This window comes from Lampetra planeri, chromosome 1 (genome assembly GCF_965212315.1).
Source record: "Lampetra planeri chromosome 1, kcLamPlan1.2.h2, whole genome shotgun sequence".
Classification (NCBI taxonomy): Eukaryota; Metazoa; Chordata; class Hyperoartia; order Petromyzontiformes; family Petromyzontidae; genus Lampetra; species Lampetra planeri.
This window is the reverse complement of record NC_136107.1, coordinates 40,614,340-40,736,235: the sequence shown is the minus strand read 5'-3', so window position 1 is coordinate 40,736,235 and position 121,896 is coordinate 40,614,340. Positions and strand designations below refer to the sequence as shown.

The 121,896-nt window shown below is 52.3% G+C and overlaps 5 protein-coding genes across 8 annotated transcripts; 3 read left to right on the top strand and 2 right to left on the bottom strand.

Annotated features, from left to right (window-relative positions):
* The first annotated feature begins 2,259 nt into the window (after positions 1 to 2,259).
* On the top strand, positions 2,260 to 17,033 carry DRG2 (developmentally regulated GTP binding protein 2). The gene is made up of 14 exons (XM_078601297.1): positions 2,260 to 2,357; positions 2,508 to 2,750; positions 5,250 to 5,407; positions 5,992 to 6,081; positions 6,245 to 6,305; positions 6,564 to 6,654; positions 8,020 to 8,092; positions 9,371 to 9,461; positions 10,140 to 10,237; positions 13,864 to 13,940; positions 14,934 to 15,022; positions 15,683 to 15,741; positions 15,865 to 15,918; positions 16,588 to 17,033. The coding sequence occupies exons 2-14, from the start codon at positions 2,687 to 2,689 to the stop codon at positions 16,672 to 16,674; spliced, it is 1,092 nt and encodes a 363-aa protein (XP_078457423.1). The 5' UTR covers positions 2,260 to 2,357; positions 2,508 to 2,686; the 3' UTR covers positions 16,675 to 17,033.
* A 4-nt stretch (positions 17,034 to 17,037) lies between these two features.
* TSR3 (TSR3 ribosome maturation factor) lies at positions 17,038 to 20,817 on the bottom strand. The gene is made up of 6 exons (XM_078601309.1): positions 20,151 to 20,817; positions 19,405 to 19,642; positions 18,325 to 18,518; positions 18,041 to 18,214; positions 17,498 to 17,552; positions 17,038 to 17,388 (listed from the first exon to the last, which is right to left on the bottom strand). Exons 1-6 carry the CDS (start codon positions 20,305 to 20,307, stop codon positions 17,154 to 17,156), a joined length of 1,053 nt encoding a protein of 350 aa, XP_078457435.1. The 5' UTR covers positions 20,308 to 20,817; the 3' UTR covers positions 17,038 to 17,153.
* Positions 20,818 to 23,722: 2,905 nt separating this feature from the next.
* GNPTG (N-acetylglucosamine-1-phosphate transferase subunit gamma) lies at positions 23,723 to 40,988 on the top strand. Of its 2 annotated transcripts, XR_013586104.1 has the most exons (12): positions 23,723 to 23,904; positions 24,047 to 24,113; positions 31,603 to 31,670; positions 33,250 to 33,304; positions 34,199 to 34,282; positions 35,235 to 35,328; positions 36,370 to 36,484; positions 37,089 to 37,171; positions 38,197 to 38,331; positions 38,550 to 38,628; positions 39,532 to 39,775; positions 40,702 to 40,988. XR_013586104.1 is itself a non-coding variant. In XM_078601294.1 (11 exons), the coding sequence occupies exons 1-11, from the start codon at positions 23,772 to 23,774 to the stop codon at positions 39,654 to 39,656; spliced, it is 1,038 nt and encodes a 345-aa protein (XP_078457420.1). In that variant the 5' UTR covers positions 23,723 to 23,771; the 3' UTR covers positions 39,657 to 40,988. The 2 variants fall into 2 exon arrangements, 1 of the variants encoding a protein (XP_078457420.1); XM_078601294.1 differs by having other exon boundaries at positions 39,532 to 40,988.
* On the bottom strand, positions 40,077 to 96,334 carry LLGL1 (LLGL scribble cell polarity complex component 1). 2 transcript variants are annotated; one of them, XM_078601291.1, is made up of 26 exons: positions 96,085 to 96,334; positions 87,026 to 87,117; positions 82,701 to 82,798; positions 76,531 to 76,612; positions 75,150 to 75,265; positions 74,312 to 74,488; positions 66,607 to 66,769; positions 65,191 to 65,305; positions 64,202 to 64,256; positions 59,900 to 60,057; positions 59,306 to 59,532; positions 58,612 to 58,679; positions 57,874 to 58,027; positions 57,082 to 57,186; positions 55,684 to 55,854; positions 55,089 to 55,210; positions 54,152 to 54,305; positions 53,664 to 53,826; positions 51,671 to 51,787; positions 50,715 to 50,881; positions 49,201 to 49,543; positions 48,576 to 48,705; positions 48,229 to 48,320; positions 45,935 to 46,046; positions 44,876 to 44,958; positions 40,077 to 43,886 (listed from the first exon to the last, which is right to left on the bottom strand). In XM_078601291.1, exons 2-26 carry the CDS (start codon positions 87,104 to 87,106, stop codon positions 43,882 to 43,884), a joined length of 3,258 nt encoding a protein of 1,085 aa, XP_078457417.1. In that variant the 5' UTR covers positions 87,107 to 87,117; positions 96,085 to 96,334; the 3' UTR covers positions 40,077 to 43,881. The 2 variants fall into 2 exon arrangements, with proteins under 2 accessions (XP_078457417.1, XP_078457419.1); XM_078601293.1 differs by lacking the exon at positions 96,085 to 96,334 and adding an exon at positions 93,760 to 94,021.
* Positions 96,335 to 100,381: 4,047 nt separating this feature from the next.
* On the top strand, positions 100,382 to 108,897 carry LOC144722829 (mitochondrial dynamics protein MID51-like). Of its 2 annotated transcripts, none has more exons than XM_078601278.1 (4): positions 100,382 to 100,573; positions 101,798 to 101,983; positions 102,588 to 102,804; positions 103,470 to 108,897. In XM_078601278.1, exons 2-4 carry the CDS (start codon positions 101,807 to 101,809, stop codon positions 104,609 to 104,611), a joined length of 1,536 nt encoding a protein of 511 aa, XP_078457404.1. In that variant the 5' UTR covers positions 100,382 to 100,573; positions 101,798 to 101,806; the 3' UTR covers positions 104,612 to 108,897. The 2 variants fall into 2 exon arrangements, with proteins under 2 accessions (XP_078457404.1, XP_078457412.1); XM_078601286.1 differs by having other exon boundaries at positions 100,382 to 100,602.
* Positions 108,898 to 121,896: the final 12,999 nt, after the last annotated feature.

Below are 121,896 nucleotides of genomic sequence, written 5' to 3'. Positions count from 1 at the left end.
TCTGTGTAACAAATCAAACTCAACACCCAAACTATCTGCAGTGAAGGACCGTTGCTCTAAAAATCACTCAACATATTGCTACTCTTCAGGGCGATATTATTAACGAGTCTATTAAAAAAAACAAGACCCAAAACACACACACGTGGTTTTCAGGAAATATAATCCTGCAGCTCATGCCTCGTTTATTACTGCAAAGTATATCAAGGAATTCAACAATTTTCATGCGTATTTCCTTCACTAACCCAGTAATGCAATTAACAAGATAAGGTTAATAAAATTACGGTAACGCGCTCTGGCTTTCATTGTGAAACGAGAGACGTGTGTGCACATGTCCGCCCGTGATAGGCACTTAGTCTCTCACGTGTGCCTAGCGCGTCTGTGGTGTCATGCAAACAAATACATGGTATTCATAACTCGACTAATTCTAGGCAGCGTGCCCAGTAGGTGTGTAAAGACGCATCAAATAGCCATGCCCGATTGTCAACCTGGACTGGCGATGTGATGGTGACCTCGCTCGACTTGAAATTCAGATGTCGCCGGTTTGGTGCCATCTCCCGGGGCGGCGGCTAAAACGACTGGGGCCGAATTTCTTCAATCCCCGCGCCTCTGTAAAGGCGGCAGTGTAAATGGGTACACCACAGTCGAGCGGCAAGGTGCGTGGTGGAGTAAAGTGTGGGTACTCTTCAAGACGGCTGGCCAGAGTGGAAGAGTAGGCAAAAACACCTTCTGGACAGGCTGTCTAGAGTTTCCCCTAGTGGAGGCCCGTTACATGTGTAGAGGAGTTCCCACGGAAGCACTCGGAGACGGAAGTAAGTTATGGGCTTTCGCCATCTGGATATAGAACATGTGTCAGTGATGGCTACAAAATGTTGACGGTACATTATTGCTATTTCCAAACAATAAGTACGGTACACAGTGCCAGGTTATTAATTAATATGCTCCTGCTGTTGTGGAGTGACTCATGCAGCCAGCTATGGCTACAGGGTTTGGGGGTACATGTTGTTTATAACGTTTCTTGTGAAATTTCGGTCACAATTCCTATGATCACTTACATTGCTTTTATGGCTTTATTTTGGTGATTAAAAAAAGTTTTTTGGTTTGGCCATGTTTGTTTGTTGTAGTACGGAGTTAGACTGATGGCTTTAATCTAAGTTGTCTTGTGGTTGTTGTTGTTTGACTTGCATCCCTCTGGGATTTTTGCACACAGCGTTGGTGTACGGTGTTTTTTCTGGAAGTTTTTGCTGTTTTTTCCTGGATTTTTCTGTTTGCACATAGTCACTTTAAGATGTTTTCTTGTTCATGTTTTTTGTTTGTTGCGGTTGCACCCGATTCAAGAGCCGAATGGCTCACAAGGCTATACCAAATAAATGAAACTGAAAACTGAACTTCTTAGGCGTGTTTGTCTTTTCCCACAATTCGATTCCACATCTGCCTCATGTGACGAGGAATCCATTCGGATCTCTCTGACAGCGCGTTATGGAATTGGTTGACGATATTATTCATGGATTATGGTGAGTGTCTAAAAACCAAATTGTATGCTTACGTTCTATTTACAGTACTCTCCCGTACACAGAAGGTCGTGGGATCGATCCTAGACCCTTACAACATATTGCTACTCTTCAGGGCGATGTTATTAACGAATCTATTAAAAAAAACAAGACCCAAAACACACACACGTGCTTTTCAGGAAATATAATCCTGCAGCTCATGCCTCGTTTATTACTCCCCGTGGTCGCGTGGACTTTTCTTCGGGGCCTCCGGGTTTTCCCTGCACATTTAGAAATATGCTTTTAGAGTATTTGGCTGCTATACATTTCCACAAAAAGCCATTTCGTTAAACTATCATTTGGGGCCAGGTTGATTCTGCTAAAATAAAAACAGTTAACCCCCCGCTGGTCTTCGCACCTTATCGGCTCACATTGATTACATCACCCTTTGTCTATTTAAGACCAGAACAGGAAGACTTTTACACAATTCTAGCTAATCGCCTGATGAAGGCGGTGGTGGTGGTTGTTGTTGTAATCCCCAGCGAAACGGTCACAGTACCCGAATTGTAAACGTTGTGAATTACTCTCCAACACGCCTGTGTACCTGAAGTAGTTGGTGTGACTAATTGGCACGTGTTGTTGACGTGACACTCCTTACTATTTGGCTGTGTGGGGTGGCGGCGGGTTTGACGACACAACATTTACATCGACGTCCAATGGGGCTTCGTGAGTCCACGGGGCAGCCCTCCACCCTCGGCGTCCCGGGGACTCTGGGAAGTTCCGCTGCCAGGCTCGCAAATCGCCGCGGTCCCTTGGATCTCCCGTCAGCTTCAGCGCCTGCGCGCCGTCACCCCACGCGTGCGAGTGCCGGTGAGCGTCTGCGACTCTTCCTCGCGACTCTTCCCTGCACACCGCTCCACCGACAGCACGGGACACACGCGACGCGACACAGACGCGACGCACAACCCCCTGTGTCGCTCGCCTTAAATTTGTGTCGTTTTTCTTGACTTTCCCCACTAGGCCTCAGGAGAAGCACCACCCTTTCCTGGCGGTGCTGCAGGGAGAGGCGCCTCGCGCTCGGCCGACCGAGTCGGCCCGAGACGGTGCTGGAGAGACTGACACCCTTGGCTGTCTTCATCCTCTCCGCTCGTCTCGTCTTCTCCTTCTCTTGTCTCACCCCGCCGGGGTCGTGAGAAGCCATGGGGATACTGGAAAAGATTGCGGAGATCGAGAGGGAGATTTCCCGTACGCAGAAGAATAAAGGTGATGGTTAGGGCTTAATTGCAGCCGGTATTTTCCCGAGGGATTCCGTGGTTTGGAGTGGTTTGGGGGAGGGGGCAGAAAATATCCCATGGGAAAATTAAACCGTGGTGACCGTGCTACGTGGAGACCACAGGTAGTGGTGGTGCGTCTGTCATTTTGTATAAGACGCAGCAGCAAACATTCAGCATATAAATAATTCGAAAATAACGATTAACTGATAGTTGAATAAACGGACGTGTATTAATATGTTTCAAGACGTGTTTTAAAAATGTCGACAGACTCGGAGATCCTGAGATCTTGTGGAAGAGCGTTCGAGAGTGGCAGTCGCATGGGCATCCATCGACCGACTCCTCTGTGACCTGTGAATGCAGAGGAGGTCTGCACCCCCAGAACTTAGAGACCTTGAGGAGACACGGGTGGAGCGTGTCTCTGTTGTAGGCTGGGGCAAAGGGATGCAGAACCTTGTAAGTTGGCGAGATGATTTTAAACGGAATCATCTGTGAATCTGGAAATCAGTGCAGAGAGACCAACAGGGTGTAATGCAATGTGAAGAAGGTTTTTTTGCTACATCATGGGACCTCCTTTGCCAGTACCAAAATATGAGAATAGGTTTTCCCCTTTTTTTCTGGCATTGATGTAGCTGCTCACCCCGAGCTCTCATTACCCTGATAGTGGCGTTGTCTTTGTGCTGTACGCCTTTTGGCGTCCTCTGGTCTGACACCGTTTGAGACGAGGCTCCAAAGAAAGCTGTCTCTGGTGTGGACCAACCAGTTTCAAAGACAATGCATATATTATCAGAGTATTTTTGTTTGTTTGCATTGTGACCACAAGTATTGTGGTTAATGCAGACATGATTCCTTGTAAAAGGTTTCAGTTTGGTGTTTTAACATGTTAACACCTGTTTTGTTGCCAGAAAAAGTGGAAAACCTATTATTCTCAAGGTGTTTCTGGTTGACACCTGAGCGGTCGCATTCTGCACACCCTATACATTGTGAAGCACATTCTTGGCCACAGCAGGGAGTGATTACGTTGCAATAGTCGATGCGAGATGAAATGAAGGCATGGGTCGGCTTCTCTGCATCTGCAGCAGAGAAAAGGGATCGGATATGGGAGACATTCCTAAGATGGAAAAATGAAGTCTTTGTAATATATTTCATTAAGAGCCTGGAAGGAAAGTGTGGCTTCATAGATGACCCCAAGATTTCTGACTACCTTTTCCTTTTGTATCAATCCACTGCTGAATGTGGGCTGAATGGGATTATTTAACCAACCTGCACCGACCAGCACATGGTGAAGTGTGATAAAAAAAAACCCACAGGGGGTGGGGGGAGGCCCTTAACCGGCAGTGGGCTGAAACATTAACTATTCATGTACCATAGTGACATTTCAAACAAATATTTAAAATCTGTCTTGCAATACATTTTATATTAAACATGCGCACTTGTGTGCACGTGTATGCGCTTGAGGCTTTTATGTGTGCATGTCTGTGCATGTGTGCATCTGTATAGTTGATGTCAATATACACATAGAATTCAACTTAAAGCAGTCAAGGTGATTGATGATCCAGCACTCACCAATTCACTCCAGTCACTCGCTCATCGGCAGTCAATCTCCTTATCACTCTTCAGTCACTGCTACCTTGGCTAGTGTTCCCATAAACTTGACTGATTCCTCCCCCCATGTGGAGGACTTGGTCTACTAGACACTGACTGTGTTGTCTCACCCACACTGTGTTCAACCACCACACTGCAGCTTACACTTCTCATCTCAGTTACTAACACTGCTCGACTTTGGAATTCCCTCCGATCGCCTTTTTTCCCAATATATAATCTTGCCCAATTCATGAAATTAGTTAAGTCTTATCGATTAAAACGTTGATTGTGTTGATGGTTGCTGGCTGCTTGACATTTTGGCCTATTAGGCATCTGCTCAGCTACTGTATAGAAATGATGCTTGTTTGTGGCTGTGTATGTGTGTGTAGCTGTAGGCGTTTGCAAATGTGTGTGTGTGGCTGTGTATGCATGCGTGTGGCTGTAGGTGTTTGCAAATGTGTGTGTGTGTGGCTGCACGTATGTGTTTCTGGCTCTTATGTGTGTTTACATCTCTGTAGGTGGATACATGTCTGTGCGTATGTGCTTGTCTGTACAAGTGTAAGGATCTTGTGTATGCATGTTTGCATCTATGTGTGTATTTGGCTGTGTGTATAGGGAGCAATGGCACAGTGGCTCGCACGCTGTGCTACGAACACGGCGACCAGAGATCGATTCCCGCTTACGACGAACATCTGAACCGGTCCTGAGCTTCCCTTAGATCGATTCAGCCTCAAATGAGTACCTAGTGCAGTGTGTAAACATCGCCACTGGGGAGACCAAGGTTGTGCTGGCCACCCTTTGTGTGCCGTGCCAGCCTTCATTGGTGCTCACAAACAGCATTTGCACCAAAAGTCTCTAAAGGCTATGCGGGGGGGGGGTCTTTGTGTGTGTGGCTGTGGGACCTCAGCCACGGAGTACCATCTGGGCTTGCTGAAGGCCAAGCTAGCCAAGTACCGTGCCCAGCTCTTGGAACCTTCAAAGTCGGCCGCCAAGGGCGAGGGCTTCGATGTAATGAAGTCCGGGGATGCTCGCGTCGCCCTCATCGGATTTCCCTCCGTGGGAAAGGTGAGCTCCTTCATGCAGCTGTAGGCACTGCTCACCTCCGGAAGCTCACCCTTGACCACAGAGTAATACGCCAACATGGTGGTGAAAGGGATTGGGAATGTAACGATTCATTGCTATTCATGCTGTGCCAGCCTTTTCGGAGCTACCCTGAAGCTTTAATGTAATTGTTTATGATCGAATTTTGTTTGCTTTGGATGCTTTATTTTCCCTGCGTAAATGTTGAACACGTTTAATCATCGTGAAGTAATCTCTCATCTCCCAAAGTTAAGTGGCCTGTTATTAGTTCGTGTAATGTGATAGCTCTGCCAGCCTGCTGCTGAGTGAATGCTTCTCCATGCCATGTTTTTCATGGGGCTTGTTTGACTATACTTCACCATGCTGGTTCGTGTAAGTTCTGTAAAGGAGAGAGTACCAGGACCAGTTCATATATCAGTCCCCACTAATGTTTGAACTCAGGTAGCTGGGTGCATAGTGCCATTCGCGAACCACCACGCCACTGCTCTACCTGGTGATTGTGCACGCTGTCTGCCCTCCCCCCAATGCTTTTCCTCCACTCTGCTTCGATCCTCCCTCCTAATGCGCAGTCCACCTTCCTGAGTCTGGTGACTGCCACGGCAAGCGAGTGCGCATCCTACGAGTTCACCACGCTCACCTGCATTCCGGGCGTCATAGAGGTTGGTTTTGTTCTCATGTACTTAACATTCAATATAAATATCCCTACAATATGGCAATGGTCAAGCGATGTGTACCAGCCTTTACGGTACTCTTTGTTATTTATATTGCCCAAGCCATGCGGTTTGTCGTTGACCAACGTGTACAAATGGATGTTGTCTGCAGTACAACGGTGCCAACATTCAGCTCCTGGATCTGCCGGGAATCATCGAAGGGGCTGCCCAGGGTGAGTGAGTGGGCGAGTAAATGGGCGACTGAGTGGGGACTGAGTGGGTGACTGAGTGGATGAGTTAGTGAATTTGTGTGGCTCCGGCCTTTTCCACCGTGCCTTTTTGCATCCGTTATTTTCGGCATACAGCCATGCATTCAACATTTTTGACTCGAGTACAGACTCAAGACTTTCCTTTTTCTTCCATTTCCTATACAGCGCACGTATGCAATTTAGTCACTATAAATCCTTACCGTATCACGCTTCGGTGTGTAGGTAAGGGGCGTGGGCGACAAGTGATTGCTGTGGCCCGCACGGCAGATGTGGTCATCATGATGCTGGATGCCACCAAGGGGGATGTGCAGAGGTACGGCCAGTGGCTATCATCTCCCCACACTTCCTCACCTATTACCGGTTGCTCACCACTGCCTTTGTCGCCCGCTGTTGCGCACGTCTACATGCATGCTGCCATGTTACAGTGAAGCTCAGATATCCACGTGAATTAATCTTATGAGCGACGCATATTTACAGATAAGATGATTTTCTCCAAAATGCGGGCAAATACATCCTAATATCTGGATTTTTCTGTGCTTATCTACATCTGAAATGTGTTTGTGGATAGGCACAAATAGTAGGATCTGCCAATAGTACATCTGTCTGACTATTATCTGCAGATAAATGTAGACAATAAGATTGATTTTCTGTAGCTTTGCGATAATTCCTCTTATCTGAGAAAGATGTGGATAATCGGAAGAATTAACACTTTCAGGACGCCCCTCTCATCCGCGTATACACAGATAACAGAATTAATCCATCCGCATATAACAGGATTACAATGGGTTAATTGGCGATGCTTTCAATAGGTTAGTGAATAATAGAGGTGGATATAACATCAAGCCTCTTGCTAAAGGTTGCACAGTGAATCTTCAGCCCAGGCAGACGTTGTTTAGCGCTCAAGATGTGGTCCTGGGGAAGTGAGGAGCGCTCATCGAATCGACGCTAGAAGGGGTGATGCTATTGTTTGTATGGGGATGCATTGCTGACAGTATTTTTATTTATTTTGAATGAATATATGAGGTCTTCAATGCGATATCGGTAATATCGCTAACAATAATAATACAACTGGTAAACATTTGATAAATGATAATAATGTATTATAACATCAGTAAGTATTATGTACTGTATTGATGAGTGAATTCTACTCTACTCCTACAAGCCAGCGGTGCCAGACGACGTTGGAGCTGCTGCACTCCCAATCTGGGTCTTATCGATACCCTAGGTCTAAATGTCTGTGGTCACGTTTCTTTTCGGTGGAGCCTGGGACTCTATCCTGGCCCCGTGAGTTGTCACCTGGCTAAACGTACTGTAATAACTCTGAAACAAAAAGTAGATAAAAAAAATTTAATCGTGACCACAAATCATAATAAGCGAATCACGCGGGTGGGTGGTGAGGTCTGGTTGGCTGATAGTGTTCGTCGCTCTCATTGGCTGAGCGAATGATGGGGGCGGCTGCGTTTCCTCGGCCGGCGCTGCTGCTGCGTGTTCTCACTCGTAAGTGCTTTATAGATGTTTGGATTTTTTTTGTGGTTACATTTTTCTCCAGGACCAAGAGCGCTCTAAAGAATTGGCGTTCTATGGGGTCGTGCTAAGCAAGGTCTGCCTCTAATTATGAGCTGTGTCGTAAGCAATGGCTGTGCTAAATTACACGGAGATTCCCTTCCACCCTGCTCAGGACTCTTCTGGAGAAGGAGTTGGAAGCCGTGGGGATTCGTCTCAATGTACAGAAGCCGAACATCTATTTTAAGGTGAGCTGTTCGCAGCGCTTGTATGTGAGCAGGAGGGATTGAGACCTCGATAAAGGTATCTTTACATGGGATGAGTACCATTCACGCGTTCATCCGTACACAACATCTGTTCGTGTGTGTTTGCATATACAGTATCACCCTTCGGCATTTAATTGAATCAATAATAGAATTGAATTTCAATCCTGAATCGTAATGATCTGTTGACTCAAGGGGGAGGTGAAACGTTGCATGTTTGTACAAGTGCAGCCTTTTTGTCTTTACACTGCTAATAATGATAATTTCATTTCATATAGAATGATTCGTGCTAATTGCATCCCACAATGCTCTACATTAATTATATACAAGGGTCAAATCTTATCTATTATAATAACTACCAGCCAAGAAAATGAAAACCCTCAGATAATTGAAATGAATAAACAAATGAAGAATTGGCACCAAAACAAAAGAACCACGGACAAACAAGTTGTCACAACAGAGGGATGAGTCCGTGAGGTCTCCACATCCCAGACCGCAGTCCCATGTTCTTACGCAAGCCAAATGTCCCAAATTGGATTTCCTATTTATCAGCGTGTGAGGGCCTCCTCCCCTTCCAGACAACGAGGGCTGTTTGACCGTACGTCATCATGCTGGTTGGCGCAGGTTGGTGAAGGTGGGGAGCATAGACCTGGGAGCACAGTACAGTACAGGGATCCCTTGATTTCCGAACGTGGTTCGGTTGACAAGATTTCACTTTAATGCAATTGACAAATTATTGACGCTTTTCGATTAACGAAATCGAATTTCTACGTTAATGAAATTTCACTGCGGCCACTCGCCGTGAGATCATCAAACGAGAAGCACGCTGGAGGTTGCGTCGTCATCCGTCCACGACAGTGTCACGGTGTCCCTGAATTGCAACAGCCGCAACGCCTCCACATCACCTTTACAGGCATTCCAACATGCAGCAGATGTTTAAAATTCACTGCAAAGGTTAATTATTTTAGTTTTAAGTTCATTATTATTTGATCGTTCTTAATATTTATGTTTTTTTATTATTTTTGTCTTGTGAAAAGTAATTTAGGTAGTGTATATTTTTGGGAAAAGCCATTCAGATTTACAAAATGTCGTTTTATGTGCGTTTTTTGATGATGCTTTTGTAATCGAGGGCTACCCGTATTTTATTTACTGCAGCTATTTACTGCACTGCTACCCACTATTCGGATGTTGACATACATACACATATATATAAAGAATTCAGCTGACAATTCCACAGCTGACGCGACGCTTCTTCTCTTGCAGCAAAAGAAAGGTGGCGGTCTGGCGTTCAACTCAACTGTACCCCTCACCCAGTGCTCCGAGAAGCTGTGTCAGCTCATCCTGCACGAGTACAGTATCCTTGCGCGCCAGGCTCAGTGCGACGTATGTTGTATGTATGTTGAACTTCTTTCGCACCGTACGTAGCCAGCCGTGCTAATCGGAGCTGAGATCAGTGAGCCCTGAAGACATTTCTGCACCTGGAAATCTCGCCTCGATGGTGAGATGTTAACTACCTCACCCAGTATTCACAAGGTCATGGGTTCGATCCCGACCCTGACTCCTGTTGGAAATTTGGAGTTTGCATGTCTCTCTCCCCGTGGTCATGTGGATTATTCTCCGGCTCCTCCAGGCTTTCCCTCCACGCCGCTCAGAAAAGTAGTCCGTCACACACGACTAGACTTGTGTTATAGCGGGCGCGGTGCGCTTTAAGCGAAAAACGTTCCGTAAAAGAAAAACCGCGTTCAAGCGAAAACACATCGCGTGAATGCTACGCGTGAAACGGCGGTGCACTTTGTAGCTTCTAGACGGGCGCTCTAAGAGCCTCCCCTCCTGGAGACCACTTTGCCAGCGGGGGCACGAGTGAGCCTTTGCACCTTAGAGCGCCCGTCTAGAAGCTACAAAGTGCACCGCCGTTTCACGCGTAGCATTCACGCCCGTCTCTAGCTTCGTGCAAGCGCCCCGCTGCCCACCCGTGCGCGCCCCTCCCCCGTGAGTCCTAGCTGTCCCTCGACCCTTGACCCTAGCCCTGCAGAAATCTTCAACGCCGAGGTGCTCTTCCGAGAGGACTGCACCGCGGATGAGTTAATCGATGTCATCGTCGGAAACCGAGTCTACATGCCGTGTCTCTACGTAAGAAGGGTATAGGCACATAGGGGCGGGAGGGCATAGGGAGGTTTGGCAAGGAGCTGTGTGGAGCTGTGAGTGTCATTGCCAGATGTAAATGTATAATTACATCCAATAACTTGGGAACATTTACATAAAATCATCATCACCAGCCTTGGTCAATTCATTGCTGGATGGTCTCCCAAAACTGCCGCCCGCCATCTTTCGCGTTCCATTCCTTGGCTGCCCACGTAAATTATTCTCGACCATTGGCCATGATTCCTTTGAGCAAGACAAAACTAATTCATAATCAACGTTTTTGGGTTTAGATCGCGTTATTTATAAATGTGTCGTAACCCTCCACCACCCGACACGGCCAATCAGTAAAAATGTGTCACGTTGACAAAAGACAAATAGTTCACTGCTTTAGCCCACCGGTGTGTTGAAGCCACAACATTTACAATTTGAGTACGACGTTTCACTGGTAATTGCATCCAGCATCGGGCAATTCGCCAGAATGGTGAGGCTCTGCTGTGTCTCCCGTTCTTATATAGAGCAGCAGCAGGGTGACGTCATCATTAACTCATTAACTCATCAGGTGCAAAGATTCAAGGGGGGAGTGATTGTAATTATATACTAGATTAGTAATCAGGCTATTGTTACGATGCGAGTTGTAGATTAGTAATCATTTGGAATGTGTTTTATTGTGATTGTGCTACATTAGTAATCAGTTAATGTTTGTTTCCCTTATAAGGAATTGTAATGTATCTTATTTAATAATACGCTTCCAGGCCGCACTAAGCCTGTAGCTGTCTGAGCGATTAAAGTTATTTCTGTTTCTCTCAATTTCAATCGATTCTCTAATTAGTCTTTGCCAGTAGTAACTAGTTTTACACAACACTACAGTAGTGATGTCACGAGCCGATTATGATAATAAAATTAAAGATTTATTAGAGGAAAGTACCTACATTAAAATTAAACGAGATCCAACTAATACTTTGGAACGTAAGACTACTGCAATCATTGCAAATTCATTAATCCCAAAAAATGAGCAATTCCTAATTAAGCCAAGGGCTTCAAAACCACCTAGACTGTATGGGCTACCAAAGATCCATAAAGTCGGCATCCCTTTACGACCTATAGTTAGTACAATTGGCTCTGCCACATATAAATTAGCAAAATATGTAACTAAACAAATACAGCCTTACATCGGTAGGACATCATTCATAAGAAATTCAGAACATCTTGTGAATATGATCAAAGATATTAAACTTAACCCTAATGATATTTTGGTGAGTTTTGATGTGATTTCACTATTCACTAAGGTTCCAGTGAGCGAGTCGCCTAAATTACTTGATACACTGGTAAAGAATACAGGTTTACTAAAAGATATTCCGAAACTCGCAGACCATTGTTTAAATAACACTTACTTCTTATGGAGAGGCGAATTCTTTAAACAAAGGGAGGGAGCAGCAATGGGCTCTCCTTTATCTCCTGCTATAGCAAATTTGTACATGGAAAACTTTGAAACCAGAGCACTTGCCTCGAGCACATTAAAACCATCCTTTTGGTTTAGATATGTGGGTGACACTTTGGTTGTCTGGCCACATGGTAAAGATACACTTAACGATTTTCTAAATCATCTCAATGCACAAAACCCGGCCATTCAGTTCACCATGGAAATGGAGGTGAATAACACACTCCCGTTCCTGGATATTTTACTTGGGCATGGCATAAATGGTAAAATAACACACAGCGTTTACAGAAAGCAAACGCACACTGATGCCTATCTGAATGCAGATTCACATCATCACCCAGCTCAGAAATCCTCTCTTATCAAGACGCTCATACATCGGGCTAAAACAGTGTCAGATGGTGAAAGTCTAGTGAGAGAGATTAAACATGTTAAAGAAGCACTAAGACAGAATGGCTACAATAATGCTCAAATTAACAGAGCACTAAAAGCCAAATCACGATCGCAAAGCAACACTGCTGAAAGCGATCTGATTATTAAAACAATAAAAATACCATTTATCTCAGGAGTAACTGACAAATTAGCCCGTGTTTTGCAAAAGCAAAACATTACAGTAAGATTTGGTACAGTACACAAAATTCAACAACTAGTAACGTGCACTAAAGACGAATTACCTAAATTATCAACAGAAGGTGTATATCGGATTAATTGTGTATGTGGCAGATGCTATATTGGACAGACAGGGCGTAACGTTAGTGTAAGACTAAAAGAACACCAGAGAAATATTAAACTATCACAAACACAACTGTCGGCAGTGGCAGAACACGCATGCCAACAGGGACACTCAATTGATTTTGACAACGTAGAAGTGTTGTGTAAAACTAGTTACTACTGGCAAAGACTAATTAGAGAATCGATTGAAATTGAGAGAAACAGAAATAACTTTAATCGCTCAGACAGCTACAGGCTTAGTGCGGCCTGGAAGCGTATTATTAAATAAGATACATTACAATTCCTTATAAGGGAAACAAACATTAACTGATTACTAATGTAGCACAATCACAATAAAACACATTCCAAATGATTACTAATCTACAACTCGCATCGTAACAATAGCCTGATTACTAATCTAGTATATAATTACAATCACTCCCCCCTTGAATCTTTGCACCTGATGAGTTAATGATGACGTCACCCTGCTGCTGCTCTATATAAGAACGGGAGACACAGCAGAGCCTCACCATTCTGGCGAATTGCCCGATGCTGGATGCAATTACCAGCGAAACGTCGTACTCAAATTGTAAATGTTGTGGCTTCAACACACCGGTGGGCTAAAGCAGTGAACTATTTGTCTTTTGTCAACGTGACACATTTTTACTGATTGGCCGTGTCGGGTGGTGGAGGGTTACGACACATTTATAAATAACGCAATCTAAACCCAAAAACGTTGATTATGAATAACATTGGTCGCGAAAGCCTACGTGTTAAAAAGACAAAACTAAATAAACATTAAACATAAGCTGTCGACAGATAACAGAATTTATTTACAATATGTACACTCTCAAAAGCAAATTATAAACTCAGTTTTTATGCCGTTTCCTATTTCTCAGTAAATTAAATAAGCTCAACACTGCAACTCTCCAAGTGTCAGAGCTGCAGATGACAACAGTCTCGGACAAAACAATTTGTCACATGGTTTGATTGGGGCCCCGCTGTGGCGAGATGTTATCTCCCTCACCTGGGATGCAGGAGGTTGTGGGTTTGACCCAGATCCTGACGATGCCTGCTGTATATTTTGAGTTTGCATGTTCTCCCCATGGTGGTCACGTGGATTTTTCTTTGGATCCTCCGGCTTTTCCCTCCATATTTAGAAGCAACGTACGTTTTGATTATTTTTCTGCTGCTATTCATTACATTCCTGCAGCTACTATACATTGCCACACGATAAGCCACTTCGTTGAGCTATGATGATGTGTGGCCAGGTCGCTCCTGAAAAAGAGCTAATAGCTCGGTGGACCTTACCTGGTAAAATAAAGAATTGATTAGTTTAAGTTGCGATTGGACGAGGGCTTGGGTGGATTCATCGGCTGCTGGCAGATCGATGTGACGTGCGATGCGCGACGCACGACTTGTGACATGCCCCCCCCTAACCATGACGTACCGCCCCGCGCGCCTCCAGGTGTACAACAAGATCGACCAGATCCCGCTGGAGGAGGTGGACAGGCTGGCGAGGGAGCCTCACAGCGTGGTCATCAGGTGCGAGCACAGGGGACCCTCGGGTCCGCTGCACCCGGAGGTGCAGCCCGCGGATTGTCACGTTCTAGGCATGCAGCCATCCTCTTCCCGAGTTGTGGGGGTTATGCAAAATGAGATGCCGATGTGATGTTTAGCTCGAAGGGGTGAACGAGACGGACGTGAAGAGCCGCACAAATGATAAACGGAGCGAAGGTACAAGTAGAACCTTGGCGCCGCGAGGAAGAGCAGTCGTGCGCACGAGTGGATTCTGATGCTATCCAACACGCGTGGATTCTGATGCTATCCAACACGCGTGGATTCTGATGCTATCCAACACGCGTTTGGCCTCGGGAGTTGCGAGGAGTCGTCTTGTGTTCCGAAAGTTACAGAGGGATGACATTCGCGTGAGATGTGTGTGCAGTCATTGATCGTGGAGTCATTGCATTTATAGCTCAGCAAAAAAAAACCTGTCAACAAAACAGTTGTCTTGTATACATTTATATCGATGTATATAGCGCCTTAATCCAAGGTGCTTTACAAGAATTGTAAAATTGTATGTAAAATAATAGTGGTTAAAATAAAGAGTGAGGTTATTAAAAGTGGCGGTGTAGTTATGGTGACAGGACAGGTGGAAGTAGTTAAGGAGGGGAGGAGTTGGGGTCGTGACAGGGGTTGGGGTAGGCCTGGTCGTAGCTGAGGGGCAGGGAGTAGCAGTAGTAGGATGGGTTAGGGGAGAAGTGATGGGGGTTCTAAGGGAGACATGGAAGCTGCAGGTTGTTTTGATAGTGAAGATGGTTGCTCTGCCTGCTGCAGTGGGAGTTGGTTCCAGTGGAGGGGAGCGAGAAGGGAAAATGAACGACAGTGAGACTGGGCGCAGGTGGCGGAGGGAACACAGAGGGACGGTGGAGCCTGGGAGCCTAGAGGATGAGATGGGACAGTGGAAGTCTAAAGGCAAGGTTTAGTAGTGAAGATGGCGGATGGTTTCATGCACCCACACTTGTGTCCTGCCCGCAGCTGTGAGATGAAGTTGAACTTGGACTACCTGCTGGAGGTGCTCTGGGAATACCTGGCGCTCATTCGCGTCTACACCAAAAAGAGAGGGGGTGAGAGCTCACATACTCACTCACCTCCCTCCGCACTCCACCTATTCTGAGGATTGCAGATCCTCGGAGGGAACATAGGTCAGGGCACTGAGATCTTGCATTTGTTTGAACATGGGTTTCAGATGCCCATGATTTGTCTGGTTTGAGTGTAGGGAGTTGATAGTGTCAGCCTGATCACCAATGTTTGTTTCAAACATAAACCATCTTGCCAAATTTGTTTTTGCACCTAATTTGACTGAAATCTAGCCCTATGAATTTAAAGTATTTGTTTTGACCGTCATGTGACGATCTCTTGGAAGAGTGCATGTGAAGTGCACCTCCTGTCTGAAGTTTTAAAAGGCCTCCCTCTTGGTAGGGGTTTTTGGGAGGCTGGTTAATCCCCTCCCGCCTGGGCCATTCCGATACCGAGCACACCGATGATGAGATGTATGCATAGATGCCTTGTCGAGTGACACCGCATCTATAGCAGAATTGCGATAAATCGGAGGAATAAAGACCATACTTTTACAAAGGGCTGTACATGTATAGCCCACATCTTGTTTTTCCAGAATCACGTTGTCGTATTTACCACACAGTTTGCACGTTTCCCATTGCAGTGCATCCGCAATGAATGAAAAATCCCTAAGTCGTCGGAGCGATTGCGCTTTCTGCTTCCCACAGAACGGCCGGACTTTGAGGGCGGGCTCATCCTGAGGCGCAGCGCCACAGTGGAGCATGTGGTGAGCGCCGCGCCGCACAACGCATACTCTTCTGTCGCGCGCGTCGTGTCTCGTCGTTGGTTACAGCGGCACCATGGTCGAGGTCGCCCAAACGCAACGTGCCCTTTCAATCTCCTCTTGCAGTGTCACGTCATCCACAGGACCCTCACCAGCCAGTTCAAGTACGCCCTCGTGTGGGTAAGAAAGATGCTGGCACCCATGAATGCGACAGTTTTGAGTCGGGAGTTTGGCCTCCGTCCGTGAAGCTGACAAAGTGGCCGACGCGCTGCTGCGTTGCGGTACATCATGTACCCGACTCGCTGGGGGCTGATTTGTGTTGGTGGGATGTCGCAGTGGCGAGATGTTATCTCCCTCGCCCGGTATACAGGTCATGGGTTCGATCCCGATCCCAACGCCTGCTGTATATTTAGAGTTTGCATGTTCTGCCTGTGGTTGGGTGAATTTTTCTCGGGGTTCTCCAGTTTTTCCCTCCACATTTAGAATCAACATGCGTTTAGATGATTTGGCTGTTATAAATTCCCACATACAAGCCACTTCATTGAGCTATCATTTCTGATAGCCAGGTCGCTTCTGAAAAAGAGCTTCATGGATCAGTGGACCTTACCTGGTAACATACGTTTTTTTTATATGTAGGTCAGATATGTGAGCAGCTTTAGCAAATGACAGTTCCACCATGCGTAAATACTCCACTGGATAAGTATGGTTAATGGGTTGGGGCGGGTATAACAATTTAATCTATATAGTGCTTTTCATCAAGGATCTCAAAGCGCCGTACAAGACCCAACGTTGCACTGTGTTGATTTCATTTCTCCCACTACACTGCCCCCTCCACCGCCCCTGACACAGGGAACCAGCACCAAGTACAGCCCCCAGCGGGTTGGCGCGGGCCACAGGATGGAGCACGATGACGTCATCCAAGTGGTGAAGAAGTGAAGATCAGGACGGGAGAAGTTGCCCAATACCTTGGCACAATCCGCCACGCGCGCCAACACCAACGCGAAACGTCACGGCGTGCGGGACAGCTGTGAGTGTATGCGTCGGACAAGCGAGCAAGCATTTACTGTACACATTTAGCATTTGTTTCACGAGCTATCAAACAGATTTGGTAATTTAATTTTTCGTAAAACTTTGCCTTTTAGTTTGGCCAAAACCATCCGAGCCTTTATGGGTTCAGCGACAAAGAGTGCTGCTACAGACATCCGTGGAGTGCAAATGCTGTTTGTTAATTTGGTTTCCAGTGTCGGGGCTTTTGTTTTGACTAACATCTTTGTGAATAAAATCAGACAAGCTTACAAGGAAATTTGGAAATATTTTATTGCTTTTCCACTTCAAATTAAATTCTTAAGAAGAAAATGTAAACAAAATAAGAAGTTTTTTTTTCCCCAAGGACTTGAAAATGTGAAAAAAAAATTCTATTGATCTTCTTTTGTTGTCTTTTCCTTTTCAATTGATGGCTCATTTGTGCCTCCATCACCACCCTCGTCACCATCACCACCCTCGCTCTTGTCATCACCACCGTCGTCACCATCACCACCCTCGTTACCATCACCACCCTCGTTACCATCACCACCCTCGCTCTTGTCATCACCACCGTCGTCACCATCTCCACTGCCTTCCTCTTCCTCGCTGCTGCTCTCTGGAAAATCTCTAGGATGGAGAAGCATCATTGTGCTTATTTAGTCATGAAGATGAAAAGCCACTTTTCTTGCCGTAAAGTCGAAAAAACTGAATGCGGATCAACACCGACAATGCTTACCTCGGCAGTCGATTTGGGTTGACGCAGTCCTTGCTTAGATCCACATCAAACATATCTGTGGGTACAGTTGCGCACAGCAGAGTAGGTGCGTGATATCAAGCAGTTGGAAGCAGTCATTCCGCAGTGCTTGCATGGAAAAACTGGCTCAACTAGGACATTGCCTGTATTAGGGAATCTGAAGTGACCACTGTGCTAGACAGATTGGAGTCTCAGCTTTACAACGAGGGCTTGCTGTATCACCACTGCGTAGTTTTCGTGGCCATACTGCGTAGGTCTCCAACTTGTGTGCGGCACGGCGTCTGACATTTCGCTCCACGCACCGATGGCGAAACGTCAGGACTTCGTGCCGATTTCTCGGTGCAACCAGGAAGCGCACTGCAGGGGTGCGTGCATAGACAAACGCGGCCGGGCGTCGTGCTGGCCACCTGCCCACCCCCTCGTGTGCTTGGCCATCCTTTATAGGCGCTACTCGCCTCAAATGGTCTGTTAAGTCCACACGAGAGGGATCTTCGTCTGTGTGTAAACAATCACGACCCATCTCACCAGTGTCGTCGCGCGTCTCGGAGCGGGCGTTGTCGAGCCACTCGTTTTGTGCGCGCAGCACGCCGGCCTCGTCCCCGCCCTGCGCGTAGAGCTCCAGAAGTTCACGGTTCAGCACCAGGAAGGTGCGCCCCCACTTGAACCGTGCCAGCAGCGCTTCTGCCAGCTCGGGGAAACCTGGTGCGGCCAACGCCAGGCGAGGGAATGCGTGGTCAATGCACGACGACAATTTGTAACGTTGGGGGAGGAGGAAGTTCGGGGGTGGGGGGGGGGGTAAGAATCCGTACCCACGATGCACAGCGCCGCGGCAAAGGCCTCGACGCACGACAGCTTGGAGGGGCGGCCGTAGTTGACGGGGTTGGCGGCGACCAGGTGGGGCAGGAGGCGCGGGTTACCCGCGCGCATTCTCCCAAACGGAGTGTCGTCCAGACGAGCCCACGAGCAGTCGATCACCGCCAAGCCGCTCGCCGCCACCACCTCCCTGCGTGCGTGCACGTGCACCAGCCACCATCCGGCTTTAGCGTCGACTGGGCAATGTGCCGGGTTTTAATTCTTCAAATATTTTCCAGGTGACTGACAAACTGGAGTAAACGGCACGTGACCAGTAGCCATAGCGAGCGAGAGATACTGGATGCGGTGTGTCAGGTACATAAATATTTTGAGTCGCCTACCTAACAGACCGCCTGTAATTAATGCCTGGCTACGCCAATGTTAAAACCCCATATTTACTTTGCACAAGGGTATCCCCATACCCCATGCAGGTTGTGGGGTTTACTTAACCATACTTCCCCACGCTGGTCAGTGTGATTTCGTGAAGGTGGGAAAAACCTCACCCATCGCAGATTTGACTATTCGCACCAAATGTATTTAAGTACAGTTCGGTCGATCATGCCTGTGGCTCAACCGCGAGATTCCTGTAGAGTTTGCACCGCAAAGAAGTCGACTGCTGGAACAGCACTGCTCAGGGTGACGGTGCTGCCGCTGTAGAACTCGCACCGTCTCTCGTCTCCCACGCAGCCCATCGCGGATCCCAGATCGCACGGTGTTCCCCGCGACTTTTATTACGTAAATTGTTTTCCGCATTCTTCACATTTACTGCACAAGTTATATTTAACACTGTTGAAAATATTAATTATATTTCTTTTACGTAAAATACTTTACGTTTCATGTTAGGGTAACACTAAACTAAATTTCATCAACGCGGGAATTCCATTTCATTAAATCGATGTGTCAATCGTTTGTCAATTGCGTTCACGCGAAAGTTAGTAAACCGAACGTTCGTACATCGAGGGACGCCTGTTCGGTAGAACGGAAAGTTTTGCTGCAGTCGCGTTGACGGCGGTGCCATCATGCGGCAAGCCCCGCACCTGTCGCTGGGCGAGACGAATCGCGTGGCCACGGGACTCAGCACCACGCCGTTGAAGCGCTGGCTGAGACGCAGGCTCTGCACCAGCCTCTTCACCACCAGCTTGCGCCCCGTGCAGCGCCGCGGGTCGCAGTGGCCAAGGTCCCACATGGCCAGCGGGAATGGCATCTTGGTGACGAAGCACGCGCCAGAGTCGCCCTCCGCTTCAGCATCGCCGCCCATCGCTGCCGCTGCCGCCTCTGCGCGGAGGCGGTGGGGGGGTGCAGAGACGCCGGCGGTGCCAAACGTGACACTTGGCACAGACGGTGGCGCGGCTAGTCAAGTTATCAGAAGCTCACCACCACGTACTGCGACAACCCAGCATTTGTATTTTCGCACAATGTCCGTGATGGAGTCACTTTCAGTCTGTTGATGGTCGGCGATGCGGCAATCGACTCATCTCGACGAGCTGTACACGATGCACCACCACGGTGCGTACGAGCGTCAGGGTTTCAGCGCTTCCCTTTGTTGAACCCCGTAACACATTTTATAACTGACCTACGTGCATTTAAACAGCACAGGATTGTGTTCCCACTTACTGCTCGACTTACGAACGGGTCTCCGGAATGGAACTCGTTCGTATGTCGGGGTCTGCCCGATGAGGCCCCTGTGCCCACGAATGTCCCCGTCACGGGGCACCCAGCCCCGAGCCACCCAGCCCCGAGCCACCCAGCCCCGAGCCACCCAGCCCCGAGCCACCCAGCCCACCTGAGTTGCCGAGCTGCAGGTCGTGGGCGAAGCTGTCCTCCAGGGGCCCCTCCGCCCTCGCCCGGTGCCGAGCCTCCTTCCAGGCGGGCGCGCGGCTGTGGGGCCCAGCCGGGCCGCCGCCGCCTCCTCCTCCCCGCCTTCGACCCCGTGGCCCCATGTACAAGTAGATACACGTACACCCACCCCCCTACCCGTTACAACTACCCACTTACACCAACTCTGCCTGTTATACACGTAGCTAAACACAACAGCATGTGCAGCACGGTTACACGAGGGGGTGGGTGGCCAGCACAACACTCGGCCACCTTTGTCTCCCTATCGGCGATATTTACACACCGCGCCAGGTACTAATTTTAGGCCGAGTCGACCTCGGGGAGGCCCAGGACCGGTTCAGATAATCGTCACTGGAGTCGGCCATGAGCGGGAATCTAAATCGGGTGGGTCGCTTTCCGCTGCACTGCCGCTCCCCACACCTCCTGGCCTCTACACGCACATACACGCTGCTGTATCCACCGTGCTCCGAGCCCACTCACGATACCCACGTGCACACCGAGTCAGCCTCCCGGCAACTAATTACCACCGACTCGCTTCAAAGATCACAGCCGCAGCAGCCGCAGCGTGGGCCACCATCACCACGGCGAACACCGCGAGCTCCGCGCGTCACCCAATCAGCGACGCGCCACGGCAAACCACGTGGGAGGCGTGAAGAGTTCAACGCGGTCCCTTTAAACGGGTTGTACCAATTGTATCACCGGGGGGGGGGGGTGGTTCTCTGAGTATCAAGTTTACAATTCATGATGAGGGTCCTGCCAAGTTTTCGCAGCATTGGGATGTTTTTGGCCAATAATAACCTTGTGTGAGGAGTCTGTGTTGTCTGACGAGTCTGTGTTGTGTGATTAGTGCGTGCTGTGATTTATTAGCCTGCTTTGTGTAATGAGGCTGTATTGTGTGATTGATGAGTATGCTGTGTGATTAGGATTTTCCCCTTTTTTCTGGCAACAAAACTGAAACCTTTCTACGAGGAATCATGTCTGCATTAAGCACAATGCTTGTGGCGGCACCTGGGTCTTTCCCGTGACCCGCGTGCCTTCGACATTTCAAATGGCCTCAAACTGCACCTAGCCTGGCACAAGTGTCGTGGTGACGCCACAACCACGTCTGCTGTTGGTTGAGTGTTGACCCTGCAATCAGTAGTCGCCTTGTGTTTATTTTGGTCAATAACGAGTAGAGAAATTGTGACCTTTAGACGCGTGGGTTCGTGCCAGGGCTGCGAGTCACAAGCGACGTGGGTTCGAATCCAACAATATGTTTTTATTAAATGTTATCAATTAACAATACAAACTTTATTACACTTGTATATACTTTATTCATATTACATGAACTTTATATAGTTTTTTTTAAAATCGTAAACAAATGGAAGCGTTGTTGCATACTGGACGTATATTGACATTAAAATCGACTATTACTGAATAACCAGAAGTCACAAGCTACTCGACGTTCGATCTCCGCACTGAGCGTTTTTATATTTTAACAATATTTTAGATGATAATTGTTTTTTTACCCTTTTATCTGGCAACAAAACTGACACCTTTTTTTTACAAGGAGTCATGTTTACATAGACCACAATACCTGCAGTCATAATGCAAACAAAAAACACAACTCTGATAATGTGCACTGTCCTTGAAGTTGATTGGTCCACACCCGAGACAGCTTTCCTTAGAGCCTAGTCTCACATGGGTTGGACCAGATGACGCCAAAAGGCGCACAACTCAAAGACAATGCACCATCAGAGTATGAGAGCTCGGGGTGAAGCATTTACACCATGGGAACCTCATTTGCCAATAAAAAATATAATTGTTTTTTTTACGTGTTGACGTCAACACGCACGATTCTGCAGGGGGCTATGCGCGGTGACGTCATCACGCACGCTCCTGCCACCACCCCCCGTGCGCGATGACGTCATCACGCCAGCGCAGCAGCGTCACGAGCGGCCCCAGCGCGACTGAGCGAGGAGCCGCGGCGACGTCGCGCGCTGAGCCGGGGGGTTCGAACCCCCCCGCCGCCCCCCACGGCGAAGCGGTGGGGGGCGGTGTGTTGTTGTGTCTGTGCAGCGGTGAGCCGGAGGGAGGTGCTGGGAGCGTCACGGTGGGGGGGGGGCACGAGACGCCGGGAGGACGAGCGAGGAAGAGAACTCCGTGTTTTATTGTCACTGAACTTGTTGTGTTCCACCGCCAGGGGGCGCTGTTCCATTGCAGTTTGCATTCAAGACGCTCGTTTTGAATGCAAATAATTCGATTTGCGCTGTTCACCACCCACTTTGGAGCCGTAAGTCGCGATTTTATGGAAAATTACCGAAAAACTGGGCCCCGAGACAGAGAATTCGCACCGAAGCGGTGATTGCGACCTTCAAACCCAGCGTCTCGGTGCAGGGGTCGGAAAGCAAAATATCAACAAGAGTTTTTTATTTCCGAATTCGGGAGTCGGCGGCGGCAGTTTTGTATTTGCTTTCACGATCAACATTTAGTGGCAAAACGCAATCAAACAGCTCCCCTAGCAGCGGTAGCCCAGCCACCGCTGAGATCAGCACCACGTGACACACACCTGTTGATACACAGACTTGCAGGGATGACCCTTGGTCCCAGGGCTCCCCCCCCCACACACAACACCTCCACAGCTCCACTCGAATCGTTTAGTCGGGACCCTTGAGACGGACACAAAACCCGTCGCCTCCCCGTTCTGCCAACGACAACCACCGACAACCTTCACCAGCCGAGACGTCGGCAATGTCGCCTCGAGTCCCGATCCCCCTTCTGGGACCTCACCCTGGCCCAGGGGGACGCTCCTAGCGCACTGAACGCAACAGCGCGGACCTCCCGAAGAGGAAGAGAGACCTCTCACGGGAGACAAACATCCTGGCGGCATTGCCGTCCCTCGAAGACTGGTGGAAACGAACCATCAGCCGCCTCAACATCATCAACCAGGCCGATGTCTAACATCTCATTCGAGACTCACAGAGATACACAGCGACCCACAGACATGCACAGACCCATAGAGATCCAGAGACTCACAGTGACACATCGATGACAGACCACGGTTGTTTGTTTGAGAGGCCACGCAACCCAAACAATGGACCATTCTAACAACCCGCCGGAGTCGTCTTCGCTCCATCATCTCACGAACTCATCGCCATCTCGCCCCTGCGCTCCCCCATGCCGAACTGCAAGAGTCCATCTCGGCTGTGCGGAGAGTCGCCCGCATGGTGGTGGAGGAGAAACCTTCCGCTGCCGCTCGCAAGGCGCCCGGCAGCGTTCGCGTTGTGGGGGCCCCGCGCGCACCCCCCTCGTGCACCACCGCCCCCCCCCCCTCGTGCACCACCGCCCCCCCCCCCCCTCGTGCACCACCGCCCCCCCCCCCTCGTGCACCACCGCCCCCCCCCCCCTCGTGCAACACCGCCCCCCCCCTCGTGCACCACCGCCCCCCCCCCCTCGTGCACCACAGCCCCCCCCCCCCTCGCGAACCACAGCCCCCCCCCCCTCGTGCAGGAGGAGTTGGTAGAGTCCAGGGCCACGTGGTCGCTTCCGGTCGCTTCCGGGTCGCTTCGACCGCGGGAGATGCCTCCGAATGGCGCCGCTACCACCGACTGCTGCTGCTGCGGCCCGCACCACCCTCACCACCCGCACCACCACCCGCACCACCACCCTCACCACCACCCTCACCACCCTCCTCCTCATTGTCATCGCCTGTCTCTCCCCAGGTGCGTGTGGCCAACCACTGTCACCAAACTCACCTCACCCAGCGGTGTGTTGACGAAAGGGCCGGACTGCATAACATTGTACATGGAGCGCTCTCCTTCGCCTGTGCTCATGTGGCCGCTGTCTTGCCGTGTTCACGTGCAGGGAGCAGCAGCAGCAGCAGCCGTGGGGTGATCCGCATGAAGATTGTTGAGGAGCCCAACTCGTTCGGGTGAGTGGTGGACCGCGCGCCTGTTTGTCCCTGGAGCTGTCTCGCGTACTATCTCAATCCCTGGGCTTGCCCCGCGTCTCGAACGACTCCGTCCCATCCCCTCCTCTGCGCTCCCAGTCCCTCTGTGCCTCCCTCCCACCCTCCCAGCCTGCTCCCAACCTCGCCCTCTCGTTCCCTTCTCGCTCCCCTCCACTGGACTCAACTCCCCCTGTAGGACGCAGGGCAACCATCTTCACTGTCACAACAACAACAACAACCTGCAGCTTGCATTCATCCCTTAGAACAACCGCCATCTCTTCTCCCCGAGTCCACCACCACCATCATCCCGCTGCTACTGCTACACCTGGCCCCAGCTACGACTGGGCCTACCCCAAACTCCATCACTACCCCTGTCACTACCCCTACCACTAACTCTGTCACTAACCCTACCACAACCCCTACCACCACCCCTACCACAACCCCTACCACCACCCCTACCACCACCCCTGTCACTACCCCTGTCACTACCCCTATCACTAACCCTACCACTAACTCTGTCACTAACCCTACCACAACCCCTACCACAACCCCTACCACCACCCCTACCACCACCCCTGCCACTACCCCTATCACTACCCCTACCACTACCCCTGTCACTACCCCTATCACTAACCGTCACTTCCCCTGTCACTAACCCTATCACTAACCCTGTCACTAACCCTACCACTACCCCTGTCACTACCCCTATCACCAACCCTACCACCACCCCTATCACTACCCCTGTCACTTCCCCTGTCACTTCCCCTATCACCACCCCTACCACTACCACTACCCCTATCACTAACCCTATCACTACCCCTATCACTAACCCTATCACTAACCCTACCACCACCCCTATCACCACCCCTACCACCACCCCTACCACTACCCCTGTCACTACCCCTATCACTAACCCTGTCACTACCCCTACCACTACCCCTACCACTACCCCTGTCACTACCCCTGTCACTAACCCTGTCACTACCCCTATCACTAACCCAACCCCTATCGCCACTTAACCTCTCCCGCCTGTTCTGCTGTCACCATAACGACACCACTCTCTATTATCTCAACCACCGTCATCTTACAAACAATGTTCTGATTGTAGTAACGCGCGGTGGAGTAACGGCGCTGCTGCTAAATAACTCCACGTGAGAGATGCGAAGATAAAACCGCACTTTGGTGTTGGTAGTCGGTGTTTGTAGTCGTTGTTTGTAGTCGATGTTTGTAGTCGGTGTTGATAGTCGTTGTTTGTAGTCGGTGTTGATAGTCGGTGTTTGTAGTCGGTGTTTGTAGTCGGTGTTTGTAGTCGGTGTTGGTAGTCGGTGTTTGTAGTCGGTGTTTGTAGTCGGTGTTGGTAGTCGGTGTTGGTAGTCGGTGTTGGTAGTCGGTGTTTGTAGTCGGTGTTTGTAGTCGGTGTTGGTAGTCGGTGTTTGTAGTCGGTGTTTGTAGTCGGTGTTGGTAGTCGGTGTTGGTAGTCGGTGTTGGTAGTCGGTGTTTGTAGTCGGTGTTTGTAGTCGGTGTTGGTAGTCGGTGTTTGTAGTCGGTGTTTGTAGTCGGTGTTGGTAGTCGGTGTTTGTAGTCGGTGTTGGTAGTCGGTGTTTGTAGTCGGTGTTTGTAGTCGGTGTTGGTAGTCGGTGTTGGTAGTCGGTGTTTGTAGTCGGTGTTTGTAGTCGGTGTTGGTAGTCGGTGTTTGTAGTCGGTGTTTGTAGTCGGTGTTGGTAGTCGGTGTTGGTAGTCGGTGTTGGTAGTCGGTGTTTGTAGTCGGTGTTTGTAGTCGGTGTTGGTAGTCGGTGTTTGTAGTCGGTGTTTGTAGTCGGTGTTGGTAGTCGGTGTTTGTAGTCGGTGTTGGTAGTCGGTGTTTGTAGTCGGTGTTTGTAGTCGGTGTTTATAGTCGGTGTTGGTAGTCGTTGTTTGTAGTCGGTGTTGATAGTCGGTGTTTGTAGTCGGTGTTTGTAGTCGGTGTTGGTAGTCGGTGTTTGTAGTCGGTGTTTGTAGTCGGTGTTGGTAGTCGGTGTTTGTAGTCGGTGTTTGTAGTCGGTGTTGGTAGTCGGTGTTGGTAGTCGGTGTTGGTAGTCGGTGTTTGTAGTCGGTGTTTGTAGTCGGTGTTGGTAGTCGGTGTTGGTAGTCGTTGTTTGTAGTCGGTGTTTATAGTCGGTGTTGGTAGTCGGTGTTTGTAGTCGGTGTTGGTAGTCGGTGTTTGTAGTCGGTGTTTGTAGTCGGTGTTTGTAGTCGGTGTTGGTAGTCGGTGTTGGTAGTCGGTGTTTGTAGTCGGTGTTTGTAGTCGGTGTTGGTAGTCGGTGTTTGTAGTCGGTGTTGGTAGTCGGTGTTTGTAGTCGGTGTTTGTAGTCGGTGTTTGTAGTCGGTGTTGGTAGTCGGTGTTGGTAGTCGGTGTTGGTAGTCGGTGTTTGTAGTCGGTGTTTGTAGTCGGTGTTGGTAGTCGGTGTTGGTAGTCGGTGTTGGTAGTCGGTGTTTGTAGTCGGTGTTTGTAGTCGGTGTTTGTAGTCGGTGTTGGTAGTCGGTGTTTGTAGTCGGTGTTTGTAGTCGGTGTTTGTAGTCGGTGTTGGTAGTCGGTGTTTGTAGTCGGTGTTTGTAGTCGGTGTTTGTAGTCGGTGTTTGTAGTCGGTGTTGGTAGTCGGTGTTGGTAGTCGGTGTTTGTAGTCGGTGTTTGTAGTCGGTGTTTGTAGTCGGTGTTGGTAGTCGGTGTTTGTAGTCGGTGTTTGTAGTCGGTGTTGGTAGTCGGTGTTGGTAGTCGGTGTTTGTAGTCGGTGTTTGTAGTCGGTGTTTGTAGTCGGTGTTGGTAGTCGGTGTTGGTAGTCGGTGTTTGTAGTCGGTGTTTGTAGTCGGTGTTTGTAGTCGGTGTTTGTAGTCGGTGTTTGTAGTCGGTGTTTGTAGTCGGTGTTTGTAGTCGGTGTTTGTAGTCGGTGTTTGTAGTCGGTGTTTGTAGTCGGTGTTTGTAGTCGTTGTTTGTAGTCGGTGTTGGTAGTCGGTGTTTGTAGTCGGTGTTTGTAGTCGGTGTTTGTAGTCGGTGTTTGTAGTCGGTGTTGGTAGTCGGTGTTTGTAGTCGGTGTTTGTAGTCGGTGTTTGTAGTCGGTGTTTGTAGTCGGTGTTGGTAGTCGGTGTTTGTAGTCGGTGTTGGTAGTCGGTGTTGGTAGTCGGTGTTTGTAGTCGGTGTTTGTAGTCGGTGTTTGTAGTCGGTGTTGGTAGTCGGTGTTGGTAGTCGGTGTTGGTAGTCGGTGTTTGTAGTCGGTGTTTATAGTCGGTGTTGGTAGTCGGTGTTTGTAGTCGGTGTTTGTAGTCGGTGTTTGTAGTCGGTGTTGGTAGTCGGTGTTGGTAGTCGGTGTTTGTAGTCGGTGTTTATAGTCGGTGTTGGTAGTCGGTGTTGGTAGTCGGTGTTGGTAGTCGGTGTTTGTAGTCGGTGTTTGTAGTCGGTGTTGGTAGTCGGTGTTGGTAGTCGGTGTTTGTAGTCGGTGTTTATAGTCGGTGTTGGTAGTCGGTGTTGGTAGTCGGTGTTTGTAGTCGGTGTTTGTAGTCGGTGTTGGTAGTCGGTGTTGGTAGTCGGTGTTTGTAGTCGGTGTTTGTAGTCGGTGTTGGTAGTCGGTGTTGGTAGTCGGTGTTTGTAGTCGGTGTTTGTAGTCGGTGTTGGTAGTCGATGTTTGTAGTCGGTGTTTGTAGTCGGTGTTGATAGTCGTTGTTTGTAGTCGGTGTTTGTAGTCGGTGTTGGTAGTCGGTGTTTGTAGTCGGTGTTGGTAGTCGGTGTTTGTAGTCGGTGTTGGTAGTCGGTGTTTGTAGTCGGTGTTTGTAGTCGGTGTTGGTAGTCGGTGTTGGTAGTCGGTGTTTGTAGTCGGTGTTGGTAGTCGGTGTTTGTAGTCGGTGTTGGTAGTCGGTGTTGGTAGTCGGTGTTTGTAGTCGGTGTTTGTAGTCGGTGTTGGTAGTCGGTGTTTGTAGTCGGTGTTTGTAGTCGGTGTTGGTAGTCGGTGTTTGTAGTCGGTGTTGGTAGTCGGTGTTTGTAGTCGGTGTTGGTAGTCGGTGTTTGTAGTCGGTGTTGGTAGTCGGTGTTGGTAGTCGGTGTTGGTAGTCGGTGTTTGTAGTCGGTGTTGGTAGTCGGTGTTTGTAGTCGGTGTTGGTAGTCGGTGTTGGTAGTCGGTGTTGGTAGTCGGTGTTTGTAGTCGGTGTTGGTAGTCGGTGTTGGTAGTCGGTGTTTGTAGTCGGTGTTTGTAGTCGGTGTTGGTAGTCGGTGTTTGTAGTCGGTGTTGGTAGTCGGTGTTTGTAGTCGGTGTTGATAGTCGGTGTTTGTAGTCGGTGTTGGTAGTCGGTGTTGGTAGTCGGTGTTTGTAGTCGGTGTTTGTAGTCGGTGTTGATAGTCGGTGTTTGTAGTCGGTGTTTGTAGTCGGTGTTGATAGTCGGTGTTTGTAGTCGGTGTTTGTAGTCGGTGTTGATAGTCGGTGTTTGTAGTCGGTGTTGGTAGTCGGTGTTTGTAGTCGGTGTTTGTAGTCGGTGTTGGTAGTCGGTGTTTGTAGTCGGTGTTGGTAGTCGGTGTTTGTAGTCGGTGTTTGTAGTCGGTGTTGGTAGTCGGTGTTTGTAGTCGGTGTTGGTAGTCGGTGTTTGTAGTCGGTGTTTGTAGTCGGTGTTTATAGTCGGTGTTGGTAGTCGTTGTTTGTAGTCGGTGTTGATAGTCGGTGTTTGTAGTCGGTGTTGGTAGTCGGTGTTGGTAGTCGGTGTTTGTAGTCGGTGTTGGTAGTCGGTGTTTGTAGTCGGTGTTTGTAGTCGGTGTTGGTAGTCGGTGTTTGTAGTCGGTGTTGGTAGTCGGTGTTTGTAGTCGGTGTTTGTAGTCGGTGTTGGTAGTCGGTGTTTGTAGTCGGTGTTGGTAGTCGGTGTTTGTAGTCGGTGTTTGTAGTCGGTGTTTATAGTCGGTGTTGGTAGTCGTTGTTTGTAGTCGGTGTTGATAGTCGGTGTTTGTAGTCGGTGTTGGTAGTCGGTGTTGGTAGTCGGTGTTTGTAGTCGGTGTTGGTAGTCGTTGTTTGTAGTCGGTGTTGATAGTCGGTGTTTGTAGTCGGTGTTGGTAGTCGGTGTTGGTAGTCGGTGTTTGTAGTCGGTGTTGGTAGTCGGTGTTTGTAGTCGGTGTTTGTAGTCGGTGTTTGTAGTCGGTGTTGGTAGTCGGTGTTGGTAGTCGGTGTTGGTAGTCGGTGTTTGTAGTCGGTGTTGGTAGTCGGTGTTGGTAGTCGGTGTTGGTAGTCGGTGTTTGTAGTCGGTGTTGGTAGTCGGTGTTGGTAGTCGGTGTTGGTAGTCGGTGTTTGTAGTCGGTGTTGGTAGTCGGTGTTTGTAGTCGGTGTTTGTAGTCGGTGTTGGTAGTCGGTGTTTGTAGTCGGTGTTTGTAGTCGGTGTTTGTAGTCGGTGTTGGTAGTCGGTGTTGGTAGTCGGTGTTGGTAGTCGGTGTTTGTAGTCGGTGTTGGTAGTCGGTGTTTGTAGTCGGTGTTGGTAGTCGGTGTTTGTAGTCGGTGTTGGTAGTCGGTGTTGGTAGTCGGTGTTGGTAGTCGGTGTTTGTAGTCGGTGTTGGTAGTCGGTGTTGGTAGTCGGTGTTTGTAGTCGGTGTTTGTAGTCGGTGTTTGTAGTCGGTGTTGGTAGTCGGTGTTGGTAGTCGGTGTTGGTAGTCGGTGTTTGTAGTCGGTGTTGGTAGTCGGTGTTGGTAGTCGGTGTTGGTAGTCGGTGTTTGTAGTCGGTGTTGGTAGTCGGTGTTGGTAGTCGGTGTTGGTAGTCGGTGTTTGTAGTCGGTGTTGGTAGTCGGTGTTTGTAGTCGGTGTTTGTAGTCGGTGTTGGTAGTCGGTGTTTGTAGTCGGTGTTTGTAGTCGGTGTTTGTAGTCGGTGTTGGTAGTCGGTGTTGGTAGTCGGTGTTGGTAGTCGGTGTTTGTAGTCGGTGTTGGTAGTCGGTGTTTGTAGTCGGTGTTGGTAGTCGGTGTTGGTAGTCGGTGTTTGTAGTCGGTGTTGGTAGTCGGTGTTGGTAGTCGGTGTTTGTAGTCGGTGTTTGTAGTCGGTGTTTGTAGTCGGTGTTGGTAGTCGGTGTTTGTAGTCGGTGTTTGTAGTCGGTGTTTGTAGTCGGTGTTTGTAGTCGGTGTTTGTAGTCGGTGTTGGTAGTCGGTGTTGGTAGTCGGTGTTGGTAGTCGGTGTTTGTAGTCGGTGTTGGTAGTCGGTGTTGGTAGTCGGTGTTTGTAGTCGGTGTTTGTAGTCGGTGTTTGTAGTCGGTGTTGGTAGTCGGTGTTTGTAGTCGGTGTTTGTAGTCGGTGTTGGTAGTCGGTGTTTGTAGTCGGTGTTTGTAGTCGGTGTTTGTAGTCGGTGTTTGTAGTCGGTGTTTGTAGTCGGTGTTTGTAGTCGGTGTTTGTAGTCGGTGTTGGTAGTCGGTGTTGGTAGTCGGTGTTTGTAGTCGGTGTTTGTAGTCGGTGTTGGTAGTCGGTGTTTGTAGTCGGTGTTTGTAGTCGGTGTTTGTAGTCGGTGTTTGTAGTCGGTGTTTGTAGTCGGTGTTTGTAGTCGGTGTTGGTAGTCGGTGTTGGTAGTCGGTGTTTGTAGTCGGTGTTTGTAGTCGGTGTTGGTAGTCGGTGTTTGTAGTCGGTGTTTGTAGTCGGTGTTGGTAGTCGGTGTTTGTAGTCGGTGTTGGTAGTCGGTGTTTGTAGTCGGTGTTTGTAGTCGGTGTTTGTAGTCGGTGTTGGTAGTCGGTGTTTGTAGTCGGTGTTTGTAGTCGGTGTTTGTAGTCGGTGTTGGTAGTCGGTGTTTGTAGTCGGTGTTTGTAGTCGGTGTTGGTAGTCGGTGTTTGTAGTCGGTGTTTGTAGTCGGTGTTGGTAGTCGGTGTTTGTAGTCGGTGTTGGTAGTCGGTGTTTGTAGTCGGTGTTTGTAGTCGGTGTTTGTAGTCGGTGTTTGTAGTCGGTGTTGGTAGTCGGTGTTTGTAGTCGGTGTTTGTAGTCGGTGTTGGTAGTCGGTGTTGGTAGTCGGTGTTTGTAGTCGGTGTTTGTAGTCGGTGTTTGTAGTCGGTGTTTGTAGTCGGTGTTTGTAGTCGGTGTTGGTAGTCGGTGTTTGTAGTCGGTGTTTGTAGTCGGTGTTGGTAGTCGGTGTTTGTAGTCGGTGTTTGTAGTCGGTGTTTGTAGTCGGTGTTGGTAGTCGGTGTTTGTAGTCGGTGTTTGTAGTCGGTGTTGGTAGTCGGTGTTTGTAGTCGGTGTTTGTAGTCGGTGTTGGTAGTCGGTGTTTGTAGTCGGTGTTTGTAGTCGGTGTTGGTAGTCGGTGTTGGTAGTCGGTGTTTGTAGTCGGTGTTTGTAGTCGGTGTTGGTAGTCGGTGTTTGTAGTCGGTGTTTGTAGTCGGTGTTGGTAGTCGGTGTTTGTAGTCGGTGTTTGTAGTCGGTGTTTGTAGTCGGTGTTTGTAGTCGGTGTTGGTAGTCGGTGTTGGTAGTCGCTTCACCGCTGCGATGACCCCCCCCCCCACGGCCAGGCTCAACAACGGCCTCGTGGCTCAGGCGACCCGGCTCAAGGCCAAGGTGAAGCCGTCGCGAGTGACAGGTGAACGCACGCACGCCGTCATCATCATCATCGTTGTCGTCAGCCATCATCATCCACTGCTGGATGAAGGCCTCCCCGACCACCTCCCCCACGATCCATTCGACGGCCACACACGAGCGACCTGTTCAACACGGTGTGCCGTACTCGTGACGAATTGCCACGTTCTATTTACGTCACAAATCTTACCAATTGGCTGTGTCGGGTGGTGGCGGATTTAACGCCAAATTCATATTTACGCGATCGAACCCACCAAAAAAACCTCTGGATGAACCAACCTCTTAGCTCCATCTCACCGGGGGACGTCCTCTTCACGCTCCCCATTCCTCGGCTGCCTCTCCGTTATTATCGTTCACGCTCCACATCAAATCATCGCTTCCAATCTAATGTAGATATTGTATTGTGTAGTTATATAGAGAGCGCCTTCACTTCAGATTCTTGACGTAGTTCACAAAGCGGTGACAGTGGAATGATGTAGTTGGCGGCAGGGACGTGCTACACGTGACAGCGATAGAGGGGCACGTGGGGGTCACGGGAGGGCGACAGGAGAGGGATGGGAAGGAGTGGAGGGGAGAGGGAGGGGAGAGGGAGGGGATTGACGAAGGAGAAGAGGTGAGGCTTTGAGGAACGGAAGGAGGTGAAGGAGGGGGATTGCTTAATATATTATGGGGAGGGCGCTCGGTCTATGGGCAGTGTTGAGTCTGTGGTCTATCGGCAGAATACCGGTGAAGTCTATTCCAGTGGAGGGGTCTCGCCGTGTCGTGCCCAGGCCCGCTAGTGCGAGTTAGGACGATGCCCCTCACCTGCACTGTTGACGCCACAGCCACAGCGCCATGTGCACGTCGGTGCGTCTTTGCGCCAAGATTCGGCGTCATTGCAGCGTCGCTGCTGCCGGCGGTTTCCTGCCCCGACTCTCCGACGTGGCGGCTTCGGCTTGGCGTCCTCCGTGTTGTTTAGCACGAGCAGTCGGGCGATTCGCTTCCGAGACCTCATGAGATGGCTCACACTCTGGGTCGGATCGTCTTTGACTTTGATGTTTACAGCTGGTCATAACCCAAAACAGGCTGTGGTGTGGGTTGCTATGTAATTATTACGGTTATAGGTTCAAATGGAATGTTCGATTAAATGTGCTATTTTCTGAGTACCGTAATTAAACACGTAGCTCTGGAACACAAGACGCTGTCAAGCACGTATGTATGTTTTGAACTTCTTTAGCATCGAACGTAGTAGCCAACCGTGATAATTGGAGGTGCGGGGGAAGGACAACAAACTAAACACAAAAAGCACTTTTAAATAAAGGAGTTTTTTATTTAGATGTAAAAGTCCATATCTCCAGTGGCTTCCCAATATCAAAAGAGCGTTCCAGACGGCCGTAGAAACACATCTGGAAGCACAAGATGCGGTGACCGTCTTTGTTCGATGGCGGAGCAAAACGTCAGACATCAAGACTTGTCCTTTCCCCGCACCTCTGATGAGCACGGTTGGCTACGTACGGTGTGAAGGAAGTTCTACACACACACATACAAGCCGAGCGTGTAACACGGTGGATTCTGTTGACGTGTAACTCCCGAACGTGTGCCAGGGCCTCGCCATCTCTTCCGGCTCGCTGGGAAGTGCTTCAGCCACACCTCAGGATCGTGAGAGACTCCGGTCCACACACGTCACCCACGTTGCCCGCGTTACCCGCGTTACCCACGTTACCCGCGTTACCCACGTTACCCGCGTTACCCGCAGCGAAGTGTGCAGCCCCCCCTGTCCACTGTTGTACAGGGTTGGTGGTCCAGATGTCTTCTGACCCCCAATATTTTTTCCCTTGCATATTCATGTCTGTATTAAATAAACCTTACTTTAAAAGTTGTAGATAATGAAATGGGGGTAACAAGACATCTGGACCCCACACGATACAAGAAGCTGTGGGTGTTATTTGACCATACTTCACCACACTGGTCAATGTGGCTTGGTGACTGTGGGGAACAGACATTGGAGCAGTGTACTGTATAACAATTTACAGGCTGTCTGTCCGGTGTAAGACGGTCCACATCTACGAGGTTTCCATCACGCCACCACGAATCGATTTACGACTCAGAAACTTGATTTACGTCACATCTTCCGATACGGCTCCAAAACCCATTTGAACAGTCTGTCTGCTTTCTCGTCTGGTTTCCGACGTGCTTTGGTGTGGAGCTTTTGCTCTTCTCCGGTGTTTGTGGATGTTTACCGATGAAACCCTCTTAGATGTGGACGATAAACGGAAAAAAACACATCGGCAAGTGATGTTTATATGGGCATATAGGATCCCACTTACTCCACGGGGTTTCCAGGAACGCCTCGTGTTGTAAAAGCAGTGACAACCTGGACTTTCCTGCACTGCCCTCTGCTGACAACATAAAGAAGGAAGTTCGATATTTTTGGGGGGTTTTTTCTTTACCATTTTTATTGTGAAAGTTTTTTGTCATGTTAGTCACGACCACTTTACATTGCGATGAATTCATTTGTCCTAATCCAATGTACGTGCCGTTTATGAAATCCAGGTACAAGTACGACTTCTGCCCGTTTCACAACGTGACCCAGCACGAGCAGTCTCTGCGGTGGAACGCTTACAGCGGCATACTCGGGTACGCGGCAGCAGCACACCCACCCCGTGTGCAGCACGCAGAGATTACAGTTCAGCCCTACACAAAGTCCAATCCAATTTTATATTTACATTAAGCGCCTTCACTAAAGGATTGAAGAATGGGTGACAGTGATAGACGTATACTTAGACTCAACACTGGAGCAGTGCTGAGTCTATGGGTAGCAGTGCTGAGTCTATGGGTAGCAGTGCTGAGTCTATGGGTAGCAGTGCTGAGTCTATGGGTAGCAGTGCTGCTCAATGTGCAGGGAAAGTTGATTCCAGTGGAGGGCTGCAAAGACGGAGGACCGAGAAGGGGATTGGGCACAGGGAGGAGGGGCAGAGCGTAGATTGGGAACGAAGAGGATGAGAGGATGCAAGATAATTAACATCAGCACCATCGGATCTTTAAGCCAGGTGCCATCTCGTAGAGATCCAAGGGCTGTTTTTAACGCTTTCCAACTGAGGTTGAAGCGCCGTTTATGCATTATTCAGCTCGTGCGTTGCTCCAGAATGCGAGGGGACTTTAAATTATTGTGAAGATAACCCTATATTTATGAAATTAGAGTATAGAGTTTTGTTGCTTTTAAGGACCTCACCATTTTGAAAGGGTTGCCCAAAACTGGAAGACACCAAACATAGCAAAAATGACTTTAAACATGCAAATGTCGTACCCTGTTAGCTACCCATCGGCTTAGGCAATCGTACGTGGAAAAGCCTTTGCCTATACAACCGAGTAAGAAATTCACACACGTATTGTAAACACTTGAAAGTTAACATGCGGCATTCAACACAAGATATGCAACAACAATAACACAGCAGTGTCAAGTAAAGACAGAACCTAACACATCCCGCAGGACAGCATTTGTATCTGTGCCGTGGCGTTTAACGTCTCCATGCCTTGCTCCACCGCTGGCGAACACTCCGTCCTCTTCCACCCTCTCGTTTCCACACAGCATCTGGCACGAGTGGGAGATCGTTAACAACACCTTCATCGCTATGGTGATGAAAAATGGTGACAACTGTGGCTCCAACAGCCGGCAGGCCAAGGTGAGGGATCGGCTGTCTAGCGCCCGCTGAGCCGTGTGTGTGTGCTGCACCGCGTGTGTGTGTGTGCTGCACCGCGTGTGTGTGTGTGCTGCACCGCGTGTGTGTGTGTGTGCTGCACCGTGTGTGTGCGTGCTGCACCGTGTGTGTGTGCTGCACCGTGTGTGTGTGTGTGTGCGCTGCACCGCTTGATGTGCTGCACCGCGTGTGTGTGCTGCAACGTGTGTGTGCTGCACCGTGTGTGTGCGTGCTGCACCGTGTGTGTGTGTGCTGCACCGTGTGTGTGCGTGCTGCACCGTGTGTGTGTGTGTGTGCGCTGCACCGCTTGATGTGCTGCACCGCGTGTGTGTGCTGCACCGTGTGTGTGCTGCACCGTGTGTGTGCGTGCTGCACCGTGTGTGTGTGCTGCACCGTGTGTGTGTGTGTGCTGCACCGCTGCACCGTGTGTGTGTGTGCTGCACCGTGTGTGTGCGTGCTGCACCGTGTGTGTGTGTGCTGCACCGTGTGTGTGTGTGTGTGCTGCACCGCTTGATGTGCTGCACCGCGTGTGTGTGCTGCAACGTGTGTGTGCTGCACCGTGTGTGTGCTGCACCGTGTGTGTGTGCTGCACCGTGTGTGTGCTGCACCGCTGCACCGTGTGTGTGTGTGCTGCACCATGTGTGTGTGTGCTGCACCGCTGACCCGTGTGTGTGTGCGCTGCACCGCTGACCCGTGTGTGTGTGTGCGCTGTACCGCTGAGCCATGTGTGCGCTGTGCCAGTGGAGCAGTTGTGTAGCGGTTAGCGTGCTGCGCTTCAAACCCGGTAATCCGACTTCGATTCTTGCTCATGGCCAGTCCTGAGCCTCCCCTAGGTTGACTCGGCCTTAAATGAGTACCTGGTGCGATGTGTAAACAGCGCCACTGGTGAGACAAAGGCGGCCGAGCGTGGTACTGGCCGCCCACCCCCTCGCGTGCCGTGCCGGCCTTCATAGGTGCTCGCTAACAGCACTTGCCCCAACAGTCTGTTAAGGCTACACGGGGGATCTTTGTGCGCACGCACCACAGGTGACCTTCAGGTGCGGGACTCAGAATGCGCTGCTGGGCGTGGAGGAGCCACGCACCTGCGAGTACGCAGTCAACTTCACCACGCCGCACGTGTGCCACCCGCACAGCATGCTGGGTGAGGTGGCGCGCTCGCTCTCGACGGCAATCGATTGATCCATCAGTCGATCGCTGCTGCCATCCTTTTAAGACTTTGTCGATGGAGACGTCGCTGAAAATGAAGCCTTCAAAGCACGAATGCCGAAGGAGATGTTTATTGTGGACGTCCGCGCTGCTGCTCCATTCCGTTCGCCAGCGGATCTGGGCGAGGTTGTAGGATGGAGGCAGCAGCACGATCCCAGGGAGTTACTCCTGAGATGTGGCATCTGAATTGTTTTAATAATCTGATCACTTTCAGCAGCATTGTTGTTCGGTCTTGGTTTGGCATTCAATGCTCTGTTAATCTGAGTGTTATTGTAGCCATTCGGTCGTAGTGCTTCTTTAACATGTTTAATCTCTCTCACTAGACTTTCACCATCTGACACTGCTTTTCCCCCAATGTATGAGCGGCTTGATGAGAGAGGATTTCTGTGCTGGGTGATAATGCAAATCTGCATTCAGATAGGCATCAGTGTGCATTCCCTTTCGGTAGACGCTGTGTGTTAATTTACCATTTAGGCTGCGTCCAAGCAAAATGTCTAGGAAGGGGAGTGTGTTGTTCACCTCCATTTCCGCGATTGCAGTGTACCCCACGCTGCCCCAGTCGCTGCGAGAGGAGTGGGATAGGATCGAGCAAGATCTGTACGACGAGATCATCACCCAGCAGGTGACGCCCCCTCCTCTCCGTTGTGTTGGTTGTTGCTGCTCTCATTCTCGGCCTGTGGCTTCCCACTGCAGGGAATGTGTCTATGATGGACAACTTATTTCGCACATACGTAGCCAACCGTGCTAATCGGAGGTGTGGGGGGGAAGGACAACAAACTAAAAACATAAAGCAGTTCTAAAGAAATCGGTTTTAAATCTAGATGATTTAAAAGTGCATAGCTCCACCAGCCTCCTAATATGGGAGGGAAGCGCGTTCCAGATGGCTGCAGAAGCGCATCTGAAAGCGCCGCGCGATGCGGTGACCGCACGAGTTCAATGGCCAAAAAACAAAATGGTCAGAAGAGTCCCCCGGCTGTCTCCTCGCCATCTCCCTCCGCTTCTGCTCCCTCCTCCCGGTCTCACCCGCCAACCCCGGTGACCAACCGTGGTGAAGTATGGTCAAATAAACCCCACAACCCACACGGCCTGGTGAAACCCAATGACAGCAGTGGATTGACAAGGGGGCTATACCAAAAATAAAAATAAGCTTTATTTTAACAGGTAAGGCCCACTGATTTATATACCAGTTTTTCAGAAGCTACCTGGCCACAAATTACATCTAAATTAAGTGGCTTATCGTGTGGAAATGTAAAGCAGCCAAATACTCTCAACGCACATGTGGATTCTAAATGTGGAGGTAAAAACCGGAGCACCCAGAGAAAAAGCCACGTGACCATGGGGAGAACGTGCAAACTCCAAGTCAGGGTTGGGATGAAGCCCACGACCTGTAAACCAGGCGAGGTAGTTAACATCTCGCTCCACATACGCTGTATAAGTGGGGCTCCACGTACACCTTGCACATGCACACACCTTGTACATGCACACACCTTGTACATGCACACACCTTGTACATGCACACACCTTGTACATGCACACACCTTGTACATGCACACACCTTGTACATGCACACACGAGCTTCCAGTTGTCGTGCAGTGCAAGGTGGCTGCCAATGTCTCGTGCGTCTCTCCCCGTGAATGTCACCGGCAGGGCTACGAAAAGCAACTGCGGGCGGCGATCTTGAGGAAGAGCGGCTACGTACTGTCGGCAGACGCCGACGCCACGACCGCAGATGGTCCGGAGGATCAGGAAAGAGTCTTTAACACGTTGGACTCGTGCAATGAGGTACGGCACCAACGAAAGGGCCATTGGCACAGGAGGGAGGGAGTGGTGGTCTGCACACCGGGCTCCTAAGCCTGCCCACTGCCTCTCTCTGCATTTACTGGCTCAGTGCGTTGGCCCTGGTTGTTTTGCAACCTGAAAGGATGCGTTCGTCCGCGTTCGTCCGCGCACGCCACGTTAAAGTGCGGGCGTCGATTCAGTCGAAGCGCGTTTTTCCGCAGGAGTACCGCACGCTGCAGGACGAGGTGAGGAGGCTGAAGGCTCTGCTGCAGCAGCATGGCATCTCGCCCAACCGTACAGGTGAGCCTACCTGCGACGGTCGCAGCCGGTGATCGTGGCACCGTCAGTGTCCGTTGCGGGGTTGTGTTAAGATTGGGCGCCGTTGTGGTGGCGAGACGTTAACTCCCTCGCCTGGTATGCAGGAGGTTCATGGGTTCGATTCCTGTCGTGTTGTTGTGTGTGATATCTGAATCAGTTCCGGCACCCCTTCATTCACCTGCACCGACCAGCATGAAGTATGATCAATCCGCATGACTCAAGGGTGTTTGGGAGGCCGTCATCCAACAGTGGATCGACAGAATCCTGCACAACTTTGATGCCTCAAGGCTCATTTCCTGTCATGAGCAGGCTTTTGCCAATGCACAGCTCCCCAGCTTTGGAACTCTTTGCTAATAAGACAGTCGGGATCATTAGATATGTTTAAGTCTTGAAAACTCACCTCTTTAAACTGGCTGTTTACTCAGCAGGCTCCGTTTACTTCCTGGCTTTCCATACACGCTGATGCAATGGTGGGATCTACAGATGAAATCCGCCACGTTACAAATGTAAATTATTATATTATTAAACACGTGCTGAGGAATCTATTAATTGCGCTGCCGAGAACACCTGTGACTTCCTTGTGCAGTTTCCCTTGTGCGACGTCTGCCCAAGCGTCCACGATGCCACGCGATGCCACGCGATGCCACGCGATGCCACGCGATGCCACGCGATGCCACGCGATGCCACGCGATGCCACGCGATGCCACGCGATGCCACGCGATGCCACGCGATGCCACGCGATGCCACGCGATGCCACGCGATGCCACGCGATGCCACGCGATGCCACGCGATGCCACGCGATGCCACGCGATGCCACGCGATGCTCCACCACCCAACGCGCTTCTCGTGCCCGTGGTGGCGCCGTCTTCTCTCCGTGTGTTTCAGCGACGACGGCGCCGCCGGCCTCCCGGGCAGAGCATCGCCCGGCGGGGGGCGGGCTGCTGCCCGCCACCTCCAACGGAGCTCCGAGAGGTCTGCCGCAGCTCAAGGGAGACGTGGGGGAACGCTGACCCCTCCAGGCTGACCCCCGCGCAGCCTTGGACACGAAGCCTCAAACTCACGCGAGTTCAGAGCAGCAGAGCTGTGGGGGACCCTCGGGGAGATAAAGTTGCCAAATTCACCAAAACTTGTAATTGGGCTCCTTTTCTTTGTCTTACATTGTGTAAACAAAGTGCGTGCAATACGGCATCGGCAGTGGTGCAAGAAAAACTCCATTATATCATTTGTATATTTAAATAATTGTCTTTTACCTGTTGAATAAACCGTAATGCTGCTCCCACCGTGTACAGTAAGTCCTCGATTAACGCGGTAGACGAGTTCCTGAAAAGTGCCGCGTTCGGTGAATTTTTTTCCCCACGCAAGGCGTCAGGCAGTGCCCGACAGAAAATACCCAAACCCTAAATACAGCCGAAAACGACGCCACCGCTGGGTTTTATCTTTAGCTGAAGTTTATTAAATGTCTTGAAAATTACAGAAGATAATAAAAAAAAGATAAGACCTAAATTCAACTACAAAAATAATCTTGGCTGTAAACAGTTTGCCCCCGGGTGCTTTGTTCGTGGCGCTGGGGGCTCCGGCGATAAGCGTTACAACATGGAGCGGGGAAACAACACGGCCGCAATTTACAACAAAACCACAAAAGCCTTGCCGGGCAGCTGGCCTCGGACTGTAAACAAAATGAAGAGGCGTTAACCACAAACTTCTCTAAGGACGTTAAAAACCTTCACGAGGTGGGGCGGGGCAGCTGCTACAAACTAAATCCAAAACTTTCTACCCAGCTCTCTGTGACGCCAACTCCCCCATCCGCCGTATGAGAGTGTGAAACACTACTTGTTTAATAGCGATAATAATTTAAAATATGTACCCATGAAACTCCCATTTATTGTCTTAAATAGTTTTAAAAGTATGTGGGATGTTTTGTGCCCAATTCTTAAGAGTTTTTTTTCGTGGAGCTTTACGCGGGGAAAACTAGTACGTTACGTGAGAACCTCGTGTGTGTATAGGAGAACGCCGAATAGATCCAGCCAACCTACTTGCTCTACTGCTCCCCTACAGAAACCACGTTTTTCCAGCAGGTGCTCTTGGCAAGCTGAGCATGGCCTTCTCGTTGGAGCAGACAATTCAGGATTCGTCCCTGCTGGATCCACCCACCCCACACTTCTACGTTCACCATTGTGCTACCCCAACCGATCACACAAATCCATTAACATGTTTGCACCGCAACTTTTTTTTTGCACCAAGGGGAAATAAATGCTTTTCACGCTAAGCACGACCATTTACATACGGGCAGTGTGAAACGCATCGCGAAGAGTATATTTTCCAATATTAAAAGGCGAATTTTACATTTCTGCGTCGTAATACATTTTTTACACTTAAAAGACTTTGGCCACGAATCGGTAAGAAATCCGTTGGACCCCGGCTGTTAGTTCCCCACGCCGGCGATGGTACGCGGCGGCGGTGCAGGTTGCACACCGCACTTGCCGCACAACGCTCGCGGTGAAATGCGCTGCCGACGGGCGCCACCTGGAGCCACTCACCGCGCTGTGGTCTCCATGGAACACGGAACACGCCGCATGGAGAACGCCACAGCGTCAACGCTCGCAGACCCTCCACAACGCTGCATGGGGTAAATGAGGTGTAAACCCCACCTGAAAGAAGCTGTTTTTGTGACGATTTAATACTTAAATCGCTGGACTTTAACTTTTTAAAAACTGAATGCTCTACCGTATTCTCCGGATGAGAGGACACTGGAAAGTAATAAACTTGTGCCCAGTGCAAATAAAGTTACACGAATCTGGTTGCGTGCACACTGGAGTATGAAACGTACCCCCCCCCCTAACCTTTGCTTTACAGTCAAGGAGAGAGGGAGCAAGTATACAACCTGCAAAATACGGTCGTCCAATGATATATCTGAGTGGCTGGGTAGCTTAACAGTCGGAACACTCACTACATTGCATGGAGTATTAAGGTTCGACTCCTGTTTCGGCCACGCTGCCCTGCTGGAGGCCGCTAGTACCGAGCGTCGCGAGAGGCGGATGATCCCGAGAACAGCTCCGCCAAGACGAGCCGTGTGCCAACCTCGCACCACGACATCGCCGGCGTGAGGGACGCCCACGTGCCGAGAGGGAATCGCCAAAACAACAAGACAGCGGTGCTGCTTCTCATGAACCGTCCACTTCACTACTTTTAGAGGACACGGAAACGTTACCCCTTGACGTCTTAAGAAAGCCACACCGAATCTTCATGACTGCTTTGTACAAGTCCTGCTGCTGCTACTGCTTGGGGACGTCTGGACTGCAGCTTTTTAAACAAATTTCTGTTTCTGGAGTAAACCCCAGAAATGAGAAAGGAGACTTCCGAGACGTGTAGCGCAGATCGCCGGTCTCGAGAGGCCGCTCTCCCTCACCGTCTCTAGCCCGTCTGCAGCGTCTCTCGTCAAAACCCCCCTCGCCTGCAGGCACAGCGCTCGAGAAGGCCGTGTGCATTGGAACGAGTCGTACGTGCGGCGGACGGCAATGCAATTGCGTTGCCGGGATGGTAACGTGCGCAGCAGCAGGACGATGGCGTCGCAATCCGAGCTGTGCGCACGGACATGACGGCAAAACTCGGCACGGCGGCCTGCGCGCTGCAACGAGCGATTCCCAGCCCCGTAGCATCGGTGGTGGGGAGGGGCCACAGGGGGGGGCCGAACCTCACCCCCCCTCCTAAATTCTTGAAGTCAATAAAAAATATATAGGAACCATACAGCGGTGATCCCCACACACGGGCCGCTGGAGCCGACACCGCGCGAGAGGCACGGATCGCATTCCTTCACTCCGTTTGGCGTTTAAAGTTTGTCGGAACATCGACCGCGTCGTGTCCCCCCTGAGTGATTGTATGCCCACCCCCCACCCCACCCCTTTAAACGCGGTCACACTCCGGGGCCGACGGAGACGGACGCAAGTCGGCGCGGACCGAGGCACTTCCAGGGGCTCGATGGCCATCGCGTGCGTGCCGAGCGACGCGCTCACCAGGCGACGTTCCGGACGCTCCGGCCCCAAACGTCGAGTGTCAAAAACACGACCCCTCGGCCGTGCTGGTAACAGGTCACAGCGCTACGGAGAGAGCCGCGCGCCTACTCATAAATGGCTCTCGACCATCCGAGCAAACGTAGCGTTGCACACCTTTTAAAACCCCTGAAACGTGGACTTGGCAGGAAATAAGTCACAGCTGTTAAAACAAGCCAGGGTAAAAGCCGGCACACGTTTTGCCCCGGCTATGGATTCATCGTTGCTCCTTTTATAAACGGTTCACATTATCATCGTATTGCATAGTACTTAGCAGAAAGATTACATTATAACACGCGTACATGTCCAGCATTAGATTCGATGGCGCTAATTAAGGTGGCCCATTTTCCAAATCTCAATTTTTATCCTCAATTCCAGAGTCTTGAACAAAGTCGAATTGCCTTGTCAAGATACTAGTGGTTGTGGAACAAGTCCCCAAGACATCAAATCCAGTTCACATTTCCAAGTCGGCCAATCCTCCCCCATTGAAACGCAAGCCAGGCCAGGAGCAGCAAAACATATGGGCCTCACCAATGGACACATGAATCCAGCCTGCAGAGAATAGATGATGAAACCCAAACAGCCAATCCCCTCCCCTCACCACCACCACTCTGCACCGTTCACGTGTCTGTGGTTACCAGCCTCCTCCCCATCTGTGCATGCACGTGAGGCAAGCGTGGACTTGTGTACTGGTAAACATCACGCGAATGGATCGTAGAGATTGTAAACAACTAGGGTTTGTAAATTCCCGATCAAAGTTTGCAATAAAATTCGGTCCACCATGACAAACCAACGTGCAGTTCCACCGGCAGAGAAGTGAATCCCTGCTTCGTTTTGCTTCGGTATGAACGCGATGTTTGTGCACGCGCTCATTCCGTGCCAACGGCTTTTTGCTTTTAGTTTGTGCCCACCCCGCACCTCCGATGAGAACGGTTGGCTACGTAGGGTGCGAAAGAAGTTCAACGTACGTACACACAATTTCCCCTTTTGTGAGCCGACGCAGCTAAGTGTCGGGTCCAGCTGGGAAACCCTCCTCCATATCCGTCGCGTCGTTTTCACATTGAGGCCCGGGGCTCAATCCCAGTAACCGCGTTGGGGTTGGACGCCAACGTCTTCAAGGAAGTCGGAGCGGGAGGGAGGAACCGTGGGGCGGGTGTCCCAGGCGGGCCGCCGCTCCCGTCGCGAGCGCTCAACCTGACACGCCGGACACGGGGGGGGGGGGGGGGGGGGCGGGACGACGACGTTGTACTGAAGGAAGAAGTTTTGGGACCGACAAAGCGGATGAATAATTTATAAAGAAAAGTCAGAGTCTCCGTATTCTACTACTACAACTAGTCTCTTTAATTATACCAGGTGAGGCCAACTGAGCTATACAGTAGCTCTTTATCAGAAGCGACTTGGCTATCACAAATGATAGCTCAACAAAGTGGCTGATCATCGTGTGAAAATTTATAGTGGCAGCCAAATACTCTGAGCGCATGACGTCAATTCTAAATGTGGAGGGAAAAACTGGAGGACCCGGAGAAAAATCCACACGACCACGGGGAGAGAGACTCGCAAACTCCACGTGTACAGCAGGTGACGGAGGGGTTTGGAACCCACGACCTCCTGAACATCAGGTGTGGAAGTGAACATTTCGCCACCGTGGCTCAAATGAGTATGGAGCGGCGCTCAACTCCACCAGCAGCTCTGAGGCAGCAGTGGAAATTCCACATTCACATTGCAGGGGCCAGTGCGCTCGCCACGAGGCAGCTGCCATTGACTTCCCACGAAGTGGTACAGATTTTATCGGCCTCAAGAAGACTGATAGGGTAACGGAATCCACAGACGCAGACTTGAACTTCAGTCGGCAGGCATGGCCTGCAACGCAAGGTCACTGCGGGACGTTCCGTCTGCATTATTTGACGTAAAAAAATTGTTCCTGCACAGCATCTTGAGATGCTAATTGTTTTAAGATGTTTTTTTTTATACAAATTCTGATTGTTATTATTATTGTTAAGCGTGTCATTGGTGAGGAGAGTGCCATCTTGTTACCAGGTTAACATGCTGCATGCAGAGCTGTGCGAGCATTTGGCCCTCATATGCAATTAGTGTACAGCGTTGCGCGATGCACTTGGCATGAACGACGCGATACACAACGCCGCCGTTACGATTGTTACTGCTGCTGGCATTGCGGGGCTCACAGGCGCCTCGAACGGCCGTGGCAGAGGCAGCGGCGTCCTCCTCGGCGATCCTCCGCAGGTTCCTCTCCGCCTCGTCCGCCGTCCTGCACGCAGCAGAGACATACAAGCGCCCTGCTCAGCCGTAAACAACAAAAACTACCGCGGCGATTGCTGTCAGGGAGCACTGTTTGTGAGATGCCACGGTGGCGAGACGTTATCGCCCTCGCCTGGTATGCAGCAGGTCGTGGGTTCGATCCCCGACCCTTATGATGCCTGTTCTGTATTTGGAGTTTGCACGTCTTTCTTTCTCTCTCCGTGGTAGCGTGGATTTTTCTCCGGGTCCTCCCTTTATCCCCCTCCACATTTAGAATCGAAGTGTGTTTTAAGAGTTTCTGGCTGCTGCTATACATTTCCACGTGATAAGCCACTTTGCTGAGGGATCTTTTGTGGCCAGGTTGCTTATGAAAAAGAGCTATATGGCTCAGTGGGCCTTACCTAGTACATACAACAGATATATAGTTTCGACGAAGATGACTGACAGATGCAAAAACTGCGCTCATTGTTGCGAGCGTCGCTCCTCTGCCCTCCGTTGTTGCTGGAGGGCACACCCCCATGCTCACACACATTCACACTCGCCACACATTCACACTCGCCACACATCTTGAGGAACCCCAATCGGGGTTTCTGACAGGAAGGGACCCCTTTCAAGCAGACGGAAGAAGCAGGATGGAAAATAAGAATGGAAGCTGAAGAGTAGTCGGGCGTAACGAAGGGTGAACGATCAATGGAATTCAGACTGCAGTGTGGGTCCAAAAGAACCAGAATGGAGAGAACGGCTGCGAGAAGAGAACGACGTCACGACCACATCCAGCCGGCCTGCTCCAGTGGAGCACGTCCCTGCTGGGAGCCAGACCTACTGGGTCACGGAGGTCATACAGAGCATGCTGATAGCAGAGCGAGGGAGAAAATGACCTCTGCAAGGACATTTTCCAAGGGAAGGAGTAAGGCCCAGTTGTGTCCAGGGGAACGGCGCTTGACGCCGAGCGACGTCGGGACGCGCGTGGGACGCAAGGCACTCACGACAGGTAGTCCTTGACCTCCTCCATGGTGATGTCGGCCGTCAGCTCCATGGAGCCCAGCGACGTCTCCAGGAAACTCTCGGCCAGCGTCTGTTGGATCTCCTCCAGGACGCCTGCAGTGTGCGGGGGGGGGGGGTCATGTGGAGCATAAGCAGGGACGGAGCCACGGAGCCACGGAGCCAGGGTCTTATTTAGGCATAAGCTAAGCAAGCTACAGCTTAGGGCCTCAAATTGGGGCACCGCGATGGTGAGATGTTATCTCCCTCGCCTGGTATGCAGGAGGTCTTGCGTTTGATCCCGACCATGACGCCTGCTGCTGTATATTTGGAGTTTGCATATCTCTCACTCTCCCCGTGGTCGAGTGGATTTTTCTCTGCGACCTCCGGTTTTCTCCTCCACATTTAGAATCAATGTGCGTTCAGAATATTTGGCTGCTGAAAATTTCCACACGATGATAAGCCACTTTGTACCGCTATCAATTGTGGCCAGGTCGCTTCTGAAAAAGAGCTATGTAGCTCAGTGGGCTTTACCGGCTAAAATAAAGTCGTTAAAACATTTTTATTTTTTTACAATGAGGTGGCCTCTAAATGCGAAAAAACAATAACATGAGACAGGAAAAAAACCTCTCGAATCTGCATTACTCCTCCTGCTGCAACTACGCCTCTACCACTACCCCGACCCCTGCCACTACCCCGGTCACTACCCCTGTCACTACCAACCCCTATCACTACCCCAACCCCTGCCACTACCCCGGTCACTACCCCTATCACTACCCCTGTCACTACCAACCCCTATCACTACCCCAACCCCTGCCACTACCCCTGTCACTACCCCTGTCACTACCCCAACCCCTCCTTAACCTCACCGCCTGTTCTCCTGTCAGCATAACATCACCGCTCTTAATAACCCTACTCTTTATTATTTCGACCACTATCATCTTACATATTGTACAATTGTTGTAAAGTGCCTTGGATTAAGGCACTGCTGCTCCATAAATCCACGTAAGATAATAACCCCACAACAACAACAACACCACGCCCACTCAGGCCGTCACGCGTCGCGGTAGGAGAGCAGCATGTGGGGGGGGGGGGCACGAGGCTAGAACGCCGAGCCGCGTCAGCTGCAAACGTGCAAGGAGGTTTATATTAGAAACCCTTTGTGGAAGGGGGAAACGTTTTATAGCGCAACTGACGTGAAATTATTATTGCCATATGGGGGAATGACTGCCTCGGATGTGCCGGGAAGGAATGTTGGCAGCGATCTGCCGGGACACCCACACACACATCACACTGCCAAGACACCCACACACACATCACACTGCCAAGACACCCACACACACATCACACTGCCAAGACACACACACACAATCACACTGCCAAGACACCACACACACACACATCACTCTGCCAAGACACCCACACACACATCACACTGCCAAGACACCCACACACATCACACTGCCAAGACACACACACACACATCACACTGCCAAGACACCCACACACACACACATCACTCTGCCAAGACACCCACACACACACACATCACTCTGCCAAGACACCCACACACACATCACACTGCCAAGACACCCACACACACATCACACTGCCAAGACACCCACACACACATCACACCGCCAAGACACACACACACACATCACACTGCCAAAACACCCACACACATCACACTGCCAAAACACACACAAATACATCACACTGCCAAGACACACACACACATCACACTGCCAAGACACACACACACACACATCACTCTGCCAAGACACCCACACACACATCACACTGCCAAGACACACACACACCCTGCCAAGACACACACACACATCACTCTGCCAAGACATAGACACACACATCACACGGTCAAGACACACACACACACATCACACTGCCAAGACACACACACACATCACACTGCCAAGACACACACACACACACATCACACTGCCAAGACACACACACACATCACACTGCCAAGACACACACACACATCACACTGCCAAGACACACACACACACATCACACTGCCAGGACACACACACACACATCACACTGCCAGGACACCCACGCACACATCGCCACGCAAAGACAAAGGAACCCTGCACGGTCTTGACAAAAACTGCTGGGGCAAGTGCTGCTCGCGACGAGCTATTAAGGAATGGAAATTTCCAGATCCGGAGTCAGGACACATGCCAAGAGCAGAGTTCAAGCGAAGCTCATGAACACAAAAAACACAAAGCAGCTCAAGTGACAAGGGGACGTGCAGTGGAACGTCGCCCACCTCGAGCCTCGCTCAGCGAGTCCGCCCGCTCCCTCTCCTTCCTCTGCCCGTTGGCCATTGTGGGGACGGTCACGGGGCTGTTATCCACCACCCTGATTGCAATGTGCACACAAACACAAACACCACAGACGCCAATCAGCTTTAGAGCCTATTGGGGAAAGTGCTGCGAGATGGCATGGGCAGTGTGGGTTTAAGAATAGGTGAGTGGGGCCTGGGTTAGAAATAGGGGTGTGGTGGGAGTGGGGCTGGGTTCGGGATAGGGGTGTAGTGGGGGTGGGGCTGGGGTAGGGTTAGGGGTGTGGTGGGTTGGGGAGTCGTTGTGGTCTACGTGGGGGAGGCTGCGCTACCCGGGTGCTTGTGGACGGGGGGAGAAGTCTTTCTCGTACGGCGCCACCTCCACCCGGCAGCGCGGCTCGACAGAGCGCGAGGCGAGCACAGAGAAGCACTGGAACTCCGAGGGCGACTGAAGGTAGAGGCCTGCAGGACGCATAAGTAATGGCAACAATGCCACCATTCGCCGTCAACCTCGCCAAGGCGCTCGCGCCAGGATGGGTGCGCTTTGAGGCTGTCGAGTGAAGTGTCGAAGGTCCACTGGCAGGAGGTCACGGGGACAGACCCAGGTGCTGGTGTGTTAATTGAGACGACTGGGAGGTGCACCACCTGTGTTCCCCAACAGCACAGTGACTGCACATACAAGATAAAAAAATCCCCCATACAGCCTTAACAGACTGTTGGGGCAAGTGCTGTTAGCGAGTCAGCACCCATGAAAGCCGGCACGGCACACGAGGGGGTGGTGGGTGGCCAGCACCACGCCCGGCCGCCTTTGTCTCACCAGTGGCGACATTTACACATCGCACCAGGTCAGAGTCGGGATCGAACCCACGACCTCCCGCGCACCAGGCGAGGTAGTCGACATCTCGCCGGCGCGTCGGGGTCCCCGCGCGGCAGAGCGACGCGGCCCCGTGGGCCTACCCTGAGCCGTGGCGGTGAAGAGGCACGAGGAGACGGCGGAGATGTCCTCCTTGCGGACGCAGGCGTGGCGCGACAGCGGCCGCAGCCCCGGCACGGAGACGGTGTGCACGTCGCCCAGGTTGGTGAGGCACAGCAGCAGGCTGCGGCCGTGCCACTCGTCCCGCTGACCCCCCGCCGCCCCCCCTCCGGCCGCTCCGGCGGCCTCTCCCAACGCCGCGCCGTGCGGGCCCTGGGGACCGGGCGGCCCCCACGCGTCGCACAGCGCCACCTTGCGCACGCGCGCCCCCTCATGCGCCGTCAGCTTGAATTTGGTCTTGGCCGTCACCTTGGGCAGCGAGAACACCTGCGGGGGACAGTCGGGCCGGCGCCTCGGTGAGCCCGCGCTGGCGCGCCCCACGCGGCGACCGCCGAACCTCCCCCCTCCCCCATTGCGGTGGCGGCACGGGTGAAGGCGGGCACAGCGTTCCAACACCCCAGGGGCTACATCTGGGCCCCTACCGCACGGCGTTCCCGCACCTCCGATTAGCGCGGTTGGCTACGTACGCCGCGAAAGAAGATCAACGCGCACGCGCAGAGACGTTGGCTATAGAATGGTGAATGCGCGCTCCCCCTGTGTACGCGAACCCGGGAGCTGGGCACGAATGAAAGCGGCGCCACGGCGGCGAGGAGGACGAGGGTCGGCGTCGGCGCGAGGCGTTCGCGGACCGCGCTGCAGGCGAGCGGCACCCAGCAAGCAGCTCAAGGGAAGTGCAAATCAATTAACGGTAGGGATGCGTCAAATATCAATTCAGATTCTCACAAACACAACAAGCTAATATATTTAGCAAGTTAATTAATATATTATTGCCTATTCTTTTTTAATAATTTTGATACTGGCAAAAATGGTCCCATAAAGAAAACTGCTCACCCCAAGCCAATAATGCTTTGACATTTGCCTTGCCCTTGTACTCTCATTTTTCAACATAGAGCCAATTAATGTTTCCCATGTCTATTTTGAACGCACCTCTCTCCTCTTATTTCTCAATGTTTGTCTTTATTTCTCATTAAATACACCTGCATGTGCCTCATATATTCAGAAAGATGTTAACTCCCTCACCTGGTACGCAGTAGGGAGTGGGTTCGATCCCGACCCTAACGCCTGTATATGTGGCGTTTGCATGATCTCCCCGTGGTCGCGTGGATTTTATTCTGGGTCCTCCAGTTTTTCCCTCCACATTTAGAATCAACGTCACGCATTTAGAGAATTTGGCTGCAAAAAATCTAAACGTGACAATTATAAGCCACTTTGTTGAGCTTTAATTTGTGGCCAGGTCGCATATGAATAAGAGCTACATAGCCCAGTGGGTCTTACCGGATTTAAATTACAAAAAATATAGTTTAGTTTTAGTTTAGGCCTCTTTTGTAATCTCTGCTTGGGTCAGGCGCTGTGCCGGCGCTACTGCCGGGGCCAGCGCCGGCATTCGGGGGGAGAAGCTGCAGCCGCGATGCCGTCCCCCACGCTGCCCCCGTGGGACCTTGAACTGCTCCTCGGAGGCGATGAGCAGGGAGTGGCCGCCCTGCATCTCGGCGGCGCGCGCCAGGTCGTGCGACGCCTCCAGCGGCTCGGGCAGCGGACGCCCACGCCCGTCCAGCGCCCACACCGACACGACGGGCGCGCGGTGCATAAGCTGGATCTCCTTTGCTGCGCACGACGTGGGGCGCGGGCGAGGGAGGCGCAAGGGGGGGGGGATGGGGAGACGCCGCTGTGTCCAGGTGGTGCTTGGGCGTGGCGACGGAGCAAAGCGGAGAGGGGGCCTCTGCCGGGCAGGGTGTGGCGATGCGGGGGGTGTGCGCCAGTTCGCGGGCGGGGAGAACGGGCGAGGCCGGGCATGGTGACGCAATGCACGGTGGGTCAGGGTTAAGTGTGGCGAGATGTTATCTCCCTTGCCTGGTACGCAGGAGGTCGTGGGTTCGATTGCAACCGTGACACCTGCATATTTGGAGTTTGCATGTCTCTCTCCGGATTCTGTTATACATCTACACATGTTGATAAGCCACTTTTATTTCGGCTTTCATTTATGGCCAGGTCACTTCTGAAAAAGAGTGGGCCTTACCTGGAAAAATAAAAACTAGTTGATCGTAACGAGTCCAGGCGAGATGGACCGGAGTGGTCACAGCAGGGCGAGCGTTGGGTGCATCTCATTTAATTTGGAAAGTCGCAATCACAGCCCACGGTGGGTGGCGAGATCTAAATGTGGAGCGGGAAGCACCGGAGAGCGCCACTCACCCAGCAGCGCCACTCACCCAGCAGCGCCACTCACCCAGCAGCGCCACTCACCCAGCAGCGCCACTCACCCAGCAGCGCCACTCACCCAGCAGCGCCACTCACCCAGCAGCGCCACTCACCCAGCAGCGCCACTCACCCAGCAGCGCCACTCACCCAGCAGCGCCACTCACCCAGCAGCGCCACTCACCCAGCAGCGCCACTCACCCAGCAGCGCTTGGATGGCGAGCTCGGAGCGCCGGTCGGGGCTGGGCACGTCCAGCGAGTACGCAAACACCGTGCCTGCGTTGGTGCCGACCCAGAGCGTGGGGCCGTGCCGTACACCTGCCCAAAGACAAAGATCCCCCGTATAGCCTTAACAGACGGTAGGAGCAAGTGCTGTTAGCCCACACAAAGACATACATACGTGCACGCACGCAAGAAAGCCACTTTGTCAATCACCTGTCTAGAATTATTCTCTTAACAATCTTCTCTCTGGCCCTCCTCCTCCCTGTGCCCAATCCGTTCTCGGTCCTTCTCCCTCCTTGCACCCCTCCACTGGAATCAACTTCCCTGTACATTGAACTACACTGCCCATAGACTCAACACTGCTACCCATAGACTCAGAACTGCTACCCATAGACTCAACACTGCTACCCATAGACTCAACACTGCTACCCAGAGACTCAGCACTGCTACCCATAGACTCAGCACTGCTACCCAGAGACTCAACACTGCTACCCAGAGACTCAACACTGCTACCCATAGACTCAACACTGCTACCCATAGACCCAGCACCGCTACCCATAGACTCAGCACTGCTACCCATAGACTCAGCACCGCTACCCATAGACTCAGCACTGCTACCCATAGACTCAGCACCGCTACCCATAGACTCAACACTGCTACCCATAGACCCAGCACCGCTACCCATAGACTCAGCACTGCTACCCATAGACTCAGCACTGCTACCTAGACACTCAACACTGCTACCCATAGACTCAGCACTGCTACCTAGACACTCAACACTGCTACCCATAGACTCAACACTGCTACCCATAGACTCAACACTGATGCCCAGAGACTCAATAGACTCAACACTGATGCCCAGAGACTCAACACTGATGCCCAGAGACTCAATAGACTCAACACTGCTGTCATAGACTCAGCCCTGCACCAGTACATTAAACAGTCCACCTCCTTAGAGTCATCATGCTAATCTGTGTCATTGTTTTGCAAGCTACATCAAGTATGAAGTGTTCCACATACACTGGTTAAATTAGATAGGATTACTACCATAGGATAACTAATTTAAGGTAGCACTCGTCACACAGAAAGTGCTCGCCACAAATGAAGCACAATATTCTGCTGATCCCGTCAAGGAACATAAACCATCATCACGCAAACTCCGCTCATCCTCACAGCAGCAGCGGCTTTTGGCGAGCCATCAAACAAAGACGGTCACCGCATCGTGCTTTAGGATGAACTTCTGCGGCCGTCTGGAACGCTCTTCCTTACGATATTAGGAAGCCACTGGAGCTATGCACTTTTAAATCATTGCGATTAAAAACTATTTTTTTGGAACTGCTTTCTGTGTTTCATTTGTTTTCCTTCCCCTGCTCCTCCTGTTAGCACGGTTGGCTACGTACGTTGCAACAGAAGTTAAACATCCAAACAGACATATTACATTTTAACTTAAAACTTTCGTGACTGCAGTAATTCATATTCTTCGTTCTTTTGGTAAAGTCGAGTAAAAATTTTTTTTTTTAATAAAAAAAAAGCAAAAAACCACGAGGTTTTGATCACAACACAAGTGGTCTTCATCAGGCGGAGAGAAAAGAGGGGGCAAGCCTCCAAATGCAACTGCTTACAAGGGCTTGCAGAGAGAGCAAGAAAATACAGACATAGTCCTACCCATGTAACCGGTGGCACAATGGGGCTATGGCCGTGCTGACATCTGGAGGCGACCGCTCCCGGCTGGCCAATTGTTGCGGTGCGTAACGGTGTAGCGGTGCATAGCGGTGCGTAGTGTAGTGGGTGTAGTGGTGCGTAGCAGTGCGTAGCGTAGCGTAGCGGTGCATTGCGGTGAGTAGCGTAGCAGTGCGTAGCGTAGCGGTGCGTAGCGTAGCGGTGCGTAGCACAGCGGTGCGAAGTGTAGGGATGCATAGTGTAGCGGTGCATAACGTCACGTATCGGTGCGTAGCGGTGCGGAGCGTCGCACCGTCGCGCAGGAAGGTGTCGGCGAAGTAGAGGCAGCGCACGAGGCCAGAGAGGGAGTCATCGAGCGAGCGCGGCTCCACGCGGCGCTGCACCGGAGCCACGTCAGCGTCACGCGCCGCCGCCTCCTCCTGCTGCTCCGCCAGGCGAGCGTTCGCCTCCTGCACCTGCACCCCCGCGGGGGGGTCACGCACAAAGACAAAGATCCCCCATGTAGACTTTAACAGACTGTTGGGGCAAGTGTTGTTTGCGAGCACCTACAGACAAAACAAAGATCCCCCATGTAGCCTTTTACAGACTGTTGGGGCAAGTGCTGTTTGCGAGTAGCACCTATGAAGGCCGGCACTGTGGCACAGGAGGGGGTGGGTGGCCAACACGACGCTCGGTTGCCTTCGTCTCCCCGGCACTCGCCCAAACAGTCTGTTGAGGCTGTACGTGGCGGGGGGGATCATTGCCTTTGTGGGTGACGTGGGGGTGGTGGGGGAGCAGCACCTTGGTGGCCGGGCTGCCGGGATCCGCACGCTTCTTTCCGGAGACGCGGCTCTTGCGGATGCGTCGGAAGGACTGGCGCAGCGACTTCTTCAGAGACTTCACACGCGACAGCGGTCCCTCCAGGGCGAGCGTCTCGCTGGGGTGCAGCGTGCAGCTGTGGGGGGGGGGGGGGGTCAAGGGGTCGCACAGCCCGCGCGGGGTCAAATTCGCGGGGTCACACTCGACGAGGGCCCGACGCCTGTCCAGCCGTAAGAAGCTTCGATCGGTATGACTACAGACAGGGTCAGCGCGTATCAGGCCTGACCGGCCAATTAAGCTGGCCAAAGGTGGCGTGCATCTGAAAGCGTAATGAGTGTCCTCATTGTTGGGGAGACCTGGGCCTCACTCAAACTCCCACTCTGGGCTGCTATCTTACGGCCATTTCAACAGCGAGGGCTGAGGTGTATCCATCATCCTTCGCTAGCCATCGAACAAAGACGGTCACCGCATCACGCGCATTCAGGTGCGCTTCTGCGGACGTCTGGAACGCTCTTCCTTCCGATATTAGGAATTTCTTTAGAACTGCTTTTTGTGTTTAGTGTGTCGTCTTTCCCCTGAACCTCTGATTAGCACGGTTGGCTACGTTACGGTGCGAAAGAAGTTTTACATACATCCATAAAAGCAAAACATTTGATTATTAAATCCATCTATGCGTGAGGCTATAGAGTGGCTAGGAGATGGCAGTACTGCCACGGCTCTGTTGGAATCCTCAAACGCGTGGGTTTGCTACCACGAGCCAATCAATGCAGGACCCTCATTAAAAACAAAATACTACAAAGCATCCTCGAGACTCGAAGAATCTCCTGGATAATAAAAAAATATTTGTGGTCTGCTTAGCAGAGGGGAAGCCGAGGGGTTCGTGCACGGCGAGGTGAAGTGGGGACAAGGGAAGGCCCACCGCGCGAAAACCACGTGGGCCTTCTGGTAGTCGAAGAGGCCGAATCCGTGGCTCGTGCCAAAGGCCAGGAGGCGCCACTCGGCGTGCAGGACCAGCGCCGTCACAGCTGCCGGTGGCAGCACCTACGGCACGCGCAGACAAAGGTCCCCTGTATAGCCATGCTGACCGTTGGGGCAAGTACTGCTCGTGAGCACCGACAACACACACACACAAGGTCCTTCACATACAGCAAGTCACCGTTTAACGCAGGGGTTGCGTTCCTGAACATTTCCGTGTAAAGGGAATCCGCGCTAAGTGGGAATCATTTTCCTCTAAGGAATAACGGCGAAGGTGGGACTGCTATCCCAGCCCGGAGTTTGATTGCTTTCATTTGAAGGTGCGCTGCTGTTTGACATGTGTTGTGTTTACATAGCGCAAGGAGAAACCGGAGGACGCGACCACGGGGAGAGAGTGAGGAGAGAAACGCAGCAGGCATCGGTCAGGGTCAGGATCGAACCCATGACCTCCTGCACACGAGGCAAGGTAGTTAGAAGGAACGGGACAACGGAAAACAACATGGGCACCACTGTTCCCCCTCCCCCCCAGGAGCGGACACCTGCAGCAGGAGTCCGGGCCGGTAGCCGGCCGGCAGCGTCCGGGGCCCGGGCCGCACCACGAGGCGCTCGTGGCCCTTCCAGGCGAAGCCCTCCCGCTCCTTGAGCAGGTCCACCGTCACCACGGCGATCTCCTGCACGGCCGCCTCGTCCCCCAGCTCCATGATGAGCACCTGCGTGCGCAGCGCGGATCGCCGCTCGGCCCTCCCCCGTCACGGTCGCTCCCTTCCCCGCCCGCGGCGCTACCCAGCGGCCACCGCGAGCGGAGGGTCGGCTGGGGCCACCGCGAGCGGAGGGTGGGCTGGGGCCACCGCGAGGGCGACGTGGGCTCACGGGGTCCACGAATCTCGCCTCCCTCATCTCATTCCACGCTCCTTCTCGCCCTCTCATTTTACAATCCTCGCTGTCTCTGTCCCCGTTGCCCCTCCTCCTTGTGCTCTGTCACCATTCCCTCCTTTCTCGCTTCTGGCCTCCTGACGCTGGAACTGCCCCTAAACGTCAACCAGCCTCACCGTCTCTTTCCTTCTTCCCTTAAGACACTCACTCACTTTCCCTCACTTACCCCAACTCTCCTTCCCCATCCCTAACTTCATCCCTCTTCCAAACTTCCCTACCCATCCATAATACTCACTCGTCATCAACCACTCACTGTCGCGGACATCATCGTTTATTCTACGCATCATCATATTCATCACGCACGACCATCCTTCTCATCAGCTCAACTCACTTCTGCTGTACAAATAGCCAGTTCTTTGTTCAGCTCCATGGCCAAGGCGCTATATACATCAAGAACTCCCCTCGTCCTCTGCTTCACGGCTGCGCAGTAAATGGCCCCAGGCAGGTGAACAAACGGACGCCGCAAACGCTGAAGGTGCAATGAACCAAACTAAACTATTTTTTATTTTATTTTACCAAGTAACGCCCACTGAGCTCTATAGCTTTCTTAGAAGCGACCTGGACACAAATGATAGCTCAACGAAGTGGCTTATTATCACATGTAAATTTCTAGCAGCCAAATACTCTAAATGCGTGATGTTGATTCGAAATGTGGAGTGAAAATCCGGAGGACCCGGAGTAAAATCCACGTGACCATGGTGAGAGAGACACGCAAACTCCAAATATACAGCAGGCGTCAGGGTCAGGATCGATCCCATGATCTCCTGCGCATCAGGCGAGGTAGTTAACACCTCGCCACCGCGGCACCCTGGGTCCTCTAAGGCCCTCGCACAGCAACCGATGGCGACCGCTCACAGCGGTGGAACGGCCCCGAGGAGTCTGAACAAAACGCGGAGTCCCAGCCCCAGTTCCAGTCCAAGTTCCAATCTCAGTCCCAGTTTCAGTCCCAGTCCCAGTTTCAGTCCCAGTCCCAGTCCCAGTCCCAGTCCCAGTCCGCGACCAACCTGGCCGGCCGTCCCCGCCACCAGGAGCCGCCCGCTGAACTTGCACAGCGAGATCTTCTGGATCCCCAGGCGAGGGTCGTCGCTGTAGGGGTCGAAGCAGCCCACCTGCCAGCGCGGACGGCACGGAGGTCAACATTCGTGGCTTTGCTGTGGAGACGTTCACAGCTGCTGGGGGTGGTGGTATCCTTTGTATAACCTACACTTTTTTTTACTTTACTAGGTAATGCCCTTTTTCGGAAGCAACCTGGCCACAAATTGATAGCTCAACAAAGTGGCTTATCACGTGGTAATTTATGGCAAAAAAAATACTCGAAGAACAGAAGATGAAATACGGCCCTGTCGAGACGCACAATGCCTCTTTTGCAAGCAGGGCCGACCCAAGTTAAGTAAAATTATATTTAATATGACAGAATACACCAACAGCTCGCCCATCGCAGGTTTTCCCATCGCAGATATGACAATTAATATTTGACGTTGTGTGGACAGCTGTGTGTGTGTGGGGAGCGATAGTCCAGCAGGCGACCCAAGTTCGATTTCCGCTTACGGTCAACACCATTGACGATTATTATCTGAACCGGTAGTGGGCCTCCCCTAGGTCCACTCAGCCTCAAATGATTACTTGGTGCAGTGCCGGGGAGACGAAGGTGGCCGGGCATGGTGCCGTCCACCCCACCCCCTCGCTCGCCATGCCGGCCTTCATTAGGTGCTTGCTCACAGCACTTGCCCCAACAGCCTGTTAAGGCTATACGGGCGGAGGGCTCTTTGTCTTTGCGTGCAAGCGGCAGGACCCACCTTGACGAAGGGAGGCCACTCGTCGTCGCTGGCGGGGCCCAGGCCCTCGCTGTGCTCGCCGTCCGTCTGGAAGAGCGGCGCGGTGCTCAGGATGTAGAGCGGAGTGAGCCCAGCGCCCGACGCGTCCCAGAAGCGCACCGTGCCGTCCTCGTGCCTGCGCACACGCACACGCACGCACACACACAGGCACACACACACGTTGTGGCGTGTACACACAGGCATGCACACACACGCACGTTGTGGCGTGTACACACACGCACGCGCACACACGCACGCGCACACACGCGCACACGCACGTTGTGGCCTGTACACATGCGCACGTACGCACACACACGCACGTTGTGGCGTGTACACATGTGCACGTACACGCACGCACACACGCGCATGCACACACACACAAAAAGACAAATATCCCCCATATAGCATTAACAGACAGTTGGGGCAAGTGCTGTTAGTGAGCACCTATGAAGGCCGGAAAAGGCACATGAGGGGGTAGGTGGCCAGCACCACGCCCGGCCGCCTTTGTCTCCCCAGTGGCGACATTTACACACCGCACCGGGTACTCATTTGAGGATGGGTTCGTAGCGCAGCGCGCTAACCGCTTACACCATCGCTCTTCTACAAACTTAGACCCTGCTGACAAGTGGCCGATACCCTCCCTTCACCACCAGGAAGGAATGGGGAGAATCACCGCTCGAGTGTTTCACATCGGTGAGCGTCGCATGCTGGGCGACTTACCCTGTGAGCAACAGATTCCTTTCGCTCGGCTCTGGGAGAAGGTTCCTCCCTCCCAGGATCGGCCAACTCTGCAGACAAGGTTGAGTTAGTTCCTATTACAGGGGACACCCACGTGGGAACCCCACAGGGGCGGTGGAAAATGTGTGGATAAAAAAACATCACAAGCTTCTGACATCTCTAATAAGCGTAACATAATTATAAATCATATTCTACAGCGCTTATGTCAATCTTAACACTGGATGTATAAGATCGTGCTCATTACACACAAAGTTCTTACCACAAATGAACCACAATACCTTTCTGATCTCGTCAAGAAGCATAAACCATCACGCAAACTCCAATCATCCTCGCAGTCGCTTTTGGATAACCATCGGACAAAGACAGCCACCACGTGGCGTGCTTTCAGATGCACTTCTGTGGCCATCTGGAATGCTCTTCCTTCCCTATTAGGTCTGAATTCAATCTAAATTAAAAACTAATTTCTCTAGAAATGCTTTTTGTGCTTTGTTTGTTTGTCCTTCCCCCCACAGGCCCAATTAGCATGGTTGGCTAAAGAATTGCGAGATATTCTCGCTAGAGCAAGTTTACCGCTCGCCCGAGAAAATTATCGCTGTACCCAGAAAGAAACCGTGGCAAACCCGGTTCACCCGGCCAGAGACGACGTGGAGAGACACAGGGAGGAGGAGGAACTCACGGCGCTGGGCGCGAGCGTGCGCTGCGCACGCCCCGTGGCGCGCACTCGCTCCCAGAGGCGCAGCGGCACCGCGGCCACGTGGCACGAGCACGTGATCGCCGACGAGTGCAGCGGAGAAAGGTACGGGGGCGGCACGGTGGGCCAGCCGTCCGTCGCCAGGTCCAGGACCACCAGCTCCTCCTCCACCAGGACCACCAGGGCCGTGGCGTCACCGCCACCGACGGCACCTGCACGAGAAGCACGGCGATTGGCCGATGACGATCGCTACCGGGAAAAAAACCACGACGCCCGCCCGCTCCAAGTCGTTCGCCGCCGATGCCAGCCGCGACGTGGAGTCGAACGCAGGTCGCTGGGTTCGTAGCGCGGCGCGCTCACCGCCGCAAAAACAAAGATCCCCCGTATAGCCTCATATACGTCGGTCCTTCTCCCGCAGCTCCGTGTAGCACTTGCTCTTAACAGTCCGTAGGGGCACAAAGACAAACACGCCCGCTAACACACTGCCCCCCCCTCCCTCTGGGAGCGAGCGAGCAGAGGGGAGAGGAGGGGGCCTCTCCGCGTGCGCCCACCCCCACTCCCCACCCCCCACGGCCTCACCGCCGGCCGCAGCGTCGCCGTGCACCGTGAAGAAGTCGACGACTCGCGACGTGAAGTCGAAGGCGGCGTGGCGCCCCCCGCCGCGGCGCACCGTCACGCAGTGCCGGTCCCCAAAGCTGGCGCGCGGCATCCCCCCGCCAAACACCAGCAGGGACTCCCTGCACCGCACACAAAGACGACCGTTCAACCCGCACCCCCCTCCCCTCCCGTAGAGCCTTCACGCACTTTGGGACGAGTGTTCATGGTGGCGAGGTCAGAGCGCAGAGCTGCCACCGTCGACTGCCGGGGTTTGAATCAGAATCAGTTAAGACTGCAGGAGGAGGAATCCGATGAGCTACGAAGCTCTTCATCGCAGATGTCCTCCAGTAGGGGCGGCGGGTCAGCAAGTTACAACAACAACAAACGACTCACAAAACGATAGGAGTGCAAAGTAGAGAATAGGTGAGCTAGTCATTAAAAATAAATAAATGTAAAATAAAAAGTATAAAAAGTACTTTATTTTTATTTCCAGCATATATGAACAAAGACAAAGATCCCCCATTTAGCCATCACAGACTTCTGAAACAAGTGCTGTTTGCGAGCATCTGTTCAAGCCGGCAGGGCACATGACAGGGTGGGTGGTCAGCACCACGCCTGGCCACCTTTGTCTCCCCAGTGCAGAGACATCGACGCAGGTACTAATTTAAGGCTGAGCCGACCTAAAAAAACTACTAAAAACTACTTTGTATTTTACCAGGAAAGACCCACTGATCGATGCATCTCTTTTTCAGAGACGACCTAGCCACAAATGACAGCTCAACAACAAAGTGGCTGTTCACATAGAAATGTATCGCAGCCAAATACTCTAAGCACACGTTGATTCTAAATGTGGAGGGCAAAACCAGAGGACCCGAAGAAAAAATGCAAGCGACCACAGCGAGAGAGAAATGCAAACTCCAAATATGCAACAGGCGTCAGGCGTCAGGGTCAGGATCGAGCCCACGACCTCCTGTGGTACCAGGCGAGGGAGATAACATCTCCCCTAGCCACCATGGCGCCCCTCCTGCATCACGACAGTGCACACAGGGAGACTCAAAACAAGTTTCCCACATCCATCACTGACGCCGCCTCCGAACAGAAGCGATGTTTCCCCAGAGAAGAAAAGGCCGAGTGTGCAAGGGTCGTTGCCTGAGACACGACGAGCCCGTTGTATTCTTGTTCCGCGATGAAAATGTGGCCTTCTTATTGCGGCCAAGCCCTCAGAGGCAGCACTGCCGCGGCAAGCCCTGACGCTCGTCTTTGCCGTACAGTGCATCTCGGACACTTACAGCCACACTCGGAGATTTAACTAAAAGTACCACGTGGTTAAAAGCTTCAAGCTGAGCTTCCCCCGTGGCACGACAACATTTGGTGTTTTACGGGCCTTGAATTATTTATCCATGGGGGACCGACCGTGTTGCTGGGACAGCTGACATGGACACTGCTGTTCCAGAGTCAGGGCAATGTCCCGAAATCCCCAACAACAGCCGCAGGCAACTACAGATCCCCACCTCGACAGCAGCCCACAGCCAGCCCCCCCCCCTCACGAAGCCCCCCGCGCTCCCCCCCCCACTCCCGGGCCTCCCCCTCCCCTCCCTCTTGTCGTCTTCCCTCTCACTCTCCTTATCACTCCACTCTCCGCATCTTCAACTAAACTAAAAGATGTGACTTTACCGGGTAAAGTCCACTGAGCTATTAACTCTTTTTAAGAAGCGACCTGGCTATCACAAATGATAGCTCAGCGAAGCAACTCATCATCGTGTGGACATGTACAGCAGCAGCCAGAGGAGGAGGGAGGAGGGAGGGGGGAGACAATGCAGCGCTGCGGAGGCTGGGAAACCGGAGTCACGTTTGGGAGATAACGCCACGTGGCAGCAATCGTCTCAGAACAGAATTATTCCATCGGTTTACCCAGAAAACCTCACGGAGTCTAAAGAGAATCTTGTTCAGGAAGGTCCGGCGGCATTGGGGTATTTTTGGAAAATTCCATTCGTGAGAGTTTGGCTTTGTGTGGGAAAAAAAACGTTGGGTATGTGGAGGAGAAAACTCCACTGTGCAAGCGTGAAACGCTCAAAAGTCCCCGTGAACTCGATCCAGTCGACCACATTTCTGTACTGCCCCTGCGCCGGCACCTCGCAGCTCCACACAGACAGCACCGTGCGGCGCACTGGCGGTCACCCACACACGACGCAGCAGGCTCGCCCCGGCTGAGCTCACCCACACACACAGCGCAGCAGGCTCGCTCCGGCTGAGCTTACCCACACACGGCGCAGCAGGCTCGCCCCGGCTGAGCTCACCGACACACGGCGCAGCAGGCTCGCTCCGGCTTAACTTACCCACACACGGCGCAGCAGGCTCGCCCTGGCTGAGCTTACCCACACACACGGCGCAGCAGGCTCGCCCTGGCTGAGCTTACCCACACACGGCGCAGCAGGCTCGCTCCGGCTTAGCTTACCCACACACGGCGCAGAAGGCTCGCCCTGGCTGAGCTTACCCACACACACGGCGCAGCAGGCTCGCCCTGGCTGAGCTTACCCACACACACGGCGCAGCAGGCTCGCCCTGGCTGAGCTTACCCACACACACGGCGCAGCAGGCTCGCCCTGGCTGAGCTTACCCACACACGGCGCAGCAGGCTCGCCCTGGCTGAGCTTACCCACACACACGGCGCAGCAGGCTCGCCCTGGCTTAGCTTACCCACACACACGGCGCAGCAGGCTCGCCCTGGCTTAGCTTACCCACACACGGCGCAGCAGGCTCGCCCTGGCTGAGCTTACCCACACACACGGCGCAGCAGGCTCGCCCTGGCTGAGCTTACCCACACACACGGCGCAGCAGGCTCGCCCTGGCTGAGCTTACCCACACACACGGCGCAGCAGGCTCGCCCTGGCTTAGCTTACCCACACACGGCGCAGCAGGCTCGCCCTGGCTGAGCTTACCCACACACGGTGTAGGCTCGCCCCGGCTGAGCTTACTACACCTGGCGGGGACCTCGATCCGTGGATTTGGTTCCCGGCCGCCGGGACTCACAATCGGGACGAGTTTATCTCATGCTGCCTCTACTCCCAGACCTGAACAGCTCCAATGATTAGAATGAACCATCTGGCTATTGCAAAAGCATTGTGTGGGGGAGGAGGAGAATATATAAATAAATAAATATTCCCCATACCCTGGACATTTGAACAAACTCATTACGCGTTTCCCAGGACGTCGCGGGGAAAAGCAAATGTCAGCAAACGCTCGATGCGGCGTCGTGCGCGGAGAGGAGCTAAGAGCGCGCCGCTTGCGTGCTCGTTGCGGAACGTGGAGGTCACCGTTTGTTCAAGGCTCACGTCTACGCTCATAAAGAAGCCGTGTTCACCGTACACAATGACGATGACGGCGCACGGGACGTCCACTCTGCAGCCCGAGCGCTCGCTTCAAACAATATCCTCAAGCAGACGATTCGCCCTGCATGCAACTGCGTTTGCTAATTTTTAACTTTCATCCTTACACCGTGTATCGAGAGTGACATTGCAATGTGCAATGTTATTGGGAGACTGTGCGTCGTTGTTGTCTTGCTGTGGTCTGGGACTCTTCTTGCTTTGCTGCCTTGCCCAAGCTTGGGAACTGGTGCAACTTAAACTTAGAAACTTTATCTGTTTTACGGAAATTTTGTTACGATTTGCTTACATATTCCTATACTTTGCACTCCTATCGTGTTTTTGTGTTGTTTGTTGTTGTAACTGTGAGCCGCCCCTACTGGACATCTGTGAAAAAGAGCTTTAAAGCTCATCGGATTCCTCAATAGACAAGAATGAAAATGAGTGCAGCCCCATTGCTCGTTTTGCAAGGAAGATATTATGAAACTCGCATTTTTGCCCGTCCAAGGACGGGTGTATTGCAATAAATCTGAAACTTGCAAGCGAAGAGCAGACCACGACGTGATATTCATTGCATCAATTCGTGTGCACTTTGTAAGGGCGCGGTGACACAGACTTATTTCATGTAAAGGTTATAATCCCTTGTTCATCACGACGTCCTTTTTACTTCGATGTCTCAACAGCGTGACGGAGATCGCGTGACGTGAGGGTTCTGCCTTGTGAGTGAGGGTTGTGAGTTGACGCCGAGGAGGGGGCTCCTCGGCCCCCCATGTGGAGTGACGTCAGCCGCTAATTATTATTAATGGGGGGTGGGGGGGTGTCCCCTTGAAGGACGTCACCTTATAATGATCATTAATGACGCTGGGCTTGGGGGGGGGGGGTCACGTTTGAGTGATGGGTTGTTAGAAACATGCCAACTCACCCGTTGCTGGAGTCCTCCCACAGGACCTTGGTGATGGCCTTGCAGGGGAAGGGGCCTGTGGACGGGAGAGAGGCCACAGGGCGGTGAGGCACAGCCACGCTGCGAGACGGTCCAGGTGGCCACCTCAGGACGACGGAGACACTAACGTGTCCACCGTGAGATGGTCATACACACACGCAGGGTCCGTATATTATAATCCAATTGAATATTTATAAAGTGCCTTCATTAAAAGGTGCTTGACGTAGCTTGCAAAATAATGACACAGATTGGAATGATGTCATTGACATCACTGTCAATGACATCACTGTCAATGACATCACTGTCAATGACATCACTGTCAATGACATCACTGTCAATGACATCACTGTCAATGACATCACTGTCAATGACATCACTGTCAATGACATCACTGTCAATGACATCAAGGATCGAGGAACAAATGGCAGTGATAGAGGGGTACTCGGGGATCACGAAAGGGCAGGGGAGGGACGGAACGGAGTGGAGGGGTGAGGGGAGGGGAGAGGAAGGGAATGGGTGATGATGGAGAAGAGGTGAGGACTTGAGAGAGGTATGGAAGGAGGTTAAGGAAGGGGACTGCTTAATGTACTGGGCAGTGTTGAGTCCATCCCAACACTGCACGTCCGCCGGCTGTGGGGCGAGTGACCGTGGCGCTGGGAGCGTGCGTGGCGTGTGGGACGAGTGACCGTGGCGCTGGGTGTGTGCGTGGCGTGTGGGACGAGTGACCGTGGCGCTGGGTGTGTGCGTGGCGTGTGGGACGAGTGACCGTGGCGCTGGGTGTGTGCGTGGCGTGTGGGACGAGTGACCGTGGCGCTGGGAGCGTGCGTGGCGTGTGGGACGAGTGACCGTGGCGCTGGGTGTGTGCGTGGCGTGTGGGACGAGTGACCGTGGCGCTGGGTGTGTGCGTGGCGTGTGGGACGAGTGACCGTGGCGCTGGGTGTGTGCGTGGCGTGTGGGACGTGTGTCCGTACCGTACGTGACGCTCGTCTGTGGCTGCTCCTCCCCGGGGCTCCACACGCTGTGGCTGCCATCGCTGTGCGAGCTCACGATGCCATCGCCAGTGCCCTGCCACGTGGCGCTCTCCAGCTACCACCGAGCGTGCCGCACAAAGACAAAGATCCCCTGTGTAGCCTTCAGACTTTTGGGGCAAGTGCTGTTAGCGAGTAGCACCCATGAAGGCTGGCACGGCACACGAAGGGGGTGGGTAGCCAGCACCACGCCTTTGTCGCCCAAGTGGCGATGTTTACACATCGCACCGGGTACTCATTGCAGGGGGAGGCCCAGGACCAATTCGTAGAGCAGCGCGCTAACCGCTGTGCCACCGCTCCCCAAGGGTGGTGGTGGTGGTTGGGGGTGGTGGTTGGGGGTGGTGGTTGGGGGTGGTGGTTGGGGGTGGTGGTTGGGGGTGGTGGTTGGGGGTGGTGGTTGGGGGTGGTGGTTGGGGGTGGTGGTTGGGGTGGTTGTGGTTGGGGGTGGTTGTGGTTGGGGGTGGTTGTGGTTGGGGGTGGTTGTGGTTGGGGGTGGTTGTGGTTGGGGGTGGTGGTTGGGGGTGGTGGTTGGGGGTGGTTGGGGGTGGTGGTTGGGGGTGGTGGTTGGGGGTGGTGGTTGGGGGTGGTGGGGGTGGTTGTGGTTGGGGGTGGTTGTGGTTGGTGGGTGGGAAGTGGTGGGTGGGTGGGAAGTGGTGGTGGTTGGGGGTGGTGGTGGTGGTTGGGGGTGGTGGTGGTGGTTGGGGGTGGTGGTGGTGGTTGGGGGTGGTGGTGGTGGTTGGGGGTGGTGGTGGTGGTTGGGGGTGGTGGTTGGGGGTGGTGGTTGGTGGTTGGGGGTGGTGGTTGGGGGTGGTGGTTGGGGGTGGTGGTTGGGGGTGGTGGTTGGGGGTGGTGGTTGGGGGTGGTGGTTGGGGGTGGTGGTTGGGGGTGGTGGTTGGGGGTGGTGGGGGTGGTGGTTGGGGGTGGTTGTGGTTGGGGGTGGTTGTGGTTGGGGGTGGTTGTGGTTGGGGGTGGTCGTGGTGGGTGGGAAGTGGTGGTGATTGGGGGTAGTTGTGGTTGGGGGTGGTGGTTGGGGGTATTGGTGGTGGTTGGGGGTGGTGGTGGTTGGGGGTATTGGTGGTGGTTGGGGGTGGTGGTTGGGGGTATTGGTGGTGGTTGGGGGTGGTGGTGGTTGGGGGTATTGGTGGTGGTTGGGGGTGGTGGTGGTGGTGGTTGGGGGTGGTGGTGGTTGGGGGTGGTGGTGGTGGTGGTTGGGGGTATTGGTGGTGGTTGGGGGTGGTGGTGGTGGTGGTTGGGGGTGGTGGTGGTGGTGGTTGGGGGTGGTGGTGGTTGGGGGTATTGGTGGTGGTTGGGGGTATTGGTGGTGGGTGGGAAGTGGTGGTGGTTGGGGGTGGTGCTCACAGGCGCCCCCAGGTGGTGTCGCTGGGCGGCGTGGCGCCGGAGGTCCCACACAAGGAGGGCCCCGCGGCCGTAGCCGACGAGCAGCAGGTGGGGCCGTGCGGGGTGCTGCTGCAGGGCCTCCACGGGGCCCAGGGCCCGGCACGGCCGCTGCTCCACGCCCACTCTGCACGGGCACGCGGCCGCACAAAGACAAAGATCCCCAGTGTAGCCTCAATAAACTGTGGGGACAAGTGCTAGGTGCTACTTAGGGCCAAACAAAGACAAAATCCACGGTATATCCTAAACATATTTTTGGGGCGAGTGCTGTGAAGTGAGCAATTATGAAGGCCGGCACGGCACACAAGGGGGTGGGTCGCCAGCAACACACTTGATCGCCTTCGTCTCCCCAGTGGTGATGTTTTACACACTGCACCAGGTACTAATTTTAGACTGAGTCGACCTAGGAGAGGCCCACAAGTAGTTCAGATTATCATCACTGGTGTTGGCCATGAGGGGGAATCGAATTCGGTTCGCTCGGTTCGTAGTGGAGCGTAGCCACTCACAGGGCGATGCAAACGTACACACACACACACATGCATGACAATCGTACTAGTCTAGAAAACTATCTCTGCCTGGATTCCTGCCTGCCTGGCTGGAATCCAGGCCTGCTGGGGTATGGGCTCCTCCTTCAGCCATGCACGGTGTGTAGGGGGGAGTTGGGGTCAAATTCTTCACCAGGTCCAACTTGAACTTGGTGGTCAAGAGATGGATCACAGTTCTTCCCCATTGCCATGGGAACACGATGGTGCAACCTGTTACACTTTCTCTCTCGTGTGGAAATCACTTTTTAAGAAAAGTAAATTTACTTTCATAATTCACGGTCATGGCGAGGGACTGTGTCGATGCGCACCTCACTTGCTCATAGAACAAGCTTCTGCGTCCTTTCCGCACATCCGTAAAAGTGCCAGTAAACTAATGTATGAATCCCATCACAATCAACATCAACGTGACCCTTCAGAATGAACACCTCAGTCGAAGCCCAAAAATCGCACCTCCTGGTTGTCTATTTTCTTGTAGACACCGGTGGAACCACCAACAGCATCACGACACTAACAGTCCGATGCACGCATCATGAACCTCTTTTTAGTGCATAATTTAGCCTGATATGCAGCAGTGCGATCATGGCCATGCAACCTAAACGATGGACCGAATAGTTAACCCATAGAGACGTCTATAAACCCATAGAGATACATAGAGACCCATTCATGACAAGCCACAGAAGAGTGACGGTGGCCATGCAACCCAAGCAACGGGCCACATATTAAACCAGCGTCATCTGCACTCCGTCAACAGAGGAAGAACACAAGTACACCAACTCTCTCCCTTGAGGTTCGCTCATGACTAAGAGACCTTGACATTGGCACCTGAAGCACATGGACATATTTGCGTATACAAACACTGAATCAACACCAACCTTCTAACGAGACTCACTGAAGTGATATTCGATCCGTGATGCGTCTGGTTGTTCTCATGTAAATTATTTTATCTGAGTTTGCCTTACAAAGAGATGAAAGGAAATTGATTCTCACTGCCTGCAATGTTGCACAGTGAAATGTTTCCAATGAGAACAACATTTATTTACATTGCCCTGTCACGCACTTTGTAGACTTAACATTGTTGGTGCTGACTGCTAGAAAAAATATATTATAGCGATAGATTCAATGGGAGAACTTAGTAAATACGTAAACGTCAACATTTTTAGAATCAATGAGAGCAAGGTCCACATGCTGCCAACAGGCAAAACAAAGAGAGGCGAGTCCCATCTTCATCGAGGCCAAGGCCATTTCACCCATCCCCACGCACAAAGACAAAGATAACCCGTGTAGCCGTAACAGACTGTTGGGGCAAGTGCTGATCGCCAGTAGCATCTGTGAAGGTCGGCACCACGGCACACGAGGGGGTGGGCGGCCAGCACCATGCCTGGATGCCTTTGTCTCCTCAGTGGTGATTTTTACACATCCTACCAGGTAGTTATTTGAGGCTGAGTTGACCTACGGGAGGCCCAGGACCGATTCAGACAATCGTCACCGGTGTTGACCGTGAGCGGGAATCGAACTCGAGTCGCAGCACAGCGTGCTAACCGCAGCACTCCCGCTCCCCAGACACCGCGCGATTTACACAGCCACGTCAAAATACAAAGGTACCACCGGATGCTGTAGAGTCGTGATGAAGGAGAAAAGTGTGAGGGGGGTAAGGCGAGCATGGCACAGATCTGTACGGAACGATGTAGTGCACTAACAGCAGCAGCAGCAGTAGCAATCAAATGGACTTCATGGGCCAGACACATAGGGTCAGGATTATTAACACGAAACCCAACCCAGCATCCAAGGGCTACATTCAGCGTACAGTCAAATTCTACACCTGCGTAGGCTCACCAAAACCAAAAAATATCAATGCGGTTAATATTTATGAGAATTCGTTTGAACACCAGAGTGCAACATATCCCCATGGCGAAAAGCCAAACGTTTAACAATTTTGCGTCTCCACGAATCGCCGGAAGGTCATCCAGTTCAGTCGCTCTTCTTCCCTAGAGGTGGCTCGGGGTGCCACACCTCGTGAGGCCAGGGCCCCCATGCCGGAGGGCCTCAACTGATGCGGCCGAGAAGTCGGTTTCATGGTCAGGCGGCGACACCTCCGACTAACGCGGGAAGGGCCACGGACGGGTTCCTGGAGGCTAGGCGTTAAATTAAAAAATACCCCCCCCCCCTCCACCGAGACCCTTCTCTAAGACAATCTCTGAGGCCCCCCCCCCTTCGGATCGGAGGCTGAAAGCAATCTGCCCCCCAAAATACCCCTCCCCCCACGGCCCCGACTCGGTTGTTCCCAGCTCGGGGACCTGACAAGCTCAGAACCAGGAGTGGATTCCCCACCGAGTAAAGCCCAATGAGCCAAGAAGCTCTTGTTCAAGGGTGACTCGGCCGGCAGACCGTGGTGAAGAGATGTTAACCATCTCGCCTGGTACACAGGAGGTCGTGGGTTCGATCCCAATCCCGACTCATTTATATTTGGAGTTTGCATGTTCTTTCTCCCCGTGGTCACGTGGATTTCTCTCTGGGTCCTCCGGTTTTTCTCTTCACATTTAGAATCAACATCACGCGCTTAGAGTATTTGACTGCTATACATTTCCACGTGATAAGCCACTTCGTTGAGCTATAATTTGTGACCAGGTCACTTCTGAAAAAGAACTATATAAGCTCAGTTGGGCCTTATCTGGCAAAATAAAAATAGCTTAGTTTAGTTCCGTGCGTGCCTCGTCACAGGCCACGAGGCGTCTGGCAGGTCAAGACGACAAGATGTGAGGCTGTCCGGACTGCAGACATTCCAGGCCGACATTTTACTCGCAAGGCTCCAATCGCGCAATACATCATGCAACTCGTCACGAAATTGGGCTGTTGTTTTGCCCTTTAAACATTTTTCTTCGGACTAAAACAAAACACTTAAGATGCAAAGCAACATCACACGTTCGTCAGCCTCGCAAACGAGGGCGAACGTGGAAATGTATTCACAAACCAAAGTTAAAGTGACGCTCGAAAGAATTGGGGACTGTAATTCAATGAAGTCACGTCAGTCCAAAAAAAACACACAATGTGTTTTTTATTATTATTCCGGAGAGCAACGAGGCCTGGAAATCATTCTCATGAAGTCGAATTTCCAGCCCTGACACTGAAACACAGACCTCATTTCCCGTTTGGCAACCGAGCCAATGCTGACGTAAAACATTTTAGTTCTCTTACAACCCTCATGAACACGGCCTTCTCCGTCAAAATACATGGTACACACCTCCTCGTGTTTACGAATGAGAAGCCATCAAATCGCAGCAGCATTATAAATAACGAGCAGGAACCCAAGGAACTTCCACCGTAAAAGTATGGCAAATTTGTAAGTTGATCATCACTCCCCCGTCTCCTGGACCTCACCAATGTCACGTGACGTCAAAACCCGCCGACCATCTAATTGTATATTTTATTTTCGACTTATGCGACTCGCAATGCCTATTTACACTTTCTTTTGCGTGCGGTTGCGATTTACTCTGCTCGGCCGGTGTCGGCCGCTGAGGTGGTGAGGGAGTCTCTCTCTGTCCCTCCCCGTTGCTCCGTGCCCCACGGTAGCGTCCCGTTCTGCTGTAATGTGCACTCTGATATTGGCACGTAAAATAAAGATTGAGTGATTGATGATCTAGATGAGTGGCTCTCCGTCACGAAAACTTAATTTGAAAAACCGGCGACACTGCATTGGCGGCGGTGCTCAGTCACAATAACCAACACCCATCACCTTCGAGAGTAAAACACTGCGCTGACAGGGACACGAGAGGCGTAACGCGACGCTGCAGGCAGCAGCCCTCCTTCAGAGTCGAGGGCTCTTATTTGTACTCGGTGTCCGTGACAATGGCACTTCTTCTGAGCAAAGCCCTCTGCTGTGAAGAAAGGTCAGATATGTTGTCATCTTTAGGAGACTGTTATTGACGAATGTGTAGCCTTGTTGGGTTTGTGTGTACACACACACACACTCAACAAGGCTACACACACTCAGTGTGTGTACAAAACGGGAAATGTTAGCAATCAATGATTGTACGACTCTCCCCCAAATTGGATGAAGGTTGTTGCAAGACAACGCCACTGCCTCGGCTGCCAGCATCAAGATGTTCAACAAGAGAAACTGGCTTAATCCAAATTTACAATACAAACAAGGTATGAATTGAGGTGAAACGCGTTGTAACGCATTCGGTCAGCCATAGTCAGAAGGCAAGAGGATGGTGGCGAGCCTCGACACGAACAGAGGCAGGGCGTGGCAGCACAGGCGGCTGGGGGAGGAGATTGCAGACTTTGGTGGCAGCAAAGCCGGAGGAGTGACATCTCTCTCTGGGACCATTTCTGTCGCTATCAAGATGATGGAAACATGAAGAGGCGTCACCTTATCCAGCACCATCCCATCACCAACACCCGCCATTCGCCACGAAGTGACGGCGACATCATCACAGCGCCTGTGCCAGGCTGGGTGCACCTACCCTGAGGTCACATGAAGCGTCAAAGGCTCGCTGACAGGAGGTCACACGACAGACCCAGTAGGTGCCATGGGTTGGCTGACTGAGATGACTGGCAGAAGCACCCTACTGTACCATCACCACCACTACCATGAACCCCTAACCACCATCATCACCACTGCTACCACTACCACAATACCATTACCATTTTACACCATCACTACCACTGCCACCAAAGACAAAGCTTCTTCATTTAGCCTTAACAGACTATTGGGGCAATTGCTGTAAGCAAGTATCCAGCACGCGAGGGGGGTGGGGTGGTCAGCACCACGCCTTGGCTTCCCTATTGTCGATATTTACACATTACACCGAGGGGAGGCCCAGGGCTAGTTCAGATCATCATCCTGGTGTTGGTGGCGAGTGGGAATGGGACTCGGGTCGCCAGGTTCGTAGCACAGTGCGCTAACCACTGCAACACCACCCCAACACGATCACTACACCATCGCCACCATCGCCACCACCACGGCTGCCACCATCACCGCCGCCACCCCTGTGAGCTGCCCAGCTTGACAGCAAGGGCCACCACCGCACCCCCTCTCCTCCCAAGCATTCACGGTGGCCGTGGACCCGGGGGCCGCAGTGCGCACGAACCCAGCGCGCGTGCACACGCGTCTGTACACGTCCGTACGTGCGTGAGTTTGTACGTCTATGCGTCCGTGCGCACGTCTGTGCGCGCACATACACGGTGCATCGCGCACCAGCGCCGTGACACGTCCGGGACAGGGTGACACTCCTCGTCCGCCAAAGTGGAGCTTGAGAGCCACCTCCTCGGGACGATGTGAAGCACCATTAGCAGAGGCCACTTACGAACACGCCCACTAAGAGACACAGTCCACCCGTGGAGCCGCGCGCATCGTCGGGGCGAGCGCTGTCACGAGCGAGCGAGCGCTGCTACAATTCGAGTGCTGCTCTGAGCGAGCGCTGCTCCGAGCGTGTGTGCGTAGGCTGCTGTGAACCCTAAATGATAATGCTGGTGTGGACAATACAAGATTGTGCTGCGAAACATTTGACCGCTCAGAGATGACAATTAATTAAATCACGTACGGCGAGTGCTTGCTTTAACGCGTGGCGGTGTTCACATGACAACGCGTGTTCGCTGCAATGCGGTTCTTCCATTTGGGAACACTTTTTGCACAATGCGGAACGCGCACCGTTATAACGCGGTTTCTGAGCGATGGATGACGAAACTACTTTCTTGAGCTGCGTGGCCGAGCGGTACAGCGATACAGTAACATGGAATGATACGGTAAGCAGGCGGCGTACCCTCAGTTATTTGTCCCGCCATTTCACTGCGTGTGCATAGCAGTCACGTGCGGTCAGGAGAGGCAGGGGAGGCAGAGCCTCACCCGTCATACTCCAATGAAAACAGCTGTTACTAAAAGGGGGCGTGTCAGACACGCCCTCCTCAGCGAGGACACGCCCCCCTCAGTGTGTGAATCTGGCTCTGACACGAGCCAGTGCCTCCCCAGCCATTGACCTCACTGCACATCACTGGTGCATAGTAGGAGTATATCGTAACTTGCCAAACTTATTACATCAATTGCTAAATGTGTTTTTTGCAAAACGCGGCACTTTTCATGAACGCATCTACAACTAGCACGTTAATCGAGGACTTGCCGTACATCGTAGTAACGCAACGCCACATGAGAAAATCCCCACCCCCCCCCATCTCTCCCCAGCCTCCCAGAGGTAAACCCACAAACCTCAAACCCTCCCCGCTACGCACCGGCAACAGCGCACTGTCGCCCATCCAGGCGCACTCAGCCCTAAATAAACCTTGCACCGTCACACGGTTCCTGCCACGCTTACGTCCCAGTTATCGCTCGCGACCTTTGAACCAACCATGGCCCCAAGGCAAGCCGATCAATTGCAGGCGTGTGCCACCGCACCAAATCACGTGCTCCTTCCTGCAAGCCTGAGGGCTGAAATGTTCAGGATAAAAGTTGGAAAACAATTGATAATAAAAAAAGGCAAAGTGTTGGGAATGACAAAAACAAAGATGTCCTCTATAGCCTTAACGGACTGTTGGGGCAAGTGCTGTTAGCGAGCACCTACGAAAGGCCAGGACGACACGAGGGGTGGGTGGCCAGCACCACGCCCAAGTGGCCATGTTTACACACAGCATCAGGTACAAATTTCGGGCTGAGTCGACCTAGGGGAAGCCTAGGCTCAGATAATCGTCGCTGGTGTTGGCCGTGAGCGGGAATCGGAATCTGGTCGCCGGGTTCGTAGCGCGGTGCCCCAACCACTGCGCCACCGCTCTCCTCGTCGAGTGACTACGAGTGACAGAGCGGCCAGGGGGCAGCTCCGGGCTTAAGTGGCCCCCGAGGCCGACGTCGCTCCCCGCCTGGCCCTGGGCTCGGCACCATCCGTCACGACGGCAGCGGGCAGCCGAGCAGCCGGGGGGAGCCTCGAGAGAGCAGGGCCGGACTTAACGGACACCGCCACGGCCTACGGACCCCCCAGTGAGCGACGAGAGGTCGCATTTCCATCGACAACGGAGCTCCGCCAACAGAACGCACGGCCGCCGCAAGGCGTGACAGAGGGGCGGTGCTCCCGGCGCACGACGTGCGTGTGGTGGGATGCATCCCCGCGCCGCGCGGACAGGGGGGCCGCGAGCCTTACGCATGCAGCGCCGCCTCGGTCGAGATGGTAGCCCCCTCCTCCACGTCCCCCTCCTCCAGCGGGGCGAGCTGGGGCAGGCGCAGCATCAGCACCGCGCCGCTCTCCGTGCCCGCGCACAGGCGGGCGCCGCCCGCCAGCACGCACGCGACCGTCACACGCACGCCGCTCGGAAACGCCCTGCGTGCACGCACATCACACGGACGCAGAGGCAAAGGTCCCCCGCAACGCCGTGACAGACTTTCGTGTAAATGCCATTAGCAAGCAGCACCTATGAAGGCTGTCAAAAGCCAGGCTGTTATCGTCTCCCCCGTGCTGATGTTTCCACAGCACATTTCAGGTTTAATCGACCCGGAGGAAACACAGGACTGGTTCAGATATTCGTCACCGGTGCTGGTGGCCGTGAGCAGGAATCCAACTGGGGCCACCGGGTTCCTCGAGCAGCGCGATGATCTACGACAGTCGGCAAAACGGTCAACGCGGATTTGTATGCATGTTGAACTTCCTTCACACCGTACATAGCCGACCGTGCTAATCGAAGCTGCAGGGGGAAGGACAAACTTAACGTAAAAAGCAGTTCTAAATAAATTAGTTTTTAAGGGTCAACAATTTAAAAGTGCATAGCTCCAGTGGCTTCCTAATATTGGAAGAGCGTTTCAGACGGCCTCAGAAGTGCATCCGAAAGCACACGATGCGGTGACCGTGTTTTGTTCGATGGCTAGCCAGAAGCCGCTGCGAGGGTGACCGGCGTACGTGCGATGGATTACGCTCCGGCGCAATAGAATCTCGTAGCGGCGACGCGTCGCGGATGTGTGGCGCCCGCGATCGGGAGGAACCTTACCCCGGGCGTGCGCTCAGCGTGAAGTCCCCCCTCTCCTGCAGCGCCGTGCAGTCCCCGCGTTCCACCAGCTCCCACAGGTGGAGCGAGTTGTCGTCCAGCAGCGACACGAGGAGGCCCTGCGCACCCTCGCCCCGCCCGGCAACGACTCTCCCGTCAGCCAACGAGCAAACTCGGTCAATACATTTTTGGGTACATCCATAGCCAATTATGACAAACGCTCTGTTTATCCGGCGTTTTACCATCTGGAATGCTCTATTAAACCGGCATAGGTTATAGACGGCAATTAAAATTTTCCTTCACGTTGTTCCGGAAATATTCCATCAGGCATCCAGCATCTTGCGTGCGCTTCTCGTAGCTCTGTTGTTGTTGTTTATGGGAACTTCAAAACGCTGCTAAGTGTTGGCGTAGCTCTGTTGTTATTGTTGTTGTTGTTTATGGGAACTTCAAAACGCTGCTGAGTCAAGTCGCTAGCGGAAGTCTGTACGTACAGTACTCAACTTCTGTGTCCTATACTTTAAACGGACCCACTGCTTCTCTACAATCAACTTAGAATGCGCTACAACTGACTGGCGAGTATTCCTCTGTAAAAGAGAACATTGTTTCTTATAGCAGTTGAAATGTAGGCTTAGTTTATTTCTTGGGTGTGGGTGGGTGGTGTCAGTAGGTGGTGTCAGTAGTGTGGGTGGGTGGCCGGTGTGGAACAAGTGAATGTGTGGCTGGCTGCATGGTGCCGTTCCGTGCCCGGCGTGGCCACTCCGCACCGCCACTCCGCACCGCCACTCCGCACCGCCACTCCGCACCGCCACTCCGCACCGCCACTCCGCACCGCCACTCCGCACCGCCACTCCGCACCGCCACTCCGCACCGCCACTCCGCACCGCCACTCCGCACCGCCACTCCGCACCGCCACTCCGCACCGCCACTCCGCACCGCCACTCCGCACCGCCACTCCGCACCGCCACTCCGCACCGCCACTCCGCACCGCCACTCCGCACCGCCACTCCGCACCGCCACTCCGCACCGCCACTCCGCACCGCCACTCCGCACCGCCACTCCGCACCGCCACTCCGCACCGCCACTCCGCACCGCCACTCCGCACCGCCACTCCGCACCGCCACTCCGCACCGCCACTCCGCACCGCCACTCCGCACCGCCACTCCGCACCGCCACTCCGCACCGCCACTCCGCACCGCCACTCCGCACCGCCACTCCGCACCGCCACTCCGCACCGCCACTCCGCCACTCCGCACCGCCACCCCGCACCGCCACCCCGCACCGCCACCCCGCACCGCCACCCCGCACCGCCACCCCGCACCGCCACCCCGCACCGCCACCCCGCACCGCCACCCCCGCACCGCCACTCCGCACCGCCACTCCGCACCTGCCCCGGCACGAAGTGGAGCTGTGTGACGGCGGTGGCCGTCTGGTGCTTCCCGCTGAGCACCACGCCAGGAGCTCCGCACCTGAGGGAGCCTCCGGTCAAGGAAAACCTCGCGCTGTGCACGGAGAAGTCTCTCCGATCGAGTGGGGCGCCTCGGTGGCGAGATGTCAACTACAGGTGGTCGTGGGTTCGACATATTCTACAGAAGCAAAATTTCACAAAAGCTTATTGGATCAGGTACCCGTGCGTGTACATAACCTCGAGCTTGCAAGGAACGCTGCGCAACATTCAGAACTCCCATCAAGCCCGAGCATCTTGAGAATTTTACTTTTCAATGGATGGTCGCCATTAAGAACCAGATAAACGTTTACATTTCGCAAGTTTACAGCGGAGCCCAAGAGTTCATTTCACCGAGGCCGCAGAACTGCTGTGACAGGATGGCTGCTGCGTGAAGCAGTTCTCCCTCGCAAAGTAAACACGGTGTTCAAGGGACTCTCACCTTCGTTTAAATTACATAAGCCCAACGACCTCGCAATGCTTCAGAATGGAATCAGATCGTATTTCACGCTGGGCAGACTAAATTAAACTCCACGTCTCCGTTTCATGGCTCCCATCCTCACACGCAAACAGCGTTCTTCTTAAGTTTACATTTGTTGCGAGTCATTATAAAAACTGAAATCATTGTTAAGTGATTTTCCCATGGCACAATTTTTACGTCGTAAGACACATCGAGAGATGTCAAACTCGTGAGCAAAATGTGCATGACAGGAACGGTGCAAACTACAGCCACCCCATTAACACATTACCCATTAACACATTACCCATTAACGCATTACCCGGCCACTTTGATTCCCTTGCCTGGTATGCAGGTTTGATCCATGACCCTGATGACGCCTGTATATTTGGAGTTTGCATGTTCTCCCCTCATAGTCACAAGGATTTTTCTCCGGGTCCTCCGGTTTTCCCCTCCACATTTTGAATGGATGTGCATTTAGATTATTTGGCTGCTATAAATTTCCACATGATAAGCCACTTCGTTGAGCTATCATTTGTGGCCAGGTTGCTTCTGAGAAAGAGCGACATAGCTCAGTGGTAAAATAACATTGTTGAGGTCAGTTGATAATATTTTTTTTAATCAACCAATGTTCAACTCAAGCTTCCTGCCCTTCCACCTCTGCGCAGCCCACATTTTTAATTTTCACCAACCGACAAATGTTTGCGATTAGTAATGACCAAGGTGTCCTGTTCCACTGCTAATTTCCAGGAAAAATAATTATCGCCGGTCATTTGATATGCTTCAAGCTGGAATGTGGCTCTGTGATCCCGCGGATTAACCCTTAGTTAGGTGGCTACACGTAACCGTGACAAAAGGTTGCGGATAACTAAATTACGAAACTATTCTTTATTTTACCAGGTAAGGCCCGCTGAGCTATATAGCAAGGCAGCTTATTATTATATGGACATTTAGAGCGGTCAAATGCTCTAAACGCATGTTGATTCTAAACCTGGAGGGCAAAACCGGAGGACCCGAAGAAAAATCCACGTGACCATGGCGAGAGAGATCGAACCCACGACCTCCTGCATACCAGGAGAGGGCGATAACATCTCCGGGCCACCGTACATGGGGAGATGGCCCCGCCCCGGCCAGCCCACCACGTGGCAGGGAAACCTTCACAAAGACGAAGGCCCCCCGTATAGCCATAGCAGACAGTAGGGGCAAGTGCTGTTTGCGAGAAGCACCTATAAGGACAGGGGGTGGCCAACACCACGCCCAGCCGCTTTTGTCTCCCTCCCCCCCCCCAGTGGCGATGTTTACTACACATCGCACCAAGTACTCATTTGAGGTCCAGTCGACCTAGGGGAGGCCCAGGATCAGGTAATCGTCACCGGTATCGGTGGCCGTGAGCGGGAATCGAACTCGGGTAGTCGCCCCCGTGGGGCGGGTGGGAAGCAGCAATGCACCAGAGCAGAGGTGGGAGTGCAGATGGGCAAATAAATAAATAAGCTACAGAGACGTTTCCATGGTTTACTTTACCCATCTTTGTGTGAAAAGAGGGGTGTGGTGGGGGGTGGGGGGGCCCTCAGTGAGACTTTAATTAATCCCTCTTTGCTTTATTAAGGGCAGGCATGCGGCGATTGTGAAAGGAGGCGACTTGAATAGGCTCGGCCGTTCAGGCTCGGTTAGGCGCCCACAATAGAGACGGCCATGACCAAGATTCCAGAACGTTCCACGTGTTTTCCCAGGCACACAGAACGCTCGCAGCCCAAGCGCGGACCGGGGGTGACCACCGCAGGGGTGCCACCGTGGAGACACGTTAACCACCTCGCCTGGTATCCATAAGGTCATGGGTTTGATCCCAACCCCGATGTCTGCTATCTATTTAGAATTTGCGCGTCTCCCTCCTGTGGTCACGTGGATTTTTCTCCGTGTCCTCCGGTTTTTCCCCTCCACATTTAGAATCAACGTCACGTGTATAGAGTATTTGGCTCGTTGTGTATTTCCACGTGATGATAAGCCACTTTGTCGTTGGGCCATCATTTGTGATAGCCAGGTCGCACCTGAAAAAGAGATGTGTAGCTCAGGGGGCCTAGCCTAGTAAAAAAAAGTAAATAAATAAAAATAGCTGCCCCCCCCCACGACTCTTCTCCAAGCTGATAGCATGGGAGTTAAAGCAAGCATGCCCACTCTCGTGCATGCAAGCGAGCGCGAGTCGTCAGACGACACGAGCCTCTCTCCTGCGGGGCCCCCCCCCCCGGGTGCCCCCCCCCCCGGTGCCCCCCCCCCCCCCTTTCTGCGTCTCGATGGTCAGGATAGGGGAGGCCTCAATGAATCGCTGCAGCGGCTCCGAGCAAACTCGCACGCGCTTTCTCCGCTCGCTCTGGGAGGCCGGCAGCCTGCGCTTGTGGCGGCTGGGGCGCTCTTTGCCGAGACAGTTTTGCACGAGGGGTTACAAGTTCAGCCTCCACAACGTTTACGAACGTTCCGATTTGTTTGTTTGTAGAGGCCAGAATGGCTGAGAATGACCTTGACTGAAAAGGCTATTTTCAGGCACCATTCAAACAATGTCTAAAGTCTCGGGAGAAGATGGAGACAGATCGCAAATCAGAAAATGCGTCGCTTTTTTTTAAGTCACTCTCACTTTTCCGCTTGTAACACATCGCATGCACTTTAACAAATGCACAGAGAGTAAAAATACAAGCCTTCATTACTGAATGTCCACGTATGTACAGATGGCTGGCAATCATTCTGCCCCACAGCTGCCCATTATTTCGTTTGGGGAATTAAGAAAATTAAGAAGCTCGCCATCTGTTCTTAAGTGGAGTTTAACGACTTTTGAAATCAATCGGAGGAGGCCGTGCTCTACGCTCGCCCCGGCGTCTCTCCACGACCCACCAACCCCACCTCCTGGCCCCACTGGGAGTCGGACGCGATAAGAGACAATTTCAGATAGACCAGCATTTTGTCTTTTTACGGGAGTCCTAGATTAAAGGTCAAAGGGTACAGGAGCAGCTCCAGAACTGCTTCCTCGGCCAAAGCTGGCAGACGGGGCACGACTGAGTGTTTGGCCTACTCTTCCACGTCTCACCACCGTGGCACCCACCACCCAGCCAGCTCACGCCCAGACTTTTCTGGACCCATCTCTCGGCGCTTGTGTCAGCCGGGAAAGACATCGACAGCCAGTGGAGGAGAGGTGTAACTCGACGAACGACAATAACAAGTAAGCATACAAGTACGATACTTTGTTTAAATAGGATTCTATAGGATCGGACTTTACAGACACTGCAGGAAACGTAAATCAAAGGGAGTCATATGTCTTCAATATTATTCGGATTACGCAAAGCTCAAAATTCTTTCATCTGCTGTTGACGGAAAGATGCCATCAATATGGTATGATATGAAACACATGATATAATATCAACATCACGCGATGTATTTATGCTCACGCAGCAAGCAAAATAAATGTTTCTAAAAATTACATTAGGCCGGGTGGCTCGGCGGCCGAGCGAGCGGCCCACAATAGGAAAGGTTGTGAGTTCACATCCCTGGTTGGGGGTTCACTCAGCTCTTCATCCTTCTGGGGTCGATAAAATAGGCACCACTTTATAGGGACATCAACGTTGGTTGCCCTATGGATACGGGTCCTCCCTGCTTGCCGAGCCGGACGTGACCCTGACGTTTCTTTTTTAATATTCAGCAAACAAGATAATGTCTTTAAATGTTTTTTATTTTGCTTCTTAAATCCCAGGTCTGAGCTTGAATGCATAAAAGTTAACCAGACTTGCAGCCAATTAACTTTATACGGAAATTCCAAACTTCAGTTTAATGCAGAGTATGCTTTCGTGACCAAAATTATCCATGTTAAATGTTTAGGTTTGTCACGTAAACAGAACATGCCAATCAGTGACGACTTCAGCACACCGGCTGCGTGCTGGAGAGTAAACCCACAACATTTACAATTCGACTACTGTGCGTTTCTCTGGTGATTACAACCAGCCTCATCAGGCGTGCAGGGAAATGTGGATTTTATTTTGCCATGGTGCAAGTGGCCCAACCTTGGCCCCCTCCGAATGTCTCATGAGAGGAGTCCCAAAGAGATTGAGTTGAGTTCACTGTTATTGTTACACGGACGATGATCCCCTTTAGCCGGTCGCGTGAGCAAAGCAGCAACAATACAAAGACAAAGACGTCAATATTGCAGAGAATTTAGCAAAGGTGCCTTAACGATGATTATTGCACAAATAACAAATGAGGTATTTGACTTAAATCAAATCGTAAAATGCATCTCCTCTTCCAAAAAAACCCCACACTTATGCAAGCCTTTCAGCTGTCATCAACTTCCATCAAGTGTTCTGGTCAATTCCCTTGAATATTACACAACTTATATTAAACTGCCATAAGAAAAATAACCCAGAGATGAGATTGTATTGTTTCAAACTCTCAGTAAAACAAACCAGCTTGAGAAATCAGCACCGCACACTGTCGACGCCTGTGACAGACAGAGATGCACACTGGGCTGTGTTCCGGTCTTTGTTGATCTGTATATTAACAAAAAAACTAGCAAGGTTTTATTCCTGCAGCTTTCATTTCCTGATTGTTTTTGTTTTGGTAGGATTGCAAAGGCAACATTTAAAACAGGCATCCCTCGATTCATAATCTTCGTGTTGTTATTTTCACTGCAGGCCACATTTCGCTGCTGGGCTTCTCTCTCTCTCTCTCTCTTTGCCCGCGAATGTTTTCCTTTCGTGCAACGCCAACGTTTGTGTTGGCTCGAGCGCCAAAACCCACCCACCCAACTACCAGCATTGGCTTGAGATCGGCAAAGTCAATAAGCAGGCGAGTGAAGCTCGAGACCGCAAGGCAAGTTGAAGGATTGGAAGAGTTCTGCTTTGGAGCCAACACACACACAGCTGCTTGCTGCTGCTGCTGCCTATGCTCAGGCCTTGGAGTGCATTTCACAGAAGGAATTTTATTAACAGGGTCCCGACGCCAAGCCAGAGGATTTGTCTGACCCGTCGCTGCTACGGCCGTCTTTAAGAATATCCGGATAACTCCCGATATTGTATTTAACATCAAAAAGGGTGACGGCGTTGGCTAAAGCAAGCCCCGATACCCCGGGTCAAAGAAGTGAACGAGCACGACTGACATTCCAGGTTAAGCTGAAGACCCAAGTTCAAATGGCTGGAATCAGCCTGGCCAAGGATGATTGTAATGAAAGAACCATCGGACTTGGTTTTGATTCACTTTGTCCTTGCTCAGCGCTGACAGCAAGTTCAGGAATACCTCCAACTCTCTCCTCTATCTTTCTACATCTCCTCTCTCTCTCTCTCCATGTTACTTGCATTACTGTATCATTCCACGTATTGTGTCACTGTACCGCTCAGCCACGCAGCTGAATTTATTTGTCATCGACTGATCAGCAGCCGCATTATAACGCGTTCCGCATTACAACGGTGTGCGGTCCGCGTTCGTGAAAAGTGTTCCCCCCCCTTACGGGAGAAGAACCGCGCCACAGTGACAACGCGTCGTGGACGCCGTGAGCGAGGGGACTCGCCGCACTTTCCCGAGGGAACCTCGAGGCTGGGACCTGGTAACGACGGGAAACTTACTGCTGCCAGAACCCCCCCTCCCCCAACTCCGTGTCTCAGCGGAGGCGGCGGCGCAAGGATACAGCTTGAGGGCGCCCGTCTTGGTGCCGATGGCCATGAGGCGCAGGCACGGGTCGTAGGCCAGGGCGCTGGGCTGGCTGGGGAAGCCGTGCTGCATCGTCTGTGGACACACAGCGACGGGGCGCGACCTTCGTGAAGCGGAGGATGGGAGCTGGGCACGCCACGATTATTTATTCGGCAGGAAGTCACGGATTTGTGCAATTCAGAATCGGTATCTGTATTTAGACTGCGGGGTGAGGAGGAAGAATCCGATGAGCTATGAAGCACTTTTTCACAGATGTCCAATAGGGGCGGTTGGTCGACAAGTTAACAACACAAATACACATCAACAAATAGGAGTCTCATTTGTACTTCTATGCATTATGTATATTTATTACTTTTAGTGAGTTGCCTTTACTCTATCTTGCTCCTCTATCGTTTTTTTGTATGGTTTGTTGTTGGAACTTGCTGACCATCCATCCCAGTCTAAATAGAGATTCTGATTTAAGGAATCGATTTCTCCTACAAGCGTCAGTTCAATTACACGACCAAATCGGATAACACAAAAATCTCACCTCTCATCACGTGTGCCGCTGGACGGGAGGTGATGGGCGGGAATGGACTACATGCAATCACCGCGGCTCAGAAAATGGACCACGACAAGAAACTGACTGCAATTTTTTGTAGATGATTTGACTTGGACGAATGGTCGCAACTCCAGGGTCAAGAAAACGCCCTGGTGGTGACGTTAATGCCTCGCTGGCCACGGCGGTTAGGAGATGTTAACTCGCCCGGCATACAGGCCCTGGTGCGTTCGATCCCAACCCTAGCCACCGCTAACATCGGTGACGAGTGAAATCCGAACCAGTCCCGATGCAATCAGCCACCACCCAACCCATTCGGCAACCTGAAATGAGTGGTGCGATGAGAAATGGGCAGGCCTTCATGCGGCAGTGGATTGACTAAGAGCTGTGAAGTATTACTTGTGATATTAAAGCACAACTTGTGATATGACAGCACAATACTGCCATCGACCGAGTCGACCCCCTGCGTTGACCGTCCCAGGGCTCTTGTCAATAAAAGCTGCTTTGTAATGGCCAGGGGGCAAGCAACCAAAGAGGAGCCATTTAATAAAACAACAATATTGCAACGGCCACAATGCATGCGAACAAGAGACGGCGGGTCCTTAATAAATATTGTCACAAAGCGGTCTCCTAAAGAGCCGCGTGCGGGTCCGGAGCTGCAGGCTGCCGACCCCTCTCTGTCATGGCGAGCTCAGCTGTGGGCGGCTTTAATGCCGTGCAGCGACGTATTTGAAACGTCGCCCGTGGCAGCGGAAGCGCGACGGGGTTTGCCGTCGTCTCCGGAGTCTCCGACGCGTTTTGATCTTCCGTTTTAACAACATACATGACGCACTTCGGACAATCCACCCCCCCCCCCCCCCCAACGGGCAAGCCGGGAATCGATCTCGCAATGATGGCTCCGCGGTTAGCGAGCGGGTGGGCTGACCCCGAGGCTAGCGGGCTGCCCGTAACCTCGCGCTCCACGTGACCCGCACGCCGCGAACGGAGTGCGTCCGTGTAAGGAGCACGCGGGCTGCGCTTGCACCGCCAATAGGAGGGCAGGGATGGCTTATTCCTGGAATCGTAAACCATGGGACGACAACGGCGTTACTCTTACATAGCAGACCAAACACCGGAGCACTTAACCTCCCAATGGAGTCCCGTGATGCCCTGGCTCTGAATTTGCAGTGCTCACCGAGTTATGAGTCACAGTGCACGGCCATTCGCTTCATCACAGTTTGTTCTTCATTTTATTAGCATTATGGAGCGACTCATGCAGCCAGCTATGGCTGCAAAGTTTGGTCATACATGTTATGTATATCGTTTATTGTTAAATTTGAATCACAGTTCCTATGATCACTGTTACATTGTTTTAATTGCTTTATTTTGGTGAGTTTGAAAACGTTTTGGTTTTGCCATGTTTGTTTGTTGTAGTACAGAGTTAGCCTGATAACTTTAATCTAAATTGTCTTATGGTTGTTATTGTTTGACTTGCATCCCACTGGAATTTTTCACGCAGCGTTGATATACGGTGCTTTTTCTGGAAGACTTTGCCGTTTTTTCCTGGATTTTTCTGTTGTGCGTAGTCACTTTAAGATGATCTTTGTTCATGTTTTTGTTTGTTGCGGTTGCACCCGAGTCAAGAGCCGCATGGCTCACAGGGTTATACCTAATAAATTAAACTGAAATTTCGAGTGTAGTTGTCATTGATATTATTATTATGAGCTTTCTATTATGTTTAGATTCAATCTATACTCGTGAGCGTAGTTTGTTTTTACGTACAGTGCTTTGAGATATTTTGATATGAAAGGAGCTTTATAAAATAAAGGCTATTATTATTCAGTCAATATGCCACTGGCCACTTTGAGGTAACGACGGTTTTCTCTGCGTTGCCACATTCAACGTGCCCCCAATGCGGGCTGGCCCATTACCCGGCTGGTGATGTACAGTGAACACGCAGCACACACAACTAGACTTGAGGGGCTCGAGTGAACAACCTAAACACCGTACACTGTGGACTTTAGCCATTTTTGAAGTGAGATAAGAGTAACACGATATCGTACTTTACGTAACGCGGGATGAGTGAGCCGAGAGAGAAATGAGGCAAGGACATCTGTGTGAGCCTTAGATACCTTCTGGCAAGCACGGTCACGTGCTCCTAGTGCTGTAGTGTTACCCTAGCGACCATTATCAGGTGATGTATTTTTTTAGGAGTTAAAGATCCCCCGTATAGCCTTAAGTTAGTGAGAAACACCTATGAAGACCGGCACGGCACACGAGGGGGCGGGTGGCCAGCACCACACCCGACTGCCTTTGTCTCCCCTATGGCGATGTTTACATACTGCACCAGGTACCCATTTCAGGCTGAGTCGACCTAGGGGAAGCCCAGGACCGGTTTAGATAATCGTCACCGATGTTGGCCATGAGCGGGAATCTAACCCGGGTCGTAAGGTTCCAGCTACAGCGCGCCACCCACGACACCGCAAATACATTCGTACAAACACAATCACTAGCATCGTCGTGGAGAATATAAGTAACAAAGTGATCATGCAGATTACATGGCTCCTTCATATATCATCTCTTCACGTTTTTACGTAACCCATCAGCCACAGCATTTTGGGAGTGGAAAATTCAGCAGCAATGATTCAGTACAAGCAGACTCTGGACTGGCTTCGACATCCATTGTTTCTTCAGTAGAGTCGGGGCTTGCTTTGCATCAGTGCTCCTCAACTGAAGGATGTCACAAATGTGGCGAATCAGAAAGTTATTTCAGGCCGAGCTTCTAACACCCTGGGAGAAACTCACGAGAAGTATCTTGGGGGCACCCCAGAGCTGCATTAGGGGATGCCATAGCAGAACAGTAAACAGAAAAGACAAACAGGGAGACAATGGTCAATTTCATTGGATTAATACTGCTGATTAAATCAGGAATGGATGGCAACTGGACGTGTGAATGGGAGTTTGTATGGCTAAAAAGATCCCGCTATAGCCTTTACCAGACTGTTGGGGCAAGTGCTGTTAGCGACCACCTATGAAGGCCGGCACGGCACACTAGGGGGTGGGTGGCCAACACCACGCCCGGCCGCCTTTGTCTTCCCAGTGGTGATGTATCTGTATATGTTAAATTTCTTTCGCACCGTAAGTAGCCAACCACATTAATCCGAGGTGCGGGGGAAGGACAACAATTTAAACACAGGGTCGGGATCGAACCCATGTACTCCTACGTACCAGGCTAACACTCGCGTGCATTTTGGCTGGCAGAAATCTTCCTCGTGTAAAAAAAAGTTATTGGGAGGCCAAGATTGATCGACTGGCAGCTCAGGAAATGCTTGAGCTATTTTCAGTGTCAACCTCTCACCCCGACTGCCCATCCCCCACCCCCCCAAGGCGCTCCTTCCTCCAACACTTCACATCTGCCACGCTAATCGTGACAGCAGCGAGGCACATACAACTTCAAGTTGCCAACATAAACTAAAAAAATTAGTTTTACCAGGTAAGGCTCACGGAGCTATATAGCTCCTTTTCAGAAGTGACCTGAATACAAATAATAACTCAACAAAGTTGCTTATCATTTGGAAATCTATAGCAGCCAAATACTCTAAACGAATGTTCATTCTAAATATAAAAGGAAAAATCGGAGGACATGGAGAAAAATCCACACGACCACGGGGAAAGAGACATGCAAACTCCAAATATACAAGCGTGAGGGTCGGGATCGTATTCACGACCACCTGCATGCTAGGCAAGGGAGCTAACATCGTAGGGTGGTGTCGTGCAGCACTCGCCTTCTTGAAGGCAATGAGCTCACTGCGCGCTCGGTCGCGCTGAGCATCGTGGCTCTGCCGACGAAACCGGAACTTCATCATGGTGGCGGTACCTGCAGCACACGCACGCACACACACACAGGCACACACGCAGTCACGCACGCATGCAGGGTCACGCACGCAGTCTGGCCGGGTCAGGGGTGATCCGGTCACAAGTCCACACCTGACAAATGGGAGGGGCCATGCACGGCACACTTTTATACCGCGTCCATTAGCGCAGCGTCCACGATATACTCTTATGTAAGCGCGCAACTTTATCTATCTGTGATGAACGCTGCACTTTCCGTAGTTTTCATGCAGGGGGCGCTGCAAACCTACGCACCCCCTGCATGAACGACGGAGGTGCAGGGACAGACGTTCGATTACGTTGGAATCGATCTGCAGACGGCGGTCTTCTCGCACGGCCAGCAGCTCTATGTCGCCTTATCTCGATCCCGCAATCCCAAACAGGTGAAAGTCCGCATCGAACCGAACCCCCAGCAAGGCCATCTACTTAACGACGAGAGAAAATTCACACGAAATGTCGTTTTCAATGAAGTTTTCCAGATGTAAAATGATATAAGCTTAAAATGAAGAAATACAATTATCTAATTCAAAACATAATACAATTCAAAGACGTTTCATTTTAAAACTTCGAAACGGAGCATCAGCTGCTTGTGTGAATGCATCGTTCGTGTGCAATTATTTTCGTGACTTTCCTGGCCCAAGGCCGTAAATGGTTGTGAGGGGCGCTGCAGGTGCCCCAGAACAACCCCGAGTTAATAATAAATAAACAACTTCGGACACAATTTAATAAGTTATTATGCATTGCCATGACGCGTTACGGGTAAAAGCAAATATCAGCAGAAAAACATAATTTGCCTCCATGGAACACGTGTCTTAGTCCATCCGCCTATTGACTATCCAGACCCAAATATTATGCAGCAGCATTTGTTTAAGCGAGCAAACGACGGACCGGTTTTGACCTTCTGGGTCTCATCAGCAGTCAGCCTTGTTAGTTCAATGTTAATGTGCCATTTTATTGAGGGACTGTGTGTTGTCTTGGTGTGGTCTGGGACTGGTTTTGTTGTTTTTTTCTGCCTTGCCCTAGCTTGCATTTGCTGTTCAAATGTGTATATAAAGTATTTAAATTGTTTTATTTACGACCAAGAACCCCGATGAGTCTCAAAAGACACACAACTTGCGTGTAACGTGTAACCCTGGTTACACATTATTCCCTTCACATCCGCATCCCATGAACTCTGACCCCAGGGACCGTCACCAGCACCAGGCAGCAGGCCACAGAAGACTCACAAAAAACATTACAGCTGGGGGGGAGGGAGGTGAAGGGGAGGGGTTAAAGCAAGAGGGGGGGGGGTGAAGAAATACTCCAACCGTCGGCATTGGCACTGAACCCAGACCAGCAGCCGCCTGCCACAGTGCCCCATCTGCCTTAATCACCGTGGACCGTGAGGATTTACGACCAACTTGGGCATTAGCCCACTCGGTGACCCGGCCGCCTCGGATTGAGATTGTCTCCCGACTCCGTGTCCACGCCGTCGACTTTAATTTGTACGCTGACGTACGGAATGGTACGTCGGGGCGACGAGCTTCCAACTGCATGACAGCTGTGGGAGCTGTGAGAACTGGGATCTGGTAGATCTGTGGGACCTGTAGAAACTAGCGATGTGGGGATGTTACGGCGTCGACTACGCAAGGCACGATGGCATCTTCATCTCTTTTGGCCATCGGACAACAAAGACGGTCACTGCACCGCGCGCATTCAGATGCTCTTCTGCGGGCGTCTGGAATGCTCTTCCGCTATTAGGAAGCCACTGGAGCTATGCACTTTTAAATCATCATCTAGATTGAAAACTCATTTTTTTACAACTCATTTTTGTGTTTAGTTTGTCTTCCTTCCCTCGCACCTCCGATGAGCAGGGTTGGCTACGTATGGTGCGAAAGAAGTTCAACATACATGACATAGTCATACATTTGGAATCGCCACAGGCTACGTATCAGAAGCACGTGCGGAGAGGTGGGACAATTCTGTGCCGAGTTAGTTCCACACACACAGAGGGCCACCCATGAGGGCACGCTCATATCTTATCATTTTTATCTTATATAGATTTATATCCAAGGCGCTTTACAATTATACAATTGTACATAAGATGAGAGCGGCTAAAGTAAAGAGTGGGGTTGTTATTAAAAGTGGTGGTGTAGTTATGGTGACAGTTAGGACAGGCGGGGTGGTGAAGGAGGTGTAGTGATAGGGGGTAGTAGTAATATGGGTATGGGGAAGTGTTAGGGGTAGTAGTGATAGGGGTTGGGTAGTGTTAGGGGTAGTAGTGATAGGGGTTGGGTAGTGTTAGGGGTAGTAGTGATAGGGGTTGGAGTAGTGACAGGGGTTGGGGTAGGCCTGGTGGTAGCTGGGAGGCAGAGTAGCAGCAGCAGCAGCAGGATGGGCTAGGGGAGAAGAGATGGGGGTCGCGTTCAGGAAGCAATGGAAGCTGCAGGGCGAGGGAGGCACGATGGGACAGAGTACTCAGATGGAAGAGAAGCAAGCTCAGGTGGGGCGAGACCATGGATGGATTTATAGACTCGAGTCAGAAATGTAACACATTATAAGTAACGGGGAGAAATGAGATTCCCCGGCTGTGAACAGAGAGCAGTGTGGAGACGGTGAAGACATCGCACGGCCATGCTGCACACGGGGGGAGCAGCGAGAGAGTCCACGGCGAGATTTGTGGCCAGTTGAGAGAGAGGGGGGGGACGATTGTTGGGACAAACGGAGCAGAGTGGAGAGTGCTGAAAGAATGAGCGCAGGGTTGAGCGCACCTGTGAACAATTAACCGAACGTTGTCATGACGGCAACTTCTACTCGGCTGATGCGATGACGTTAGTTCGTGTTCCTGTTGAGTACGGGCATCATGGTTGGCCTTACTAAAGGTTGCCACGGCTGAAAAGATCACCCCCGTGAGTCGTTTGGGCACTACCGCCCAGCAATCAAGCCAAACTTAAACACGTGGGAGCCTTTGTGGCACACATCTGCCACCCAAAGCGCCATCATCACATGAATACTCATCAACATAACCAAAGACAATTCTATACTACGGTGAGAGAAACAAATACATCCTATTTGTAGTTTAATTAATCCACAAGCGGAAATGCAGAGATAGTCCGGCGTGCAATCACGGAGATGGCTGACGAGGCCATCAACCAACTCTGGGGATCTACGGAGGGAGGACATCCAACGGAGGCTTTGAAGCAATTCACACCGCACATCAACCCACGCCATTTCCTGTAGAGCATTTACATTGATTTTTCATTATTCATTTTAGTGACTTGCTTACCTGTCCGCTATTGTACACTCCTACCCTGTATCTCGTATTTGTTGTTGTTGTAACTTGCTGACCAACCTGTATTTGGTATATGTTGTTGTTGTTGTAACTTTCTGACCAAGCGGCCCGACTGGACATCTGCAAAAAGAGCTTCAAAGCTCATCGGATTCCTCCTCCTCCTGCTGCTGCTGCCGCAGTCTCAATACAGATGCCGACTCTGTTGCAATTCATCCGGCCATACACAACAACAACGACGACGATGATGACGATAAGATGATTGCAACGATGAATGTTGAGGCAGTGAAAAGTAACGCGGTGCCACGTTCAACCTAATACGATGACACACACACACTGCTGCACTGTCTACACCGCCCCTGACTCAGCAAGTCCAGCGACACTGACATCAGCGTGCAACTGCTGTGGAAGCAGACGTGGCAACAGTCAGGAGGCTCGTGAAGGACGCTGCTGCTGCTGGGCAGTGGGAGGCGGTCGCCTTCCAGCAGCAACAGCGGAGGGCGGAGAAGCGACGCTCACAACAACGAGCGGAGCGCCGGGTGACTTCAACGCAGCGAGTTGGCACAGATGGGGGCACAGGTGGCGCATCTGTCAGTCGTCTCAGTCTGTTACCGCATGGGCCTTAAAGTGCACCCTGCCTGGCACGAGCGCCGTGGAGACGTCACCGCCATTTAGTGGCGAATGGGTGTTGTTGTTGTTGTTCAGAAAGTCCACTCGGTAGGGCAATGCGATACGTGTGTACGTACTGAATGTTGAACTTCTTTCGCACCGTACGTAGCGCCAACCGTGCCAATCGGAGACGCGGCGCGTGCGTAGCGCAGCTTCGCGTCAGCTGTGGTCAGCTCAGCCAACAACGCAACGCCGCAGCAGCCGCAGCAGGATTTGACATAGGAGTTGTATCATACGAGGCACCACTTCAACACGGATACGGGGATTCGGCATTGCAGACGACAGCGTCAACAACGCCACGTGTCTCTCCTCCTCCGAGGGACACGTGGCGTGTTGACACAGCGCACGGGGCCGTCACGGAGACGACGTCTCGCCACTGACGATGATGCAGAGCGGACAGAGCGCTGACCGGTTGCAGCAAAAATATATTGTGGTATTTTATATTCGTAGAAACAATGAATAGGCTTCACCCTTTCCGGCAATAGGCTAAAGCCTATTCGTTTTTATTATCAACTTGATACTGGCAATAAGGGTCCCAGAGAGATGCCATTCCCGCTGAGTTGGCAACGTGAATCAATGTCAGTTTTGGCGATTTTCCCGATTCGTCCGCGCTAAAGGGCCCAGTCGCAGTACAATCTCATCAAACTGGCAATAATACAAATGGAATACATCAACGCGGACAGTATCTCCTTCCTCGACTCCCCTTATGACTTGTGTTTTGCTGTGATATTCATGTCATCTCAATACAGCAGTTCCTTGTTACAAATGGTTTTGATGAATTTTAAAAATATGTTTCCAAGTAGGCAACTTGGGTTTCAAGTTCGCCTTGACGGCTGCTTCGTTGTTCACAATATAAATGTTCATGGCTTGCAAAAAGCTTGCCGCACTGATGCTTGATATTAGTTTATCTTTTGTATAATCATACGGATAGGGGGGCCACCCATGGAGTAGGTGCGCAAAGATCCGTCAGCTTGACCCCCCCCCGTCCCTGTACGCACGCGGATCTCTCAGCCCCCCCCCCCCCCCGAATCCTATAGAACGGCCGATATTTAATCCACGCAGAAACGATCAAGGATGAATAATATTGACGTGTTGAAGCAAACAGACAGGCCACCGCCGCCGGACTATCTCACTCATTTGAAGTCCAATGTAGACAAATTATTGTCGAGGCTTCACCCCCCACCCCCCCCACGTTTCCCATGCGCACATTGTTAGTAGACTCCCCCCTCTCTGCCCCCCCTCTCTGCCCCCCCTCTCTGCCCCCCCTCTCTGCCCCCCCTCTCTGCCCCCCCTCTCTGCCCCCCCTCTCTGCCCCCCCTCTCTGCCCCCCCTCTCTGCCCCCCCTCTCTGCCCCCCCTCTCTGCCCCCCCTCTCTGCCCCCCCTCTCTGCCCCCCCTCTCTGCCCCCCCTCTCTGCCCCCCCTCTCTGCCCCCCCCCTCTTTGCCCCCCCCCTCTCTGCCCCCTCTCTCTGCCCCCCCCCCCCTCTGCCCCTCCCCTCTCTGCCCCCCCCCCTTTCTCTGCCACCTCTGTCCTTACTCTATGTCTATGCGCCCCCTGTTTTCCTTGTACATTTTTTTTAACTACAAGTGTTGGGTTACCCCCCCCCCACGTCCCCTCTCCACGCGTACTCAATGGATGGCCCCCATAGGTAGGCGCCTGAGTCAATGCTGAAAGCGGAATCTCGACCTCGTATGCTCGTGATGTCGATTCGCCTTCACAATTTACATCTCTCCGTCCCGTACCCAACCTTCGTGAATTATGTGAAATAGGCGACTGAGGGGCCTAATTCTTCCGTTTTCAACAGAGGAATGAACAATCATCCCCCGATTAAAGTACAGTATTTCAGTCTTCCGCAAACGTTTGCAAAATGGGACTGATAATGTTGTTTCAGCAGCTGGCCTTACTCTGACCACGTCCACGGAGATTCTGCTTGGCCCTGCTGCATCTCTCCCCTTGCCCTTTGCAGAATGGATGTGTTGACTGGAACATCATCATCCTAATACTTATGAGAAATGACTTTTATCCTACTGAATGTAAATCTATTTCAGTAGTCAAGTAGAGGGGTTCAAAGAAAATAACAAAAACTCCGACGTTTCGATCGCAACACTTGTGTTGAGATCAGGACGACCGCTTGTGTTGCGATCGTAACACGTCGTAGTTTTTGTTATTTTCTTTCAACCTCTCTACGTGACTTTACCGAAAGACCCAAAGAATAGGAATCCCTGCAGTCACGAAAGCTTTAAGCCAAGAAGAATGTAAATCTGTTACTGCAGTGAGCTGCATACAATGTGTCCACCAGCACAGAAATGTACTTTTGCTACTTTCATGCTTTCAATATTCACTGCGACGATATGATAAACTCGTATTTTCTGATTTGAAGTAGTTTTTCCTCATGTTTTTACAGCATCGTTTGGTTATTGTTTGGAGTTCTAAATCATATTTATTACCTTCCCTTTCCTTTCCGATGTGTTGTGTTTGGTTTCACCAGACCGTTTCATTTCTCGTTTGCTTTCGACTTTGCTCTGATGCACCCTCAGCAATGCTGGCTATTTCATTATTTACCAAGTTACCAATTATATCAAGAAAAGTAGAACTCGAGTAAAAACATGAGCAAAATACAAGCCACGCGCAACAATGTTATCCAAATAAAATGTTGAGAGCAAAAGACTGGGAAAAGACAACGTAATTTACCGAGGGCAATGTCTCAAATCAGATTGACTTCAAAATGATGAACCACAGCACAGGAGGCGCAAGATTGAGAGGGATTCGTCCGCGGGGTTTCCCAAACTCCACCACGATATCTTTCCGCGCTTAATAATCTACTCCCACATTCAGATGAAGACTCTGCTGATTAACTCGTGTAACGCTGCACGCGCTTGGTGATTGTTAAACACGTGGCGCGCTAAGCAATCAACGCCGTCTGCGTCACCTGGAACACGTGACGCACGCACGTGAGCACACACAGGGGCACACACACACGCAGGGGCACACACACACACACACGCAGGGGCACACACACACGCAGGCGGGCACACACACACGCAGGCGGGCACACACACACGCAGGCGGGCACACACACACGCAGGCGGGCACACACACACGCAGGCGGGCACACACACACGCAGGCGGGCACACACACACACGGCAGACACAGGGGCACACGCACGTGCACACACAGGCGGGCACACACACACCTAGGGACGCACGTCTCAATATGAATAGACTATTAACGCAGACATCGTTAATTGCTTGACGCGCCACGTGGGACGTGTTGAACAATAATCGGGCGCGTGTAGCGTGGAACGAGTTAATTTGTATTTGATGGGGAATAAATTGTTAAACGCTGAATGACGTAGGCGTGGTTGGGAGGTCGCGAGAGCTGGAGTTTGTGAAACCTTGACTTCGGGGAAACGCTATACTATGTAGAAGCGATATTATTGTAGCTACACATAACGTGCCTACTCCAGTCTACAAGCGACTCGGAAACCTTTGAGGCAGAAAACGATCCCGAATTCTACATCAAAGAGTGGAGGCTTCAATCGATCCCTAATTCTACATAAAAGAGTGGAGTATTCAATCAACGCACATTCGATAGCTCGAATGTGGAAAGTTAACAATTTAAAACGCAATGTTATCGGGGGACTGGTTTTGTCTTGGTATGGTCTGGGACTGTGGTTTTGCTGCTTTGCCCAACTTTCACTTCAGGTAAAAAAATCGGCAGAAATTTATTCACTTTTACAATTTGTACTAATATACTGTTTTTTTTTTTTAAAATAAAATGTTAGTGACTTGCTGACCTTTCCTCGACTTTGCACCCAGATCATTGTTTCTATTATTCACTCGCCGACCCTCCCCACATGTGGAAACGAGCTTCATAGCTCATCGGATTCCTCCTCCAGTCGAAATACTGTAGTCTGATTATAACTCAGAACATTGCTTAGTTATGACACATGGATCAGACGACTCACACACCGACCAATGTAATCGAGAGCTGAAAAGTGCACAAAGCAGCGTGGAGAGAACGCTTGAATTCACCCCGAGGCCTCGCACAGATGACAGATCGGCTTTGTGCGTTTAGTTTGCGGTCCTTCCCTCGCACGGTTATCTACGTACGGTGCGGAAGAAGCTCAACGTACATACACAGATCCATGAGCAAATATAAATACATCATATGTACTTGTAAGCAAAGTGAAGTTGGCCAGAACATATCGCTTAGAAGGATTGAAGGCTGATTTATGACGCCGATGACAGTCGGCAGCCAAAGAGGATATGACCACCGCAAGACGTATCGATGAGATCGGTAAATGTGCAGCAGTGAGACCGGTTGCTGGCTCTCCGCTCTCCAGCGTGGGGAGGCCTTCATCTAGCAGTGGATAGCCCATGGCTGGCGACGACGATTACATGGAAGAGCAGCGTAGCGACGCGTCTGTGCAACGGACCGAGTGGCACGCGCGGCGGCGGTGAGCGCTGCTGCCGTGCGTGGTGGTGGTGGTGGTGATGGTGACGGTGGTGGTGGTGATGGTGGTGACGGTGGTGGTGGTGGTGATGGTGGTGACGGTGGCCACCGACACGCGGACGAGTCGCCGCACGTCTCTCGCGCTCCGCTCCTCCTCGGAGGAGGAGAGGGGAGAGGCCCCCACCACCACCTCCACCGCCACCTCCACCGTCACCGTCACCACCACCTCCACCACCACCGCCACACTGGGGCGTACAGCGAGCAATTGCGGGGTTGAGCATTTTTGCTGTTGTCGCTGTAAACCTTTTAGTAGACAACGGGAACTCCACCAGAGCGACTTGCCTTCAAAAACTCTGCCGGTTTTATAATTCTGTACTCCAAATGAAACGCTGGATGGGTCGGTGACATCAGCAAACATCGCCAGCAATAAATCTGCACGACCACCGGGTACCCCCCCCCCCTCCGTGTGATGGTGGCGACTGCTCCGACCGCGGCGTGGAGCCGATGCTCCATCCACTGCTGGATGAGACGCGGGGCGAGATGTAGATGTGGGCACTCACGGAGACGCGGGGCTCCCGGCGTTGCGGCGAGGTGGTGGTGGAGGAGGTGGTGGTGGAGGAGGATGTGGTGGAGGAGGTGGTGGTGGCTTGGGGTTAGTCCCGATTGCGGCTGCTAAACTTGCGCTGCGCGGTGGCGGAGAGAGCGAGATGAACGCTGCTGCTGCTTTGGCTGAGATAACAAAGACGTGAGCGAGCAAGCTCTCTCCCTCTCTCTGCCCTCCCTCTCACAATCTCTCTCTCTTGCTCTCACTCTCTCTCCGTGCCCTCCCTCCCCCACGCATTCCCCTCCCACTCCCTCCCGCTCCTCCCTCTCCCGATCCGCTCACTCCCACTCCTCTCTCTCACTCCCGCAGTCAATTCCACTCTCACTGCCGAAACTTTCCTCTGCCTCCCCCTCTCTCTCTCTCCCTCTCCACTCCTCCCTCTTCTCCCCGTTGGACCGCCTCCATCGCGAGTGTTACGAACACATCTAGACCCTTATCCTACATTTTTTTTTAGAAAACACCAAATCGAGCCCGCTCCCTCCACGCCAGGTGATGTCATCGCTCCCACCAACCCCCCAGGTGGACCGGGCCCTCCCTGCAGGGCGACGTTTCGTCCTTGGGCTGCCACTCCGCCGCTAGTCTCGACGAGCGGGCAGCACCCTCGATAGTGGCGACGTGTCCCACCCATAACAGCCCTCCCTCTCTCTCACACGTGTCCTCTCATCCACGTGTTCTCTCATCCACGTGTTCTCTCACCCACGTGTTCTCTCACCCACGTGTTCATCTTGCTCTCTCTCGCGCGTTTTTTATGAGCTGTAAGCACACACACACGTGTGAGATGAATGTACAAACACACTCCCGTTCTATATAAACACGTTCATAAGGAGAAAAAAAAACAGATACAGACCCCCTGTATAGCCTTTAACGGACTGTTAGCGAGCACCTGTGGCACGCGATCCCAGGCCACCTTTGTCTCCCCAGTGCTGATGTTTACACACTGCACCATGTATTCATTTAATGCTGAGTCGACCAAAGGGAGGCCCAGAACCGGTTCAGATGTTCGCCACTGTCAATGGCCGTGAACAGGAGTCGAACTTGGGTGGCCAAGTTCGTAGCCACCCCCACCCTCAACAAACGCATGGAGCTGATGAGCTCACACACACACAGAGAGGGGGGGGGGGCGTTCCTCCCTGCCACACGAACTCCGTGCTGGGGGCCGTGCGCGACATCCAGTGGCTGTTTGTGTTCGGCGCGGATTTTGAAATTCGCTCGTGTCGCTTGAGATCTTTTCGGCTTAGAGAAGTGAGTGCCCTCGATTAGACGACGTCAAGAGTGGCCTTTGCCCTGTCACACGGTGTCTGAACCACGCGTGATTCATAATAATAATGAAATAATCATCGACATTGATAAAGTGGCGCATTTCATCCGTGGATCGTAATGCGCGACGTATGGGAAGCAGGACATCACGCGCCACTGATCTTAGCCGCAGGCGGAGATCGAACTCAGATCACGCTCTCCCATCTAACATGCACACACTAAAGCACATACGCACAATATGTGTACTCGTATTATCATGAATTATACAGGACTCGCCATTCCATGTAGATATTGCATGCAGACTGATGATGATCATGATGATAGTTTACATTTGTAAAGTGGCGCATTTAGTCAGTGGAGCCCGTTGCGTGGCGTGTATAGAAAGCCAGAAAATACACAGAACCTGCAGGGTAAGGACTAGGGGGCTAAAGGCCACTCTACAGAGGTGAGTTTTCAAGGCGGACTCGAGAACAAGATCTCGCCGTTCTGATGGTAGTATGAGCAAAGGGCCCACGATGTGCTGGGTGCCCGTGGCGAGCGGCTGGTTGACCCGGTGGCTCGGATGTGACCCCCCTGACCACACGCCGAGTGACGCAGTTCTTTTTTGCTCCGATTTCTATTTAGCGTCATTGCTGTACATTTTTGCGTCGTGAAACTCGCCACCACCCGACACAGCTGATTAATAAGGTTTGTCACGTAAAAACAACGTGCAAATTAGTTACTATTTAAGCAGACCGGTGTGTTGGAGAGTGAATCGACAACATTAAAAATTCGCGTACGACGTTTCTCTGGTGATTAAAACTAGCAGCTTCGTCAGGCGATTTGTCAAAATTGTGAAGAAGTCTTCCTGTGTTCGCGGGTTTAACGACACATTTATATTTACGCGATCTAACCCCCCAAAAAACCTTTATTATGGATAATATTGGTCGCGAACGCCTACGTGTAGTTTTGCTATTACTCCTCATCCATTAACGGAGCGCTTAGCCTTGGCTTGCATGGCCACAGTCGCACGACTGTTGAATCGTCTCCTCAATCTCCCGCTCGTTGTCGGCCTGGCACGGACCCCGCTCTCCGCCACGCGGTCTCCACTGCCCTCTCGTGGTGCCCGAGGCGCCAAGCGGCGAACCACAACTCCTGCCTCTGTATAGTTGCTGCTTTTCTCCTCCTGCCCGTCTTCCCGAGAGGATGACAAGATGGATGGGATGTGCAGATACGATCCGCTTAATGTGCAAGATTGTGGCATCGCAGAACCGTGAGGGATGGCGATAGCTTTAACACATACATTAAACTCAAACAGCGCGGTTGGCTACGTACGGTGCGAAAGGTCTACACACATACAGAACGTGACTGATGATGGTGCTTCTGCAGACTTGCCAATACTTCAAGACACAATGAGTCTGAAATATCAGACGCATTTCTCGTATTTTGTTGTTGTTGTTTGAAAAGCAGCCACGTGCTTCCCGCCTGGGTTCCTGTCTGCCTGGCTCACGCCCCACGTTTGCTGTCCGCTCGTGACGCCACGGCTCCCCCGTGCCCACCCACACCGCCACGGCTCCCCGTGCCCACCCACACCGCCACGGCTCCCCGTGCCCACCCACACCGCCACACCGGCCGTGGATGTTGGAGAGCCCAGAGGGAAGTCGTGCAGAACGAGGGGAGAACTTGACAAGCTGCACACAGGAAGATGTGCACGTCGGGAATTTGCTACGTGGTGTGTGCCCCGCATCCCTCTGCACCGCTGGGTCAATAGTCATCGATGCCAAACATCACAATCACAGGTTTATTGCCCACTGAGTGAAGTCCATTGAGCTAAGACTCGGTCGACAGACATCAAAGCATTCCACAATTATGCTTATAAAAAAAAACAAAGTGATTTCATAGCATTTACAGTATGTTGTCAAGTCAAAGTCAAAAGTCAAAAAAAGTAAAAAAAACAAAGTGATTTCATAGCATTTACAGTATGTTGTACAATTACATTCACACTTAAACTTAAGTGATTTTAATAGTCAATTTTAAATGAGGACAGAATCAGAATATATATACAGTACTAGAGAAATCCTATGAGCTCTTTTTCACACATGTCCAGTAGGGGCGGGTCAGAAGGTTACAACAACAAACAACACAACAAACGATCGGCAGAGATGGCACGATGGCGGGATCCAAACACCTTGGGCCTCATCTACACTGAATGCTTTAGATCTAAACTGCGTGCGAAATCTGGGAATTGTTAACAATCAGACGGCTCCCCGGTCTTCGACTCCAGAAGATGTGTTATTATTTAACACTTTAGTTGATTTATGATGATGCAATAGTCTAGATTTCTCCCAGGACATCGTTTTTTTTCCATGTCTGGACCGTGCGATATTTTATTTGTTTTTCTTTTGTAATTTGGCTGACCCAGGTCACTTTTGCAAATGAGACTCATCCCGCCTCGTGTCTTGAGACCTCTCGCCTGGTGAAACGAAATAGAGGCAGGCCTCGCTTAGCGCGCTCAAGATGTCTTGCTAGAGGAGTGAGCACTAACCGGGATCGTGATACCATTGCATACATGAGGATGCGTTCTCGCCAGCGACATTTCTTTCCGATGAGCAATATACAAGGGGCTTCACATTGGGGTGTGGGTAATAGCGCGCATAACAATACAGGTGGCAAACATTATTTTCATGCAAAAAATGATGAACATCAGTAAGTATTATTAATGTATTGTAACCTTGAGGTCACGTGGCCAGGACCCCCTTCCCAATGCTCGTCCAATCCCTCCCCCCCCATCACCCCCCTCCCCCTTGGGTCCCATGCTACCATGACGTCACTTCCTATTTACAATATATCTTCGGCCGTGCCGTGCAGAAAGACCCATTGCCCGAAACGTCGACTAGTACACAGTTCCCTTCGCGATGCCGCGGTTTTATTCACGAATGTGTTATAAATATTTGTACTGTTATCGCTTTAAAAATAATAATGCCGGTGACGCCACTTCCGATCGGGATACCGATATGACGCCACTTCCGGCCGTGGCGCCGCTTCCGGTGAGCGCCCCGTGTGGGAAGGCCTCGGGCGGGAGACGCGGGGAGTCGCCTCGAACTCCTCTCATTCGTCGCCGCTGCCCTCCTCCTCGCCGCTCCTCCTCGCACTTCCCTCGCGCTTCCTTCGCCTCGGAACCAGTGGTGCCCGTCGCGGGCAGCCTCACGGTGCGTGCCGGGAGAGCGGTGGCTCAGTGGTGAGCGCGCTACGCTACGAACCCGGCGTCCGGAGTTCGATTCCCGCTCGCGGTGACCGCCAGTGACGAGTAACTCAACCGGTCCTGGGCCTCGCCTAGCTCGGCTCGGCCTCAGATGAGTACCTGGTGCGGTGTGTAAACATCATCGGCACGGGGGAGACAAAGGCGGCCGGACGTGGTGCTGGTCACCTCCCCACTCGTGTGCCGTGTTGACCTTCACAAGTGCTCGCTAACAGCGCCGGCCCCAACAGTTTGTGAAGGCCCGACGGGGGGGATGTTTGACTTGGCCTTACCCCGCATCTCCCGCGGCACGCACACGAGGTTGACGCTGTGGTCTAAGGCGACGCCTCCTCCCGTCGCGTTCTCCCCCCCCCCTCCCGAGGGGCCGGGGACCAGAGAGACCGGGAGATGAGGGATCAGGGACATAGACCAAGGATCAGAAGACGAGTCCAGGGGATGGGACCGGAGATCAAGGGGCAGGAGATGGGAACCAGGGACACGAGCACAGAGATCATGGAACACGAGACGTGACCCCACGCTAACGATACTGACGAGACGCAATTCTCTTTGCTTCTGATAACTGAGATTTGTGAGAAACATTGCGGCCTTGTTTCTGTAAATGATTCGTGAGAGGGGGGGGGGGTGTTTGACGTCTGTGCCTCCCTTGGCCGGGTTATTTTTAACTCGTAATTCACTCGGACTGCGCCGAATTCATTCTCACCGCGCCGTGTTGTGGCGCTGTTCCGTGCATCTCAGCTGCGCGTCAATCTTGTCACATCGATCGACACGCAGCCTCCCTCTAACGAGACCAGCAGGCTCCTCCTCGTGTTACAACGTAAATACACTGCTGGGACAGTCGGGCTCAATCGCACATTCGTTGTGATTACATTTTCACAATAAAAATGCACGACTCTGCAGTGCTGGACTTTTCAGTCGACTCATGTTTCTCCACATCCCTCATGTCTACGCTGCTCTCAAATGGAGTATTTAAAACTTTTTCAGAATCGCAAAAAGTCCTTTTTAATCGTGCTTAAACATCGCCGCTAGGGAGACGAAGGCGGCCTGGCGTGGTGTTGGCCCCCCACCCCTCTCGTGTGTCGCGGTGCCGGCCTTCCGAGGTGCAACTCGCTCACGGCTCTTGCCCCAACAGTCTGTGACAGGCGATCCATGTTTGTCTCTGGTGTTCTGTGTGCAGGGCAGTGCCATGGCGGGCTTTGGGGACGGCTCTCTGGGCCCAGCGGGAGCGGGCCGCGGACCCCCCGGCAACAGGGGGGACCGCGGCATCGGCCACGCCATCGACTTCGTGCTCTCCAACGCGCGGCTCGTGCTGGGCGTGGGCGGCGCCGCCATGCTGGGCATCGCCACACTCGCCGTGAAGCGGGTCCGCACGCACACACGTGGATGTGCACGCACGCACAAAACAAAGACAAAAGATCACCGCCCCCCGTATAGCCTGAACAGACTGCTGGGGCAAGTGTGCCGTTAGCGAGTAGCAGCGCCGATGGAAGCCGGCACAGCGGCACACGAGGGGAAGGGTGGCCAGCTCCACTCCCAACTGGCCTTTGTCTCTCTCCCCAGTGTCGATGTTTACACGGCGCACCAGGTACCCATTTGAGGCTGAGTCGACTAGGGAAGGCCCAGGACCGGTTCAGGTAATCGTCACTGATGTTAGCCATGAGCAGGAATCGAACTGGTGTCGCCGATTTCCCAGCGCAGCGCTAAATTGAGTTTTCAATTTAGATTCTAAAATGCATTGCTCCAGTGGCTTCCTAATATAGGAAGGAAGAGCATTCCAGACGACCACAGAGGCGCATCTGAAAGCACGCGATGCAGTGACCGTCTTTGTTAGATGGCCAGCCAAAAGCCGCTGCGAGGATGTCTGGAGTTTGCGTGACGGTTTACGCTTCTTGACGAGATCAATCGGGATAAAATAAGTGAGAAAGAAAACACGGCACTAACCTCGGCACGACTGGGCATGTGCGCAGGCGTACGACCGCGCCGTCAGCGCCCCTGTCAGCCCCACGCGCAAGCCCGAGGACGTGGGCATCGCTGGGCTGAGCAGCTGGGAGGAGCCGAGCTGGGTGGGGGCGTCACCACGCCTGCTGTCGCACGACATGCGCGCCACCGTGAGCCGCTCGCTGCAGAGCCTGCCCCAGGGCCTGGCGGGTGACGCGGCCGTCCTCGACGACGAACAGCTCAAAAGTACGACACTCGGGCCGGGGGGGGGGGTAGTTGACTGGCGTTCACGACTCGCCTCTCATTGTGATTTGTGATTCGGTTCTGGCCCCCGACTTATTGACATGTGAAATACAGCCAGTCCTCGAGACGTGCCGCATTAAGTGAAAAATCCGTTGAGCAAAAACATTTCCCTATAAATAATTTAATGATCAGGTTTAGCGAGATATGATGTATTCCGCACGCACAGTGCGATAGCGGGACAAATAACTTGAGTGTACGCCGCCACGTTACTCTATCATTTTGCGTACTGTGTCACTGTATCGCTCAGCTGCACAGCTTAAGAAGTAGTTGTCAACCATTCAGAAACCATACGCTCAGAAACCGTGTTATTACGGTGAGTGTTCCGTGTTGTGTGAGAAATGTTCCCACATAGAAGAACCGCGTTCTAGCGAAAGCACTTTGTGTGAACACCGTGCGTTAAGCGAGGGCTTGCCTTAATCTTCCCTGATTGCCCGTGTCCTCATGATGCACATCCCACGGGTGTCCAGCGTCTACAGATGCGGTCACGTCGTTTGGGCGCTTCCTACACCCCAAACGGCACTGCAATCCCCCCCCCTCCCCATTGCCGCGCTCGCTCTGTCCGCCATCCTCGTGCTCACCGGCCCCGCGCTTGTGCCGCGTCCCCTCAGGCTCCTCGGCCAACAGCCTGGCCCCGGGCGCCGGGCTTCACGTGGGACGAGCCGTGCCGGCTCCGGACCCGCGCCGCGCCCCGCTGCAGCGGCATCTACTTTCCTTTTACCGGCGCCGCGTGCTGGTGGCGCCGTCCCAGGTGGCGGCGGCCAAGCACGTGGCGCTGGAGATCTGCTCGGAGCTGCGCGAGTTCCTGCGCGCGCGGCACTCGGAGCTGCCGCTGGACGACATGAGCCTGTGCGGGGGGCTGTGCGAGGACCTGGCGGTGGTGGCTCCCGACCGCGTCGCGCTCGCCCTGCCGCTGCTGCTGGAGGAGCGGCTGTGGACGGCGGTGCCGGGAGAGGAGACCATCATGGCGGCGCCGGGGTGCTGGCTGCTGCGGCGCGACAACGCTGAGTACTTCCCACGCGGCTTGAGCGTCTGGGACCGCTGGCTCGTGGGCGCGTACCTCTCCCCGGTCGCCATCGCGGAGGCGCTGCGCCGCATCGTCGCCGACAGCGTCAACTGGCCGGCCATCGGCGCCGCGCTCGGGTACCGCGTGCGCCCGTGCGCGCCGGCCGACGGGCTGGCGCTGGAGGTGACGTACCGGGAAGGGGACGGGGAGGACGACGGCGAGGGCGACGGGGCACCGGACGGCGCGGGAGAGCGCCGCCTGCGCGTGGACGTGCTCCTGCGCGTCACGTTGGCGAGCTGCACGCTGGTGGCGCGGCCCGGGGACGCCGGCGGCACCGGGGGGCGGCACGCGGAGACGCTCTGGCGCCAGAGCTTCCGCGCCGTCGAGACGGAGCGGCTGCGCGAGCTGGACGCCCGGGACTCGGGCTCCCGCCTGCTCTGCCTCAAGCTGCTCAAGGCCGTGTGCCGCACGCACCCGGGGCTGGAGCGGCTGCGCTCCGAGCACCTGCGCTCATTGATCCTGCACGCGTGCGACGCCGGCGCCGTCGACTGGGCCGAGGACGCGCTGGCCGAGCGCTTTCTGGAGTTGCTGCGAGAGCTCGTGGAGCGGCTGGAGCGCGGCTCCCTCCCCGCCGCCTTCTGCCCCGCGCTCAACCTGCTGGCGCCACTCTCGGAGGACGAGGTGGACGAGCTCGGCTACACGCTCTACAGCGCCATCTCCCAGCCCGAGAAGCTGCTGCAAGGCTGATGCCTATCGACGCGCCTGGTGACTCGGCCAAGACGCACGGTTGCGGCCCGAGGGGCCCCCGTACCCCCACTCCCCCACCGGTCGCTCGGGCCGTGAGGGTCTCTTTGTTTTATTTGACCAGGTGAAGCCCAGTGATCTATGTAGCTCTTTTTCAGAAGTGACCTGGCCACAAATGACAGCTGAACAAAGTGGCTTATCAACATGTGTACATTTATATCAGCCAAGTACTCTTAAATGCATGTCGATTCTAAACGTGGAGGGAAAAGCCAGAGGACCCGGAGTAAAATCCGCCCGACCACGGGGAGAGTGACACGCAAACTCCAAATATACAGCAGGCGTCAGGGACGGGATCGAACCCACAACCTCCTGCATACCAGGCGCGAGGGAGTTATCACCGGGGCGCCCCAAGAAAGCATTTGTACGGAAGATGTGGATCGCAGCCCGTGCAGAGGTCACCTCACTCTCCCACGTTGACACGAGTCTGAACGGAATCCTCAATCGTGCTTGTGATTGGCAAGGGATCTTGCGTGGGTGCAGCCAGTCGCCCGTCTAACTAGTCTGCACCCTTAGTCCTCAATTTGGGCGTCCCGGTGACTTCCAGTTCACGCACAAACTGCATCTTCTGGCGGAGAAATGTACTTTCTGCTGCGAATGCAGAAGTTTGGCAGCAACCTGCAGCTTCTCACCTGGGGTGATCCACGCTCTGTACAGACCCACTCAGTGTTGCTGAACATAAGGAAAGGTCATCTGTGTTGCTGAAATGCTTTAAAAAATGTTTGCTACTCTTGCCAGTGCAATTGTTACAGATTGCTGAGAAATAGTTGGCAGTGCACAACACGCCTAATCATTAAATATTCAAGTGAGCAATCTTCTGAACCAGCTGCAGTGCTATGTGGGCTAGGGAAATGCTATTAAAGCTGGGAAATAATGGGAATGCTCTCTCCAGCCTAATCCGGTGGCTATGGGTTAGGTGCTTATGCATTCATCATCTGTCATTCTGTCTACGAATTGCACAAAATATTCATGGCATTGATAAATACAATCCACAGATTTATTCATTTACAATTTAATGTTATACATCCAGAATATTACAGTCTCCCACGGAACCCAAATGTGACTGGAACACAGGACACTGCATTGCGTGTGCAGTGCTCATGTACGGCTTGGTTTGTAATCACCAAGCATCCGGACAGCCCAACCACCGTTGATGCTACAGCCCATCCTAGAATTCTCAGCTGGTTGCCTTATCCTCTACAATTTCATCTACTGACCGTTTACACTGAATTCGAAGTCCCCCAAGTCTGGACATTTTAAGAGAGGCAGCTTTTGCTGTTCTCTAGATCTTGAATACCCAATTTGTCAAGGTATCCATTGTGGTAAATATTGTCCATACGTGTTCTTTAGCACGTGCTCTCATCCAACGTGGTTGTTTTCGTCGGTCGTGTGCTTCATTATAAAAGCGATTTGAAAGCAATATTTCTCAAACACTACGAGTGAACAAGCGATTACATTTTCCTGGGGGTACAGCGAGACATTATGAATGGCTGTGTGGAGCCACAGTTACAGTCGTAGACCTCTTGTACCCCGTTCCCACTGGCACTTCTGAGCCGAGCCAGAGCAGGGCCTTCACTGTTTCCCATACAGAGCCAGAACCATCTCGCAATACGCTGGCCTCGTGTGATATCTCGTCGTGGCTCGGGGCCAAGCAGGGCCCGGTATGGGGTTAATGACGCGTTGATTGTGCGTGAAATCGGTTAATACAATGGCGAAACAGCATCACCCCGTTTAAATGGACGTGCATCTAAACTCTTTCAGTGCGTGCGACGTTTAACGGCACGGCATGTCACGGCTTCGCGCCATCTCCGGTCATCCTCGCAGCGGCGACTATTGGCCAGCCATCGAACAAAGACAAGTCACCGCTTCGCAAAGCTGCCAGATGAGCTTCTGCGGCTGTCTGGAACGCTCTTCCGATAATAGGAAGCCACTGGAGCTATGCACTTTTAAATGAGCTAGATTGAAAACTCATTTATTTAGAACTGCTGTTTGTGTTTAGTTTATTGTCCCTCCCCCTCACTTCTGATTAGCATGGTTGGCTACGTACGGTGCGAACTAAGTTCACCATACAGTACATACTGTGGAAAAGTGACCAAGTGCCTCCCGTGCCATGCTAGGATAACTTGGTAGGGCCCCGGCTCAGCTCTGATGTACTGTTGAAAAGAGATCTAATTAGTTAAGGAGCTTATGCATATCCGAGATGCAATTGTAAATACCCCACTCACACAAGTGAGGCTTTCGTGACTGCAGGAATCCATACTCTTTGGTGTCTTTCGGTAAAGTCACGTGGGTAGAAAAAATAATTTCATCGCAACGGAAGCAATCGTCATCAGGCGGAAGAAAGAGAATATACAGTTCAATGCTTGCCCTGCCTACGTTCAAATGCCGCTGAAAGCTATAGCAGATGTCTCCCGTATCCGCAAGGGAGACACGGGTAGCCTTGGTGTAGAGCGGCCGTTCCCAGTAGGGACTTGCAGGTGTTGTGGAGATTGTAATTGTGCGCTGCGCACCCTGAATTACGTTGCATTACTACGGTGACGTCCTTTACCTCTTGCTAGCGGCTTTGAGGATTCCTCCGTGCCAAGAGGTTTTCAACCACTCATAGAGCTCTCCGAAAACACGTTCGGCTGTTGACTTTGGCGCGTAACGGCTGACCGCGTGCGATGGTCGTCACAGGGTCTTCAGCAGTGACGGGCAACGTAGACGAGCCGGTGGGCCACATGAGCGTCCCTCCTTCACCTCGGTGGACTTCAAGCACATCACCCTAGAGACACACTGAGACCAGGTAACCACCACCACACATCACCATAGAGACACTTGAGACCAGGCCACCACCACACATCACCATAGAGACACTTGAGACCAGGTAACCACCACCACACATCACCATAGAGACAGAGACCAGACTACCACCACACATCACCCTAGACACACTGAGACCAGTTAACCACACAGCACCCTAGAGACACTGAGACCACCACACATCACCATAGAGACACTTGAGACCAGGTAACCACCACCACACATCACCATAGAGACACTTGAGAACAGGCCACCACCAGGGGGTCGACAGCCCGTGGGCAGGATGTTACCCACCACTGGTCGGTCTTCAGACAAATAATCCTCCCCCAGCCTAAACAGACTGTTGGGGCAAGTGCTGTTAACGAGTAGCACCTATGAAGGCCGGCACGGCACACGATGGGGTGGGTGGCCAGCATCGCGATCGGTCGCCTTTGTCTCCCGTGTGGCGATGTTTACTACACACCGCACCAGGTACTCATTTTTGGCTGAGTCGACCTAGGGGAGGCTCAGGACCGGTTCAGATAATCGTCACTGGTGTTGGCCGTGAGGAAATCGAATTCGGGTCGCTGGGTTCGTAACATGGCGCGGTAACCGTCTTCAGTGGCGAGGTTGACACCAACTGCAGCGCCGTGATTCATGTCGTACGCAACCCAACGTCATGTTGTGACGCATGATACAATCTACGGAGATGTCACGCGTTGCACTCAAGATGCTTTCGCTGATCGACAAAAACACCCATAACTAAGCGTTTTATGAAAGCGTATATATATTTGCGATCGGAACATAAGCTTGGTTGGAAATGTGTAAAATCTTGACTTTTTTGCAGGTACAGATGGCTTCCATATTACAATTAAGCACTGCGATTATCATTCAATAATATACCAATCAACAGCACCGCTGTGAGATGCATATTAGCTCAGCAGAGGCATAATTTGCCTGTGTTGAGACATTGTGCGGTAGATGCATTGGCCACAATCTGTGAGGATGAATTCACTTGCCACAAGATTACAAAACAACCACTACGTGTTCCCATGCCATCCACCAAAAGCGGATGAAAACCCGAGTCTGGAATCTTTGCAGAGTTTTGCATGGTTAAAACTTACGTGGATGAAATGAGTGGATAGTTACAATGCACATCATGTGAACGTGTGCAAAATGCAGTTCATGCAGAAGTGATTTTGCCTCCAAAGCGGACTGCTCGTTCGCCTCTCGGGCCAGACCAAGATGAGAACCTCCAGGAGCCCTGCCTGTTATTGTGGCAACTTCCCATGATTTCATACCTATATTTTTACAGTGCAGTAATGTATCTATCTGTTCAGCCTGGTCACCTGCATACAGAGCATTATTAAATAACACGTCCCATTGTCAAACATACCAATTGTCTCTCTTAAGTGTTAATAAATCATGATACTGGTGCTCTCAGAATTTAACGTTCTGAACTTTACGTGTTGATGTGTGTGTCCGCCTCGGCCAATGAAGGTGCGTACAGGAAACGCCTGATGACCCACGCTAGCGTCATCCAGACTCTTCACAACAACAACAACGTGGTTCTCGCAGCGTCTTCAGAAACAGAGTGCCGCACGATGAACTTGGTAGTTTCACGGTTTCCATCCGCTTCATATGACAACGCGCAACAGCAAGTCTATCCGTTTTACACGTCGGCTTTCGCGACCAGTATCCATAATACAGGCTTTCTTGATGGGTTCGATAGTGGTTACCCCCTCGTGCGCCGTGCCGGCTTCCTACCTCTCCAGACAAAGCCATTCTGCGGGGGTGATGGAGGGTCTCCGCGACTCTGCGTCATCGTGTCCTCGTGTGAAACGTCATCCGTCGTGGAACCGGCAAGCAGCAGCGCTTCGCATCTCTGGACGAGCGCAGGAGACGCCGCGATGCTTCGCTGTGCACGGTTAGACAGGCACGCGGATGGGTTGCTCCTGGGGTGGCTCGAGTTCACCGAATGCCAATTGTCGCAAGACCCCGAGACGATGGCCCACTGTCGTGGTGTACGGCCCCGGCACAAACTCGCTCGGCAAAACCCCAGGATAGCAGCGATCATTCAGCTGCTCACGTGCCACTTTCGTTGCCAGCTGGAGTAAAGCGAATTGGGTGTTTAAAACAAATCAACGCGCATGTTCTGGTTGTCAATCTGACTGAGCTCGAACTCGTGTGACGCAGGACACGTGGCTCTGTGTGCGCCCAGGGCTGAGCGATGCACGTTCTGCTGTTGTCGGGGTTATGGTGGCGGCGGCGACGGCGTAAAGGTTCACGCGCCGCGCGACAAACCCGGCGACCAGAGTTCGATTCCCGCTCACGACCAATAACTGGCGAATATATGAACCTCTCGTGGGCCCTCCCCTAGGTCGATTCGGCCTCATGAGTACCTGTTGCGGTGTGTAAACACCGTCACACGGGAAATAAAGGCGACCGGGCGTGGTGCTGGGGCCGCTCGTGTGCCATGCCGGCCTTCGTGGGTGCCGCTCGCTAACAGCACTTAAGCCCCAACAGTCTGTGAAGTCTGTGAAGGCGACACGGGGGGATCTTTGCTGGGGGTCGGAGTTGAGGCGTGGACATGTTGTGCCCTTGGTCTCCAAATCCCTCGCTGGCTTCACTGCCCACGTGTTCATGCATTCTTTGTCACGTGGGAGATTTGCATTGAACCGGCGGAGGCCTTTGGATGACAACCTTCCCCACCACTGCCAGGCGGTACTGGCTGTGCACGTGGCCTGTCATCCAGCACTGGAGGCAAGGGGGTTGGTGGATTGCGCAAATGGGCGTCAGGGAAGTGCAATACCCCCGGCTTGCCAGGAGAGGGCAGTACAGACACGTGTGGAGCTCAGCTGTTCCGTCTCCTCCCCGAGCAAGTACCACGTGGCCCCCCATCTGTGCACGCGTGGGACTTGTCCGGGTTACTCCCACGTGCGCCACTCGGTGATTGGCAGGTAACACCTTTATACACAGAGGACCGCAGAGCTCGTGGCTGCTGCCTTCCAGCTCGTCTGGTTCCCTGCACCTCGGCGAGTTCTCCCAAACTTCGTTGAACTTCTTTCGCACCGTACCTAGTAGCCAACGGCGCTAATCCACAAGAGTGAGTGGATACTGCTCGCGTTACAAGTTGGGCTGAGTACCGTAACCTGTGGGCCGCTTACATTGGCTCTACTCTGCCTTCCTGCCCAGTCAGCCAATGCAGCTTTGAAATGTAACTTGTTTGTGATACTGCGTTGCCATTGGTGCACACACACACGTTACATTGGTGCACACACACGTTACATTGGTGCACACACACATTACATTGGTGCACACACACGTTACATTGGTGCACACACACACGCTACATTGGTGCACATACACACGTTACATTGGTGCACACACACGTTACATTGGTGCACACACACGTTACATTGGTGCACACACACACGTTACATTGGTGCACACACACACGTTACATTGGTGCACACACACGTTACATTGGTGCACACACACGCTACATTGGTGCACACACACACGCTACATTGGTGCACACACACACGCTACATTGGTGCACACACACACGTTACATTGGTGCACACACACACGTTACATTGGTGCACATACACACGCTACATTGGTGCACACACACACGTTACATTGGTGCACACACACACGTTACATTGGTGCACACACACACGCTACATTGGTGCACATACACACGCTACATTGGTGCACACACACACGCTACAAAACGCTGAGACACTTGGCACGAGCACTGCCCTTGGGAGGCAACTACAGATAATCGGTGGCATTTCATGCAACGGCTCTGCCACTCTAAAGAACGGCCTTTTTGTTCTGAAGACGCGCCATTGCCTGAAGCGTCGCCTATTAAGCAACGGGTTAATGATGAATGTGATGAATTTGTGTTATTACAGCAATTCCCCGGTTTACGTGAGGGGAGGGCGGGATGCGTTCCTGAAAGGTGCGCCGACGAATATCGAAACGATGTCAATGGAAGCGATGTTACACGGTCGTAGTGAGTGGTGGTGGTGGGTGCGATGGCTGAGAGGCGACGGATAACAAGAAGGAACGGACAATGCTGTCAGCGAGGTCCGCGTGGGGTTCAGGCGACGATAATCATCGTCGGGTAGCGGTGTTGATAATAAGGTGACGACTATTTTGTGAAACGAGGAAAAATGGGGAGACGTGAATCGCGGTGTTCCTGTACAACTAAGACGGGGGCATATTGAGGACTTGTTGTAAAGTGTATGTACGGTGAACGTATTCTTTGCGTCTTTCGGTAAAGTCACGTAGATAGCTTAAAAGAAAATAACAACAAACTACGACGTTTCGATAACAACACAAGCGATCGTCATCTTCCCTCTTTCCTCCTGATGACGATCGCTTGTGTTGTGATCGAAACGTCGTAGTTTTTTGTTATTTTTTTTTAACCTATCTACGTGACTTTACCGAAAGACCCAAATAATATGAATGCCTGCAGTCACGAAAGCTTTAAGTCAAGATTCATGGTGAACGCCGTTCGCGCCGCACGTTGCCAGCCGCGCCAATCGTAGGAGGCGGCGTCCTCTGGAGCGGCGCTGAGTCGTTCCGTGGCTGGGGGAGGAGGACGTCTCCTCCTCGTGGCGCTGCTGCTGCTGCCGCCTGCTGCTGGGCTCTCGGACGCGCGTCGTCCTCCCACTCGCCCCGACAATGCGGCTTCTTTGTGGCCTCTCGTTGATTGCCTGGCTGCTGGATTCGTCTCTGCGGATTCCTTTGCAGCAAATATGTCCGTGGATGATCGCCAGTCACGAGTCTGTGTCGCTGTCCCCACACGAATCCCCGTGCCCGTGCCGCAGCCATTTGTAAGACGAGTCCACGTGGTGCTCTGCGAGGCGCTGCTCAACGACTTGGCAAATGTCAAGAGAAATGCTGCTGCAAAGGTTCGCGTTGTCTTCGCCACGGAGACTTTCCTGAATAAATAAAGGACGATACATAAACGAGTTGTTTACGGACTTGTGTGAATCCACTGCTGGATGAAGGCCTCCTGTTTCCGGATCCTTTATGGGGGGGGGGGGTGAACACCACAGTTGGCCACGATGTTCACTTGGTCCTCATCTTGGCCAGGAATCACATTTAGAAGGTAATCGATAAGTCAAGATCTAAGGTAAGTGATGTTCTTCGTGCAGTGCGTTAACTACGGCGCCACCACTCCTCTCTCAAGGACGATTCGAGCTGTCCTCCCCGCACTTGCCAATGGCTCGGATTTGTCCACAGGGAATGTTCTGAGTGAGAATTAAAGGCCATGTTGCATAATTGATAATACATTAAATTGGCCTTTTGACATTCGTGTCACCAAATTATTATTTGTATATTGTCTAACAAACGTTGCTGAGTGCAGTGTGAGAAATTCAACCCTTCTACTCCTTGCCTTCCTAGAGGATGTATCCATTGAAGTGGCATACGGAGGAATTGTATCTGCTCTCTTTGTCGTTCTGGTTATTACGAACTCTGCGAACCGAGTTGCGATTCCCATTCACGATCAATAACAGTTGCGAATGTATTTGAACCGGTCCTGGGCCTCCCCTCGATTGATTCAGCCTCAAATTAGTACCTGGGGTGTTGTGGAAACATCGCCACGAGGGAGACAAAGACGGCCGGGCTTGTTTCTGGCCACCCACCCTCTCGTGCGCCGTGCCGGCCTTCATAGGTGCTGCTCACTAACATGCAATTGCCCCATCAGTCTGTTACAGGCTCTGTGGCGAGGGTCGCGCTGTCTCTGAGTAACAGGAAGGAGCTGCGGAGATGAAGGCACGAGGCTGGTGGTGCGGGCGAGCTTGGCTCTCCCTGCGTGGTTGCGGCGTGCCTCTTGCTCTCGTGGAAACTTTGGTGAAGTGCCAACGTTAAAGAGCGGCTTCCTGTTTCCACGGTTTTTTGCTGAAATTGTCGGCAAATTTTTGAGCCCAAGAGGTGACCGATGCCTCGTGGATAACGAGTGTAATGATGCCCCTTTTGCAATCAGGAACACTGAACAATCGTTTAGGAACTGCGAAAAGAATATATCTCTTATATGTATGTGTTTCATTAGATTATTCACAAGTTATTTTAATAGTTTACATGAGGACAGGTGGCAGAATGGAGATACCATTCTGAACCACCTAGAGACGAAACTAGGTGGTTATAAACACTTTGGGCAGCAGCTACGTTTAATTATTTTTATCCAAATTGCGTGCGAAATCTTAAGAGAGATGTAGACAATCTGTAGGGTGTCTATACGTGGATTCTGAATCACCTTTAGAGGCAATGGGCTGCATTCCCATCGTGTAAGAGAGGAGCGAGACTTGAGAATAGTTGTGGATGAGTGATCTTGAGTTCACCTGGTCCAACGAGCTGTGCCCACCTGCGATACTCGCAGAGCTAAAACGAATATATCACGAGATAAGGCCCACTGAGCTCTGGAGTTCTTTTTCAGAAGCGACCTGGCCACATGATAGCTCAAGGAAGTGGCTCACCATATGGAAATGTATAGCAGCCAAATACTCTAAACGGATGTTGATTCTAAATGTGGAGGGAAAAACAGGAGGATCTCGTGAAAAATCCATGCAGCCACGGAGAGAGAGACGCAAACTCTAAAATATACAACAAGCGTTGTATATTTTACAGTTTTGTAACTGAACATTTATTTGCTGAGCTGGGAGAATCTCCCATTTTCCGTGGGTAGAGACTGGCTTGAGAAGTGCGGTGCATTTGTGTCGTGCATACATTTGTGGTGTTCACACTTCGTGTGTGTGCATGAAAACACATGTAGAGTATACGCTACATGGCTACTGCGCGCGTGTGTGTGTGTGGTGGGGAGGTAGTGACGATTATCTGAATCGGTCCTGGGCCTCCACTAGGTCTACTCAGCCTCAAATGAATATTTGCTGCGGTGTGTAAACATCGCCACTCGGGATACAGAAAAGGCGGCCGGGAGTGGTGCTGGTTACCCCCCCCCCCCCCCCGTGTGCCGTGCAGGCCTCCATAGGCGCCACTCGCGAACAGCACTTGCCGTAAAAGTTTGCTAAGGCTACACGGGGGACCTTTGTCTTTGGGGGGCAGATATAGCGTTGGGGGTAGGTGACGGCCATGTGTCTTTGTTACGGTATGGGGGGCGTATGGGAGGGCGCAAGAATTGAATGTTCGAGGCTCCCCTGGGAATGTCCCTTCGGGGCATTCGTCAAGTCGTTGTGGAGCGGCGACGTGGCGGGTCTGTAACGACGCTGTAAAGTTTTCACCCCGAGTTTTATTCCTGGCTGCTAATGAAAAACCCCGGCGGCAATTGCCTCGTGCAACCTGACCTAGCCTCGCGTGGGCCCGTAGAGCGCAGAGTTATTGGTTGCAGTGATCGCTGGCTTCGTCACGTGTCCTGGAGGAATCCGATGAGCTATGAAGCTCTTTTTCACAGCTGCCCCCCTCGTGCGTTGCGCCGGACTTGGCGCGATGCTCCCGGTCGAAACGAGGGCTGTGTCTGGTGCCTTCGTCTCGTTGGTTGTCCTTCCCCCGCACCTCCGGTTAGCACCGTTGGCTACGTAAGGTGCGAAAGACGTTTTACATACATACACACGTACGTCTGTGTGAATGTGCATGACATGTGGACACGTAAGGAAATTATTTTCAATGAATGAGGAACTGAAAAAGTCAAGCAGTTCCGTTTTTAAATGACTCGTCTGAGAGTTTAAATTCCTCATTCACCACCCGACTTCCCCTTTGACTTCTCTCCAGTGGAGGCCCCTTCCACCAGCACTGACTTGAGCAAGTAATTGCAGGGCTGAACCTTTGCCGACGAACTTTCTTAGATGGGGAAAGAACACAAAGTGCATGGTGGACAAATGATCTGATCTCCAACGTCACGTGGCAATGATCCCCGCAATACAACCTCGCTGGCCCTTTCTCCTCTTACAGTTGCAGAAGGGAGGCCACTGGTTCTAAATCGAGATTGAAAACTAATTTATGTAAAACTGCTTTTGTGTGTTTAGTTTGTTGTCCTTCCCCCGCACCTCCGATTAGCACGGTTGGCTACGTACGGTGCGAAAGAAGTTCAACATACACATACATGCTTACCCCGTGTTCAGAGTGTTGTGTTTGGACAGCCTAACCGAAAACAATCTTTGTGTGGGATTCAATGCAGATAACTACATTGTTGATTCTTCAATACACCTGAGTATCTGAACAAATGTCTCTCAGTGTCTTGGCGTGCAAGGCGACACGCAGACCTCGCTGCAGACAAGCCCCGGGCTTGAATTAATTGGCGCATTTAGAACATTTTCCAACATCTGTTTGTTATCGCGTGGGAAACAACGAAGTCTTATCATTGGAATGTTCTTTATTGGGGTGGATGAGTGGGTTATTGGGAAGACCATTTAAGGAAATGACTGTAAACTAAGCTGGTTTTTTTTATTTTACCAGGTAAGACACACTGAGCCGTTTAGCTTTTTTGTCGGAAGCTACCTGGTCACAAATTGTAGCCCAACGAAGTGGCTCATCATGACGTGGACATTTATATAAGCCAAATAATCTAAACGCGTGTTTCTAAATGTGGAGAAAAATCCACGCGTCCACGGTGAGAATGTGCAAACTTCAAAAATACAGCAGGCTTCACGGTCAGGATATAACCCACGACCCCCTGTACACCAGGCGAGGGAGTTAACATCTCCCTAACCACCATGGTGTCAGGGTCTGGGATCGAACCCACGACCTCCTGTACACCAGGCGAGGGAGTTGACATCTCGAAGCGACCACGACGACGACGAAACAAACATAAATCAGGGCAACAGTGGTCACGTGACAGGAGAAACATTAAATAATGAACAAACATGAGGCGATATGAATGCAAATGCATTTCCTGTGATATAAGTTGGCTTGGACAAATTACTTTGTGAAAAAAAAATCGATCGTCCTTTCAAAGTCGTGAAGAATACACCTCGGTGCATAGAAACAACGGGATGAGCGGACACGGCCAGTAACACGGGTACAGTACTCGCGACAACAACCCAGGGAGGGCTACGCGGCTTCTTCATTTAACGAGGAGACATTTCCGCGACGCCAAGGCGACCGTAGCCGCGATCCGCCTGGAACCCCCCCGTGACGATTGGGCGTGAGTCGACCCAACACCCTCCCCGTGCGAGCGAGTGAGCGCCTTGACAGCGGTGCAACAACAGCCGTCGCCGTTCACCACTAAGTGGCGGAGACGTCACCACGGCGCTTGTGCCAGGCCAGGTGCACTTTGAGGCCGTCACGTGAAGTGTCGAAGGCCCGCTGGCAGGAGGTCACGGGACAGATCCTGCAGGTGTCATGGGTTGACTGGCAGATGCACCAACTGTGTTCCCCTGCTGTGCCAACACTCTGCGCTTTAGCCGCCCGGCGCTACACTCGTTGTTGTGAGCGTCGCTCATCTGCCCTCCGTTGTTGCTGTAGGGCGACTGCTTCCAACTGCCCAGTAGCAGCGTCCTTCACGAGCCTCCTCCACTGAGGCCGATCTTGACACCGCTGGTACCAGTCATCGGAAAGTCCACTGAGCTCCACATCCTCCTGTACCACATCACTCCATCTCTTCTCTAGCCCGTGTCACTCACACACTCACCCACTCACTCACCCACTCATTCACTCACTCACCCACTCACTCACCCACTCACTCAGCTCCACATCCTCCTGTACCACATCACTCCATCTCTTCTCTAGCCCGTGTCACTCACACACTCACCCACTCACTCACCCACTCATTCACTCACTCACCCACTCACTCACCCACTCACTCAGCTCCACATCCTTCTGTACTACATCACTCCATCTCTTCTCTAGCCCGTGTCACTCACACACTCACCCACTCACTCACCCACTCATTCACTCACTCACCCACTCACTCACCCACTCACTCAGCTCCACATCCTTCTGTACCACATCACTCCATCTCTTCTCTAGCCCGTGTCACTCACACACTCACCCACTCACTCACCCACTCATTCACTCACTCACCCACTCACTCACCCACTCACTCAGCTCCACATCCTTCTGTACCACATCACTCCATCTCTTCTCTAGCCCGTGTCACTCACACACTCACCCACTCACTCACCCACTCATTCACTCACTCACCCACTCACTCACCCACTCACTCAGCTCCACATCCTTCTGTACCACATCACTCCATCTCTTCTCCAGCCCGTGCCGCGCCCGTCTCGCCCCCACACCTCTATCCGGCCAAACCGAAGATGCTCGGGCATGCGGTGGCCGAGCATGACAGTGGAGCCCAGCCCACGTCGCACACAATATTAACCTACTCAGGAATCTGAAACTCATTCACAAAGTTACCCGCACCCGACCAGGGATCGTTTAACATTGCACAAGAACGTTCAGCGAGCAGGAAATGTTGGTGGATGTTTTTTTATTTTTGTAAAAATAGCTTTTCAAGGCATGCAAGGGTTAAATATATCTTCTTAACGTTGGAGGTAAAAGTTCAGCATGTTGGTTTCCTGGAATCGTGGGAGGAAAATCCGCAGTGAATCGCAAATAACCCCACCGACCATATCGCCAGCCGTTGGATTAGAATACAAATCAGCACACGGCCGTGTTCTTGGGCTTTGCTGCAGCGATGCAACACGTGAGCCACTTCACCATTTAACCACGAGCACCAATAACTCAAGCCGCAGAAAAATGCGGGACATTTTTGGATTGTCGCAAATCGCCTCTGGTAAAAACCAGCGTTTTAGAATGAAAGCGATATATGTATTTGTTAGATCCTGACAGACAGGCTCAAGGTATTCGCTGAGGTGCCCTTGAGGCTGCCGCTAACTCCATCGCTTGGTGTGCAGGAGGCCGTGGGTTTGATCCCGACCCTGGCGCCTGTATATTTGGAGTTTGCGTGTCTCTCTCCTCGTGGTCGCGTGGGATTTTCTCCTGGTCCTCCACATTTAGAATCACGCTTTTAGAGTATTTGACCGCTATACATTTCCACGTGCTAAGCCACTTCGTTGCGCTATCATTGTGTGGCCAGGTCACTTCCGAAAAAAAGCTGCATAGCTCAGTGGGACCTTACCTGGTAAAATTAAAAAAAAGTTCAAATACAAAATGTTGTAGAGCGCATGGCTTGCATCACTCACCTCTGAGGGCTATCTGAGAACAATGCGAAGATTCTCGTTGTTCAGGCGCGACCTCGCCATCACGAATGATCATAGCTCAACAAAGTGGATTATCGTGCGCGTGGAAATCAATAGCAGCCGATTCCAAGAACACAGGATGAGATGTTACTATCCTTTGTGCAAGCACTTCCAAGAGTTCATGAACAGTGAGCCTGGTGAAATTTGGGGAGCGCATCGTCAGTAGTGAACCTTTGGTTCCTAGGGTGTTTCGGCCTTTCGCACTATACACCCTCCCCAAAGGCGGCCAGCGACAGGGTGATCAATCCTACGCTTGCGTCCCATTCCCAATTAGTCATAGGAGTTGCCTTGTTGTTGATAGCCAACGTCCCATAGGACTATGCATGGCAGGGGCGTCCTCCTCCCTGAGTCAAGCATTGTTGACCGCATACCTCCTGGCCCTCTCACTTCGGGGCCCAGCTGGGGTCTTTCCTCTTCATCCAGAGCCACTGACTGCTGCCTTCTGCCGCCTCCGATACGGCTCTGATTGCCGAACGCTGGCTCTGGCCCTTAATTCCCAGGTCTCTAAGCAGTCTGGTTGTAGATGTTGCCACAAAACCTCTGCAGCCCACCTCCACTGGTCGGACGTCGGTGTTCCAGCCATGATGCCGTGCTTCGGCAACTAGATCCAAATAATCGAAGTGCATGTTTCTAAATGTGGGGGAAGAACACTTCCCCGTGTGGCACTCTCACAGCACGGGCAGATTGATTCATCTCATTGGCCCAGTATCGCTTACTGACGATGATGCTGTGGGAAGTGAACTCCGTCTGGAAGGCTGGGTCTGGTTGCCAAAATACAAAACGCGCTCTCGGGAATTCATCTTCAAGACATTTTTCATGGAAACCAGGCAACGGGGGATCCCAGGCATGCAGATGGGGCTGTGCAGCCGAGCGCACCAGCTCGGCTTGAAACGCCACACTGGAGCACACTGGAGCACACTGGAGCACACTGGAACACACTGGAGCACACTGGAGCACACTGGAGTACACTGGAGTACACTGGAGCACACTGGAGTACACTGGAGCACACTGGAGCACACTGGAGTACACTGGAGTACACTGGAGCACACTGGAGCACACTGGAGCACACTGGAGCACACTGGAGCACACTGGAGTACACTGGAGCACACTGGAGTACACTGGAGCACACTGGAGTACACTGGAGTACACTGGAGCACACTGGAGCACACTGGAGTACACTGGAGCACACTGGAGTACACTGGAGCACACTGGAGTACACTGGAGCACACTGGAGTACACTGGAGTACACTGGAGCACACTGGAGTACACTGGAGTACACTGGAGCACACTGGAGCACACTGGAGCACACTGGAGCACACTGGAGTACACTGGAGCACACTGGAGCACACTGGAGCACACTGGAGCACACTGGAGCACACTGGAGTACACTGGAGCACACTGGAGCACACTGGAGTACACTGGAGTACACTGGAGCACACTGGAGCACACTGGAGTACACTGGAGCACAGTGGAGCACACTGGAGTACACTGGAGTACACTGGAGCACACTGGAGCACACTGGAGTACACTGGAGTACACTGGAGCACACTGGAGCACACTGGAGTACACTGGAGTACACTGGAGCACACTGGAGCACACTGGAGCACACTGGAGTACACTGGAGTACACTGGAGCACACTGGAGTACACTGGAGCACACTGGAGCACACTGGAGTACACTGGAGTACACTGGAGCACACTGGAGTACACTGGAGTACACTGGAGCACACTGGAGCACACTGGAGTACACTGGAGTACACTGGAGCACACTGGAGCACACTGGAGCACACTGGAGTACACTGGAGCACACTGGAGTACACTGGAGCACACTGGAGCACACTGGAGCACACTGGAGCACACTGGAGCACACTGGAGTACACTGGAGCACACTGGAGCACACTGGAGCACACTGGAGTACACTGGAGCACACTGGAGCACACTGGAGCACACTGGAGTACACTGGAGCACACTGGAGTACACTGGAGCACACTGGAGCACACTGGAGCACACTGGAGCACACTGGAGTACACTGGAGCACACTGGAGTACACTGGAGCACACTGGAGTACACTGGAGTACACTGGAGCACACTGGAGCACACTGGAGCACACTGGAGTACACTGGAGCACACTGGAGTACACTGGAGCACACTGGAGTACACTGGAGTACACTGGAGCACACTGGAGCACACTGGAGTACACTGGAGCACACTGGAGCACACTGGAGCACACTGGAGCACACTGGAGCACACTGGAGCACACTGGAGTACACTGGAGCACACTGGAGCACACTGGAGTACACTGGAGTACACTGGAGCACACTGGAGCACACTGGAGTACACTGGAGCACAGTGGAGCACACTGGAGTACACTGGAGTACACTGGAGCACACTGGAGCACACTGGAGTACACTGGAGTACACTGGAGCACACTGGAGCACACTGGAGTACACTGGAGCACACTGGAGCACACTGGAGCACACTGGAGTACACTGGAGTACACTGGAGCACACTGGAGTACACTGGAGCACACTGGAGCACACTGGAGTACACTGGAGTACACTGGAGCACACTGGAGTACACTGGAGTACACTGGAGCACACTGGAGCACACTGGAGCACACTGGAGCACACTGGAGTACACTGGAGCACACTGGAGTACACTGGAGCACACTGGAGCACACTGGAGTACACTGGAGCACACTGGAGTACACTGGAGCACACTGGAGTACACTGGAGCACACTGGAGCACACTGGAGTACACTGGAGTACACTGGAGCACACTGGAGCACACTGGAGCACACTGGAGTACACTGGAGCACACTGGAGCACACTGGAGCACACTGGAGCACATTGGAGTACACTGGAGCACACTGGAGCACACTGGAGTACACTGGAGTACACTGGAGCACACTGGAGCACACTGGAGTACACTGGAGCACAGTGGAGCACACTGGAGTACACTGGAGTACACTGGAGCACACTGGAGCACACTGGAGTACACTGGAGTACACTGGAGCACACTGGAGCACACTGGAGTACACTGGAGTACACTGGAGCACACTGGAGTACACTGGAGCACACTGGAGCACACTGGAGTACACTGGAGTACACTGGAGCACACTGGAGTACACTGGAGTACACTGGAGCACACTGGAGCACACTGGAGTACACTGGAGCACACTGGAGTACACTGGAGCACACTGGAGCACACTGGAGCACACTGGAGTACACTGGAGCACACTGGAGTACACTGGAGCACACTGGAGCACACTGGA

Coding starts and splice junctions, on each gene's coding strand:
- TSR3 (XM_078601309.1), bottom strand. CDS start 20,307: ATGGGGCCACGGGGTCGAAGGCGGGGAGGAGGAGGCGGCGGCGGCCCG. Junction 18,519..19,404: donor TTCGTCTCGCCCAGCGACAG/GTGCGGGGCTTG, acceptor GCACGCACGCAG/GGAGGTGGTGGCGGCGAGCG. Junction 17,553..18,040: donor CGAGACGCGCGACGACACTG/GTGAGATGGGTC, acceptor CTGTACCCACAG/ATATGTTTGATGTGGATCTA.
- LLGL1 (XM_078601291.1), bottom strand. CDS start 87,106: ATGATGAAGTTCCGGTTTCGTCGGCAGAGCCACGATGCTCAGCGCGAC. Junction 54,306..55,088: donor GCCCACGTGGTTTTCGCGCG/GTGGGCCTTCCC, acceptor CCCCCCCCACAG/CTGCACGCTGCACCCCAGCG. Junction 49,544..50,714: donor CCTCCGAGGAGCAGTTCAAG/GTCCCACGGGGG, acceptor TGTCCCCCGCAG/GTGTTCTCGCTGCCCAAGGT.
- LOC144722829 (XM_078601278.1), top strand. CDS start 101,807: ATGGCGGGCTTTGGGGACGGCTCTCTGGGCCCAGCGGGAGCGGGCCGC. Junction 101,984..102,587: donor CCACACTCGCCGTGAAGCGG/GTCCGCACGCAC, acceptor GCATGTGCGCAG/GCGTACGACCGCGCCGTCAG. Junction 102,805..103,469: donor CGACGACGAACAGCTCAAAA/GTACGACACTCG, acceptor GCGTCCCCTCAG/GCTCCTCGGCCAACAGCCTG.
- DRG2 (XM_078601297.1), top strand. CDS start 2,687: ATGGGGATACTGGAAAAGATTGCGGAGATCGAGAGGGAGATTTCCCGT. Junction 9,462..10,139: donor GCTCATCCTGCACGAGTACA/GTATCCTTGCGC, acceptor CTAGCCCTGCAG/AAATCTTCAACGCCGAGGTG. Junction 15,023..15,682: donor CTACACCAAAAAGAGAGGGG/GTGAGAGCTCAC, acceptor TGCTTCCCACAG/AACGGCCGGACTTTGAGGGC.
- GNPTG (XM_078601294.1), top strand. CDS start 23,772: ATGGCGCCGCTACCACCGACTGCTGCTGCTGCGGCCCGCACCACCCTC. Junction 33,305..34,198: donor TTCAGCCACACCTCAGGATC/GTGAGAGACTCC, acceptor TATGAAATCCAG/GTACAAGTACGACTTCTGCC. Junction 35,329..36,369: donor CCAACAGCCGGCAGGCCAAG/GTGAGGGATCGG, acceptor CACGCACCACAG/GTGACCTTCAGGTGCGGGAC.